At 38.2% G+C, this 144,179-nt stretch overlaps 1 protein-coding gene, 2 long non-coding RNA genes and 1 other non-coding gene across 4 annotated transcripts; 3 read left to right on the forward strand and 1 right to left on the reverse strand.

Moving 5' to 3' along the window:
- Window positions 1–44,055: 44,055 nt before the first annotated feature.
- On the reverse strand, window positions 44,056–83,328 carry LOC128497937 (uncharacterized). Its single transcript, XR_008354362.1, has 3 exons — window positions 83,318–83,328; window positions 65,037–65,082; window positions 44,056–44,282 (listed from the first exon to the last, which is right to left on the reverse strand). It is a non-coding gene; the product is annotated as an uncharacterized LOC128497937 (long non-coding RNA).
- TRNAT-CGU (transfer RNA threonine (anticodon CGU)) lies at window positions 76,461–76,532 on the forward strand. The gene has a single exon. It is a non-coding gene; the product is annotated as a tRNA-Thr (tRNA).
- Window positions 82,580–85,456, forward strand: LOC128497936 (uncharacterized). Its single transcript, XR_008354361.1, has 2 exons — window positions 82,580–82,654; window positions 85,271–85,456. It is a non-coding gene; the product is annotated as an uncharacterized LOC128497936 (long non-coding RNA).
- A 4,426-nt stretch (window positions 85,457–89,882) lies between these two features.
- Window positions 89,883–96,015, forward strand: INSIG1 (insulin induced gene 1). Its single transcript, XM_053467248.1, has 6 exons — window positions 89,883–90,037; window positions 91,603–91,954; window positions 94,326–94,450; window positions 94,983–95,149; window positions 95,594–95,693; window positions 95,800–96,015. The coding sequence occupies exons 2-6, from the start codon at window positions 91,621–91,623 to the stop codon at window positions 95,827–95,829; spliced, it is 756 nt and encodes a 251-aa protein (XP_053323223.1). The 5' UTR covers window positions 89,883–90,037; window positions 91,603–91,620; the 3' UTR covers window positions 95,830–96,015.
- The last annotated feature ends 48,164 nt before the right edge of the window (window positions 96,016–144,179 follow it).

A 144,179-nucleotide genomic window follows, 5' to 3' on the forward strand; every position in this document is an offset into this window, starting at 1 on the left:
GAATATTGTAAATTCAACTATGACCTAATTAGTGGTTAGATATTACATAAAATATAAAATATATATATATATAAATATATAAAATCTGTTGGTTCAGTAGGAACCGGACTAGGTGAGGATCAATGGGTTTAAGGTCTCTTAGATAAAGCGCTTTTAATTGTGTTATTATTCCACATAACCGGTAGCCGCCTGGACACACGAGGCCAATTAGCATTGCATACGATGTTGAATCAGAATCGCCACCTAAATATTTCATATGCTTTTATTATTCATTTATATGATGTCTTCAATTCCAAACGTGCTTTGTCAGCTTTATTGAATTCTATTATCGCACATTTCACAATGACATGAGATAGATTGATGGGATCTTAGGTGGACTGTTTGTTTATAAGACAAAAAAATTGAGTTTTTTTGTTTTGTTTTTTAAAGCAATTATCTTTATGTCAGAAGTGCAACAGAAATGGTCTGTCTTAACATTTATTTGTCCAATGACCTTAATAAATCTAATTGGTTTGCCTCTGCCGTTCCATGTTGACAAAGGCAATTTGGCTCAGAGCTAGACTTGGGATTCGTGTAACGCTCCAGTTCTGAGTATTTGCAATTCAGAGAAGGATCTGGCTAAACAGATGTTAATCTGGCTAAATAGAAGCTGGTCCAGGGCCATGCATAGGGGTTTTGTTTATTGAAGCCAATTAAATGACCGTGGAAACATTCAGCAAAGCTACGTACTGTACTGCTTTTCTACAGGTTCTTCAGAGATCACGTATAGAGAAACGTGAACTAACCTAAAATCACGTGCTGTATAATAAAATAAACAAATAATACGAATAATACTTCCCGAATAGGACTGCAGCAGCCCAAAAACGAACACTCCTCCTCAGGGTGTAGAAATTCAAACCAACCAAAAGATTATGGGGCGCAGATACATATAAGGGAAAAAATATAAAACCAATATAGTGTAGAATGTAAAACCAATTGTTATGTGTGAATTTAATGTTGCACTCACAAATAGAATTCTAGAAGGATCTACACTTCAAAAACCTGTGGACTTTTTATTGACACTCTTCGAGCACTTTTTGGGTGCATGGACTAAATGCGAGTGTATCTTCTACTGGTGATTTTAACCATTTTTCTCGGATACTGCACCATTTTAAGTTTATTTTCTAGAGTCAACGAAGATTATTAAAGACACTTTCTATCATCTATTCTATTTGTGAGTGCAACATTAAATTCACACATAACAATTGGTTTTACATTCTGCACTATATTGGTTTTATATTTTTTCCCTTATATGTATCTGCGCCCCATATTTTTTGGGTTGGTTCTTCAGAGATCACGTGCTGAAAAGAGAAGGCAACTTCCAAGCATACACAAATGGCATATGTACTATGTTTCTTACTCATTATGGACAGACAAACCTCCAACTAACCACTGTTTGGCACGTTTTCTTAGAGATACCAACCTTCACATGATCTCATCATGGCTGGGACATGCTTGCCAAATCTGGATTGTGGACAACCACACAACCACTGTTAGCTATAATTCAAACATCTTGATATCTGATCTCCCAACACACTCTTCTTCCTTGAGACCATACATTACCCTCACCCAGTCAATGTTCGCCTCCATATCACCCTGTAGAACATGTTGTACTTGCTTCCCACCCCATCCCAAACACCATTTAAACATCTGCTAAAAATGTATATGATCGGCCATTTTTCCCATGATTTGAGGTTTGGGTTCTTCTTGTAACTCAACGGATTCTTGTGGGTTTTCCCCAAATTATTTTTATTACAATAATATTTTAAGTAGCTAGAGAATAGATTGAGATTGACAGAAGACACATTTGCAGACTTACTAATGAAAAACCCTTGGAGATGTGCAGAGGCTACATGGAGCAGCCACCAAAGATGACTTACTTTAGCTATTAACCCATTACATTATTGTGTAATTTCTTGAAACCCAACTTTTTATTACCATAAAATGTTCGTATTGTCTTCTGACAATATCTATTTATAATTATAACCAAATAAAAAATGTATGCTCCAATCGAGCGCTAATAGATGCGTTTCTTGCATGTTTTATGGTGGAATTAATTGGCATTATTTTTTCGGTTAAGCTAAAATGTTACTGCGCTACCTCTCAAAAAATATTTAAGTCCATCGCTTTATATTAACAGATAGTGCTTCAGTCTGTGGAAGGTAAATGCACTTGGAAAGGTCAATGCTATCTTTTAACGCAATCAAAAATGGCCGTAAACATGGCAAGTGTCAGCGGTAAGAATTTTAGGGGGCGATTGAAGGCAATTACAACATCGTAACATTCTCTGTTGGAATTGTAACGGATGTAACCTGAAGGGTTACTTAAAATCACTTTGAAGTTGATACATGTTTAAGGGTCTAGGTTTGTAATAATGATCTCATCCTGCTGTTCCTCTGAGTTTACGACTCTATTGATTAAGGAAGATAGACAAAAGTTCTCTCTGATTACATCAGAGAGCCATAAATTTTGCCGTACATTACGACATTCTGAAAAAGAAGGTGGGGTACAAGAAATTAAGAGAATGAATCATATTCCAGGCAGCATCAGGGCACGCAGGAAAAAAACATTTCTCGATTATTTATTGAATTACAAAAGCAGAAGGTTAAATCCCATTTGCGCGCTTTAAGCGATCAATCTCGTTTTAACGACAGCCGCTGGGATGATGGATTGAGTTTTGCTAAGTTACCTGGAAACGAGCCCATCGCTGTCAAGTGCGGCTACCGTTTGGGAGTCCATGGCACTATCCTGTCGCTGGCCGCGCATGTATATATATATGTTAAAAATCCACTGCTTTAAACTATCAATCTCATCTTAATGACAGGAGCTGGAAAAATGTATTAAAGTTTGCAAAGTTAATTTTGAAAGAAGCCCATGGCTAGTAAAACAATATTATTATTATTATTATTATTATCATTAATAATAATAAATGCATGCAGGCAAACATATTTTACCTATACCTTTCCTGGAGACCTTTAAACAAATAATTGTTTTGAATAGAAGAAGAAAGAAGAAAGAAGGCAGAAGAAAGAAGAAGATGATAAACATGCAGACAAACATAGGTTTACCAAGTCCCACCCAGTTTACTATATATTCTGCCTATACTGTGCCTATACCTTTCCCGGAGACCTTTAGACAAATAATTATTTTGAATGTACCATTTCTCTTCAGGAATCACTCTTTCGGACCCAAATCGTGATGCCTCCCTTTTCTAAAAAGCGAAATGCTGCGTATGATCGTACCACCTCGCTCTACATCCGCATTCGCCTCTATAATGGGAATAGAAAGACCAGAGAGTGCGGCTATAAGTTACATTTTGCACATTAAATACATTCTTCTTCTAAATTTATAAATCCAGTACCTAGCATGGTAAAAGGACAAACCATCTGTGTTTCTTGATTGCTCAATGTGTGTTATTTTTATTTCACTGTTACATTAACCTTTAAATCAATACTTTCCATGTGAATTCGTTCGGTTCCCGTATGGTACAAGCCAATGACAGCACTGTACTGGAATCTTAGTATGCGTCGTTCTTTATGAGCTTGTTAAAATAGCATTGTTCGTTAACGAATTGCACTCTATATGAGGATGGGTATAAAATATAATATGGATTTATCCCTGTAGTTTATTCGGATTTTACCGGCATACTAGATGGGCTCTTATCTGTTTCTCAGTTTATATTCTTCTTTTCTTCTCTATTATAAATAGATCATCCTCTCCATATTTTAGGCTGACCTAAAAGTATGTAAAAGGGAGAAATTCCATTTGGGGCTGCACCTCATATTAAACTACGATTAATAACATTATAAAAGTACAGTATGCTGTCTTTGTTGAGAAGGTGATAGTTAAAGTAGATCATTTTTCCCCATATCGTACATTTTACTGTTCTATATATTAGAAAAAACTTGTTTACAGCTTAAAATAAGCAATATATATATATATATATATATATATATATACGGTATATATAAAACCCACCTTATATATAGTGTATATATACTGTATATGGTAGAGGCATGGATTTTAATTGAAGTGTGTGTTTATATGGAGCTGAGTGTATTTGAGCATTTGTATTTTTAATGTGTTTCCCCACTTTGAGACAAAGATTTCATCTTCCTTTAGTTTAATTTTTTAATTAAATATCTCCAAAACAGTTACATTGTTTGCAAAAAATATAAGCTATAGGTAGGTTTGGCTATAGCTATGCTAAAGGCTGTGATGGGAACAGTTCTCTGAAATTTAAAGTGTAACGACTACATTTTGTATTAGTTGTAAGAATTTATATATATTTTTTTATAATATTGCATTTTCTTTTTTGCATAATATCATGTTTTTTTGGACTGCATATTAGTCATTTTTATTTGTAATCTTAGTCCAGTCTACAAAACAACTCCATTTCTTATCATACTGCCTGCGGGAAACAATGGAATGGCTTAGTCTTAATCACCCAGTCCGGCAGTGAATGATGGAAACCTACGGAGGAACGGACTTCATTAGCATTGCCATAAAGCATCAGCTCAGTGTGGTGTTTGAGCTGGGAAAGTCACCCAAAATATCACATGACTGACAGCAACGACAGCTCCAGGTCTGCAGATAAAGGGAGTTTATTGGAACGAACAGATTTTTGTTAACCCCTTAATGACAAAGCCCGTACATGTACGGGCTCAAAATGCATTGTTTTCAATGGGTTTAGGGACCGCCCATTGTCCTTAAGGGGTTAATATTTACAGTATTACATGTTTTCCGTGGGTTTTCCCATTTAAGCGAAGTTGGCTTCAATTGTTTCACACACTGCCAACCCAAAAGATCGGTTTTGGACCCCGTTTTCTAGCAATGACCTTGACTTATAACCTTGACTTCTGCATTGCTGCATATTCTATTTATTCCATTTGAAGGGAGAGGAGCAGCTCTAATACAATAACCAAAGATAAAAGGATAGGTCCAATTTAGTACTTCCTTGGGCCATTTTAAACCCGCTTTAGCCTTCGCCCGTCAGAATATTTCCGAGCACTGGTTTTTTTCTGTTTAATGCCAAGAACCTCAATCTCATTCTTTTATTCCACCTTTACAATAAGTTTCCTTTTCTCTCGAGAGCCGTAAAAGAAAACCCAAACGCTCTAATCATCAAGAACAAAGAAATCCAAGGGATGATTATAAAAAAAAGTTTAATTATATACCGTACATTGGGTTCATTTGAAAAGCCAAACTTATGATTAAATTAAACCTCTGAGCCCTTTAATGTTTTTTGTTTTTTTTCTAAAGCTAAGTTTTTCAAACTTTTTCAAACTTTGAAACATTCTAAACTTAAAAAAGAATATATCATCGCGAGATTCCATTGATACATTGAAAATATAATTCTCTTTTATCTTTACAATTCATTTATTTTCATAACCTTTTGTGTCCTAACCCACGAAGTATACAATGACCTTTTCCATAGGATCTTCCAAAGTAGATTTTCTTCCAACAGACTCAAGGTTAGCGAGACATCCTACCTGAAAATGGGATTAACGTTGGTAAGGATCTTCTGGTCTTTTTGAAACTATACATAATTTTGAATTGAGCCCAAATAAAATAGAGTTTAGTTGATGTTCTGTGCTGACAAAAAAAAGGACATTAAATATTTTTTAGGGGCGTAGAGCAGTCACCCCAATAAAGACAAGCCTGATCCTAACCAAGGGCAATGCATCCTAACACAAACCACTTAAAGATTGATAGAAATTCATACAGGATACATATAGAAAAATAGCAACAAATAGTGAGGTTTACGTAGAATTTTCAGATTTTTTCTACATTGTGACTTCATCATCGACGACATTGATGCAATTTAAAAAAAAGTAGACATCATTTATTAAAATAACAACCCCTTGCTTACATAATTATACATTAAACTGATGAATTGAAATATCTGTATACCTGGAACTTCATAGTTCTATGCCCATGGTTTAGAGTTTTTATCTTAGTCTCAGAGTGATTTATAAAAGAGGTTATAAAAGAGCTGTTGTAACCAGTAGCTGTGATCGGCTATGAAAGAGTTATTATTTGTACAGTTTCGGGGTCAGATCATGTACAAATTTCTCAGGTATGAATATTGTTGGAATGTATAACGGCTGAATGTGCTGAACGAGTAACATCAATCAGCATCAAAGAACGAACGGCCTTAAATCTGACGGGTTTTTTTCCCTGCTTCCCGTGGGCTTTCTCCAGGGCTTTGATTGACGTCACTGAGTGCTTTCCCTCTGTGTGCTTGGATTCCTGTTTTCAGGCAAACAAACTGCTTACATGGAATCTGCTTGTACAATGAAAAGTACAGTGCGTTACAACCTGATTTTATATGCCACTGGCCTAATGTCAGGAGTCGGGACATGAAACATTTTGTCTGTGTTTTACTTTATAAATGGATCTTGGTTTAACCCCCCCTCCACTCTAGAATCTTCTGTTAGTATAAATAAGGTGCGTCTTTGTTGTACTTTTACCAAGTTCCAAACTAGTAGTCCATTGATTAAACACACCCCTGCACCCTCTGTGCTCATTAGAAAACACCACCGAAACATTGTTTATTTGTGATTTTAATAAAAAATTGTTTTTGCTTTTGCTAAAATCCAAAGTTCTTCTATTAAATAATTAATTTAAAAGAGGTATAAATTGTGAAATTCAGAATATGGAAGCACTAGATTATTGATGTTGTATTAGAAGAACTCCTGTAATAGAGGACTGCATTGGGAGGCGGGTCCCGCGGGGCCTGCGGGCGGGAGCGGGCGGTCAGGCACTGTACCTGCGGGTCCTGGTAATCCCGCGCAGTCCCGCAAGGCTGCCTTCTTGCTGCTCCCTTACAGTGTCTCCTGTCTTCCTCCCCCCAGGAACAAAACGGAGTCACGTGATGTGACGTCACTTCCCGTGACTCCGTCCTGTTCCTGGGCGGAGCAAGAGAAAAGATGCTGTGAGGGAGCAACTCGAGGGCAGCCTTGTGGGACTGCGTGAGAAATCTGCAGTTCAGGTAAGGAGGTGGGCGTGATTGGCCACAAATGTGGCGGGAGCGGGCGGGAGTGGAACACCCACATTGCGGGAGCGGGCGGGATTGGGCAAAAAATCAGCAGGAGCGGGATTGAAAAAGCTGTCCTGCGCAGGGCTCTACCCTGTAACTCTCTGTCTTAAACACATGGAAGGCATAGTTAAGGAACAGTTAGATGTTTAGATGTTGTCTTTACGTAATTAGCTAAGTTCTCTTAGCCCTATTTCAATAGAGAAAAAAATGAAATTAACAATAACAATATAACCAACAAATATACAAAAGTAAGAATAATGTGAACCCGCATTAAGGCATTCTGATACAGAAGTAGAAAGATGCTCCTGTCCTGGAAATGTAATTCTAAGCATTGGTATTAATTATTAATTATCTTTATATTTGTTTTTTAATAGTTTATATATATTGACATGCTATATACCTAAGAGTTATTTATAAATTCTAACGATTCCAATTAAGCATTTTATTCACAATTTATTTATATTTATTATTGGCTGTGTATTGGTTCTATCTGTGCTCAAAATGACATTTATTTAATTGTTACCAGACAGGTGAAGCTGGTATTGATCTTCTAGCTCCACTTAACATTAATATAATCTCGCCCTCCGCCTTTTCTTTATTTTCACTTATAGTTTATAGTCTATGGGGTTTCAGTTTTAGGGGCTGTGGCTAGCGGAAAGTGCACTGTGGCACCGAACCATTCATATGATTAAGTCGTTTAGAAGAAGAATGTGTTTTATTTACTTATTTTTAATGTATGATTTTATTTTTTTTAATTTTTTTTGCTGTTTAAACTATTATTATTAAACGATATTTAGACAATAGACGGTGATACACTCATACCAAGTAAACATTCTGAGCTCATGGAAGTAAAGAGAAAGTAAAAGGAGAAAATCGAAAAGAGGATTTTTTTATGTTTGTTGTCTGAAAGTGCTTATTATTATATTGTCAGTATCTAGCAATGTGCATTAATGGGTTTTTATGACAGAAGAGCAAGAAAACGCACATAATGTTTGACAAAGGTGTCCCTTACTCCCTGTTTTCCTAGTGTAGTTAATCTGCAGTTATTTCTGAGTAATTTTCTTCTCCTTCTCAGACACAAAAGGCTGGTGCTAGCCTAAGCTAGTACACCATGCACAACGCTCTGACCTTTTTTTTATTTAATTTTTTAAGCTTTTTTAATTTTTTTAATTCTTTTTTTTTAATTAAATTGAAGTGGAACTTACACATTTTACACATGAAGTCACACATCTGACAATATCGCACTATTTAGATTTTTCCTATTTTTCTTTATGTTATTGCGCTCCCATTTTGGACACATTTACACTATTACACTCTGAGGAAGAGTGAAATTCGGGAAGCAGCAGACTGCGGGAAGTACTATTATTATTACTTTTATATACTTTTTCTACATAACGTTCTGACCTCCAAGAGGTTTCCAGGTTGTGAGAACTGGTTTCCCAAATAGCAGAAGACCATGGCCAGATGACATAGAAATAAACGATACAATTACTATTAATCAGACTTTTTGATACAAATATTCCATATACAGCCCTTACAACCATAGGACATTATCAATAAAAAAAATATGGTGGAAGTTCTTATTTCAAGAGGCACACTTGGGATGTATTTGATAGCAGCCAGGCTTATATGAAGTATAACACATTTTGTGATGGTGAATAAATGCTAAACACAGCCCTGTGCTTGCGGCTATCACCTCTGGGTCTTTTGTCATACCTAGCCGCCGCAGTTCGTTCATTCATTCATTCATTCATTCCTTTATTGATCGGCTCTTACAGGTTTTATACTCTATCACCCACCATAGACTAATGTTTTCCAGTACATTCCATCAGAAGCCTGTAGAGACCTGTGCTCTATCATACCATTGTCACATCCATGATAATATAGCCACAGTGGTGGAAACTAAACCTACAAAAATGTATAAAAAAAATAAATTGTGTTAAAATGAAGCACGAGAGTCGATTCGCCAAATTAATGTATAGAATTCAGAACTTTGATTTTGCGGAAAATCTGAAATTATGAAAACTAGGAAAATATACAGATACATTGGGAAATGTGTGCCTGCAATAGGGCGAGAACGACACAGTTAATGCAACACATCTTTTGAAATATTTCCTTCACCTTGGGAAGTCCAGGGGGATCCAAGCAAAATGAAAAGATGAGTCAGATCAGCACATCAAACCAGTACGGCTATAAACCGGTTACAGCACTGCCTCGGGTATTAAATTCAAATTTTCGTCATGAAATAGTACATGCAAGAGGAACGCGGCTGCATCTAATAAGACGAGCTTTCAGAGGAAAAAGTTATTTTCAAAAAAAAAGATGGCGAAATACACCATACTGAAAGTGGTAACAATTGTAACGGGACAAGAATACATTCCAGCTTTCTAATACTAATTAATGGAACGTTGGAAGAAATTTATTGGAAATTATTTTTTTCCTTTTTTTTAGTAGACACTTGTATTATTTTATATTTTATTCAACATAATTATAATTCATTTTGCTGTAGTTTAGCAGCTTGAAGGCACTCCATTCGTATTGTACATAAAATGCATGTTAGAATATGTAATCGCTTTTAAAATGAGACTAGATCGCCCCTTTTAGTAAACCCATTGGGTGGGAAACCCGTTGGGTGATCCCCTTTCTATCCTATTGCACTTTTTGGATCACTGTCTGGATACTGCCATATATTTTATAAGAAGGACCTTAATACAAGTCATTTTTATTTTATATGATACGTGGTTCATTTTATTTTCGGAGTGCTAATGGACACCCAACGCAAGAATATTAGTGAATAAAAAAATGTATTTGCACAGTAAACATATTTACAAATTAAATATGCACACATAACCCATTAGAAGTACAAAAACAGCCTGATAGCATTACGAATGAAGGTCAAATATTGTAAGTACCTCTTTCGCCAAATGCTAATATTTTAATTTTATTGATTATTAAAACAACACTTAATCTGCCATCAAATTCACTCTGAACAATGCGTATATCACACAGCGCGCTTTTCAGAGACCCTATAGGTGCCGTTATATTGATTCCATATTGTGCAGAATACAACTGTAAATCTGAATTGATTATTCGGATCCAATTAATTTCTGTGATGTCACAGTCAACCTGCCGTGTCATAAAATAACCTAATGAACCCAGCTCATTGTTACGGCAATTTCCCTCTTAATATTCCGACCGTAAGCAAAGGAAGAATGTTGTATGGTCTATCAAAGTCTCTGGCATTATAAATTTTATTGATTCTTTTATACCGATACAAAATCAATTTTACAAAGCCAATATTTTTGTGTAATTAAATTCTAAATTTAGACGCCTTCATCTAGCACGGCATCATTGTAAAAACAAAGCATATCCAATTTTCTGTGTTAATAACATAGCAGATTTTATTATCGCTTTCAAAATAAGGAATTCTATTATAAATAAATAGAAAACAGACACATTTAGTATATTAAATTTCCAAAATTGTTGCCATTTTTTTTTTTTCGGGTCCATTGGAGAAGCCGAGTTCTAATATGTGAAAAGTAGCCAGGTTTTGAAATATTCGGGCTTTTCCTTTGAGATCAGAGTCTGGAGCGTGAAATATAACACTTTAGTTAATCTGGAGAAGAACATGTTTCACAGCGTTTTTCAAACAGAAGCTATAAGCTTTAGGAATCGAGTCTATTGACACTCTTTTTTTATATATATAAATTTAGCTGCAGCTAACATGACCTGCAAACGGCAAGGGAATGTTCATAGTGTTGACGGACAACACAGAGAAAACTAGAAAATCATTTTGTGTGTTTTCTAAATAATTAGTTTAACCCCTTAAGGACAATGGGCGGTCCCTAAGCCCATTGAAAACAATGAATTTGGAGCCCGTACATGTACCGGCTTTGTCATTAAGGGGTTAATGCGTGTTACAATAATGAATAATCATATTTCCAAGACTTTTATGTAGCACGGCATATACCTACTAACATCTTTTAAGATTTCATCCAAGGCTAACTATGAACCTATGCCAGGCTAAAGAATGCTGATTTCACATGGCAGCCTCAACATGTTCTACACCTACTTTGCAAAGAATAAGCATTATCACCATAGGACGTGGAATGGGGAACCATCAACTAAATGTGAGTATGTGGTCCTATAATTAACCCGAACTTTGTGTCTCCCTTCACACTCATTCAAAGTGATTGTGCGTTATGCAGTCCTGCCTGATCAAAAGTTCTGTTGAATGACACATGTTTCGAAATGTGGATAGGTCTATGGAAGCTGATGGAACCATAAATCCCGGATCATGTTCCAAGGCTAATTGCAATTAAATGAAAGATAAATGGAAGATTAGATAAGCTCGGGTAACATGCTGTGATGCACATTGGGCATAGGAAATAAAAGAGTGGCCGTGAATCCTCCGGCGTATTTGGCCAGTATCCGACGTGAGGCCTCTTCCCATATTCATTTTCTTTTCTTTAGGGAGGTGGCTTCATCTGCTTAATCGGAGACTTTATATTTCTGCATGACATAGGATATCCAAGATTGACATTGTGGTATAGTTATTATAATTGTTATTATTCTCGTTGAGAGATGATCATTTTGGCCTCGGAATGTAACCTGATAGAAGAGTGCGCTCTGGCATATAATCTGATATCCCATAAAATTGTAACTGTGTTCTACAGGAATGAAAGATAATATAAAAACAGGGTACTTAGCTTTTTAACCCTTCTATTCATTCATCGGAACACATATGGGGTAGCTTCCCCAAGGACTCTTCCTTCAAAAAGCCCCTAACAACAGATATATGGAAAAAAACAGAAACAAATTCTGGGGATACAGCTTTAAAATTACTCTGTAAAAAGAATAAAAACCACAAAGGGTGCAAAAACGTTTAAAAGGTTTAAAACAGCCCCCACTAGTTGTGCCACGCTCACAAGATTGTAGAGAACCCGTATGTTAGGAATCCGGGAGGTTTGCTGGAACTTTTAAAACCACCTCAAAGTTTTAAAAAGCGGTCATCTGCTGGATACAAACGAAAGGCAGGCAGGGTATCTTCCAGAAGTTCTTTATTTACAATAACCCATTAAAAACACTTAAGGCTTTAAGAAACTAAGTCCAACGCGTTTCGTCATATACCGACTTCATCAGGGACTCGTTATAATGCATCAAGAAACATAAGCTAACAAAAAAGTTGTATTATTTCAAAAGCATTAAGTGTTTTTAATGGGCTATTGTAAATAAAGAACTTCTGGAAGATACTTTTAAAGCCGTATCCCCCGAATTTGTTTCTGTTTTTCCATAAATCTGATTTCCCAGCAAGGTCCGGCATGTTGGGGACCCAAGGGAGTGCTCAGTGAAATTGGGGCAAATTGCCATTGCAGCAACTGGAAGAGGATATGCTAGAAATATGTAAATATGTATTTTTAGATATGCATTACAGTTGTAGTTAGAGGCGTTGACGCTTTATTGCCAGAACGTTGCGTTGTGTTCCTTATCTTGGTATCCGGTGATATCCAAACACGCTAGAGGATGTATGAGAAAGTCTTTGCTCACCAATCTCGCAAACCTGTAAAGTTCCCCAATCCTACGCTTACTAACCCAAAGTAATGATATTTATAGATTAAAAAAGGCCATATAAATGTATAAAAAACGTATTATATATCATGGGAGCAGTCTTATTATTATTATCAAATTGATTATATATCATGGGGGCAGTCGTCTTAACTTTCCGTTCTCAGGATCTGCATGACTACTTTTCTAGATTAAGTCATTTATCCCCTTTAGTGGCCACTGATTGGTTCAGGATCCCCAAGGTAAAAAAAAAAGTAAATCACTTTTCAAACAGATAATCTCAAACCTCTATTACACTAATTGCAAAGATAGCACCCGTAATACGTGGTTTTAATAAATGAATTTAATCCTGACAAACACTATTAAGCCGTCAGTTCCCCTTTAAGTTCTTTTTCCCATTTTTTTTAAAATCCATTTTCAAACAAGATTCAAAAAATTGTTATGCAAATAAGCAGGTAATTATCATACTAATCGTTTGCAATTTAATATTCTATCTACATTGTATGTTGAGATATTTTTTTTTCCATCTTATAAATGAGTCTACATAACAATGTTACCATTTTGTTTAGGAAATTTAATATTTATAATGTTTCTACTCCAATGTCCTAATTTTTTTTATATACTTTTCACATACTCAATAGAAACACATCAATAATTTACAAAACGGTTCATTAAAATGACAGGGGGGGCAATTGTAGCAAAGAAAATGCATTTTACCAAAACAATAACATCTAATATATTTCGTACTCCTTTTTTTTAATGTCACCTCCAGCTGTTTGACTTCAAGCAATCAATATTTTGTCTACTATATAAAATGTCTTACAAACGTGCAGTTTATTCTGTTACAATGAAACTTCATGTTGCTATTTCGGTGGATGCTATAAAATATTTCATGTTGCTGGAAATGTTTTCCAGAGAGAAAAAAAAATAAATAATAAAAACATCATTCAACTTTTTTTTTATCCCCTTAAGGACAATGGGCGGTCCCTAAACCCATTGAAAACAATGCATTTTGAGCCGTACATGTACGGCCTTTGTCATTAAGGGGTTAATAATATATATGATGTATCAGGATCGAAACAGGGATATAATTCATTTGTATTTTGTTGCATAATATTGATACAGAATGTTTCATGTGGCCTCTGCTGATGACTTGGGGTGTCATCCCAGAGTAAGACAAACACAGCAGGTTTTTAGGGTGATGCGTAGGACATTATGGTGGACATAAAGATAATGGCTCAATCCAGCAGGGGATTACGTGGTAACCTTTTAACCCGATTTTTAATCATATAAAGCATATAAAGACAAAATGTGCGTCCGCTAATTACAATAATGTGCTTATCCAGCGGGTGTCACTCAGCAGGCGCTGGCGTTCAAGTGCCAGGACCGCTTTCCATCCTCTGTCTGGCCCTGTCTCATCATTCAGTTTGAAGCTGACTCCTTCATATTCTACTCAATGATATCTAAGATTCTGACTGCGTGCTCAAAACGTTTTTTCCTATATTTTACATCCCTTAACCCTTTGTGGGATGAAGATTTCCCTTGTAGCAATACCATGTGATATTATAGCATTGGCGCTTGCTCAAGGTGCCTGTTTTTTTTAGCTTGTAAGAACCATTAATAATTTTAAAAAAACTTCTCATTGGCCATTTTAGTATTTCTGTTAAAAAAAAAATGGAAATTTTATTGAATAAGTCAATTCGGGGGGTTTACCCTAGGAGTTAAGTATATTTACTTAAACCCTTGGTTATTGTGTTATTATTAACTGTTAAATAACCTGCACGTCCAACGTATGACTGTATGTGAATAAGAAAAAAAAAATTTTGCTGCATGTAATATAAGATTGTATTGTATACTACGGAATCTGCTGGCGCTATAAAAATGAATGTAATGTAATGGAGATTATGTATCCTGGCAGTCTTAAGAGGAAAAGCTCTGATAAATGAGCGGAGCTCAAAAAGTACAGATATACAGAAATACAGATTTTTATTCCATATGATACTGAACTTTTTTCTTCAAACAGCAAAAGAAAAAACCACGAGCAGTCTGAATAAATGCAATTACTCTAATTTGTTATCTTTGACTTTTGGATCAATGCTGAATTCTCTAAAATTCAGAATTACAAGGAGATTTGACTTTAAAATTCTTTATACATTTTATGTTCAGATCGATTCTCTTTGAAGACATTCTTCCCCCCCCCCTCTCATTTCCAGTTTTTATCGATACGACGCTCTTTAAACAAACGTGAAATGATGAAGGTGCTTAGGAAAAGGAAATCATTTTTGTTTTATGTAAAAATGCTTGTGCAGCCAAAAAAGGATTCACGTTTATGACGGCATTAAGTAGAAAAAGGAACTACAGAATACAAAATCATGCACACATATGCTTTTTATTCATGACACTCTTCACTATGCTATGAAAATCACAATTTATTGCTATATTAAAATGCACCCCTCCCCCGAGATACTGTTTCTGATATTTCTATATATTTTGTGTTTTCAGGAAAACAAAATAAGCCAGAAAAAGGTAGCACTACTGCAGATTTTAGTGCAATGGGCAAATTCACAGAATAATGGTTGGTTAACCTTTCTATAGGAACATAACATTTTCACATTAACTAAACCTTTTCACCTGCTTGGTTCTATGTTGGTAAAGACCTGACCTTTGGAGTCTTGTTCTGGTCAGAATGCGTTCTTCCTACAGACGACTCCACCTTATCATGCTTTCCCCCATTATTTGTTGGTAACCTGTATGTCTCATTATGGTCCATCGCTCTGGCCAAGGTGGAAACCTCTGTTGATGGATCTCTAGTTTAAACTCAACATCTTCAGCCTATTGAGATAGCATACTGCCTTGGCAAAACAACAGCAATCAATATTGGGGGGTGAACACCACGCAAGATGACTTGCTTTCCAAAAATCTACCAAAAAAGGATATATATAAAAAAATAGAAGGGGCACAGAAAAGATCCAACAAATTAATATACTGATCTTGTTATATCCTAGCTTATATCCTAGCCTATATATTTGCCATACATGCAATTACTGTATTGGCTCTGATATAGGCGGCCCCCGTATATAGGCTGCACCCTAAAAGTTTGGTGCTTTTTTAAAGAAAACGTTTTTTTCTTTAAAAAAGCACCAAAAAAACATACTGCCACTCTGTCGTCCCCCCCCGAGATATGCTGCCACTCCCCCCCCCGAGATATGCTGCCACTTTCCTTCCCCCAATACGCGTATACAACTTCCGGTGCCGGCACATCCGCTGAGTGCCGGCACTGGAAGTTGTATACGCGTATTGCGTAGATGTCCCCCGCCGGCCCCGCAAGACACCCGGGAGTCTGCTCTGGTAAGTCTTGGGGGCAGAGGTAAAACGCATCGTGCGAACGGTCACCGGCTGCGGCGATGCGGGTAAACAACCTCCGCTGCCGGGACATCTGCACGATGTGCTTTAACAATCTCCCTTGCCGGGACTCCCCCCCCCGTGGAAAGTGCTGGTAGGGGAGGCTGTCTGAGCGTATCTGAGAGTGGGATGCAGGTCCCCTGCACCGCTGTGGGGGATCTGTATCCTAACTACTAAAGACTTAAAGTGGGGGAAAAAAGTGCTGCCTATATTCGAGCCAATACGGTACAAACAAATGGTATGGCCCAAAATACTGCTACAATCTAGAGTGTATCCTTATTGCAGGACAGGTCCTTGAGCAAGTAGCACCCCAGGCAAGAAGCCTCTCTGTCACTTCCCACATACATATACTCAATAACAAGCACGCCATGTGTTTTCGTTTGGAATCCCAATATACGTATGGGCCTAGAGCGTACCCTACACACTTGTTGGGGCAGTTGTCGAGCCACTCATTGGAACTAGAACTACTTGCACACACAAGGGACTTTTTGGGGTGACAGCCAGCACCCTTCTTGTCCACCCGTTACTAACACCAGCCCTGCCTAAATTCCACTTCAACATCATTCCGTCAGTATCTTTTGCAGCCATAACTGACCCTTAATGGTCCAACTCTGTGACATCCAACATGTTTCTTAATATCACAATGAAGTCAACAAGCAGCAGTCTTTTTGTACTCTTCCCGATCAGATGCTGGACGGGCACATAGAGCGGGGTATTGTAATCAGCCTCCATAATGATAATAGATATCCGGAATATCTTCTCACTCTCAGCGATAGGTACGATTGATGACTCTGTCACTGAGCCTCAAAGTAAATCTAATTGGTGAATCAATTCAGCTAAGTTCATTGACAAAAGTGACAATCAAGACATTGGATTACCTTATAAATAGGTTCCCCGTGCAGCGACTGTAAAACATAATATGGCAGAATAGTACATTAAGCATATCCATTCTTATCCGTATCCGTACATTGTTTTATGTGCGTATTATTGTGAAATGCAATCTCGAACCAAAACATTGGGGAAAAAACATCAGTATTTTACATAGATGCTAAATTTCTTCCATGGAAACCAGTTTTATGTGGATTATTTACATGTTCATTGGTGGCATCTAGCCTTATCAGTAAAAATGTAATCCTATTAAGTGATATTTTACACACAAACTGCAAAATATGTACTGTTCCTGATACATGTAAGAATGTCCCTTACCGAAATATATCCTCAGTGCTAAGGGTTGACATACTGATATGCCACAATTATATCTCTATTCAGATATACAGAATCTGTTGGCGTTTATTCAATACTAATATTATATTATGTGTGAATATTTATTTATTATTAAGATTTGGTCAGGGTTCTGGGGGGTGAATGGGGAAATTCACAGGATTTATCCGGCATCGGTCAGAAATTTGTAGTTGCCTGGGGGAGAAATGTCCATGGAGATCAATACAAAATAGCATATAAATTGTAGGCACCATGGGTAACATTGTCTAAATATATACATTTTCTTAAAACGCTACGCACACTGTATGTCACAGGCATTAAATGCTTTATATTTTGTACCACAATCACAGATTCCTGAAATTTACAAAAAAATCCATGCCAATGAGACTGGTATATTCCACATCAGCGTGGCACAAAATAGTATGACTTACCACGCTCTGTAGTAGATGGGTACATTTACTTTATAAGATATCTGAATCTATGTATTGGAAGAGGTATTGGCGCTATATAAATAAAATATAATATTATTATTATTAATAATAATAATAATAAAATAATAATAATAATAATAATATGGGCCCTAAATACCTAATGCATTGGTTTATTTTAGTCTGTTAGTTCTAGTTTTGTCATACCCTTGAATATATATTGTACGAAGAGCTGCATAAATTATTGGTTCTATGTAAATAAGAGATAATAATAGCAGTCGGGCAAAATTCAAATGTGTGCAACGATGTCCCGAATGGCCCATGTAGATCCAATACAGGATTCGTACATCGAGATGTTACCATCCGTACAGCTTGAAAGAAAGTTCTAGAATTTTCTGTTACACTGCGTTACACTTCTGTTTCCTGAATCTCATCAGGTTTCTCTAGGTGGAAGATTTTGCATGAATTTTTCATTAACTCAGAAATAGAGCTTTTTCATACCATTCCCGTTTATGTTAATTGCACACAGACCAACAATATTTGATTTTCAGTTAATTTGCATCCATAATTCTATATATATAAATACATCAACTATATCGATTCTTATTAACAAATAATAAAGGTAATAGTTAATCTGAGGTTAAAAGAAAAAAAAATTCTGTTTCAATATTCTATGTGGAATATTGAGTATCGTTATTTATTTTTGCTGTTACATATTCATTCCCATAGCACTTTTCTGGATATATTACTTTCCGTTCATGCATGAGATATTTATGCCTGTCATCTGAACCGGGTCCCTTTGAAGGGATTTCTATCAACATAATTGTTTAGTACAACATTTGCACAGAAAAAAAATATCCATTCTATTTGAGACTAAGAAAGTCTGCACTATTGGCATCATGAACCGCACGTATGCACACTCTCCCTTTCCCTACTGTGAAGATGCACCGATCTCTTATCCGGCAAGTAGCTCTTTTTCGTGCCCTGGGAATCTGCCCCCCTACCATCCCACTAACACCTCTGATTATGAAGGATAGGTTCTTCAAGGTAGGAATTTGATTCCTTCTGTGCATCCAGATTTATAGAATATTTACTTTAATGCCCCCTGGAGGGGTAAATGTGTAGGGATGACAGGGGCTTTAAAAGAAAATTTACTGAGGAATTGAAAAAACTTAAATTGAAAAAAGAACACTTAACATAGTATTCATAGGCGCTATAATAGTTTCCCTAAATTCAATTTTAAGTCTAGAAATAAAGATGATGAAATCCACACTTAGATCTGATAAATTCCAAATATTGGCCTAAAAAGACACCTGAAGGATTCATAAATTTAACACACTGGGTAGGGGAGTTTTTCAGGTCTTTCAATATTTCAGCATTTAATTGAATTATTTCTAGTAATTTATATTTATTATATGATCGCTTTTTTTATGGATTTATATATTGGAAGTCTTGATGTACAATCTTATAATTATTTTTATTTGCTGAATTCTATTGATGATTATGTTATTGGTAGTGATGTCAAAGAGGCATTGATGTCATTATATTTTGTGTATGACTTTTTATGTCATGATATTTTATCATTTGATGAAACGAGGATGGATTTCATGAAGCACGTTAAGGTCGGACATATTTATCTTTTTATATTTATTTTTCCTTTAATATTTTTGTTTTACCTTTACAGAAAAAGGTGCACTCGGAGGCAGCCGCAGCATAAAATGGAAGAATATATGTTTTCTCTAGGATTGAAATTAGCAGAACATATTTCTGCTTACCTTCTAGGGACGCTTGGCTAGAAGATGAAAGGGACTGTCTTTTTCATGTGCAACATTTTCCGTTCAACACTTCAGTAACAAAGCTGGGGATTTGCTCTCCAGACATTATCGACGCTTCCCACTGACACTTTGTTGAATAATACAGCAAGTAGAAAGCGTGGATTTGCACAATTATAGAGTCAACAAATAAAACACTGAAGGAAAAAAAAAACAACTCAAAACAACAGTCCTGCCAACTGTAAGACTCCCTATAAAACCTACCAGCCTTAATAAATGTATATTTAGAAATATATGGCACATAAAAAAATGAACCATATGTCTTTATATGCGTACACAATATACAAGTGCAGTTAGTTGTATAAATATGTGTTGGCCCAATATAGAGAGCTCTCCAATGACCTGTTCATTAACAGAAATGTACAAAGAACAAGAGATCATCCACTGAGACTGGAAGAGCGAAGATTCCGTAGACATCCAAGGAAGGGATTCTTTACAGTAAGGACAATAACGGTATGGAATTCCCTATCAAATACAATGGATGCCTTCAGGGTCTGGGTATGTTTTTTAGAAAAGCATAACATACAAGACTATAAATGATAAAATAAACATTAATATTTTAGAGCTTCTTGACCCAAATAGAAACAGTAGTACTGATTTTGGAGCGAAGAAGGAATTTTCCCCTCTTGGCTTACTTGGGATTCTATTGCATTCTTTTGGATCCAAAGCAGGAAGGATGGGTGAACTTGATGGTATTAGGTCTTTTTTTCATGTTATAGAATAGAATGTGCTTAGAACTAAATAAGCATCAGAAACAATACTCCAATTACTACTGAATGTTCACTATATCCAGGCACAATTCGTTTTTTATGCTATGGTCTCATGGATTGCTTAATGGTAGCCTTCAGTCATGTGGCACAAGGAGTGGGCATCAATAGGTTAAACAGTAATTTTACTAATTACTGGGTTGAAATCACTGCATAAATAGTTCTTTATTCCTCTGGCTTTTGGTTTAGATCCTGTGAGAGAGTGAAACACTGAGTCCCCTGGCCTTAAGGTCGAGCCTTAAGGTTGGAGCCCCTGGATTTTGTTCCAAATCTCGGCACACACCACTGGGTGTGCTTAGGTAAGGAGTACACCTTGCGTTCACCATTCTGAGCCGGTAGGAGAACCAAAATCACCTCTGGACCCTCCATTGCACCTATTTTATATAATTTCATGGGCTGGGGAACCCTTTGTTTTTTTTTTTTACGCATTGTAATTTTATGTTTGTGTGTTTGTGTTTGTGTTAAGTGCTTAAATGTGTTATGTTATGATTGCATGTGTTTTTTCTTTGCACAGATTCCAAGCAGACACCAGAGTTTCTGAAGGCGAGTCAAATTTGGGTGCAAATTCCCCTTGAAGACTCCAGTGCCCGCTCCCCGTCTTGGGGCTAGGGCGAAGAAGATCCAAATCTCTTTTTTCCATATGGTGCGGAAGCAAGTAAGAGGGTCTCAAATGCCCATGTGGTAAGAATCGTCACCTAGTGATCCACTGTGGCCTTACAATGGCGTTTGGTCACCTTCACTAATCTTCACAGATGAGGGAAAGCACAATACTCCAGACTTCAGAAGAAAAAAAATATGTTTCTTTCCTGCTATTTATGGCTCTGCCTTTTACTGTATGAGGATCTATGAGAGTTTATGAATAGCTTTATGTTTCTCACTCCGGGAAATGCATTTCAGAATTCAAAATGTCATTCCCTCTGCCTGGTTATCTAATCCAAATTCCATCTCTGAATATTTTTCACAATTTCCTTTTTTTTTTTTTTGGAGTTTTTGCACAAACAATATTTATCTTTAACACCCAAGCAAGCATTCTCCAAGACATTAGAACCAGCCATATGACATGCTGCTAAATTCAACATTACATTACTTTACAATTTAAATTTAAACTCTGCATTTGAACATATGAGCAAAACCATGCCTCAGTACGCCATGCCATATATATATATATATATATATATACATATATATTGTGGTAAAGTGTATGGGAGAGTGGTTGATGGGATATATATCTCACCTGGTTACCTCAGCCAGGCATGGTAGCAAACCCAGGTGCTCTCAGGTGAGGCTTCCTAAGCTCGTTACTGGGGAGGAAGCCTTAAAAGAGAGGGCTGTTAGGTTTGCAGGGGAAGGGAGAAACTGAATGAAGGAGCAGCTACAGCCAGCGCTGCAGCTCACCAGGTATGAAGCTTTACCCCATACAAAACTGGTTACTTTGCTTTGCGTCAGACCTTAGGCTGCTAGAGAGGTATCCTGCTGTTTAGTTAGAGCCGGACAGGCTTATAGTTTGTTTTGTTTACAAGGTGCTCTGTGACTACAACATCTAAATAAACGCGCTTTTACGTTGGAAACCTGTGTGAAACTGTCATTGCCGCCCCATGCGTGAGCTGTCCCCTACAATTGGTGGAGAATGCGGGCACAGTAGTGCTAGGAGCAACGGCAGGACAAAACACAGCATCTGAATTTTGTGGACATTTAAAGGGCCGGAAGCATATGTCCTGAGTGAAGGCTGCAGCACTGTAAGGCCCATCCGGCACAATGGAGGAAGTGATAAAGCAGCTGATACAGGCTAACCTGAGACATGAGCAGGCCTTGGAACAGCAACGGAAGTTTCATGCAGAGGCTTTTCACGCCCAGCAACATGCGCAACAGCAGACTATGGCCCAACAACAGGAAACGAATCGCCTGTTAATGGAGCAGATTGCTGCGCTCAGAGAGACTGTTGTGGCTCAGTCCCAACAAGTGGAGGCAAGCCCCCTTGAGACTGTTAACGTGAGGAGGGCCGTTCAGCGGGGCTTACAAAAAATGACACCCGACGACGACGTTGAGGCATACCTCACCGTATTTGAGAGAGTGGCGGAGAGAGAGAGACTGCCAGTTGCAGAGTGGGCAGAAGTGATTGCACCCTTCCTGACTGGTGAACCGCAAAAGGCCTACTATGACCTCGGGGAGCAGGATGTCCGGGACTTTACAAAACTAAAAATGGAGATCCTTGCTCGCCTGGGTGTTACGCCCGCTGTTCGGGCCAAGAGAGTCCACTGTTGGAAATACACCATGGACAAGCCTGCCAGGTCCCAGATGTATGATCTGATTCATCTTGTACGCAAGTGGCTGGAACCAGAATCCACTACACCAGCCCAGATTGTGGAAAAGGTGGTAGTGGACCACTACCTCCGCGCCCTCCCGGCGGAGCTACAACGGTGGGTTGGGCATGGAGACCCCAGAACTGCTGAGCAGCTTGTCAACATGGTGGAAAGGTTCATAGCAACCGAGGACTTCCTCCGTGAGGTCCCTGCGGCACCAACACCTTCCAAGACTGTCAGACCCGCGACATCTTTGGGTAAGAGAGTTCCAGCTGGAGGTGTATGGAAAAATGTGAGAGAGAGCAGGGCTCTAGAGTTTGGGCAAGGGCAAAAGACTGATCCTGAACCCCTGGGACCCCACAATCCTAGAAAGGGCTCCCTACTAAGGAGGCCAGGGACCCCCCAGTGCTGGAGGTGCCATGAGTGGGGACACATAGCCGCCTATTGCCCTCTTAACTCAGAGCCCATGGTGTGTGACGCTAGTCGGCGTCAGTCCCTGTTTGCAGAACCTGTTTGTGCAGCCATTCCAGAATCAGAGACTGAGCCGCATTTTTGTATGGTGAAGATAGGTGACTGCTCCGTGAAGGCACTTTTGGACTCGGGTAGCCTGGTGACTTTGGTTCGGGCTGGCCTTGTGACTATGGACTACGTGCCGAACAAGCACATAAGAGTGCTATGCATCCACGGGGATATTGTAGCTTACCCTGTGGCCCCCATTAAGTTGGTGACCCCATCTGGAACTGTGACCTACGAAGTCGGAGTTGTAAAAAGACTTATGCATGCGGTTATTTTAGGCCGCGATTTCCCCTTGTTCTGGGAGTTGTGGAGAAGGGGGAACGTTTCTGCAGCTGGGGAACAAACTCCGGCAGAGTCTGTAACCCTCCCTGTAAATAATGGGTCAGGTGAGATGGCCATTGGGAACAATGATACCAGTAAGGGGCATGATGAAAAGGATCTAGGCCCACCTGAAATGTATAGTGAAGATTCTTTCCCCTTGCAGGTGTTAGCTGGGGAGGAAGAAGAAGAAACTTCCCTACCCGGCCAACAGGTCTTAGATTTAGAAATGTCTCGGGGTAACTTCGGGACCGAGCAAGTGAGAGACCCCACTCTGGGAACTGCACGGGCAAATGTCACGGTAGTAAATGGGGTACCACAGGAACCCGAAGCTGACCAGAAATTTCCGCATTTTGCCATGAATGGGGATCTAGTGTACCGGGTCACCAAAGTTAACAAGGAAATTGTGGAACAGCTTCTGGTGCCACAACCATAGCGACACCTGGTGCTGGACATAGCCCATAACCATGTGTTTGGGGGGCACTTGGGGACTAATAAAACACAAGAGAGGGTCCTCCAAAGGTTTTATTGGCCTGGGGTATATGAAGAAGTAAAAAGGTATTGTGAGTCATGCCCCACATGCCAGAAGAGTGCCCCAACACCACACTTCCGTAGCCCCTTGGTGCCACTTCCCATCATTGAAGTACCATTTGAGAGAGTTGCCATGGATTTGGTAGGGCCCATTGTCAAATCTGCTAGGGGACACCAATACATTTTGGTTGTCTTGGATTATGCTACCCGGTACCCAGAGGCGGTACCCTTAAGAAACATGGCCTCCAAAAATATTGCTAGGGAGTTGTTTTACATGTTCTCTCGCATGGGGATCCCTAAAGAAATTCTTACTGACCAGGGTACGCCCTTTATGTCACGGGTCATGAAAGACCTGTGTAAGTTGTTTAAAATCACTCACCTCCGTACCTCAGTGTACCACCCTCAAACAGACGGGTTAGTGGAGAGGTTTAACAAAACCCTAAAGCATATGCTAAAAAAGGTGGTAGAAAGGGATGGTCGGGATTGGGACTGTCTATTACCCTACCTCATGTTCTCTATCCGGGAGGTGCCCCAAGCGTCTACAGGGTTTTCCCCCTTTGAGTTAGTGTATGGCCGACATCCACGGGGTTTGTTAGATATTGCCAAAGAAACTTGGGAGACCGAGGCCACCCCATATAAGAGTGTTATTGAACATGTGGCTCAGATGCAGGAGCGAATAGCGACGGTGATGCCTATAGTTAAAACGCATCTGCAAAGAGCGCAGGAGGCCCAGAGCAGAATTTATAACAGATCTGCCAGGTTGAGGGCCTTTAATCCTGGGGACAGGGTCCTGGTTTTAGTGCCCACCGTTGAAAGTAAGTTTTTAGCCAAGTGGCAGGGTCCCTATGAGGTTGTAGAGAAGATGAGTGAGGTGAACTACAAGGTCCATCAACCGGGCAGGAGAAAACCCTTCCAGGTTTACCACGTAAACCTAATCAAGCCGTGGAAAGAGCGGGAGTCTTTGGGGGCGACCCAGGCAGGGGTCAAAGAAGTGGGGCAACCAGTTCCCCCAGTAACAATAGGAGAGGCACTGTCAGTGCCCCAGAAGCAGGAGGTGAGGGAGTTTCTGCAGGAAAACAGACGCAAGTTTTCGGACCTACCGGGCCGTACCCACCTCATAAAACACCATATTAAAACTGAGCCTCACAGTAAAGTGAACCTGAAGCCATACAGGATACCAGAAGCCCGTAGAGAGGCGGTATCCACGGAGGTCAGGCGCATGCGTGAATTAGGTGTTATTGAGGAATCTACTAGTGAATGGTCAAGCCCCATAGTGCTAATCCCAAAGCCCAACGGGACGTGGAGGTTCTGTAATGACTTCAGGAGATTAAATGAGGTCTCAAAGTTTGATGCGTACCCCATGCCCCGAGTGGATGAACTGGTTGAGAGGCTTGGGAAGGCAAGGTACATTACAACACTTGACCTTACAAAGGGCTATTGGCAGATACCGTTAACTGAGGAGGCTAAAGAGAAGACTGCCTTTTCCACTCCAGAGGGCCTGTTCCAGTATGTTGTGATGCCATTTGGGTTACATGGGGCCCCTGCTACCTTTCAGAGGCTGATGGATCTGATTTTGAGACCACATCGTGATTATGCCGCTGCTTACCTGGACGATGTGGTAATTTTTTCGTCTGACTGGAAAAGTCACCTCCGTAAGGTACAGGGCGTGTTAGACTCCATTAGTGATGCAGGCCTAACCATAAACCCTGAAAAATGTGCAGTGGGTCTGGAGGAAGCAAGATACCTGGGTTATATCATTGGTAGGGGGCTGGTTAAACCCCAGATCAATAAGATTGAGGCGATACAGAACTGGCCTAGGCCAGTAACAAAGAAACAAGTGAGGGCTTTCCTTGGCATAACCGGGTACTACCGTCGGTTCGTGCCCAATTTTGCCTCCATGGCCACACCATTGACAGACTTAACAAAGGGTGGTAAGTCAGTGATGGTAAAGTGGAACCCCGAGGCAGAAAGGGCTTTTCAGAGTCTGAAGTCTGCCCTGTGTGACCAGCCAGTGCTCGTTTCACCTGATTTTAGGAAACCGTTTCTGGTTCAGACAGATGCGTCTGCTAGAGGTTTGGGGGCAGTTTTGTCACAAGTGGTTAATGGGGAAGAGCACCCAGTGCTGTTCTTGAGTAGGAAACTGACCCCAGCCGAGGAAAATTATGCCATAGTGGAAAGGGAGTGTCTTGCCATCAAGTGGGCGTTGGAGTCTCTGAGATATTATCTCCTGGGCAGGGAATTCGTGTTGGTGACTGACCATGCTCCTCTGGCATGGATGAAACAGAATAAGGAGAGGAATGCAAGAGTGACCAGATGGTTTCTCTCATTGCAAAATTTTAGATTTACAGTGGAGCATAGACCAGGGAAGTTACATGGGAATGCGGATGCGTTGTCCAGGGTGTACTGTATGGTTGCTGACGCTGTCCAGACCTCTGGTCTGGAGTCGACGGGGGGGATATGTGGTAAAGTGTATGGGAGAGTGGTTGATGGGATATATATCTCACCTGGTTACCTCAGCCAGGCATGGTAGCAAACCCAGGTGCTCTCAGGTGAGGCTTCCTAAGCTCGTTACTGGGGAGGAAGCCTTAAAAGAGAGGGCTGTTAGGTTTGCAGGGGAAGGGAGAAACTGAATGAAGGAGCAGCTACAGCCAGCGCTGCAGCTCACCAGGTATGAAGCTTTACCCCATACAAAACTGGTTACTTTGCTTTGCGTCAGACCTTAGGCTGCTAGAGAGGTATCCTGCTGTTTAGTTAGAGCCGGACAGGCTTATAGTTTGTTTTGTTTACAAGGTGCTCTGTGACTACAACATCTAAATAAACGCGCTTTTACGTTGGAAACCTGTGTGAAACTGTCATTGCCGCCCCATGCGTGAGCTGTCCCCTACAATATATATATATAAATCAGGAAAATGACATGTAATTCTCACTGAAAATGAAGGATTCAAAATCCATATTCCCCTCAGTTATGTTCATAGATTAAAATTGCCTCAAATTTTCTTTGATTATAATTTTAGAAGAGCAGTTGGAAAATCGATCTGTGAAAGTGGGATTGATGTACTGCTATGACACTAATATTACCCTTACGAAAAAATTACTGCAGTTTTTCTGAAGTAATACTGCAGTTTTTTGGACATAAAAAACTGCAATACTGCACTTTTACTGCATATTTACTGCAGTTTTACTGCATTTGTACTTCACTGTACTGCAGTTTTACTGCAGTTATTTTTGTACGGAAGTACAAATGCAATAAAGCTGCAGTACATTGAATTACAACTGTAGGTTTGCAATATAAAAAAAAGTGCAGTAAATGTGCAGTAAAACTGCAGTACAGTGAAGTACAAATGCAGTAAAACTGCAGTAAATGTGCAGTAATACTGCAGTAAAATATAGGTGCCGACCTTTAAATTATTAACCAAATACTTTAAGTTGTATAGCTTTAAAGTTACAACCTTGCACAATATCAGCTAAGTATTCATTTATCTAGGGGAAATATATATATACAACTATGTATGAGAGACCTATATATTTTCGCACATGTGAGTATTTGTCTATGGTTGATAACTAGAAAAATGAAAAAAAAATTATGTTTTAATAGGTTTTTTTCTTCTCATTTCCGTTGAAAACGTCTATACTGCCTTTATTCAGCAATACGCTGTTAAATGTTACTATCAGCAAATGACCTTTATTTGACAGAAACCATTATCTTTTATGTTACTTATTATATGTATGTGTTGCAAGAGCCGCCTGTCTGTGATGTTAAGGAAAACGTTCCTGTTTATTAGTGATTTAATGTAATTTTTTTTTCAGGGGAAAATGATTCACTTGATAATTCAAAAAGCCTTTTGTCACATCCGACATTGTGTGACATTTATTCATAGAGAGTCTGTTATTACAATAGGGGAGAGTATTTCTAATTGTACAGTTGCATGAAAATACACTCGGCTGTTTGCGACGTAGATAGAAAAAAGGCAATTTACTGCCTCCGATACTCAAATAGCGGTTTGTTACGTTTAATGTGAAATTCTATATGTTCTGTCTAATAACAGCTATCTAGAAATCTCTATTTTCCACTTTTGTCCTAAATTAATGTCAGCTATTGGTCAACTAAATTATTAGTGTTTGTGTAAATATAAACATGTAGTATATATAGTTAATTTTTGAAGTTAGAAACGAATGTACAATCATTTACAGTGCAATTTTTGTCACTTTATGGGGCAAATAAAATTGGATTACTTAAAAGGCTGGCATTAATGAGAGCTCTGTCCCGAGCTAGACATTTTTTCCACTAAATTGGTGGAAATCACCCCCAATCCAAGGGAGCCGAGGCAGTAAGGGAGGTCAGTGATGAGCATAGGATGCCAATGTTAACATTTATTATATGTCTTTTACACATCCTCCTTTAACTCTCTCTAGTGTTTAACACTCCCCCCCCCCATATAATAGCAGATAACTGAAATATAGAGAGGGTGAGATACATGATACATGCAAGAAAGCAATTTCTACAGTCCTTGAATTTGAGATTATTCCCCAACAAATTACTATAATAGAACCCGGCATACATGGCGTAGTAGCATGGAATCCTGCTGACATTCTTCAACAATCCAACCATTTACTCTGTGGGCTCTGTAAGGTAGATATTAGTTCTGAAATGACTTCTTTAAATTCTGACATTCATATTTAATCAGCTTTGGCTGTTTACCATTCGTAGGGAATAATGTTTAACAGATGCAGGTCGTAAGGATAAAACAGTAATAAATCTCTTGGGATCGACCTATCCTGTGGCCAAATCTCTTACGATCTAGCGACTGCGACTGCGTGTATCTAGCCAAAGGATACTGAATTACTCGATTTATACAATTTATTTCTCTAAGTGTATTACTTGTAAATATAAAGCATGATAAATCCTTTCTTTTATGCAGAAGCTTTCCAGTAAAAACGTTGAAGGATGACATCCCTTTACATGCAAATTGCTTGGTTATCAAAGCATTGTGTTTCAAGTGTCTTGAGGTTAATAACGTGTCAAACCATTTAGTCATAGTTAATTTAATCTGTATCTTGAAATAGAACACACTTTCTCTAATCCAGGAATATTTGCATTACAATAACACACAATAAGAAAAATGGATAAAATCATCATAATAACTCAAGGGAAAATTGGGTTTTTGGTCAACGTTGATAGCTTTTATTGTGCCAACATAGAAAAAGATGTAAAGCTATATATAAGCTTTTTGGACGTCAGAGAAAAGACCCCTGAGGTCCTGGAAGCTTATTCAATTTGACATCTTTTACTATGTAGGCCCAATAAAGTCAGCTTTCATGAAAGACTCAAATACTACACAATAACATCGATGTTTCATATCCATCCCATTTTCTCATACAAGAATTAATCAGGGATAAATAATGTGTATGGGTGGGTGGCAAAAAAGATATGAGTAGATTAGTATTTTCTTGCTTATGTATAAATATGCAGTATGTATTTCTTTTGAGAATGCCTTTTCATTCATTCGCCCTCACCGGAGATGTGAAGTGTGTAAAGCTTCATGCTACAACTCATAGTTCTCAAACACAAAGGGTTAATGTAATGCATAGGAACCATAAAGCCTGACTTGGACTTGAAAACATTTAACATGCTGATTAATTTGACACCTTGGTAACTAAATGCAACTAACATCATTCTTCGCAAATCTGAATATCCAAATTCTTCCCAGAAAGTAAAGTTCCGCCCCGCTTGTTTGGCTGGTAATATTTAATTATCATGTGAACAAAAACCAGGCAGATACTGGTAAGTTGTCATAGAAACAGCAAATCGTTTTATAAATGTCCGCGTTGTTTCTCTGTGATTAAACCTTCATAGGAATACAATGACAGATCTGTTAAGTTTTATTTTCTGAACACACTAAAAATTTATATCTTGTCCAAGTGGAACGGTGTCTTTAAATTTTTTTTTTTTTTTACTTTACGGAGAGGGTCGGTTGATAAATAGAACAGCTTCTCATCAGTAGTAGCTGGTTGTAATTCCCATTGTATGTTCCCACGGCTCACACTCACTTTGGTCATGCACATTACAATGTTTACATTATAAGAGCGCATGTGACGTCAAGAACAACTCAACATTTCAAGATGTCAAGAGAAGGTACTCAGTTCCATTTCATTGGCTTCGTGTAATAAATGTGTAATTATTTCAGGCAAATCTGGTGTTACATTGGTTAATTGTCATTGAGTTGATAGACCTATCCCTTTAAGACAAGGATATTATGAGAAGATTTTCCCAGTCTGACACTTTAACTAATGAAAGTCTAGGTAGCAATGCACTTCACATTATTGCCATAAAGCATCAGCTCAATGTGGTGTTTGAGAAGGGAAAGACACCCCAAATGTCACATGACTGACAAAAATGGCGACCTCCAGGTCTGCAGATAAAGGGCTTTTATTAGAACAAAGCTACATTACTGTATACATATTTCCATGGGACTTCCCCTTTAAATAAAGTATTGGATTGTGTCTCAACTATTCTCACTCAAGAAATCCAATTGAAATCTTGATAAAAATATATTTTTTTGTAAACCAGAAGACATTTAAATCCTATATTTTGGTAGGCCGTTGCCACCGTTCCCTCTGCTCATATGGCTGCACCACCTATAACTGCAGTGCATTAAAACACAGGTATGGGAAACATAAAAGAAGAACAGACAATAGACACTTCACGTCTCATGACAAGTAGCCTAAAGGCAGAAGACGTCGCATGAATTATGCAGAGATTCTAAGGAGGTCTCTTAGATCTTACGGTGATCATTTGAATTATACATGGATCTGACAGCATCCAACCTTATAAACGTGTAGGATTGGGATAATTAAATATTAATTGCTCATATTTTAATTCCACAACCATAATCTGTGCACAACTTTGACATCCTTTACAATTTATATTCTGAGATTCAGCACTCGGCGAGTGCCCTTTGTCATCTCCTGCGCTGCATTTTCCGCTCAGTTGTCTCCAAGGTTAAATATGGATCCTCGGAACAAAGCACCAAAAGAATACTCCAACAATAAGCTGATTATAATAGTAAGTATTTATTCCGTGTATTTATAAAATCTGACAGTTCCTAGTAGGCCAGTTCAGAGCACAGCATCGAGTTTTTTTTGCATTGTTCCAAGGTGTGGAATTTTGGTACAAACTTCAAGTAACACGCTTCCAAATGATTGTCAAGCTACGGGGACGCTGATAAAAGGCTTTGCTTTCTTTTAATGTCCTTTTCACACTCTTAAAGTTTTCAATTTCAGTGCTTTGGAACCTGACGAATGGCCAAGTGGTTCAATTGAAACTATTTCAGACGCGGTTTCATTTGAAGGCTTCTTTTTTAACCCCTTAAGGACAACGGGCGGTCCCTAAACCCATTGAAAACAATGCATTTTGAGCCCGTTCATGTACGGGCTTTGTCATTAAGGGGTTAATGTAGCTCATTGCAGGTGATTAGAAGGAAATGGTAGGTTCGGGGAATAAACCAGACAGCTGCATGTACCCTGTCTGATTGATCTCAGATATTAACTAGATATGTGGCTGTCTTTTCAGATTCTATTGCTCCGCTGAAGGACGTATCACAAACAACGTAGTTCCAAAGCACTAACAGCTTCATTGTTTCAGCTAATTATTGCTGCAAATCTTTTCTTTTGAAAGCCATAAAATTTTACTTGAGGAAGGAATTCAATTACGGGAAAAACAATATTTTATTCTAAAACTACTTGGCTTATGACATTTTTATCCTTATACCAAGAAATGTCAGGTACGGGAAAAAGGCAGTGAATCTTTCCAACTAGAAAATAGTTTAGTGTAGCAGTTGCCATTCATTCTTTGGTACCACGTGCTGATTAAAGACATACGTGCCTAATATAAGGAGTTCTAGAATCACTTTTATTGCAACATACGAAAGCAAATAATGCCATGTTCTTCTGCAATGCAAAATCAGTAATGAGCCAAAGCACTGCTATGATGAAGCATGCTACAGTGGTAGATAGAAGGGCTATGGATAACAATTAGGACCCACTGGATTCAATTTAATGACCCATCTGAAAATGAACCATTTCAAGAAAATGCAAGATAAAATCAAACTTACTTCCAAGCTTCTTAATTCCCATAGCAAAAATAAAAATAAACGCCACTAAATACTTGGCTGCGTGTAAATGTTTTAATGCAGATGTAGCATTTTGTCCTTTTCTTTTAATTATGCACTGACATTAAAAAGGACAAATTGAAAGCCAATTTAAAATGTACTAGGAACTTCTTCCCTCCTGATATTGTTTTAGTAATATAGAATTGCTACAAATCTATTCTTTCCGACACAAATGTAATAGTTCTCAGTACCACCGCAGCAAAGGTGTTCAATTGAACTGCTGCTACACATGTAATAATTTGGATTCTGGCTGAAGTCCTTTGCTTTGTCTTTAATATTTGGCAAGGTTCTCACCCTCAGTGGCGTCGCTACAGGGGGCAAGGGAGGGCAATTGCCCCCCCTAGGTTAATCCTTGCCCCCCCTGTTGCCCCCCTGCCGAAATTGGAATAAAGTCGCAATGCGACTTTAAATCCCGTCTTTTTTTAAATTTTTTATTTATTTTTTTAATGTGGAGGAGAGAGAGGGTGCGGCCCGCGTAAGATAGGCAGCCAGGGCAACCGATCTTACTTGGGCCGCACCTCCAGCCCTGCTACTTACCTGTGGGAGGGTCTTCTGTACTGCATAGAGGAAGCGGAAGCTAGCAGAGAACGCAGAGGGAGGCCGCGCCCCCTGCTGAAGTCTGTGAGCGGCATCGAGGAGCTGCAGTGCAGGTAAGGGGGTGGGGAGGGTGTTTGAATGAGTATGGGTGATTGAGGGAATGAATCTGTGAATGAATGAGTATATGAATGAATGTGTGTGTGTGTGATAGCATGGATGTGTAAGTGCTGGAACCTTGGCATGATGGAACTGTGATTGCTGTTAGCAATCACACTACTATCATGCCAAGTCAGCCAGTACATGCTGAAACCTAGGTAGCTGCCCCCCTTGTGTATTGATGCTGCCAGCAGTATGGGGTCTGCACATCACTTACAGCCACCCTGTACCAGCATGTACTGGCTGACTTGGCATGATAGGAGTGTGATTGCTAACAGCAATCACAGTCCCATCATGCCTAGGTTCCAGCATTTACTGGTTGGATGTGTAAGTGCTGGAACCTAGGCATGATGGGACTTTGATTGCTGTTAGCAATCACACTCCTATCATGCCAAGTCAGCCAGTACATGCTGAAACCTAGCTAGCTGCCCCCCTTGTGCATTGATGCTGCCAGCAGTATGGGGTCTGCACATCACATACAGCCACCCTGTACCAGCCTGTAGTGGCTGACTTGGCATGATAGGAGTGTGATTGCTAACAGCAATCACAGTCCCATCATGCCTAGGTTCCAGCATTTACTGGTTGGATGTGTAAGTGCTGGAACCTAGGCATGATGGGACTTTGATTGCTGTTAGCAATCACACTCCTATCATGCCAAGTCAGCCAGTACATGCTGAAACCTAGCTAGCTGCCCCCTTGTGTATTGATGCTGCCAGCAGTATGGGGTCTACACATAACTTACAGCCACCCTGTACCATCATGTACTGGCTGACCTGGCATGATAGGAGTGTGATTGCTAACAGCAAGCACAGTCCCATCTTGCCTAGGTACCAGCATTTACTGGTTGCCTTGGTATGATAGGAGTGTGATTGCTGTGTGGGCAGTGTGGACGCAACCTGTGATCTATGCCTGTAATTTAGGGGGTTTTAAATATACCTTTTAATGACGTGTTTTTATGTGAATTCCAGTTGATCTATACCTGCAAAGCTGGGTTTTTGCGTTATTCTGTAGAGCCATATCTATATATTTCCATACATTATTTATGTATACCTGCAAATACAGTGTTTGTATGTCTTATTCAGTTGATTAATACCTGCAATGCTGTTTCCATGTATTTATTTGATCTATACCTGCAATGCTACGTTTCATATACTATTGTATACCTGCAAATACAGGATTTGTATGTCTGATTCTGTTTATTTGATATATACCTTCAGTGCTAAGATCACAAGTGAATATCAGTTGATCTATACATGTAAAGCTTGGTTCGTGTGTTAATGTGTTGATCTATGCCTGCTATCGGCAACTGGGGCTAATATTAATATATATATGGGCAGCAGGGGCATCAATACACAAGGGGCAAAAACACTAAGGGGGGTATAAACGACAATGCAGTGTGAAAAATCCATCCTGATGTAGATGTCTGTGACGTAGATTGTGTCCTGCTGTTTGTGTGTTTTTGGTTATCAGTGTAGCAGAGCCTGTCCTCGGGTGTGTGTGTATAGGTGTCGGTGTGGCAGAGCCTGTCCTGGTGTGTGTTTGGGTGTTGGTGTGGCAGAGCCTGTCCTGGTGTATGTGTTCAGTTGTCAGTGTGGCAGAGCCTGTCCTAGGGTGTGTGTTTGGGTGTCAGTGTGTCAGAGCCTGTCCTGGTGTGTGTTTGGGTGTTGGTGTGGCAGAGCCTGTCCTGGTGTATGTGTTCAGTTGTCAGTGTGGCAGAGCCTGTCCTAGGGTGTGTGTTTGGGTGTCAGTGTGTCAGAGCCTGTCCTGGTGTGTGTGTGTTTGGATGTGGGTGTGTCAGAGCCTGTCCTGGTGTGTGTGTATGTTTGGTTGTCGTTGTGGCAGAGCCTGTCCTGGTGTGTGTGTCTGGGTGTTGGTGTGACAGAGCCTGTGTTGGTGTGTGTGTCTGGGTGTTGGTGTGACAGAGCCTGTGTTGGTGTGTGTGTTTGGTCATCTGTTCCTGGCACTTAACTTACAGTAGGAATTATTTAATTTATAAAAAAAGATAAAATGCCCTCCTGAAGTTGTAGTGACCTCAGGGGACAAAACGTTCAAGGCCCTGAAATCATTTAGTGGAAAAGTTATTTATTGTGTTATAATATTTATTTCAAGGATTAGTCGCACTCAATTTTGGCTTCAGGCTTCCCATGTTGAATGATCAAGTTTTATTTTAGCCCAATAACAAAAGTATAATTCCATAGCACATTACTTTTGGAAATTATGAATGCCCCCCAGTTTGACTGTGGTATCTTGTGTGCCCCCCCTATATATTGTTTCTAGAGTCGCCACTGCTCACCCTTCCCCTGCTCCTACTTTCTTTCTGCTAAGTAAACAGCTACACACCTCTACTCGATCACTTGCTAATTAGCCAGCTCCATTTTACTGTGTTCTGGCTATTAAAGCTGCTAAGTTCAGTGCCTCAATGCCCTTGCGTGGAGTCCTGTAGATTACTGATTCTTCTGGTTCCTGATCTTGGCTTCTGTTCCTGACTCTGCTGCCTTCTGTGTTCCTGACCCTTTTGGGCTTTGACCCCTGGCTTGTATTTTTGACTATGATTCATTTATTTTTTTATTTTTTTCTATTTAATAAAAGATGTTTTTTTATCAGCATCTCCTGTTTCTGTCTGGTTTTCTTGGTTCCATGCCAACTATAAGTGATAGAGGACATTTCCAAATTTGGACATTGTGTATGTTTATACCTGTTGAGTCACCAACATTATAAGTATGGCTTAGTCCTACAATATTGCTTGATATATCAGAGAAACTCACGTGTCAATCTACAATCTTATAGGGATTGGTGCAAGTCATTCTCTGCATTCTCCGGGAGGGATACTTACATTGCTTGCATTATTATGCTAATATTTTGTTGTGTTTTATTTTGAATTAGATTTGCACTATTATCTGTCCTTGTTCTGTCTGAAATATAATATTCCAACTTAGTGAAGGTAAGGTCAGAACTAACCAGATAGACTAAAGCTTTTTATTTGCGAAATAATATGTTTTTGGTTTCTTGTTTTGCCCTATTATGCCCCTTTTGTGAATTTAGTTGTATTTAATTCATCCTTTTCCATTTGTTGTATTACGCTTTATCGGCCATACATACTTTCCTCGTATTTTGTCCATCCCTAGTTTGAGGGCGTTATCAGTTTTCTTGAGCACAAATTGAAAGGATACATGTTATGTACACAAGGAGTGTGTTTGCTGATCGAAGCTACTTACCTCATTCTCGGATAAGAGGCTTTTACACTCAATTTAATAGGATTGAGCTTGTTATTGAATGTGGACACAGAAGCATAATGGTTGGTTACAGTTGTATTAATCCTCAGTATTGATTTTCCACTGATACGAGATACTAAGATAATTAGTTGTTGTTTCACAGAATCGGTTAAAATAAAGTAAACCTTGACTACTCCATTCATGGTCACTACCCAATAGATGATTAAAGTTTGGAGGGATTCCACCCCTGCATTCTTTTGTCGACCTGTTTTGATTAGGAACATACGAGGCACTCTGCTGTGATTCAGTCCTCAAGGCCATGAAACGTACAACCCGGGTGGCCTGGCTACATATTGATAAAGATCTTGGTCCCGCGATCACGGTGGCCGTGGAATATAGAATGTGAGACTGCAACCAGAGGCCATCACTAGTACCAAGAAATCACAAGGAACGAAGAAGAAGAAGACTTCATTATGTTACAACATGTTAAAAATGAAGCTAGGACACACATTTAATGATGATTTCTCCTCGATACCAGATTAAGCATGGAGTTAAATAGTTTGTATTCATTTATTTATATGCAGCAATGCGTGTATGATGAGCTTTACCTTAGGCCAGACCTTCCAGGGCCGCTGTCCTTATGGCTGAGCCCCATGAGATGCCATTTTCTCTTAAGGACGGCAGGGTCCTCCATAGTGTAAAATGCTCAGTATTGAGATGATGGCTCTCCCTTATACCTGGCCGTTTGAGCATTGGTACACCAGGGAGCCTTATCTTTCAGTAGGCCAGAAAATGGCACTGGTTATATGCCTAAGTACTTCTTCATTAGCTCAGCAGATGATTTGAAGACACATTTTGAATTATTGAACATCAATTTAATATGACCTCACCACGAAAAAATGCTAAACGTGAAGCTCAAGAGTCCAGTAGCTTCACATGCTATGATTCATAAAGGGTATTGATCACATTCCAACTCCCATCTTATGATACAGCATGAAATAAAGTATTATGTGTACACATTCCATACTACAAATAATTAAATTAATAAGTTTTTATTGGAGAGTTTTGATTAAAGATTTTTTTTTTTGCATGTATATCAAACTTTGTTACAGAATAAAGAAATGTGTTGGTTAATGACAAAGATATTACAAGGTCAATGGAACACCGAATATGATAACTAATCAATTTATGTCTGACTCTCTTTTAAGTGGACAAACCTGTTTACCCCTAGGTTGTTTCGTTGATCCATCTATCCTGTATTCCAGTACAGCTATGCTATATTAACGTTTACTTTTTTATGTTGTCTGAAAAAGACAATTTTTGCATGATGTTACACTAATGCACTGCATTTAATTTCTTAGTATTTAAAAAATTATCCCAACAGAATTCACCCCGGGTGCTGACAGTTAATTAGTGTTGGGGCAAACCATGCCGCCAAGTCTGAAGGTTGTAAATCTTACATTTTTTTGGCATGTTATTAACTTCAGGATAATAAGGAATATAAAAGTATTCCCTGTGCACCAAACACATCATATTGTTCTGATGAGGCATTGAGCAATTTATCTGAAACATTGACACTGTAACACTGTATCATTAATTTAGAACGCAACGTCTCAGGTTCATGACATTCACTAACCAAATTGAAATATCGGCAGTCAGCTGTGGAAAAAGCTAAGGACATCACACTACCTGATCTAAAGAATTTAAACTACGCGCATTGAAGGCCAAGTCAGCCCTGGTAGTTCTTCAAGGTCATCTATCAAGTCAAAATGTAAAATATGTCACATGACTTAAAACAATATTTTGTGTAAAACTAAGTAGTAGTAGAAGCATTATTAAACACTCATCTACAGACACAAGACAAGCCAGAAGGTTTGTTATTCCCTCAGAAATCTCATGGTGCTGCCACAACCACAAGGGATTCTGGGTAGGCGCATGCAAATAAGGTCAACAACGATCACCTTTTGCCTCTATATCCACTTTATACATGGATCCCTTGAGAGTAATTGCCCGCTGTACAGGACAGCCTTTAGACAAAACCCGGGTAAGAGGTGCAGTAGCCAGATCACCGCTCATGGACAGCTGTTTCATCCTTAATGGCACTCGTCAGCATGAGGTTGGGATACTGGCTTAATACTTGAGGCTTGGGGTAGCCAAGAAATACCATTTCATAAGTTATGGAGGGTAAAGGTGATGGAAAACCCTTCCACTAAAATTTAGGGGTATGTACAATTACCATTAAAATGTATTTGAAGTTGTGCCTTAAGGAGAAGGGCATCTGCGTTCAATAAGATATCAAAATATAAAATGATTTCCTAAATGTCAATTTTAGCAGACCTCCCAAGATTTCAGGTGCTGGTGGGGGCATGGTCAGAAGAAATGTCCATGATAGCTACTGCTTTAAAAAGTGGGACAGTGGAGCAGCTTAGCAGGGCAGTCCCAGCATATAGGAATTGGCCCTCGCAAAGCAGGATACTTGGGAGGAACGCTACATGTTTGCTAGAGTTTTTAATATACTGTAACTGAACAACTAGTACCGAACATTGCAAAAAAAAAAAGATTAGTAGAAACTTATCATATTTTTGAAAATGTCATTAGTTGTAGGACGCACCAATATGCCCAAATATATGCTTCATATTTTATAAATGTCATGATTTGAATACAAATAATAACAGCAAATGCAATGCAGGCATAGATATGGATGATTGACGTCTGTTGATAAATATAAGGAAATTTATTGTATAAGCATTTGAAATAATTTTGTGTTATGAGTTGTGGTTAGAGGTGCGGCTTTGGATTAATTATTATTATTAGTTAACTATTACATTTTGTGGCCTACAAATATTTATTTAAGTAACTGAGTACGGAATTTTAACCCCTTAAGGACAATGGGAGGTCCCTAAACCCATTGAAAACAATGCAGTTTGAGCCCGTACATGTACGGGCTTTGTCATTAAGGGGTTAAAGATGAGTGAGGTATTTTGTTTGTGAAATTGAATTGGTAAACATACTTTCTGATGTTTATATACAACAAATTGTAGCCTTCAGGACTGTAGAACGCTACAATATAATTGTACCCAGCAAATATTCTGAACACCTAGATATGGTGCTTGTGCATTGTGAGAGCGCTGTGCATGGTGCTTGTGCATTGTGAGAGCGCTGTGTATGGTGCTTGTGCATTGTGAGAGCACGGTGTATGGTGCTTGTGTATTGTGAGAGCACTGTGTATGGTGCTTGTGCATTGTGAGAGCACTGTGTATGGTGCTTGTGCATTGTGAGAGCGCTGTGTATGGTGCTTGTGCATTGTGAGAGCGCTGTGTATGGTGCTTGTGCATTGTGAGAGCACTGTGTATGGTGCTTGTGCATTGTGAGAGCGCTGTGTATGGTGCTTGTGCATTGTGAGAGCGCTGTGTATGGTGCTTGTGCATTGTGAGAGTATTGTGTATGGTGCTTGTGTATTGTGAGAGCGCTGTGTATGGTGCTTGTGCATTGTGAGAGCACTGTGTATTGTGCTTACATTGTGAGAGCGCTGTGTATGGTGCTTGTGCATTGTGAGGGCACTGTGTATGGTGCTTGTGCATTGTGAGGGCACTGTGTATGGTGCTTGTGCATTGTGAGGGCACTGTGTATGGTGCTTGTGCATTGTGAGAGTATTGTGTATGGTGCTTGTGTATTGTGAGAGCGCTGTGTATGGTGCTGTGTATGGTGCTTGTGCATTGTGAGAGCACTGTGTATTGTGCTTACATTGTGAGAGCGCTGTGTATGGTGCTTGTGTATTGTGAGGGTGCTGTGTATGGTGCTTGTGCATTGTGAGAGTGCTGTGTATGGTGCTGTATATGGTGCTTGTGCATTGTGAGAGCACTGTGCATGGTGCTTGTGCATTGTGAGAGCACTGTGTATGGTGCTTGTGCATTGTGAGAGCACTGTGTATGGTGCTTGTGCATTGTGAGGGCACTGTGTATGGTGCTTGTGCATGGTCTGGGCACTAAGTATGGTGCTTGTGCATCGTGGGGGCACTATGTGTGGTGCTTGTGCATTGTGAGGGTGATTGTGGAGAACAGCAGTGTTAATATGTTTTCTACAGTGTCTTGAGCAAGCAACACATAAGAGGAATAACCTAGAATAGTTGGGTTCTGGTTCCACTCACTCTGGGACTTGGCACGGCTGCTAGGTAGGGGGGAAGTTAAACTTACTGTAGATGGAAACACATGGGGCCTACCTATTTTGTTCTGCTATTTTAGGAAAAAAAGTGATTTTGACATTTATCTCTGGATCTTGAGATCGCAGCTGGAGAATTTGCATGTGTGAGATCCAGTGGCCAAATCCAGCAAATGGCATTTCAAAGCATTCTGGAAAAGCAGATATTTTTTTTATTAGTAAACTGATAGTAATTAATAAAAAAGAAATGCTGACACACACCATAAACCATAAATACCTAGAAATATATAAAAAAAATTATAAAAAATATGATGTTTGGATTGCAGTTTTCTATAGCCTAGTAGTCATTTATCTCAGCAATAAAATATTATTGTTGGTCTGTGAGATATTAAAGCAAACTAACAGACTCAAGATTAGTTAGTTCATTTACATATCGTTATATAATAAGTATGTCACATGAGTTTATTAAAATTATAATTTCAATTTGATATTTTGGGGAATCTTGTCTGACTTAATGACAATATTATTACAATATTACAATATTTTATTCACAATTTACCTAAATAAAACTAGCTAACAGCATAAAGTATGCCAGACATGAATGTTTTTTACTGTGCTGTTTAAACATTTTCAAGTATTCTTGCGTGATGCTTGAATTGGCATATTATGAAACATGAAGTCATTGAATTCAAATAACTAGCTGATTATTAATACTTAATACCATACACAGAGCCTGGGTGTAATATTTTAAAGAGAAGGCATTATTATAGAAAACATATGTAAGATATTTAATAATATATTCACACTTAAAGATGGACTGTTATACTTGGGGAAAAAAACATAATTGAATCCAGTAATTTATCATTTTATTATTTTTATTTAATATTCTACTGTCACCAAAATCACAACTAGGGCATTTATCCCTCAGTGCATAGCATATAAGGGGGGGCAGACCTCCAGGGTAAGGTATCTGTTAAGGGGGCCCAAGGGACAGCTGCTTTAGGCCCCTAAATTAAACCTGGGCCATTTTCTTTATAAATGACACTTTTACAGCTTAAATACTGTATATATAGCAGAATATATGTAGGGAAAATGATAAAGTAATCTAATTATAGACCAGAGCTGATGAGGACAGAAACAAATAAGAGCAAAGGAGAAGGTGTTATGACCCCTCGCTGATATGTTCCTGTCTCCCCGTGCTGGTTCAAAATAGTTTAGAAAGGGCCCTTCCGACCTGGACCAGTGCACTCCAGGCCCCGTAGAGACACAGGCCCCATCGCAGTTGTGACCATCGTGACCCCTGTAGTTACACCACTGTCCGGGGCATATTCTATAATCTGCATATTTCAAAACCACCAACAACAGGTTTTCTGAATAACAATGTGACAATATTATCCCAGAAGGCAATGATTGGTCTAAAGCTATCAACGGCGGCAGAGGGTAATATCTAAGTCAAGCTTCTTGTAGTGAAGTGGTTAAAAACCTGGCTGAGACGTGAATATTAGCAGTCAGACAACGCATAATATAGAACTTGATAGCTGATTGCTTGGAGATATTCACGTCAAACATATTTCGTATGTGACCTTTGTAATGACGACCATAATTCCCCCTGGCACCATTTGTATGAGACCATGGTAAACGCTTTAATTAAGATATAGTTTAAGAAAAATACATTTAGAGAAGCCACTAAATGGTTTAATCCATTGAGCAGTTACTGGTATCATTCAATAAAGTAATGCATTTATGAGACACAAGCCGATCACATTATAATAAAAGACAAAAGGTCTCGGACATTTAAAAAAAATAGGGTTGGAAATCCTATCTTAAAACTAAAACAATGCATTCTCCAAAAGGGGAAGCTGAAAGTTATGCAACACAAAATGCATTTGGGTCTATTCACTAAAGCAACAGCTTATGAATTAGCAGTTAGGTTTTGTAGGTAGGGTTTGACAGTTATGGTCCAAGTCCCAAGTTTATCAAAATCAAGTCGACCGTTAACTTGGTGTTTGTTCGCAAGTGGTGTTTGGTCATTGTTCCCCCGACAATGCATGGTAAAAGAAGTATAGACTTTCATCGCAAGCCTCCATAATGCATTATACAACTTTATGATTCTATCATGTTTTATCTCATTCATAAGTTTGACCTATCAATGCCAGAAACCTCCATAATGCAGCAAGTAGCAGCACTAATAGAATTAAACCATCATATTGTGGCAGGAAGACATGCCAAGATAGGTAAATACGTTAAATAACATAGTAATTTATTTTAAAAAAGACTACAAATCCCTCAATATTTAATTTTCCTGGAAAAATTCTCTCTGACTACAAAAGGCTGAACTTCTTCAAAGAAGAAGAAAAAAAAACCGTATTACCATTCTGATGTTTCCCATTGCCTCCTTAGTGTATACTGTAACGAGGTTTAAGGTGAATTAAATTATTTAGATTACATAAAGACATTCAAGCCGCAATTTGTTTTTCAATAAGTGAACTTCTGATGAAATCTGCATGTGCGGAATTGCCGAACAGAGATCCAGCCGTGCTGCACTCCAGTAACAATATCAACAGAGGGATTGTAAAAGGTAATTTGCAAAGAAGAACATGAATCTCTTTTCCATTGTAAGATACGGTCACACTTCTATTTCTAGACGCGTAACAAATATTCACAGTCCTGTACAAAAAAAAAAGTAAACATCTACATCAACCAGCAGAGCGGTTATGGTCTGCTGGAGAACAGTATTATAAAGTAAATATAACACCCGATGGCTAGACTTTCAATTTAATGTGTAAATAAAATAAGCATATTTCATTTAAACTGTACAGTTTGGCCTCTCTTCTGTAAGCTAGAGCCTGCGTCTGTGACACCAAAGGAAAACTATCAGTGTAACGGAATCTTTGTAAAACGAAGAAAAAACAATAATACAAAACATATATATTATTTTTCCAGGTAATCTTGCCTTGTCCATGTAAAATATAGAACACATAGTAGCGGGTGTAAGATCCCCTCAGGAACAGCATACAGTGAACGACACAACCAGATAGTTGACATTGCGTTCAGGAACATATGAGCTAAACCCTCCCAAGTCCAAATGGAAGATTCCACAGAATGTTGTGGAGGATAGCAGGGCTAAGGCCCCTCGATTGCCATGGGCTAAGGCTTTCCTCCTCACTAATCACCCCTTCCTTTTCCCGTCTACAAAATTTTTACTCGTGCTGCCCCAAACCACTGGGACCTACGCACACCAAACCTTCAGCTTTCACCCTCCCTCATTACACTCTTTCTTTCCCTTACGTCTGTCCTCACTCCATTCTCCCAAGATTGTAAGCTTGCGAGCCGGGCTCTCTCCAAATAATGTATCGGTTTGTCTTAGTCTGTCCATTCTAGTCTTGTCAGATCCCTGGAATATATGTATTGTAAGAATTGTTGGTGCTACATAATATATAAATAAATAAATAAATAAATAAATAAAATATATTTTTGGTTAAGGTTCTTAAAGATATTAAGTTTAGTTTTAAAGTGATCTGAGATTTTTTGGTATAGATAAGTCTGGTATTGCAATGGTTAACTAAAGCCTTTTTTTTCTTTTGCACCCTGTCCTTTATTGTTTCCTGGGCAGTTTGTATTGGCTAATACTTAATAACCAGCGCCTGTTAGATTTATTGGACTCTGTGTATCCACTTTGAACCTTGACCACATTTTCTTGGAATGCTGCCAAAAATACTAATCATAGCTTGTGTAAGCCTGTCTGACGTCAGAAAAAAAAGTAACATCTTGTATTTAGTGTTAAAGTCCTGGAAAATGTATGAGAGGGAAATGGATCAAAACAATTTGGACACATTTTTTTGGGGGGGCAACAAATTGTTTTCTGCCCTTTTGTTTCAGAGGAACTTGGATGGCTTTTTTAAATTCAGAATTAAATCCAGTGTCACACTCATTCACACTCTCATAACTGTTCGCTCTTTCTCTGCTTCCGTGGGCCTTGTCTCTTTTCTCGTAACTCTGCTTCTTTTCTTGCCTCTTCTTGTCCTTCTGTCTTTCTTCATCCACTTCATTCCATTACTTCTTTCTCCGCTTCTCCATGAATCATGTCTCCCTGCACACATTGGAGGAACGGGGGAGAACGGGGGGGTCAGTCTGTGACTTCACTCTTTTGTGGAAGTACTCCAATAGAATAGAATAATGCAAAAAAAAAAAAAGATGGCACATATATGAATACTGCATTTGCTCAAAAAAAAAAAAACAATTAAAAAAAAATAATAATGCAAACAGAATCACTGAGAAAGAGAAGCGTTTCTCTCCTATTTTTCTCCATGATAACGGCTAACTTATTGTGGCATATATATTTGACATTTTAAATTGTACAACTAAAAATAAAAAAGTCAGGATTGCTGCTAAAATATATAGAAGCAGACTATGAACTACCAATTTTTTTTTAAAATCTAAACTTTTCTGACAAATGTTATTCCATTGTTCCTGTTCCACACATAACCCTTTAGATTTTCTAATCCGAAGAGCATTCGGTTACCATGTGTGTCACTGATATCATCATGAGCAGTCAGTCTTCAATTAATTTCATATTAGATTAAATTTGAGCTGCCCTTTGAATGAAGCAAAAAAAGAAAAATGGTAATTTTAAGCAAAGAATTAAACGTAACAATGTGCTTAATTTCCTTTGTGACATTATTTCATGGGGTTACGATTGGGTGGGTTTGTTATTTATATGCTTTTATGCAGTTGTGCTTTAAAAAAAATAAATTTCCTGTTTGAACCGGAGGAATCAAACAATACAAAATCACATGAACTAATAGGAGGTGTATTGGTGTAAGGATGGACATAATACAGGACTGATTTATTCTTCATCCCTAATACCTATGATGGTAAATGGAATGATATTTCACTCTGGATGTACTTCTTTGGAACAGATTACAAAACAGCTATTCTTTATGGTACAGTTTTGCAAATGGCAAAAGTTTTTTTTTACGAGGGACGTTCGAAAAGTTTCTTTTATATACATTTTATATTTAAAAAAAAGTGGAAACTTTTTGAACGTCCCTTGTACATAAGTCTTTGGTTACCTTCTTTGGAGGCATCATCATGGGGCACCATTAATATTATTTTGGGGGTAATGTCACGTTTCATCTAAGAAATACCAAGGATTCTAAGTTTGCAGGGCTCTCTCCACCTAATGTATCGGTTTGTCTTAGTCTGACAATTCTCGTCTTGTCAGACCTCTTGAATTTATGTATTGTATTAAGCGCTGCGTAAATTGTTGGCGCTATATAAATAAAAGATAATAATAACAACAACCTGTTGGGATAGCTGGTTCTGTCCTGATTAGGACCAGAGCCGGCCTTAAGCGCCCTGTGCGGACTACTCCTCTGGCGCCACCCCATCCCCTTCTCTCTGCCCCCCCCACTCTTCCCCTTCTCACTGCCCCCCCTGCCCCTTCTCATTGCCTCCCCCCCATCCTCTGCCCCTTCTCACTGCCCCGTCCTCTGCCCCTTCTCCCTATCCTTACTTACCTCGTTGCCGGAGTCCTGCGGTGGGAGTGGGAGGTGAAAAAATTCCGGCGCTCAGCATGAAACGCCGGCACCGCGACGGAGTCACAGAGAGTGAGGGGCGCCGAGTGGTTGCTGCAAAACTTCACGAGCGACCGCTCGGTGCCCCTACCCGGGACTTATATTGAAACATGTTTTTTTTTTAACTTTATTTAACATCCTCCATCAGGGCCGGCCCTATAATGGGGCAGACTGGGGCAATTGCCCCAGGCGGCACTTTAGAAGGGGCGGCACTTTGCCGCCCCAAGCGCTTTTTTTTTGTTTTTTTTTTTGAAGCGAAGGAGAGAGAGAGGGGTACCGAGTGGTTTTCGCTTACCCGCTCGGCGCCCCTCTCTCTCTCTCCTCTGAGGCGAGTCTCCGTGCTCTGTCACGGTGCCGGCTTGTAATGCAGAGCGCCGGAAGTGACGTCAATTTCCGGCGCTCAGCATTACAAGCCGGCACCGTGGCAGAGCAGGGAGACTCGCCGCAGGACTGTTTAAAGGTAAGTACCGGGGGGGGGGCGGGGGTAGATAATGGCGTCGGCGAAGTTTAAAATGCCGCCCCCACCGGCGTCTGCGGGGGGGGGCGGCGTTTTAAACTTCGCCCCAGGCGGCGTTAAGTCTTCGGCCGGCCCTGTCCTCCATGTTAAATAAAGTAAAAAAAAAAACTTTATTTAATATGGAGGATGTTAAATAAAGTTAAAACAAACAAACAAAAAAAAAAAACGATGCTTTTATTTAAGTCCCGGGCAGGCGCCACTGTTGCCATGGCGCCCTGTGCGGCCTCACAGGTCGCACACCCCTAAGGCCGGCCCTGATTAGGACTGTTGGTATATATGTAATTAAATCAAGATGTGCTCTTGGTTACAACAATGCAAGCATCCTAAAAAGGGTGGAAAATACAAGCACCAGACGCAGGTGTATCACATAGTTCCCATTTGAATTAATGCTTAAAATGTTTTTGTCTTTATTCACAGTTTTTAACAGGTCTGTGTTATATAAATTTTTATATTTAAAATATTTGCGTGAACATATCAGTTGAAAATTACAGCTGTCGCTTATCACAGTAAGGATTTTTTTCCCCCCAAGGAGAATTTAATGAATACGTAATACATTATTCGTTTTCAAATAAAACACAATAAAACCTGAATATATATATGTGGCAATTGAAGATAAATTCTAATCCAAATATAAAAGGTTAGATATAAAAGCAACATAACGAGAAAGAATCCCAAAACCAGATATAAACTTTCAATTTATGGAGACTATAAAAATAGTCATTTATTTTACTCAGTCTTATTTGTACAGTAGTTTTCAACTCGACGTTCAAGCTTCAGAATCTTTTACAGAATTCTGAAGGATTCAAATGATCTCAATAATAAAACGTAGAACAGTTCCAGTTGTCTTTAACTGAAAACACAATTATACAGCCAAAACAAACAATTTGATTATCTTATGTTACATATAGTTACATAGTTACATAGTTACATAGGCTGAAAAAAGACCTGCGTCCATCAAGTTCAGCCTTTCCTATATCTGTTAATTTATTGCTGTTTGATCCAAAAGAAGGCAAAAAATCCCGGCTTCGCTCTTTCCAATTTTGCACTAACCAGGGAAAAAAATTCAGACTCCGATAAAACTACCTCTGCAGGCAGAGAATTCCACATCCTTACTGTCCTTACTGTAAAAACCCCTTTCCTCTGCTTTAGTCTAAATCTCCTTTCTTCCAGTCTAAATGCATGACCACGTGTCCTATGCATAGTCCTGTTTATGAACAGATTTCCACACAATGGTTTGTATTGGCCCCGAATATATTTATATAATGTTATCATATCCCCTCTGAGGCGACGTTTTTCTAAACTACACAGATTTAAATGAGTTAACCTTTCTTCATAACTATAGTGCTCCATGTTTAATTTGATTGTTTAACTAACGCTTAATAAAACCCACGAGCCACTGGTAGGTGGCAAGCATGCGGTGCACAGTAAGTCCATGCTATACTGGGTAACATCCCAGAGTAAGGCTATCTGGTGCATTATTTTTTTTTGAAATATCAACATATATATATATATATATATATATATATATATCACTGTGCAAATGTTTTAGGCAGGTGTGAAATAATGCTGTAAAAGTAAGCTTTGAGAAATAGTCACGTTAATAGTTTATTTTTATCACTTAACAAAATGCAAAGCGAGTGAACAGAAGAAAAAGTAAATCAAATCAATATTTGGTGAGACCACCCTTTGCCTTCAAAACGGCGTCAGTTTTTTAACCAAGGTAGGTTGTTCCAATCATTTTGGAGAACAGTTCTTGTGGATTTAGGCAGCATCAGTTGTTTCTCTCTTCATGTAATTCGAGACAGACTCAATGATGTTGAGATCAGGTGTCTATGGGGGCAAAACCACCACTTCCAGTGCTGCTTGTTCCTTATGTTTTAGATAGTTAATGATTTTGGGTGTCATTTTGGGGTCGGGTTCATGCTGCAGAATAAATTTGGGATGAGATGCTTCCCTAATGGTATTGCATGATGGATAAATATCTTGCCTGTACTTTTCAGCATTGAGGAGACCATTAACACTAACCAAATCCCCAATTTATTTTGCAGAAATGTAGCCCCAAACTTGCAATGAGCATGTCTACCCTCCAAGCCTTTGGCAAACAAGCTGCCTTCTGCTACAGCCAAATATTTCACATTTTGACTCTCCTGCTGCCATTTTTTTAGTTGTAGTGGGTTTAGAAGGTTGACGACTAGACTAGTTCCAGTGTTTTCTTGAATAGTTTAGGTTGCTTAGCCTTATTTTCTTATTTTTATGTTGGAAGTATGGCTTTTTGGCTGCAAGTCTTCCATGAAGACCACTTCTGCCAATGCTGAGCTGATGGCACTGCTGGACATCTTCCGATTGCAAAGGTTATGTGTCTGTCATCTGCTGCACTTTCCTTGACCAAACACTGCCTTTATGGTCCTTAACATTGTCCGTTTCTTTGTGTTTGTTTAAAAGAGCATGGACAGAACATCTGGAAACCCCTATCTAACTTGAAATTTTTGCCTGGCAGTGACCTTGCTGATGCAGACCTTGCCGTGGTGGATGAGTTTTGACATTAAACGGTCTAACAACCTCACCTTCTTACTGAGTGTGGCTGTTCCTCAACCGGTTTTATTCCTCTTTATGCAGCTATTTCAGTTAATGATTGTGTTTCATCCTATATATTAGATGATCACTTGCACCTGTTTGGTATAATTGTTTATTCATATAGCTAAGTATATACCTTACAAAATCCCTGACTCTGTGCAAGTGTACCTGGAAGAATTGATGCTGCTCGCTCACTTTGTATTTTGTTAAGTGAAAAATATGAAAAATTAACATATTTTTGAAAGCCTTCTTATTTTACAGCATTTTTTCACACTTGCCTGACTCATTTGCAAAGTACTGTAGATGAGTGAACATGTAATCTATATGCTAGAAACCTTGTCTGATTGATATCTCCCGCAGTTTGTAGGTTTAACCCCTTAAGGACAATGGGCGGTCCCTAAACCCAATGAAAACAATGCATTTTGAGCCCGTACATGTACGGGCTTTGTCATTAAGGGGTTAAGACTTAGTAGAAATAGCCATTGGCAACGTTACAGTCTTCGCTCTATAGAATTCAATTTTGTAGCAATGTTTCTCTTGGGCACTGATGGCATTTTTGACATTTACAATGTGTCTGAGGATTTGGACTCTCAGTGGGGATCTCAGTCTTTTGGTAATGCTGAATCATGTTCAGCAACACTTGTTTTTTAACCCCTTAATGACAAAGCCCGTACATGTACTGGCTCAAAATGCATTGTTTTCAATGGGTTTAGGGACCGCCCACTGTCCTTAAGGGGTTAAGAAAACCAGACAAGCTGAATGCACTGTTCAGGAAAAAAAACAATTCACATTTCACTAAGGCTGATATACTAAAATAAAAAATACCCGTTTTTAATTGTTAGAATCAACATAATACAAAGGATAGATGGAGAAAATATTAAAGTTAATTTTTAATCAAAAAAGGGAAGCATTGACATGAATAGAAAGAGATAAGGAGGATGATAATAAGTTTGGATAGTAATAAATGGACCACCTAATTAAATAATATGTTTTAATAAAATAATGATGGTGCTTTGTGAATATTGTGTTGGTACATGGTGATTACAACATATTTTGATAAATCTCATAGACTATGGGGGAAGGTCGGCGGCTGTTCCAGATACTAAAGGGCGAGGGACTAACCAATGCCTTTGCAAATGTATCCGTTTACATTAGAGATATAAGCATGGTCTGGTTTGCTGCTGATATCTGAAAAGCCAGGGTTATTTCTTTTATTATTTATTTATTTATTTATTTGGTATCTCTTTATTAGAAAAAGTTTTCTTTTTTTTTTTTTTTTTTTTTTTTTTACATAAACATACAAAAGACAAAAAAAAAGCAGTATGACGGCAGCTCTTGTATAATGTATCTAAGAAGTACATTAGCTCTTTGCAAATCTAGGGTTATTTTTTATAGTCCTATCTACTTATTTCTATTGTTTAATTGTATTATGCAAAAAGTGTGAATCTTTGGAAAGGTCCATTTGGATGGGCATGGACGTTGATGGATACATTTAATGTGGTAAGAATAGCCATGTTACCTTACTGCTTTATCATTCCTCTGCATGTTGCAGCTATTAATGGATAGATGGGGAAAAGTGTCTAAAAAAAAAAGAAGCACGCAACAAAATGTACTCCAATGTGGATTAAAAAAAACCACAATTCAGCAATGGATAATTGGCCTTTAACTTGGCATCATACGGCACCTCATTCCTTCTCACATGAGAAGCTCACTAAGGTTGACCCTTCATAAAGCAAAATGACATCGGGGAGAAAAGTTCAACATCCCAGGCTGTTTATAAGCGATTGTGCTATTAAATCCCGTTGCTTTCCATGAAGCTATGAATAAATGTCGCCTTAATGCTGAAATTCGCATGAGCTTGTACAATAACATACAATAACATTCACACGTGTGTATTATTCACACAACTCCCCTTCTTATTAGATTATAGAAAAACTGGATCATCATCATCATCATCATCCCAGTCTCACCATGAGGTTTGATGATGTCGCATGATGATTATGAAACATTTCTAGCAAAATTCACTCATCTGAGCAGTTTGAATAGCTTCATTTTTTTTCCCCCTAAACTAAAGACAAGAACTATACTTAACATTTACATTCATTTTATTAGCATACTACAAGGAAAGAGCAATGGTTGTAATTAAGGGGGGAAAGTACATTTAACATCTGCTTGTAATTTACAGTAATAATGAAACAAATTGGAAAATGCGTGAAGGACTGCAACTGTATGCCTGCTGAAAACATAGGGACGCTAGTTCGACTTGTTTTTAAGGATTCCAGCCCCGCTCTTACATCCCGGCTACTATATTTTAATTTGGTTATATTAAATATTACTTTTAAATCTGATATATCTCCCTTGTATATTCCTACGGGGACCGCCACATATTGTGAGAGTAACTCCTACAACAGGCAAGCATTATTCTTTTGTTTTACATGTATTATTGATCATATCACAAGACTGTGTAGAGCAGGCATGTCCAAAGTCCAGCCCGTGGGCCAATTGCGGCCCGCGTTCCGGACTGATAAGGCCCCACAGATAACTAGCCCAATTAAATTTGCATTTCATTTTAATGGTTCAAAGAATGTCGGGCGAAATGGTCGGCCCTCGCACATGTTCACTTCATCAAATCTGGCACCCTTCGAAAAAAGGAACAGTAAAGAGTGATGGGAGTTATGATGTACTTTAGAGCATAATGATATAATGAAAAATACATTGGAAATGGTACAGCATAACACCCATCACTCTCACACACTTACCAATCCACACATATATACCAATCCACACATATATACCAATCCACACACACATACCAATCCACACATATACACCAATCCACACACATACACCAATCCACACACATACCAATCCACACATATATACCAATCCACACACATACCAATCCACACATATATACCAATCCACACACATATACCAATCCACACATATATACCAATCCACACACATACCAATCCACACATATATACCAATCCACACACATACCAATCCACACATATATACCAATCCACACACATACACACCAATCCACACACATATACTAATCCACACATATACACCAATCCACACACATACTAATCCACACACATACCAATCCACACACACATACCAATCCACACACATACCAATCCACACACATACCAATCCACACGCATATCAATCCACACACATACCAATCCACACACACATACCAATCCACACACATACCAATCCACACACATACACCAATCCACACACATACACCAATCCACACACATACACCAATCCACACACATACACCAATCCACTCTCACTGTATGCTTTCCTACCTTTCCTCTTTTCTCCTTACAGCTCCTTTTCCTGCTCTTCGCTCCTCTTCTTCTTCAGTTCTTCTGTCTTCTTCCGAGGGCACGGGGTTCAGAGGGCACGGACAGCGGTGGGCGCGGCTTCAGTGTTGTGCGCCGGGATCTGACAACAAACCCGGGCGCACAACAGCTGTTGCCGCGCGGATCGCAAGGGAGCGGTATCGGAGGTCTTTAACAGACCTCTGGCTCCCTTGAGTGTTTTTAAGCCGGGTTCAAGGAAGATCCTTGAACCGGCTTAAAATCACTCAAGGGAGCCGGTGGTCTGTTAAAGACCTCCGATACCGCTCCCTTGCGAGCCTGCTCCTCCACCGCCCCGCCCCCCACTAGGTACGCTACTGCACGTCCCGCCCCCCCCCTTTTTTGGGGGGGGTGACACGCGCAGGATTTCCTGCGATTCATCCTCGGCTCCTGCACGGCCGCCGAGGATGAAAGAATCTGTGCTGGAGGAACGGGTCCTCCAGCACAGATTCTTTCATCCTCGGCGGCCGTGCAGGAGCCGAGGATGAATCGCAGGAAATCCTGCGCGTGTCACCCCAAATGGCTACGCGTGTCAGCACTGACACGCGTGTCATAGGTTCGCCATCACTGCTCTAATACCTTATAGTATATATTTAACAGCCCATCTAAACCCACTACAACTTATGATACATTTTAAGATATACAAAACGGTGTACCAAGTTGCACAGTCCCCAAGGAAGTTAGAAGTATAAGATGCTTGTTCAGAATAAGATGTGGTATCCAGGGATATTTTAAATTTAGAATTTGATAATACCCATTAGGCCCATACACTCTGTCCATTATCCCCGTTATAAAGACTCAAGGGATCCCCTCTTTACATGCGAAAAAGGGAGCAAAGAGTTTGAAAAGATTATTCGGCTCTAAGCCTAATGAATATGTTAACCCCCTAACCTCCTCGTACTATTCTGAAACTGAGATTAAATGGACAGGCCAATGTCTTTTGCAGCCTCATCAATGAAGAATACAAATTGGTGAACTTTAGTTTATTTAGAATCTATTTAGAATAGCAGAATCAGGAGAACAACACGGCGATATAAAAGGACCACTCGGCTATCATGCGTTGAAGTTGAGCGTCCCCTTAATATACCAAAACTTAGCACACAAGTATGGCGGCTCTTAATAATTATAGGGTTACACGAAACATTGTGCAAAAGATACTGCTGTATACAATACCATGCACAGGTTGGGGTATATTGTTCAAGGAACATTCTAGAGAAACATGGACTTAAATGTAGAGAGACAGTAGATCAAAGGGTGGTAGGCTGTTTTAAGGGCATCTCTTCTATTTCTCAACTTCAACTCCCCTGATCATCAAAGGTTGGTATTCACTAAAGAGAGAGTTCCTTTGCTTCACTAAACATTATGAAGGGCCAACCCCAGTAAGCTTGGCTGGCCCTGTATAATGTATGGTTAATGGCGATTTCTTCAATCTTCAACGTCTCCTTACACATTGCATTGTGCATTATACAGGGCCGGCTCAGCCCTTCACACTGTTGGACCTTTATAATGAATAGAAAGATAGAGGTCCATGTATGATAGTATAGGAATTAATGTTTATTTAGTCCTTGTTGATCCATTTGGAGTCAAGAAGAAACTTTTTCCCCATTGAAAGCACAATTCAAAATGACATAAGGGTTTTTTTTTTTGCCTTCTTTTGGGTCAACATTGGTAAACAGGGAATAGGAAAACAGTTGAGCTTGATGGACGCAAGTCTTTTCTCCACCTAAACTACTATAAACTAGAAAACAAAATGCTCCTTGAAATTTTCTTTTATGAAAAAATTCCACAAAGCCGATTTCTTGACGCAATTTATCATAGAATCACTGAAGATATAGCAAAAAAAAAAGTGCTTTCCCGCCAAAAAAAATATTGAGGTTTGGATTATATTGTCAGATTTTAAAAAAATAATATAAAAAAAAAAAAAAAAAAGAATGCTGTAAAAATATATCAGATTTCCACCTCTGTGCCTACATGTTTCATTTTTCACCAAAAAAATATTTCTGAGACGGATTTTCAGGATACACCAAATTCAAGTGATTTCTTTACTTAACTGGAGAAATAAGCGACCAATGTATGCAGCCCAAAGATAACAAAACAGTGTAAACACACGTTACAATCCTAATGAGATTCATCCGTATCGGTTTAGCATCAAGCCGTTCTGGGCAGAAGATAAATAATATTAAACTGTCGTACCTCTGATAAAACATACTTGAATCTTGCACTGAAAACCATCTCTCATTTGTTGTTTTTCTTTTTTTAGCGTTCTGTTTTTAGGTGATCCCTTTAATGTAATGCTAGTAGTGAATTCGGATTTGCATGCATTTTCATTTTTAGCCAATTCTGTTAAATTCTTAACTTCATTAATTCATAAATATGTCCCTGAACAAGGAGGGACCCCAACAAAACAAACAAAAGTAAAAAAAAAGAAAGCTCCGAATTGTTTTTGGAATTTGTTGATGGATTGGACGTTCTGTGTAATGAGGAGTGGTGTAATAGTGAGGAAGTTAAATGAAGTGTGGGACAGAGCGATGGAGAAAAATGAGGGCTTACCTGGAGTTCTTGTCTTTGAGTTTCCTGGAGAGGACTTTGTGGGAACGTTGTGTTTTTTGGGGGAAACCCCCCCAAAATTCCTATATTCTCTGCCAGCTACTTTCATGTCTTCCATTCACAGACATTCTTCTCTTTTTTTTTTTAAACAAAAGGACGGAGCCTCCACGCACCCCTGAACAGGAGAGACGAATGTCTACGAAGGGGAGATGCAGAAGCGGTTGTCGGAGGAGGAAGGTAGCGAGTGATAAGGAATGAGAGAAATTGAGAAAAAAATTTAAAACAATTGTTTCTGAATACAAAAATCCTTCCAAATTTCTTCTGAACCAGAAGTGCAGGAAAAGAAATTTGTTGTCAACCAAAAATGTGTCTGAATAATTTATGTTCCACGTGCATATATCTAATTGTTAGGACACCTTTAGTCATACAGAATTTGGGTACTTTAAGAGGAACTTCCTCCATTTATTGGTGTCCTCCTTATCATAATGTCTGCGATAAACAACAAAACGGTAAAACGGGCGGCCAGGAGCTGCTGCTGTGGCACTCACTGCTCCTGTCAGTAAGTGAAGAGGCTGGCAGCTTGACACGCCGCCATCTGGCAGACAGACAGAGAAAGTTGCCGGGACGCCGTTGAAGGGCGAAGCTCGTGTGGCCCTGACATCCGGGCAATTTGATTCAAGTCAATGGAGGACTTAATTAGCATTGCCATAAAGAATCAGCACAGTGTGGTGTTTTGAGCAGGAAAAGTCACCCAAAATATCTCGACTGAGAGCAATGGCCGCCTCCAGGTCTGCAGCTAGAAGGAGTTTGTGGGATTTATTGATATTACATCTTTATTTCTTCAGAGGACTTTGCTGCTACTACTGTTTGCATCAGCGGACATCTGGTTACATGACTTATTTATTATTTTTACACTATGGAGTTTTGTGTCTCTTGTTTTGTTTGTTTTTTGAGAATTTGCTGCAATCTGGGAATCTGAATCAGATCGCTGCAGAAGCAAATAAGAACTCTACGGGCACGTAAGTATTCTAAGACAGTGAGTATGTTTTTTTTAACGTATTTATTATTACAGTGGAGTATAGAATGGAGGCTGCATTTTGAATTTGCTGATTCACATAATTTTTTATATTGCAAAATAAAATAAAACCTGTTTTTTGTCAGATATAACCTTCTTTGCTATATTAAGCACCATATTTGATATATATATATATATATATATATATATATATATATATACATATACATATATATATAATACATATTCATATATATATAATATATATTATATAAGATATATATAATATATATATATGTATATATATATATATATATACATATATATATTATATATATATATATATATATATATATATGTATATATATATATATATATATATATATATATATATTATATATATATATATCTTATTATATTATTATTATTAATATATATATTTTATACACAGTATATCAAAGCAAGAATTATTCTACCAGCAACTAGGGAATATAAATATGTATGTATGCCTTTTTATGCTTTTTGCTTTGCGTGCTCCCCTATTTTGCATATATATATATATATATATATATATATATATATATATATATATATATAGTATATATAAGTATATATATAAAGTATATGATAAAATATTTTCTTTATGGTGCTTATACACATATATTGCATGACTGAACCCCGATATTGTCATCTCATATATTTTTAAACAGTAATTATAGGATACGCAGCCTGCACTTTTTCTGTGTTCTCCTAAAAACAGCACATTTTTAGGAAACACCAATTGCTATAATTAATATATGCAAACAATAGCCTTCATTTAACACTATGCAAAATGCAAAAAGCAATATATGTAAATAGCCTGGCATGACTGGCGTAATAAATGTGTGGATACTTTGAGAATTGAATTTGAATAAAACATTGAATAAATTCCTATCGTGGTTACGGTAGAATCAATTTGTGTGATTGGCACTTTTGCGGTCTGATGTAATGATGACTGCTAAACTACTTAAAAGTCAGTTACACCGGAATATTTGTGAGTTAAATCTAAAGGAACCGATAAAAGTTACCTTTCCACTATATATAGGTGTCTTGCTGTCACTATACAGTAAAAAATGTATTTAAAAACAACTTTTTTTTTGCAAATCCCACCAGAATCCTGGAACAAGTCTGCCATCTCATGGACTGAAAGAGTGTTACGTTTGTAAATCTCTCAAATATATCGGCCGTTGTCTGGTGAGCCTGCGCCGCCCGTCTACCTTTGGTGCGATGTCAGGGCTGATTTTACCGGTACCAGGTCAGAACTGCTTTCCAGTGTGTATAGCTTAATATTTCAGGAAATAAAAACATTACTTTAGATTCACTTTATTTAGAATAGCCAATTGGTGACTGGAAATAACCGGTTACAAAAAGAAGAAAAAAAATTGTTACTAAAAAAACCCTGAAATATTTGTGATCTATGTTCTGAAATGGTTGTTTGTTGCAGTAAAATGTTTCCCAAGTTTTGTCTCCACTACAGAAAAAGGAAATCAACATGCATGGGACACGTGAATATATGAACTTGTATTCAGAGGAGAAAGGGGCATTAGTCTGAAACGGAAGCGACGGGGGTTTAGAGGAAAGAAACCTCTAAATACTTTCCTTAGTCCCTGGTCTTACTTTATATATACAAAAAACAAAAACTGTCTGCGCTTCTTACCCTAATAAAGTTGGCAACAAATTAATTATGCTTTGGCCAATTCATATAACCAAAACCTCTCATTTATATTATGTTTATATATTTGTTGCCAACTTTATTAGGGTAAGAAGCGCAGACAGTTTTTGTTTCTTGTATACATTGTACAGCCAATACACTGTTTTTGCAGCATGCTTACACCTGTTTGGTAGGCCTCGTATTATACATTTGTATTATTTGAGCCTGTGACTAGCTTAGCGCACCGACATTTTTTCTTTTACCTTATAAATAGTTTAGCCTTATGCCTATCCAGTGCTTGCTTAAATGTCGTCACTGTATGAATCTCTACCACTTCTGCTGGAAGGCTATTCCATGCATCCACTACCATTTCTGTAAATATTTCCTGATATTTCTTTTAAACATTTTGCCCCTCTAATTTAAGACTATGCCCTCCTGTTGTGGTAGTTTTTCTTCTTTTAAATAAACTCTCCTCCTTTATCTTGTTGATTCCATTTTTAAATGTATTTAAATGTTTCTATCATATCCCCCGTCTGTCACGTCTTTCTTCCAGGCTGTATATGTAAAGATCCTTTAACCATTTTAGTCGCCCTTCTCTGAACTTTCTCCAACATTTCTATATCCTTCTGGTGATCCGATCTCCATTACTGTACACAATACTCCAAGTGAGGTCTCAGCAGTGATCTGTACAAAGACGTCCCTTTCCATCAAGACCTTCTGCAATATCACTAATAAAAATATTACAGAGAATGGGTCCGGGTACAGATCCCTGCGGTACCCCACTGGTAACAACACCTCGCTCCGAATATCCGCCATTCACTACAACCCTCTGTTTTCTGATCCATTCAACAACATCGGGATCTAAACTCAGAGATTGCAGCTTAGATCATGCAGAGCTTTTCTGATGATATACAGTATATATAATGATCATATAATTATATTATATAACGTATACACAACAGAGTAAGATAACTTTGGAAGTTGCAAGTGCAACATATTTATTATTTAACGAACACAGACAGTAAGAACTGGAATATTCTTGGTCCGGATCTTTCCTAGGTTTGGCGCAGGCTGCCCTTTTCCTCAGGTTTGCGGTTTCTATAGCTGTAGATAAGGAATCCAAGCAGGCAGCAGCACAGGCAAAGTGATAGAACTACCGCTGATCCGATAATAACGATCCATTTCATATCCAAGCCGTCCCGGCTGTTCTTCGGCAGCTCTTTTGGTTCAGTGACCATCGTTAGCAGCTTGCCGTCATCATCATCATTCCGATCAGCAGGCAGCGGAGCGGGGCAAACGTCCGGCAACAGCAGAAATAATACAACGATCAGCAACATTTTGCTTCGTCTATCGATCCAGCAAAGTGGTGATCTGAGCCTGCGTCCTGCACAGATACGCGCAGCTTCGCCTTTATTGCATCACAGATCTATGATGTCACAGCCGCTGCTGTTACTGCTGGAATCTGTGCACCTGAGCTGAAGTGCAAAAATGCAGTTTTATTTTTAACTATATATATGGTTTTGTAACCAATTATAGGCTTTTGAATGCACTCATCAATATAATATTACTGCAAATACAAAAAGATAGTTGGGAATAACTGTGATATATGTAAGAACCAAAAAAGATTTATTTCCAGTTCTGAAGTTCACTCCGTTCTACTCACCCCACAAAGGCTGCCTGAACCATTCAACAGCAATCAGCAACTTAACAGGGCAGAGATAATGAGTAGGAATCATAGAAATTACGGCAGATAAGAACCGTTTGGCCCATCCGGTCTGCCCAACCTCTGAGTACTTTCCTTAGTCCCTGGTCTTATCTATCATATCTAGCTTAGCCTTATGCCTATCCCATGCTTGCTTAAATGTCTTCACTGTATTAACATCTACCACTTCTGCTGGAAGGCTATTCCATGCATCCACTATGTATATGTTAAGATCCTTTAACCATTTTAGTCGCCTTTCTCTGCACTTTCTCCAACATATGCATAGATATCCTTCTGGTGATCCGGTCTCCATTACTGTACACAATACTCCAAGTGAGGTCTCACCAGTGATCTGTACAACGGCACGAGCTCTTCCCTCTATCTACTAATACCACTCGCTATATAACCAAGCATTCTGCTCGCATTACCTGCTGCTCTACTGCATTGTCTGCCTACCTTTAAATCCCTTTCCTCGCTCGTTGAGGTTAGGACAGTATCAAATATTCTATACTCTGCCCTTGGGTTTTTATTCCCCAGATGCATTACTTTGCATTTATCCACATTAAATGCCAGTTGCTGAAATCTAGATACGCAATGTCTGCTGCACCAGCTTGCTCAGTTATTTTAGTCACCCATCAAAAAAATCTATTAGATTAGTCTGGCATGGTCTTTTTGAGGTAAACCCATGTTGTTTTTGATCTTGAAACCAATTTGACTTCAGATGTTCAACAATCCTATCCTTTAACATAGTTTCGAGTTCGGCTCACTTTTTGTTAGTACATCACTAAGCTCTTTTAATAACCTGGGCTGTATCCCATCAGGCCCCATTGACTTATTTCTCTTCACCTTAGACAGCTCATATCTTTCAAATATTTTTCTTCCTAACTGATATTTTTTACAGCAGGCACAATGGGCAGATTGGGGCCAAATGAGTCTGATCTTCCGGCAAATTCTATCTTTCTTTTCAGTAAGAAGTAGACTTGGGCACCAGGGGGCTCTTCGTGTTCGTCTTCGTGCTCGTCTTCGGCAAAAAAAAAAACTTCGTATTCCGCGAATATTCGCCTGGTCCTGTCTTCTCTTTGGGCGAATATTCGCGGACATTCTTCGTGCTCGGGTTTTCTTCGTTTTCCCCGGTTAAGGGGTTAAAACGGGGTTAAAGCCGCTCTGGCGCCAGGAGTTTAAATGTCCGTATGAGCAACTCTATTGGTCGTCAGCAGGGGGCTCGTCTGCCATTGGTTGTTGGCAGACGAGCCCCCTGCTGGCGACCAATAGGGTCGCTCGTACAGACTGTTATACTCCTGGTGCCGTAATTGTTCGGCAGATCCCGCTGGTCTCCCTGTTCTATCATTTATTAACTGATCGAACAGGGAGACCAGCGGGATCTGCTGGGTAAGTTGCAGCATTGGGATTTTAAAAGTCTGCACGAGCGACTCTGTTGGTCGCTCGTGCAGACTTTTAAAACCCCAATGCTAGAACTTACCCGGCACATCCCACTGGTCTCCCTCCCTGTTCAATTAATTAAATGTCCGTACGAGCGAACAATAAAGTCGCCCGTACGGACATTTAACTATCTGAACAGGGAGGGAGATCAGTGGCATCGGCAGGGTAAATTGCAGCATTGGGGTTTTAAAACCCCAATGCTGCAACTTGCCCTGCCGATGCCACTGGTCTTTAACTAATTGAACAGGGAGGGAGACCGATGCCACTGGTCTCCCTCCCTGTTCAATTAGTTAGTCCGTGTCGGGTTAAATGTCCGTACGAGCGACCAATAAAGTCGCTCGTACGGACATTTAACTCTGTACAGGGAGGGAGACCAGTGGCATCGGCAGGGTAAGTTGCAGCATTGGGGTTTTAACACCCCAATGCTGCAACTTGCCCTGCCGATGCCACTGGTCTTTAACTAATTGAACAGGGAGGGAGACCGATGCCACTGGTCTCCCTCCCTGTTCAATTAGTTAGTCTGTGCCGGGTTAAATGTCCGTACGAGCGACCAATAAAGTCGCTCGTACGGACATTTAACTAATTGAACAGGGAGGGAGACCAGTGGCATCGGCACTGCCGATGCCACTGGTCTCCCTCCCTGTTCAATTAGTTAGGGGTTAACTTTTTTAAAGGGTTAAGGGGCCATGCAAGTGAGCCTATTGGTCGCTTGCACGGCCCTTTAACCTATGGATTTCCGCTCCCGTTAACCCCTTCGATGCTGCGTTAGATAACGCAGCATCGAAGGGGTTAACGGGAGCGGAAATCCATAGGTTCGCTGTCAGGGGCTACAAAGACCGTGCGAGTGAGCCTATTGGTCACCTGCAGGGTCTTTCTCTGGCATCAACCAATTGGTTGATGCCAGAGGAGGTCCCTGTAGGCGACCAATAGGCTCATTCGCACTGCCCTGTAACCCGTGACGGCGAACCTGCGGATTTCCACTTCCGGGAACTGCCGCGATGCCGCGAAGCCAAGACAAGGTAAGATGAAGGGGGGGGAATGGTAGACGAAGACGAAGACAATCACGAAGATCTTCGTGGTGTGTGTCTTCGTCTTCGCCTACGTTTTACTGCCGCCGTCTTCTCTTCGGCGTGTCTTCGGAACGAACACGAAAACGCACTCTTCGTGTTCGTTTCCATGTTCACCCGAAGACGAATGCACAAGTCTAGTAAGAAGGTCTTGGGAATCTGCTAGACCTTCAAAAACGTTTCTGTATGTGTGGCTTCTGTCTAGTTGTTTTCCATTTGCTTGACGCTAATCCATCCAATTATAATTACCCTTATTTGCTTTGGCCGCTGATATATGTAGTGTCTGTCTGGACTTCTTATCTCGGTGTCATATACATATATCACTGGAATGTACATGATAATAATCACGTCTGACTTTACAATGACTTTGTTACCCTAAGTAACATATAAATATGTTATCTACACATTATATATGTTATCTCCACATTGTATTATCACTGATTAGACTTAGCATGTAGTAACACGGGCAATATACAGAATGAATAAAGCGTCATGTAGAGACATCATTAAAAACGACAATATATAAAATCCACAATAACGTTGATGAGGGTTTAGAACTAATATATAAACGAGTTCTGCGCTTGCAAGCTTGCAATCTATTGGATCATAATCTTCTGCAAACTTCCAATGATTTTTGGTATTCAACTCTTTTGGAAATGTCTGCCCTCTCTTCTGCATGCCAGGCGGGCACTACAGTTTGCTGTTTGGATAAGTTGTGGTCCAGAGGGCAAGAAAACAGGAATGTTCCTTCCCACAAAGGCCATCGGATTATAGAGACTAATGACGCTGTGAAACAGGCACCAAAACTGTTCTCCATGTTTAATATTACTTGCATATACAGAGGTCCTCGTGTATTTCACCTACAAAATATCTCCAGATATAATATTCCTGTCTTCCAGATTTTTTTTGGATTAATGGGTAAAGATGTATATCCTATCTTACCAAAATTGTTCAAAATTGAAAAGGTACTTTACTATATAGCCCTGCTACAAAATAGCCCTGCTCCATAAAGTGTTAACAATTCCAAAATTAGATTTGAAAACACATGTGAGTTAGTTAAATACCCACATTATATAAAGTGTTGAATCATATGATTTATGTTTTCCCGAATAACTAAAACTCAACACGAATAGCTGTGCGGAAAAAAATAGATAAAAAAATACAGTTTTTAATTTTAAGTGGTTAGCATTTTAACCATAGGAAGCAAAAGAACAACTGAAGATGATATATTTATTGGCTGACTTAGGTATAATAGATTGTAAGCTGTCAAGACTATCTATCTAAGACTATAATTATATAATAATTTAATTGAATTCCCAAAAAAATCTATAAAACACAAGTACATGAAAACAAGTATAATGCCTGCTAATAAAGAGAATAATCTTTATTTTAAGTTAACACCTTTAAAAAGATAACGGGACTGCACTTCATTGGTTAATGCCAGAGGAGCTCAGTGCCGGCGACCAATAGAGTCGCTCGTACGGACCTTTAACTCCTGATGCCGAAACTTGGCCTGGGTAGGTTCCAGGAGTTGATCCTCAGACCAATTTTCAGTGTCAGGAGTTGAATGTCTGTATGTGCGACTCTGTTGGTCGCTGGCAGGGGCCTCCTGCGGCATCAATCAATGGCAGGTTGAAGCCAGAGGAGGCCCCTGCTGGTGACCAATAGAGTCACTCCTACCGACCTTTAACTCCTGGCACGATGCTACAGATTCCCATTCCGGTTAACCCTTGCAATGCTACGTAGACAAGGTAGGCAGGCTAGAGGCAGTGACTTGTATGGGGGGGACCAGGGAGATTAGCTAGGAGATATTAATGAAGACGAAGATGAATACGAAGATTCTTTGTGTCCGTTTACCCGCCGCCATATTAGTTTATTCGGTATTCGGTTTGAACAACGAAAATGCAACATTCGTGTTCGTTTTCATGTTCTCCCGAATACGAATGCACAAGTCAAATTATCAGTATACTAACACAAGCCTGTGACAACGTGTGCCTGAAGAAGAGAATAACCTTGAAAGCTTGTAATCTTATATGATTATCCATTGTATCTGTTTTTAGCAAGAATGCTACACTTTAATATCCATAATTGCCATAAACCTTTCGTTTCGAATATCTAAATCACTTATTGTGTTGGATAACCTCAAATGACTTAACAAATGAGTACGGTTTCTAACACAAAAATACTAATTTATTCAAGTAGAAGAAATGGCAACGTAATACTGATATTTAGGTTAAACGCAGATTTAAAGTACTAAATTGATGGCATTTTTTAACATGTGTGAGTATGGTTAACTCATTAAACTTTAGTACGCTGGTATTGCTGAGTTCGGCACTGACAGCGTGTGACCTGCGACAGGCGAGCACCGAGGATTATTCCCGTGTGCGACCTGCGTCGCTGCATCAGCACTTTGCGTGTCGCTGCTGTGTGTTCTCTGAAATGCCAAATCGTTTTTCGATTCTGCGTGGGTCAATTCCAGAACGTTCTCCACAATGTCCTGTGAACAAAAAAAAAAAAATATTGCTTTGGTAACATACTGATAACAAGTACACCTTGCAAAACCAGCGATTTCATGATTGTGCAAGGGAACGAGGATTTGTTAAGGTCTGGTCAGTATTAGTGAATAGGTAACTAGTTGTAAAAGAGACATTTATAAACAATTTTCTTCTGGTTTCATTGGTAAGTCGTATAGATAGGAGGGGAAAATGTTGTGGTTCATCAGATTGGGTTAGGAAACATTTAAGAAAGATCCAACGCATGCAAACCTGAGAACCCTTATACCAACCTGGATGATTCATAAGCCTACTCTGCCAGTTCAAGAGGAATTGTTGACACCACAGCTTTTTAACATAATTTATTAAAACCGCATAGTTAGCTAATTTAGTTGAAACACTAAAGCCACATCCCTCATAAATGAGCCCCCTTTCACTTGTAGCATTTCCGTAGTGAAGTGTCTTTTTTTTTTTAAATGGGTTTTGTTACTTTTACTATTTGGTTTACAATTTATAGGTAAATAATAGTGGGGGGGGGGAATACTCTTTGTATTTTTGTGAGTTTTTACCACTATATCATGTAGTCAGTTGCTGCCTTAAAATACTTATCCATGAATATTTTAAATTGCCCAGTATTGTAGGTTTATACTGTTTATATGATTGTTACCTAAATCTCACTACTGAAAACTTCAGCAATGTACCTGGCCTCCCATGTGCAAAAATGAGTATAGAACCCTGGCACTCAAAAGGTTAAATTCATGTCCTGTCCTGAAGTTCTCTCCCTTTTGTTCACCTCATCCATGCAAAGACTACCTGAACCAATTAACAAAAATGAGCAGCTTACCGATAGGGATGAGATAACGTAATGGAGAGGAATAATCATGCGGATCCTGCGAAGACATTAAGTTTAAGTTAAGAAGGACACTCTATAGCATACAAATAGGGCGAGTCTTAAACATAAATTCATTTATTGATTATTTTAAACTGTAGACATCATCATATAGATTTATTAATGTACTAAGCTGTAAAATTTGGTATTTTGGAAAAGTGACAGATCCATTTTAATGATATCCATGAATACAAGTATTGTGTAGAAATACAATGAAAAAAAACATTAAAAAAATACATATAACAATCTATGTAGAAAAAAAAGCATATGATACTTTTTGGGCAGATTTGCTATGCCCCTGCGTTTCGCACACATTGCCACTGGATGGTTTGGTGCACTTGGTGGTAGTGAAGGTTGGATTTTTTTGGTACATTATAAATAAAAAATCTGTGCCTCCATTGCCTCAAACATCCATAGTACAGTTACCTTATGCTGTATGCCACCCAGATACAGAATATGGAATCATTTCCCAGCACTCACACAACAGTAAGTGGTGTGCACCATGAGAGCGCCATATCATACAACGCAGAGACAATGGAGAGCTGGGGCCTAGGGACTTGATCAGTACTAGGGCAACATCAAACCTAGATATACACAAGGGTAGATGCCTCTTCAACCTTCTTTGCTTACCAGGTAAGTAAATAAAATATATCTTATATTTACTAACCTGTAAATAACTCAGAAAGTAATGCATTAAAATATGATCTCACTGGAATGACTGTACCATGCTGTCTCTAAACGGATATATTATGTTTCTTTTGAATGTATCTGTTGATGTAAATGATATGGGCCTGTATATATGTATTTCCTTTTTTCAAATTTAGCAATGAATGGTTGTCCCCAACTATCTTTTTGAGCAATTTAAACCTATTTTTATTTTAGATTAGCCACCAGCTCTGTTGTGCCATACTCTCCCTCAATAGCCTAAGGGGATTATCTTTCCTGGAAATGTAGGAAACTAAGGTCTTTCTTCTTTAGACACAAACCAATTATAGCCTGTTTGACCTTTCCCAGAGCTTTCATAGCTGCAACTTACAGATGAATCCCTGCAGCTGTGTTTACCGATCCTTCCTCTAGAGGGCAGCACTGAATCACAAATTATTTGATTATTAACAGTAATACTAAATCAGCGTCATCATGGTACCAGATCAGTTAACATAAGCCTTGATCACTATGCTTATTTTAAAAGATGCATGTTTCAGGTAATTTACGCAGAAAGAACAGTTAGTTGCAATTGCACATTTGGTCAATGTATAATTTAATGTTTCGATCACAAGATAACATCAAATTAAAGGTTCTGTCCACTGGTTTATGGCACCTGTGTGTATAAGGAAAAAAATAAAGAGAGGGTTAGCAAGACAGGGAACTCATGGGAACCAGGTGACGGCTGCCATCAAGGCAACTTCTGAAATATAATTTACCTTCAGATTTAAGAGGGGGGTTTCGGTAAAGCGATTGTCCCATAAAACAGTGATATTGGGTTACCCTTCTCGATATACTTTATTGTTTCTATCACATATTTTGTCTCTTAACGTTCCCACAAGGTATGGATGTTAAGGCGATAAACCTTGTGCAAAGGGTTATGACGTTTGTGTTTTGGTGGAGTGTTATGGCCCAGTGGCAACCAATACTGCACGCAGTAATCTTAATTACAACCATAGTCCATGGAAATACACCCTAGAAATAATGAACGGTTTTATTCATCATATCTTGAGTATTTATTACCCCGGTTATTACTGGGCTGCACATTCTAGTGATAATTTAAAACAAACTAGGTGTGTCTCAGATAAAATCATCACATAATATGATCATGACTAAGTTAATTAGTGGGGATAAGACTAACGTAGGCGTAAGTATGAGTAGAATTAAAGTGTGAATATGAAAGGCATGAGGTTAATGCTTTTAAAGATTTAAATATATAAAGTGTGATTTAAGATGATTTGGATTATACTGTATTTGAACGGAATAATAAGTGTGTCTAGAACTGCTCCAGTGTAACGTTGCTCAATGACAAATAGTATAACATTTTTATACTGTTCAGATTTAAAATCGAATCATGTGTGTAACTAAATAACAAAAAGGCTAAAGTGTTAACAATTGCGTCGGTAAAGGTCTCTGTGCATAATCTGGTTTATAGAGATCATCCATTATGATGCAAGAATCTTTGAATTAATATATGGTTACAATAATAACACTTTTTATATATATATTTTTTTTTATTTAATGATTGACTGATCCAAGTTACAACACATCAAGTCTCGCACATCAACAGATAGCTTACATCTAATTGTATTGTCTTTAGGCAGATGAATTCTACATACTGATACACAAAGATGCCCCTCAGCTGTACAATTCTTTCAAACAGGAATTCACCTAGGGAAGCTATAAAAGCACCAGAAAAAGTCTATATCAGCTATGTTATGTAATAATGTGCCAGAAATTTGTGGGTGTATTTGTTATCAGCCCAATAGGAAACAAAGACAAGCTATACCGATAAAGGTACGTTTGATATTCGTCTGCTGGTATAAGATTCAGTTCCTCCATTCTCTTTATATGCTCAACCTCATCAGCCCGCTGACCAACATCTGGTCATGGTTGGCTGCTCCAGTGCAATGTGGTTGGGTCATACGGTTCAGGACCAAGCAGGATAATTTGTCCAGTAATTTGCTGGATTGGTGCATCCACCTCTTAGAGCTACGGCTGAATTCATTACATCTCGTCAACTGGGCCAAAGCAACTATAAAGTCCTACCAGGTACTGTTCCACCAGCTCTGTTAACATCGTTATAACTAAATTTGCCATTTGAAACATAATACTTTGCTGAATGCTCATAATTTTCCCAGACATTTTTTTTAATAATATGCAATTTGTCCTCGGTTAAACATTTTTGCAGGAAATGCTTACTTGTCATGTGACACCAAAGCAGGCACTTTGGCATAGAAACAATAGCTTTTTAAATGTTTGTAAGCAATTAAAATAAATAAAAAAGATCATATAAGGTCTGATACTGATGGCAGTATATTATGTTTGCAAACCACATAGCAGAGAGGCATCTACAGAATCCCTCCATGAATTATCTAGGGGGGCACCTCACAGATTTAAAGAGACCGCGCAGCTATCATATGCATTGAAATGTATATGATGGCTGGAGTGACCCTTTTAAAAGTAAAGACTGTATTGTCCATAAGCATACTGGGGTTTGGATTAATATTATCTTCTACTTTTAATTAGCGGGTCTTATTGTGATTGTAAGCCCATGTCAACCGTAAGGGCACACAAGTCATGAGGAAATCCCTCAAGCCAGGATTAGCAGCCGACTCGCATGCCCGCCAAAGACAAAAGTGTCTCAACAAACATCATTTTGAGAAAAGTGTGAAACGAAAACGTTTGGGGATTTCAGTGTACCCAATAGCTCTCTAAATCTACAACATATATTGGGATATATTTGATAATATGAACATATTTTACTAAGAGAAAAGATTTTTAATGTTTTAGGATTACCAGATAACCCAAAAATATGAATACGATATTAATATGAGCCTGGATTCCCCATTTCAATGTGAAGCATTTGTAAGAGACTAGCATTTGTTAAGAGCTTCTTTATTATATGCTTAACATTTAAACAAATGTGTGCTGGGATTACAATGCAGCTGATACAATATTAAAATGCGCGGCCATTTACTGATGAAATATGATTCCGTGGCTCTTTAACATTTTCTTAGCTAACAACGCTTAAGCCTGCTGCAGGCGTCGGTAGTTTGGGATCAGTATTACAATATCCAGTGCTTGCTGAGAGATTACAGCAGGGCATTAGGGAATGAGATTGTCTCTTATGCTATGGAAAAACATTGCTATTATTTAGAGAGACTAAAAAAGAAGTTGTCTTATTTACACAAGCACTTAACTGTTTTAGAGAAATGAGAAAAACAGCCGGTGTCCTAAGTACACACTAACTATAGAGTACCTTCTAGCCCAGCAACATGGCAACTCCATATCTGGTTAGGATATCCAGAACTCTAACTCGTGGAGGAGCAGGGCTAGCTGAGAAAGCCTTTAGTGAGGGGGGATTGAGTGGGAATCAGGGAAAAGTTCATGATGATTATGAAGAGAGTGGGCATCAACAAATGCCACTCCCATGCCTGGAGAAATAAGAAACTGACCCAAAGAACCTGGAGATGTCGACAAAAGTATTGGGACACACCTCTTAATTATTGAATTCAGGTGTTTGATTAAGACCCATTGCCAAAAGTATATAAAATCAAGCACCTAGCGATGCAGTCTGCCTTTACAAACACTAGTGAAAAAATGGGTCAGTGAATTCAAGCGTGGTACTGTGATAGGATGCCACCTTTACAATAGGTCAGTTTGTGAATGTCATCCCTGCGAGATTTCCCACGGTCAACCGTAAGTGGTATTAATGGAAAGTGGAAGCATTTACGAGGAACGGCAACTCACAAAGACTAAGACCACGTAAAGTCACACAGCGGGATCACCAAGTGCTCTGCATACTCCATAGCTGAAGAGTTCCAAACTTTCACTGGCATTAACATCGGCACACAAGCTGTGCTGTGGGAGCTTCGTGGAATGGGTTTCCATGGCCAAGCAGCTGCATACATCACCAAGTACAATTATTACAAGTGCCGGATCGAGTGGTGTAATGCGCCTCTGGAGCAGTGGAAACATATTTTTGTGTTTGGCAGTCTGATGGACGTGTGTGTATGTAATATATATTACATATATGCATAAGACAGTTGCCAAAGCATATTTCAAGTAAGACCTCAGAATGTTTAGAGTGTATCCCAGTCCTCGACATCCATAAAACTCGCATTATTGTGTTTAACAAAGTACATAAAAAGTTATCCATGTAATAAAAAGGTTATCAATACGTCAATAAATCTCCTAAAAAGTACATCCCCTAGCCTTGCAATCAGAAGTTGCTGTCATTACAGTCTCGGTAAATGTGTCCCTCTTTCACATGGTGTCTTTAGTTAAAGCGTATGCCTTACAGTATATTGAGAGATTTTTAGAACATCAGAGGTTTCTTCTTCATTTCAAGAGTTACCAAAATATTACATTTTCTCTTGGGATAAAATGGCTATATCCATTATCTTAATGATTAATTGCTATTATCATGCACTGAATTTTAAGCTATTGTTTCACCTATGTCTCCTCGTCCTTAGTTGGAGAACAAACTAATCTCTTACTGTCACATGGAGATCACAAAAAGTAAAGGGTCATTGAACCTCAAATATATTATGGGTCATCACCCTTCCATCAGCACTGACAGTTTCAAAGAGTTCCTCCTTGTTTTTGAGACATTTATATTAGTAGCGACCCAAAAGAAAATTAAGAAAACAATTTCATCCTGTATGCAAAAAGAATTATTAATGAAATGCTCACTCAGATTATGTGCACGTTTATAGCTTCTATGTGTTTAAGTGAAGATCACTTATTTGCTCATTTTTACATTTTTGTCTTTATTCTCCATGATTTCCAATTCATTTTCATACGCTATATCAATGGACAATACTCTATTTTAATGCTACAATTAAAAGTTACATTTTAGAAAGTATCAGTCTACCAATTGGTAATGCCACCCGGGTGGTGAGGTGTCCACTTGGATGATACCTTGCTCTACATGCATCCCAGCACACAGGGAGTTTGAACCTAAGAGTGTGAGACAGTATCTCTATGCACTCTACCACCCAAGACTCCTGCTTGATGAGGTTTTAAGTTATATGACTTACATTTTCAGCGTTGGCTTACATTTTCTACACCTGTATTCTCAGATGAAGGGCATCCGACTAGTTAGCCTCCTATTTATGTCAGTCCTTGCACTTTTAAGGAGTCCGTTGTATTTACTCTAGGTGTGCTTCCAGCGTTTATCTTGATCTACTGCCGTCAGATCTGGCCATTCCTAACCTATTACCATACCTTGGAACTTCCTTAATGAACTGGCTCTTGAAATATTAACCCTTTACTAGACCATCAAATGTGTTACCCTAGTGTCACATATAAAAGTTGTCATAGAAATCTTGATTTGTTTAAAGACACACTAAATTGAGCACCTGCATTCAAGCTCACAGGTATGTATATTACTGACCTTGACTTAATTTCCAAACATTGTCCTTTGTCTTGTGACCCCGATTACTCTCTTTGTCACATGTAGTGCCTGCATCTTAACTTTGGAAGGCTTGAGGCTGTTGTAGGTGGCACTGCAGTGTGAGCGTTATCTCTGCATAGTGGGTCCGCTCACAACAGATATTGTTTCAACAAATTCCGATATATATGTGAGATGTGCATAGGTTTGTATAGAGATTACAAATGCTAGCAGAGATACATATCCAGAAGATACAGTACAATCAAAATAATAAGCATTTGACATCTTTTTAACTACTTTTAATCTATGTAGGCCCAGGCCCGGACTGGCCATCGGGCCTACATTTGCCCGGTGGGCCGGGCAGCGGCCGCGGCAGGGCCGGATTGACTTAGGGGCTGCTGCAGCTCCAGGCCCCTACCTTAAAATAGGCCCAGTCAGGACCGGACTGACTGGGCCTATGCGGCCTCTACGGCCGCATTAGCGCAGGGCATAAGGGGCACCTGCCCCTTAAGCCCGCCGCAACTGCAACCGGGTCCGCCACTCTAAGGGGCCGGGAAGCCCCCACCAAGGCCGGCCTTAGGGGTCTGTGGCCGCACAGGATTTAAATTAAAACATCGGGGGTTTTTTTTTTTTTACTTTATTTAACATGGAGGATGTTAAATAAAGTAAAAAAAAAAAAAGCCCCCATGTTTTAATTTAAGCCCTGTGTGGCCGCAGACCCCTAAGGCCGGCCCTGGTGGGGGCTTCCCGGCCCCTTAGAGTGGCGGACCCGGTCGCAGTTGCGGCGGGCTTAAGGGGCTCTGCGTTAATGCGGCCGTAGAGGCCGCATAGGCCCAGTCAGTCCGGTCCTGACTGGGCCTATTTTAAGGTAGGGGCCTGGAGCTGCAGCTCCATCAGCCCCTAAGTCAATCCAGCCCTGCCGCGGGCCCGGTCGCAGTTGCTGCTTGCTCCGGCAACAAGGTAAGTAGGGTGAGGGAGGGGGGTGCAGTGAGAAGGGGCAGAGGGGGGTTAGATAGTGAGAAATGGGGAGAGGGGATAGATAGTGAGAGGGGGTACATAGTGAAAAGGAGGAACATAGTGATAAGGGGCAGATAAGATGGGGAGAGGGGGTAGTGTGAACGCATATGAGAATGAATGAATAAATGTGTGGATGAATTGTGTGAATGCGTATGACAATTAATGAATTCAGGTGTGGATGAATTGCTTGAATGATTTGTGAGACTGCATTAATGAATGTGTTAATGATTTGTGTGAATGAGAAAGTAAATGCAAAGATGGTACATGAAGGGTGGACTTTAATAATAAATAAATAAATAAATAAAAATGGGCTGCTCAGGCTTAAATGCCCGGGCCTATTTTTTGTCCCAGTCCGGGCCTGTGTAGGCCCTTAAAATATGGCTTTAAAGTAGATCCCAGTAATGATTGTTTGAAAAATTGGATATAATTGAGTTGTCTTTGTTTTCAGCAATAGGCCAGCCCTGAATCCCAGGAAATACTCATCTGAATAATTACTGGCCATAATTAAGGAGGTGAGGTGGAACTGTGTTTGGAAAAAGTGAGGAAGTGATGCAAGCCTGGACTGTTTTTCAACTTCACCTTAATAATTAAAGTTTGACTGTTCCTTTTCGGTGACACGAGGAACAAAAGACTGGATTCTCCCATGACACAAACACAAGGCTGTAGGTGTTTTAATGCCCACAATTGGGATTGCTGGTTGACTAATAGCAGCCCTCAGAAAAGAATGGAGATTCTGTCTAATACTTAGCTATTTAATTAATAAACGTAGTGCTTGATAAAACCACTAAAGCTCATATGTTTCCTGTTTTCCATTGAAAAGTTGTGTTTTTTCTGGTAGGTCATGTCCTATGTGTTGACGACAAATATTTCCAGGTCAGTACATTAAACAGTTATATTTCACTCACAAACATTTACATTACAGGCATTGCCCTGTAGTATAAGTTCCTTATTCTAAGGAAGTTAGTTGATAATTAATAGAACACGAACAGTTCAACAGAGGAATAATATATATGCAAGAGACACCAATTTAACCTTGGGTTTTATCTTGTTCATGTTGAAAGCACAAAAACATCCTCCCAGATTACTCCTCCAGTCTAGTAACTTTTATTATTGTGCTGATATGTGGTTTCATAGCGGGGGCATCATTTTCTGAGTACTTGTAAATATAGAGTTCCATATCAAAAATAGCAGGTGTCCCCTTTTACTAAAGACTAAGTAATAACAATACCATAAGGACAAAATAATTTAGGTAAGAAAGATTCTGCAATTATAATAAACCCAACCCGAGGATAAACACAATACTGCTTGGCTGGTCACAACTCACATAAACCCAAAATTGTGTTTGTCTTTTCCACTGCCTAAAAAGTCTGCATCTTACTACACTTATTTGTATTGTGACTCTGTGTACCAGCCATAACTCGAGTCCTGGTTTCTCTGGCCAGTGTCCATGTCTGTTCTATCATCCACCCAACCCAGCTGTGTGCTCAGAAAGAATAGATACATTTTCTCTTAACATTTTCTGTGCGCTTCCTGCCCTTTTACGAGCAGAAGTTTTCACTGAGTTCTAGTCAATCATAGCCCAAGGAATTTATTGCCAAGCATAGTTAAAGCGTAGTTAGTTAAAGAGCAACTCATACCACTTCTGGAAATACCTGTATTGTCACCAGCAGACTTGGGGAAGCCTCGTCTGGAAACGTTACGATACATATGTAGCCAATGTATGCTATTCACTGTGAAGAAAAGGAGCTAGAGCAGTACAAATTTCACTGAGAAAATAAACGGAAGCGTTGTGCCCAAATTTTTTTTTTTTTTTCCCAACAAAACAAATGGATTGTTACCCAAACAACAGTACTTGTCCTTGGTAGGACCCTGAGGTTTAAGCATGTATTGTTGTCAGGTTAATGTAATTACCCACTGAGCCATCACGCCAAGGGCAGATGTCACATGAGAAGTGATCTAGTAAGGAAATTGAGCAAACTTATACCATAAAAATTTGTGTATCCTATGCATACAAATTATTTTTATACATATCATTATGTTGCAAGCACCTTTTGCAGAAAATAATGGGCAATCAACTTCCAAATTTAAGGACATGTATATGGAATATATATCTTTACATATAATACCCCTTCTATGCTGACAATGCTACAGCATTTAGAGACTTTTAGAATAAACATTAAACATCACTGGAACTATAGGGCTTTGCCCAAACACTGAAAAACAGCTTCAGAAAACAAATATTCATTCACCACCTAACTTTACCATGAATTCCGGTAGATAGCGTTCTCCTGGCACCTGCCAGGTCAGGATTTCTTCATTGGGCTTCCAGATTGCGAAGCGTGATTCATCGCTCCCGAGAACACGTTTTTACTGCTCCAGAGTCCAGCCGACGCTTGGCTTTGCCCATAGTGATCTTCAGCCTGTGTTGCTTTCAGAGGAATTTTGGAACTTTGTAAGGAGTAAGGCTAGGGAAGACAGGCCATTTTTTACACGCTGCAAGCTTCACGGCCAAGCTGTTACTACTCATAGACGCTTCCACTTCGCAATGATAACACTTACAGTGGACCGGGGCAGATCTAGCATGGCAGAAATTTCCTGAACTGACTTGTGACAAAAGAGGCATCATATGACCCCCTCTACTGTCAAATGTCGGTGAAGATGCTGGGTCTATGTGCTGGATTTGACACACCTGTTAGCAATGGTTGTAGCTGTAACACCTAAACTTAATAATTAGGAGGGGTGTCTCTTAAGATATTTGTTTCTATTAAATATCTAAATGTATCTATGACCGAAGTTTAACTTCTATGTATTTTAGGTTGGTTTATTTGTTAGTATAAATGAAATGTAGGGACGCTCTACTTTACTGAAAGAGTAGTAGGTACATGGAATAATCCCCTAGCAGAAGTGATGGAGGCTAATACAGTGAGGGAAATTAAACATGCATTCGATAGACATAAAGCTATCCTCGCTATGGGACCAGACCAAAAACTGATGGGGGTTTGAATTCCTTACTCCAGGAAAAAATGACAGACTGGATAAGCCTTATGGTTCTTATCTGCCTTCAAATGTTATGTTTCCATATATACCCAAGCACTGATTGATGACAGATGATAGTAAGACGATGGTGCTTGGGTGCTGTAGGCTCTGTGTTTATGAAAAGATACAAAAGAAAGGAAGCCTGCACCTCAATGCATGATTTTTGTACGCCTTTTACAATATCAGTTAGGGTATATGTAACATATTAGCATTCCAAAGAAGACCCTTAAACAGCTATGTCATGTGATCAGAAACACATGTTCCTAAAACTGAGGTTGCATTCAGGCCTAATGTGAGTATATGTATAAGGAACTAAGAAAACATGGATTTCATACATTGTCCACATCATTTTAGTCATATATTGTATGTTCTGGTTGTCACCTGTGTAACCGCGGCTCTGTTTTCATGTCCTCCTATATACCCATGCACAGCCTATGATAAGATTTAATTCTGGAACTCTACATCCCCGGAATTAGTCTACCCAGGCCAACGGCAAAGATATAAGAAAAGCTGCTCCTCCACAGTGAAGGCACTAATTATAACCAAAAATAGTATACCATTTCTGCCAGCTCTTATCCAATGCTTAAAAATGAAAAGGTGGAACTAAGATACGAGTCTAATCATCAAGAAAAAGTATAAACCAAAGTATGTATGAACCAAAAACTGTAAATTCAGCAATCAAAAGCTAATCTTCATACTTGTTGGTACCTACAGTCTTATATATTATTAAAAAAAATGGCCAAATACATAATTTAGCACCGTGCATGAGAAGACATACAGGTGATGTCAGTAGTTAAACACTTTTAACTAACTAAAATACTCGACAATTTAAAGGAATAAAGGAAAATATTTGAATCAGTTTATTTTTTGTTAAACTATCATAGTTTTACAAACCATTGGTAGCAGGACAGCTGTTATTCTGAGCTCCTGAAAAAGCGCAACATCAGGGAAGAAAAGAAGGATAAATAAAAGAAGGATTTAAATAAAGTCTTTAGTTTTAGGCCAACATTACAAAATGTCATAGGTTATGGCAACCTGCACAAAACAAGCGTATATAAAATCAACCTTTTTTTTTTTTTAGTCTTTTTGTCTATTTTGTTCCCAATCAGAGCCAGCATCATGAGAAGCAACTGAAACCAGCATCTAGAAATATATCATGATGCCACAGGACCCCTTTCAAAAACTACTTTAAGGCGTTGATTTTGAAAGCAGTTATATAAGGAATCGGCATGGTGGCCAAGTGGTAAGGCGTCGGTCTCGTAAACCGAAGATCACGGGTTCGATCCCCGTCCGTGCCTCTGATTTTACAAAGTGAAATAATTTGCCAGAAATTGGTATCGGTTAATACAATAAAGGATTTTAATGGATATCAAAAAATATGGTAGAAAAAAAGGGTACTCTATAGTAACCAACTAGTCAATTATTATGTTTTTTCTGCATTTTTCTAACCAAAAGATTACGCTTATGCCAATCTCTGAACTCAATCCTCCTCTAAATTTAAAATAGTGCAATGTTTACAAAGTGCTCAAAGAATTTTAGCCAGAGACAATTAGAGGACACACACCAAATCACTTTTTGATTCCCCTCTCATTGTTTCATGGACAAAACAATAATTTTGATTCTTTTACAGTTGTATCTTGCTTCAGTGGGATATTGTAAATGTTGTTTCTCTAGCACAAACTCTGCGCACATCACGTGATTAAAATCCATGCTTTTTTTTTTAGTACTGTCAAGACTACAGATGCTCCTCGCTTTATGATGGTTCGACTTACCATAATGATAGCGATGCACATTCCCTACATTGACTTCGTTATCCATGGATGATACAGTTACTGTGCAGTGCATGTAGTGAATTCCACTTACAATATATTCAACTTACTATGGGTTCATCTGAATGAACCCCCTTGTAAGTCGAGAAGCACCTGCATATTAGAAAATAATATTCACTATATTAATAAGATATATAGAAACTGTTTTATAGCTTTTTTTTATTGATTACTATGCATTAATGACATTGTACTTTGCAGTGGGTATGTATATAGAGAGAGAGAGAGAGCAAAACTTGACCTGGAAAAAACAACATATAGTCACGGGCATGTCGAAAATTGACAAATGTACCTTTATACATACAGGATAAAGGTATATTTTCAACAGGATAATTGTTTTTTTTTTAAAGTAAAGTTGGCCATGATAGATTCAAAGATTAACAACTATTATAATATTGTGTTTGTCAGGAAAGTACATTATATAGTCATAGACTTCTGTACTGTACATTCTGTGACAGTAGGCGGATGTGTTTTTGTCATGATTCCAAAGATCTACTTTTCTCAATGGAGTTTCAAAAAATAGCATATTTCACAACATCAAAGAACAGGGGTTCACTAACCTATCCTTGCAAACTTCCAATAATAAATGCAAAGTCCATGTGCTATATAAGTAATTTTCACAACGGCTGTTTGCCAGGTGGACTATCCAAAAGAAAAAAGCTTGATATGTAATCTAATTTACGGGGTTATTAATATGGTAAAATGTAGCTGTTAGAACTTTCCAAACTAAAGCCCATAGGTTTTGAAGATGTTCGGGGTATTGTTTGTCATACTGTCACGCGTGATGAAAATTGATAACAAATGGTTGTAGCAAATAACTATTGTATTTGTCACATATTACATGATACACCTTCTACACATCAGCAATTGATGTCTAATTGGTTCCAACTACGGCAACTTGGTTCCACTAATTTTAGTGGAAGGGTTTTCCATCACCATAACTTATGTAATGGTATTTCTTGGCTACCCCAAGCCTCAAGTATTAAGCCGGTATCACAACTTCATGCTGACGAGTCCCGTTAACAGCTGGCCATGAGCGGTGATCTGGCTACTGCACTTCTTACCCGGGTTTTGTCTAAAGGCTGTCCTATACAGCGGGCAATTACTCTCAAGGGATCCATGTATGAAATGGATATGGAGGCAAAAGGTGATAATTGTTGACCTTATTTGCATGTGCCTACCCAGAATCCCCTGTGGTTGTGGCAGCACCATGAGATTTCTGAGGGAAAAACAAGCCGTCTGGTGTCTGTAGATGAGTGTTTAATAATGCTTCTACTACCCCCTTAATTTTAGTGGAAGGGTTTTCCATCACCTTTACCCACCATAACTTATGTCCAAACTGATATTTTTAAAAAATGTTTTCTGCATCACTTCCCACATTTGCCACCCATGTACTAAACACTAAATTGCAGGAGGTGTAAAAAAGCAAGTCTACTCTTTCCTGACATCACACATTTTACTCTAATCTGCCTAAAATATGATGAGTTTGTAGTATATATAATTGCATGTGGAGGAGTAAGGGATAGGCAGAGTTGGCCCTGTATAATGTATACTATAGTCAATGACATGAAATCTTTCATCAACCCTCAATTCAATTAGTCCAAAAATTGTAGATTCCAGACCTGAGATCCTTGAAACAGCTCTTAGCTCTTGGTGGAATAAAAGGTGTTAACAAATAAGTAGATCAGTATTCCTTAACACGTGATATATGTGCTTAAATTAAGAAAATTTGAAATATATAAACAAATAATAAAATGTAATAACCCCCCCCATACTGTACTGCAGGACCCAGCCTAAGTATTCCTCCAAATGTAATCAGAAGAAGGGGCGCATGTACATAGGGAGAAAACAAAAATTCCTCAATAGTGTAATATGATTGGAAAAAGCAGACTAGAGATACTACTGATTGTAAAAAAAAAAAAATTAATATATTCTTGAAATCTATAAAAATAAAAGCAGCAATTGTGCGGTATATTCCAGCTTCATACACTTTAAATACTAAAACCACTTACAAGACATGGTGGCATAACTAAGAAGTCATGCAAACAAATCCAATACTGGTAAGAAGATATAAAAAGCTGGTGATGTGATCCTTCGGATGGAAGTCTCTTGACGCGTTTCGCCGGTTTCTCCCAGCTTCTTCAGGAGAGTGTCGTCAATCAAAAGGAAAAAAATTGTGTTACCTTAAACTAAAGACTAAGATTAGTACATTACAAAAAAAAATCACATATAGAATAAAAGAGAGACGCGATTCAAAATATTCAAAGGTCAGGAGCAAAGCAAATAAACAACCCTGTGTTACCAGATCCCAGGTTAAAAACCTTTCGGAAATAGTTCACAGTGAGAAAAACACTGTGTATTGGTAAAAAGACTTGTCCTTAGAGGTCTTGTTATCCAAGTGGCTGTGCATTTTTGGCATTTTTTTCTTATAATAGCCTTAAGAAGCAGTAACAAGGTAGACATTATCCTTTTGTAAATCGTATACGAGTCCACACTCATTAGAGGCTTCAGGTCAGCAGCTATTCAATAAATACCTAAAGAGGCAGGGCTTTCGATAAAGCAACACAATTCAGAATTAATGCCAATTTGGGACGGTCCAGTTTCATTGGCGTGGAGAAAAAAAGGCCAGGATCTGTTCCATTTTGCTTTAATCCATTAATAACCTGAATGTAAACTTCATGACAATTATTAAATCACATTGAATATAGGACGTTTGATGACACTACACGATCTTGATTTTGCTAATAACAGATAAGATTCATGGAAACCCCTGCTTGAACACAGATATCAATTCAAGGTATCTTATTTTCATTATTCTGTACTACCTTTAGTGGGTTACTGGTATTTTATATCATGTGAATATGAAAGAGGACTGTGTTATGAAGTGTCAAAAAAGAGGAGCAAAAACTTACCAGACACGACTCTTCAACTCACAAAATATCAGATATCGTTATATATCTGTGTCAATGTTGTTACTGTATTATTTACTTCACTTTTTACATATCATAGAGTAAGGCTACTTTTGGGATATGCCTAGGAATTCCTCTCCCAGGGTATAAACCTCCTGCCATCTCGGGTGCACTTTGTCCATCCAGCATCTTAAATTACTTTCAGATCTCCAAGAGAACTTTAGTTAGGAGAGCATGGAAGTCTTCATTTTTAGAACCCTCTTGCTCGAAAACTAGTACCCACTTTAATTAGGAAGGGAAAGTCAACAAAATAGCAAACATTGTTTGATAAAGCACAAAACATAGGGTGAACAGAATTACAGTTACCAGAATCGAACTAGGTTCCCTATATCAAATGTATGTAACATGTTCATGTCAATATTTATGCAACATTTATGGTTTTTAAATGTATCAGTATTCACTATACTTGTCGGACTGCTTGGCTACCAGGTGGCTGCCGTCACATCCTGGTTCAGTTAATGAACATGAGCAGTGAGGCATGTCTGCACGTATGCAAAAGTTCTATGTGGGTGCTTACATTGGACGCTAATGTATTCTATATGATGGGTGGGCTATCACAGGTTTGCTCCAGCCATTCTAGGCAGAACCCCCCCATATGCATTTTCACCTTTGTTGGGGGTGAAAAAATACTAATTTCAACAGAAATATTTTTGTGTCACTAACTGACTGCTTCAAAAATCGTCGGACAACAGAGGAAAAGGATTGGAACTGCAGCTCTGTAGCTGCAACTTCTTCCTAAGGTAAGTGTTTTTTTTTTTTTTTTTTAAAGATGCATTTTAAAAAACTCATATTAAACACAAGGAGGGCAAAATAGTTTAAATATAAAATAAAATTATGTTTAAAATAGAGCATAACTCTTTTGTATAGGTTTTAAGCCATAATACAATCTTTATGATATATATATATATATATATATATATATGTCAGATATAACGTTTAGTATACTATAAGCGCTTTATGACTGATGACGTACTAGGTACACCATAAATGATGGTCCTACAGGGACCGCGCCATCGTGATCGCAGGGGCATGACTATGGCAGACCACTCCATGACCCGAACAGGGTCACAAAATGAACACATAGAAAAAGTCTAACCCAAATTTGTATTGTGAACCAATTCCATTTCAATTGGTAGGCCAAAAATCACATAATTAAGGTTAAATACTATGTACCTGTACAGCGCTTGGATGGATGAATTACCGCTTATAATGGCAAATCCAAAGTGCGTACTAATAATTTATTGGCTACAGCACATGGGGCGAGACTTAAAAAAACATGAACATGATTTTGCAATGCCCTTGTGAAATATTGAGAGGAATGCTGGCAAATCAGCAAGTATTAGGAAATAAAATGCTTAAGTCTGCTGAAAAACATTGTTCAAAAGCGATGTAAGCATAACAGATGCCAGCATGTCACATGATAATTTACATCTCACAACTTCTTTTATTAGAGGCAAACATAAGATCTAATAGAGAATAAAAAAAACCATTTTCATATTCAAAGTAATTTATCCAATGACATAGAAGTTATCGTAAGGCCATAAAACACCTAAAATAATTTATAAAACCCCTAGTCACATCCTATAACAAAAGAGGTGATAATCTTCACAAGGCTGGCCAGTCATGGGTTTTAAGGGCTACATGGAAGGCAAGGGAAATATTTACTGATATTCATCTCTTTTTCTTTCCATGTCTATCTTACAAAGTCTTCTTTAAACATTTTTAGGGTGCCTCTGTCTTACTACAGAGGGGTCCTTGAAATGTAAATATTCAGGAGAAAAAAGCCAGCTCTCCCTTTCACCGTAACCTATAAATACCACTCGACCTAATGCTAAAATTGTTGTTGACAAATATAAAAGGTCAAAAGTCCAACTAAATTAGTAAGCTAATGCTGCAGGAATATTTTGTTAATGCCAAGTATACCAGCTATGCAGACTACCCTGTTATTAAAATAATTAATACAACAATTAAAAAAAAGATTTTGATTTATTTTGAGCCAGACTTTTTCTAATTTAATTTTCTAATTTAACCCATCAAAACTATATACGGGTATATTGGGGTTTTTTCAGCAGAAGTTCAAGTTTTTATGGGTAAACTTGGGGTCTAGTCTGCTAAATTTATCAGTGCATTCTTAAATTTTGCAGACCAGTCAGAATTAACCACATGCTGTACTGGGAACTGAGTGAGATGTGAGAACAGGCAAAATTTCTCTCTACAATGAAAATAAACACTCTAATCAATTAAAAAAACTATAATAATTTTGGTTTTCGTAGTTGTTTACGCTACTCAAAAATAGTACATAAACTCCATGTAAGTGTCATAATGCCATAAATGACAGGGCAAAATTAGGCAGAACCCTTTTCTACAATGCCTTCTTTTTTTTTTGAAGATCTTTAAAATATGGTTGAAAATGTTCACATCCCTCTACCTGCCAACACAAGCACTGCACGTTTAATGTTGTGGTTAGGTGTAGTGGCTCACTGTAAGTTGCCATAACTAACGGTATACCAGCCAGATTTGCCCTTACTTGGCTTGGCAACAACATTTTTCTTCTTCAAGCTATACTTAAGCACTTGGACCTGATTACAGTCCATTCCTGGTATTATTGTTGGACCAATAGCTCAGGTAATGTGGCTTGCCCTTCTCTTGCTATACCTCTTGCTATCCTTCTACCGGCCAGTTACCGGTTATTTAGATATACAAAAATATGCAGACTTCTTTCACGTGTAATATGCTTATATTGCAACATGTATAGACATCTTTCCCCACTGCCTTGTACTTACATAATAAAATGTTGCGAAAGTATAAAAATAAGACTCCTACCGAATGGCTGCCCCAGGCGATGGGAGAGAAACCATAGGAATGCAGGAATAAAAAAAAAAATTCTTATTTAACCCCTTTATAACAACTGAGTGCCAGGCACGTCACGGAAAAAACATCCAGTTGGTGACAATTGATGTGCCTGGCACATCATGACTTTAAAAGTGTGTAGAAAGTGAGCTATGATCACACCGAAAAATCACCCCACAAGCACCACTGAGAGAATTTGCCTCTCGCAAGATGGTGGCCTGAGAACTAGGCAGGTTGAAAAAGGTACTGCATCCCACCATGCAAGTCAATGGAGCCCTGCTTTCTAATCACAATGTGATTAGTAAAATAAAAAAAAAAAATAAGAAATGTAACAATTGTTTAAAAAAAAAATCGGTAACATGTGAAAATAATTCACCACTGATGTCACCATCCAGTTTCAACAAAGTGTAAAAAAAAGAAAGCTAAATATACACTCACTGGCCACTTTATTAGGTACACCTTGCTAGTACCGGGTTGGACCCCTTTTTGCCTTCAGAACTGCCTTCATTCTTCGTGGCATACTTTCTACAAGGTGCTGGAAACATTCAGAGATTTTGGTCCATATGGACATGATGGCATCACGCTGTTGCTGCAGATTTGTCGGCCATCCATGATGCGAATGTTCCGTTCCACCACATCCCAAAGGTGCTCTATTGGATTGAGATCTGGTGACTGTGGAGGTCATTGGAGTTCAGTGACCTCATTATCATGTTCAAGAAACCAGTTTGATGTGAGCTTTTATTTAACCCCTTTATAACAACTGAGTGCCAGGCACGTCACGGAAAAAACATCCAGTTGGTGACAATTGATGTGCCTGGCACATCATGACTTTAAAAGTGTGTAGAAAGTGAGCTATGATCACACCGAAAAATCACCCCACAATGCACTGTGATCACTCCGTAGAGTGGTCACAAGCACCACTGAGAGAATTTGCCTCTCGCAAGATGGTGGCCTGAGAACTAGGCAGGTTGAAAAAGGTACTGCATCCCACCATGCAAGTCAATGGAGCCCTGCTTTCTAATCACAATGTGATTAGTAAAATAAAAAAAAAAATAAGAAATGTAACAATTGTTTAAAAAAAAAATCGGTAACATGTGAAAATAATTCACCACTGATGTCACCATCCAGTTTCAACAAAGTGTAAAAAAAAGAAAGCTAAATATACACTCACTGGCCACTTTATTAGGTACACCTTGCTAGTACCGGGTTGGACCCCTTTTTGCCTTCAGAACTGCCTTCATTCTTCGTGGCATACTTTCTACAAGGTGCTGGAAACATTCAGAGATTTTGGTCCATATGGACATGATGGCATCACGCTGTTGCTGCAGATTTGTCGGCCATCCATGATGCGAATGTTCCGTTCCACCACATCCCAAAGGTGCTCTATTGGATTGAGATCTGGTGACTGTGGAGGTCATTGGAGTTCAGTGACCTCATTATCATGTTCAAGAAACCAGTTTGATGTGAGCTTTGTGACACGGTGCATTACCCTGCTGGAAGTAGCCATAAGAAGATGGGTACACTGTGCTCATAAAGGGATGGACATGATCAGCAACAATACTCAGGAAGGCTGTCGGATTTAAACGATGCTCAGTTGGTACTAAGGGGCCCAACGTGTACCAAGAAAATGCCCCCCACGCCATTACACCACCTCCACCAGCCTGAACCGTTGATACAAGGCAGGATGGGTCCCTGCTTTCATGTTGTTTTTACGCCTGAGTCTGGCCCTGCATCTGAATGTCGCAACTGGAATCGAGACTCATCAGACCAAGCAATGTTCTTCCAGTCTTCCATTGTCCAATTTTGGTGAGCCTGTGCGAATTGTAGCCACAGTTTCCTGTTCTTAGCTGACAGGACTGGCATCCGGTGTGGTCTTCTCAGGACAAATAGTAGACTCTATTTAGCAGTTTTTTCATTAGCTTTTGCAGATGAGTTAAAAGGTCTTCTTGTCCTAAAAAAAAATATCAATATATAACTTGTGTGGGTTCAGTAAATGAGAAAGAAGAAAATGACAGCTAAACACGAGCACTGCAAAAAATGTTAAAACAGCCATTGTCACAAAGGGTTCAAAAAAATAAAATCAGCCATTGTCACAAAGGGGTTAAGGTCATTTGAATACAAAAAGATACTTAGATTGCTGAAAAAATCAATTGAATGACTTGTGGCTAAACGTTTTCTTTTAATTATCTGGAACTAAAGTAGTTTATGATATAAAAGTAGACTTTTACCTGTAGACGATCATACTTTGTTGTGTTGTAATTGCTTTTCGTTATTTACATTTACAACTTCTCAGCCAATTCAGAGTCACCTGAGGAGACACACCTACCACTTGTGTTTTTCCTTCTCGGATGACCTCGATTAGCCTGACTTTTATTTACCCATCTTTTCTAGTCCACGCTGCAAAACAGGATCTAGCGAACAGAGAATGGACTCCAATCAGCTGTCTCCTTCATCTGAAGACAAAAACATACCAATGGCAATCTATCTCCTGATAGTACACACCCTCAGGATATAGCTTTCACATCAGTTATTATCAGCAACAGATTTCAAAATGAATAATAAATCTATTGAAACTGATGCTTTCTGTTTAATTTCATGCACTTAATTCACACGGCGCAATATCTGTTTCCATATGCCAGCCAGAGCGCTACTGAAAGGGTGGTGGATAACTAGAATAGCCTTCCGGCAAAAGTGGTAGAGATGTGATGGAGTCAGGCAGTGTAAGGGTGCCGCAAAAACTCTTCTGCACGGAAGACAAAGCCGAGAAACAAATAGGATTTAAGATCAGTAGGAGGAAAAATGTCCAGACTAACTAAATGGCCCTTATCTGCTGTCATATTCTTTGCTTCTGTGTGAAAGTTCGTGGATCTCAGGGAACAGACTGCCCATTATGTTCCTAGTTCCCGCACCTCTAATGTTATTCTGTTAATGTAAGTAGTCTGGGGTTGAATGGCGATCACGAGCTGGCCGGTACTTTAAGGCCAGCGGCTGCTAGATGACGTAAGCGTGGCTCATATGGAGCCGTGACAGCAGCAAATACTCACAAACAGCATAAAAACTATTCTTGCACTACTGGCTCCCCGACTCTGAGGACAGCAACACAGCTTTAACTAACTGCAAGATCTGGCCTTTCTTCACCTATTAGTCACCCTCCGCAGTTCCATAGAGAATTCGATCGGTTGTAAAGCGTTAAAACAACTTTTCATACTCTGTACCAGAATAATTTTTATACATAGCCTTTAATATGATCACCATTTATTCAGATTTCTATTGCAATGTAAAGCAGAACCTCATCATCCACTGACTCAGAACATCACCACGTAACGATGAATTATTATTATAGAGTCAGACAACAAAACACAGACACCTTGCAGGATATACAACTCAGTGTCTATTTCAAGAATATATTGTCAACGACAATATGAGTAACAGGAGTTAACACCTTTTTAAGAAAGACAAATTATGTCGGAGTGACTTAATTGCCTGCTATGAAGAGGTGAGTAAATATATAAATAGGGGTGTTGTAGTGGATGTGACACCCAGCAGGTTATTGGACAGATTGAAAGAGATGGGTTTAGGGATTAATGCTAGCACTTGGGTCGAAAGCTGACAAAAAAAGAGCTCACAGAGTTGTTGTTAATCGGTAATTCTGCAGTTAGGCAAGAGTTCTAAGTGAAAGAAAGACGTGACAGGCGGGGGATATGATAGAAACATTTAAATACTTAATGGGAGTCAACATGATAAAGGAATAGAGCTTATTTAAAGAACTATTACCACAAGAGGATATAGTCTTGAGGTAGAGGTCCAAAGGTTTAAAAGTACCATCAGGAAATATTACTTTACTGAAAGGGTAGTAGATGCATGGTATGGCCTTCCAGCAGAAGTGGTAGATGTTAATAAAGCAAAGGCGTTTAAGCAAGGATGGGAACGGCATAGACCTAAGCTAGATATAGAACAAGGCCAGGGACTGAGGAAAGCACTCAGAGGTTGGTCAGACTGGATGGGCCGAATGGTTCTTATCTGCCATCACTTTCTATGTTTCTAAGTGAGGTACCTCAGGGTTCTGCACTTCCTCCATTCTATTTTATGGGTTTATTAATGATCTTGTTGTGGGTATTAAGGACAGGTGTTTTTTTAAACAAAAATATCCCATATTTGCTTGATTATAAGATAAAAAACATTTCAGATTTTTTTTATTTTTAATCTCAGATCTGCGGCACTGGAAGCCTAGAGGCTTGTCGCTCACCCTCACTCATGCTTGCTCACACTCTCATTAACTCTCTCTCTTAATGTCTCCCTTCCTTCTCCGTCGACAGCTTCCGTATACCCGTCTCCTTTTCCGCAGCTCCGCTTCTTCTCTTGTCTCTTTTCGTTCTACTGTCTTCTTTCTTCTTCTGCTTCTCCCCGGTATCAGCTCTGTTATCCAGGTACTTCTGCAAAAAGACAGAGCCTCCGCGCACACTCTCTCTTATGATTGAAGGAATAGGGAAAAGGCTGTGCCCCTGCCGTGGCTTCGCCCTTTTGCGGATGTACTCCAAGATGCTAGAATATTGCAGACAGATTCATGGAGAAAGAGAAGTGTTTCTGCACCTCTTATAGATGCCACTTACATCAGGTAGACAAATGCAAAGTTATACGTTATGGGAGAGCAAAATAATGAGCAAATTACATCCCGAATGCAGTTGCGCTACGGAAATCATCAAATAAAAAGTATTTGGGAATAATTGTAGACAATAAACTTAGAATACAAAATATGATATTGTCAAGTTCAAAAATATAACGTATCCTCTTTAAGGCAACAGAAAGACCCACGTTGAATATCCTGCAAAAATCCAAAAAAAATAAAAATGGTGTTATTTAACTTGAAAAAGGTGAATTTACTGTATAAGGGAAATGTAACACCTTAGTAATAAAGAAGGACTAGTAAAGATGCATTTAATTGTTAAATTAGAGCCACTATAATGACACGAAACAGATACATAATAGATTGGGCCATTCAGATTTGTATGTATTTCAATTTTAACAAAATTTGTGATTTTCGTTAATTAGTTTGAATGCCTAAAAACCATTAGGGACCCCAACGAAACAAAGAAAAACAAAGTAAAGAGCTCCGAATTTTCGTTTGAATTTTTTTGCCCTCTCACTCATCATTCACACTCTCTCTCAATGTCTCCCTACATTCTCCACCGACTGCTTTGGTGTCTCTTTCTCCTTTCCCGCAACTCTTTATATAAGTTCACTGGGAGGACTGAATTACGAAGACAGAGGACAGGTTCCTAGAGAAGTAGACGAAGAAAGAAGACACGGGGAGAAGTGGATGAAGAGAACAATAATAGAAGAGAAGAAGAAGTCGGCAGAGAAGGTAGGGGGACACTGAGAGAGAGTGAATAAGAGAGCGTGAGAGTGTTAGAGTGACAATTAACTTTACCGAATGGGAAAAAGCCCCCCGAATGTCTTCGGAACCAAAAGGGCAGAAAAATATCTGAAACAAGTCTCACACATGATGACGACAAACTGGTGACCTGCTAACACACCAAGAATTTAAACATTTTCAAGTAAGTTAGTGATAGCTGTCCTTCAAAGTATTCCTGATTTTAGGAACGGGGCAACGACATCCTCCAATGATGTCAGAAGGCACGAAGCTGTGTATTGCCGAAAATAGGGCCACAATTTGCTGTGACATCAGTGAGCAGGCAGCATTTGCGCCCAATGGCGGGAGGCGAGGGCTCCGTACTGACGCGGCGCCACCTTGCCGCACCGAGCTCTGTGTGCGCGGGGAGGCTGGAAGTAAAACTTTGGGCAGGGTGATGGGAGTTCTTCTTTAGGGTTCTGTGCAAAATGCTGAGTAAAATGAGCACATTGTTGGCAATAAATAAAAGTAACAGAAATTTTCAGAATGAGTTGTTTTAAATATAACTGCCAGCAGTCCCAAATTTGCTAGAACAGTCCTGACAACTGATTTTATGTCCCATTTATTACCTGCAGCTGTAACTATGGATACTGTCCTTGCTGAAGGAGGGAATGGCATAGAATGCCGTGTCGTTTGACTACTCCATGTAACTTATGCTATCCGGACGCTCCTGGGGCCTCAGACGATGATGTGGTTAAAATGGCAAAGCTCACAGTTAGCACTTGGGGCATTTGAAGACGGCCTTAACTAAGCTCCGCTGCTAGTAACTGTAACTATTTAATGTCAGACATGCTCAAGGTGTTAGTTATCGCATTACTAGACTCAAGACCTCAATCCGTCCTTGGTTTCAACTTCTATTCAGGAGCCATATGCCCGCATGTGTAAATTCTCTCACTGTACTAGCCTCTACCACATCCGCTGGGAAGCTGTTCCACTTATGTACCACCCCGTCAGTAAAGTAAAACTTCCTTAGATTCCTTACATTGAGAGCATTCGGCATTTTCAGTTTCACACTGGAGCTCTTTTTTTTTTTGCACAGGGAGGAATAACACCCAAAAGGGTTTAATGCCCTAGGTCAGCTGAGTTTGTAGGTAAATGGCTTCCATAACGCAGGTATTATTTTTGGAACCGGTGAGGATGTACCGGTGATTGAACTCGGGATCAATAAACTTAGGTCACGACTGGAAGTCAGGTCACCAAATGGCTGACTGGAGGATGGCGGGAGCGCACGTCCGACGGGCTGGAGCCAGTGGGCGCGAGAGAGCGCGCGCGTGCACCCCCAGCCTGCCAATGCGGGAATCTCGCGCCGCCGGGCCCACTTGTTATGATTCTGTTCATTTTTTTTTTTCTTCTTCACTGCGAGAGAACGTGAGGGGTAGGTGCGTGGTGTGTCCGCTACGTCATATGGGCAGCCCGCCGCTGATTGGCTGACGGCGCCTCACCAGACACACGTGTTGTTTTCGGTCTAGGCAGCTGCAGGCATTGTCGCCCCCTCCCCTTCCTTTCCCTTCCCCTGCTCCTAACTGTCTAAGTCACTTGAGGAGAGCAGAGGGCGTGGCTGCGGTGGAGGGGCGGGGCTAGTAGCGGCTGGTCGGGAATCCGTCCCTTCGTATTTAAGCAGAGCTCGGATGCTGCTGTGGAGGAAATCGGTATCCGGGGAAAAGGGCAAAAGTTTATCAAGTGAACAGTAGCTTCTGTCTGCTTTCTGAGGAGTAACGAGCAGCTATTACCCCGACTGTGCAGCGCTGGTGAGTATGGCAGAGGGGCATACGGTTAATGTCATGAGGAGGGTATATATGGGATGCTGGGTGAAGGACATTGAGGGTAGATAGATGGGTAATGCTGCTGGTTGAGGGGGTATGTTTGTCTACAGCTAATTCTGCCTGCTGAGCTGGCATTGGGGTACACAGAGGGGTAATTCTGCCTGCTGAGCTGGCATTGGGGTACACAGAGGGGTAATTCTGCCTGCTGAGTTGGCACTGGGGTACACAGAGGGGTAATTCTGCCTGCTGAGTTGGCACTGGGGTACACAGAGGGGTAATTTTGCCTGCTGAGCTGGCACTGGGGTACACAGAGGGGTAATTCTGCCTGCTAAGGCCATACTGGGTTATTGATGGGTAATACTGCTCTGTAAGGGGATTGTGATGGGCAATATGGGGTATTTGGGGAGGGAGTATAACGGGTAATGCTTCTGTGGGTGTTGATGATTTGCCTCCCTGGTAGAGAAAGAGGGCACTGGGGCATGTGCGATATGGATAATACCAACGGCTGGTATTGCCCTCTGTGCATCATCTAGGTAAATACAGTGGGTGCAATAAAGTAAAGGGGCAATTAAGACAGGATGGAGATATAACTGTTTGCTATAGTGATGGCCATGGATGTCTTCCCATTACACATATGGTAAACGCTGTATGTATATTGTATGTATGTGTGTGTGTATATATATATATATATATATATATATATAATATATGTAGTGTGATATATGGCCACGGGGTTATATGGATTAGAGTGCACTCGGTGGTCTGCATGCAGGTACTGGGTGATGAGTCCTTGTATGATCTCAGATGGTATAGAGGCGTCATTGGATTTGCTTTTCTCAAAATTATGTGGGGTAGGTGATTTCTGGGACTACAACTCCCATCAGGCTCACTAGTACTCTATATGATAATTGTCTAATGCAGAGTTGTTGGCAGATGTTTTCGAACGATTGAAACTTGTTTTCTTGTGTGTAAATATGGTAAAGAATTGTAGTTTAAAAAAAAAAAAAAAAAAAACTTTGGGTAAACTCAGGGCACCGGTAACTCGATAGGGCTTGGTAAAAGCCATAAAGTGCAACCAATTGGTGGTAAACATGTGCGGTAAAGGTGCCTGCACAGTGGTAAACAATATAGTTATCATGGAGGCTTACGGCCCCTTACATCAACAAATGGGTGAAGTTGAGTGACATTGCCATGGTTACTAGTCAGTGTTTCTGGTAATTGAGGATATCCGAATGAGTATTTTGGCAAACAATAAAAATCTAATGATTCAGAGACCATGCTGTTCATTGGAGGATAACCACTTGGGTCAATCTGTGTATCGTTTGTCATTCTTGCTACCATTGTTGTCTAATAACCTATTATGCATCGACTCTCCGGTTAATACGTAATACGAGATTCATTCTGACACATCTGTTAATCCTAAACAATTTCCATAAAGTCAGCGGATAGCTGTGGCGGGTCAGAAGTGTTTGAATGGAACATTCTCTGTACTTTTAAGTTATTGTGACTTTAATAACCCTTTTTCTTTTTCTTTTTTTTTTTATCTGCAGTTCCATTGTTTTAAACAAATGCCCAGATTAGAGGAGCACTGCTGGAGTTGCTCTTGCACCCGAGGAAGAGACCAAAACACCACAAAGATCAGCATCTGGCTGGCACATAGAGCTGGAGAAGCCATGTCCTCCCTTAACTCGCTGATCAGTCTTGCCTACACAACTCTAGCCAGCAGCCAAGGCCGCAGCCTCATCCGGCGCAGCGTGGTTCTCTTTGCTGTTGGAGCCTTCCTTGCGTTGGTCCTTAATCTACTACAAATCCAAAGGAATGTAACTCTGTTTCCTGATGAAGTCATCGCCACCATATTTTCTTCTGCATGGTGGGTTCCTCCATGCTGTGGCACTGCAGCTGGTGAGTAGAATACATTCAATCATGACAAAAACTGTATGTAAGTCTTGGTGTCCTCTATGGATTGGACCCATATGCACAAACTGTATATAAGTCTTGGGGTACTCTATGGATTGGAGCCATACGCACTGGGACGTTGCTGCTCATGTTGAGTTTGGGAATCGGTTCAGGAACAGAGGCGTAAGTCCGTAGACTTATAAAGAGAGAAAATAGGTGCCGACAGAAGTATCTCTCGAGATAATGGTGCTGTTTAGTGAACTAATCCCCATCTTGATTCAGTGATGTCATTTCTGAGTAAACTATGTACTGTGTCATGCTCAAGACGACGTGACGGAAATCTTGTAGGATTTGGTATTTATTAACAAGTGACTCTCGAGATTGCTGTAACTAGAACTTCTCTGAAACAGTAAATGATTACCGCGATACCGGCAGAAATCCTTCTCATATCACAAGTGGTTTTTTGAATGGTAATATACCTTCCCAAATGGTCCTCTTTGCGTTTAGAAGCATGCAGGTCCCCATATGCCAGGGTTGTTTGGCCCATTATGAGTAACGTAGCACTTTTTATTAGACAAGCTTCAAATATAAAATCTTAATGTGATCTATGGTCTTCTGGCAAATGTTTTCTTTTAAAGGGACAGTTTAGTGTCCCTGACTCCCCCACACTATCCAAGAATGGCTGACTACTGTAATATGGGTTCGACTTGACACGGAAGTAGTTGTCCTCTTCCTTCTCAATTGTCCAACAATTCTTGCCACTGATTGGCTGCTTGAAGCACTCATTCACTGGCAGGAAAGCACTCCTATTGTAATCAGTGTGTGGGGGGGCTTTCCATGCATTTGCAAAGGGACCACGTAGCTGTCATATGCATTAAAGTGCATATTATGGCTGAAGTCTCTCTTTTAAGAGTTGTTTAAAGGTGCGTTTTCACTTAAACATTAGTTGTTTTCCTCTTTAAAATATCTAGACAGTGAAACATTTTCAGTCACGTGACAGCAAGTCCCTAACTTACAAATGAGTCAAACTTTTGCTTTATTCATCTCTGGGAAGGGTTTAGACATTCAACATTACTAGGAATAATGTTCCTAATGTTGCATTTAGTTGTAACAGCACTTTTTACTGAACCATTCAAAATTAATTTATCATGTTAATTTGAGGACCCCCCCAAGTTATGCTGGACTTTTTAAATTCATAGTTATTAGAAATGGAATAATTGGATCTGTTAGTTTTTAAAAAACTTTAAATAGATGATCAATAAAGTGTAAAATAACTTTCTATTGGTGTTTATAGCTTTCTGAATAGTGGCAATATGTTCCTTAATGAAAAGGAAGACTAAATATATTATTATACTCTTTGTAACCAAGTACAACAGAATCCTTTGATAAATTGGTCTTTTGTGTTGATTAAAACAACTTTTTTCTTTATTGAGATGAGGCAAAGGTTATTTGTTTTTTTTGGGGAGGGGGGGGCTGGGATGATACCTTATCGTCTGGGCAGCTATATCGACATGAATACTATATCTGGATTAGAACAGTTTCTTGTGCTGATTGCAGACGGCTGCTTGGCATAGTCTAGATAGCAGAAGAAACGTAAGCCAGAAAGCTTCTGATTGGCCGACTCCTAAACTGGTGAGCTGGCTGGCTGAGAGCTGATTGGCTGCGTCACTTAACATACCACACTGCCCAAGAAGCGAAAATAAGGAAGTTATCGAGAATAAGTCCTGCTGACTAGCCTCGATGCTGAAAATATCAGCTGGTTTTAAGGAGGGGGTTCTTTAGAGGCCCATTTAGGTCATCGACTAACTTCCACTAATAAAATCCAGCTGTTTTTTTCAGCAAAACATTGGAAACTACAATTTAGACAGCTATGGAAGTAATAACTTTATACAGTATTCTATTTCACTGAAACAGCCTCTCATATTGTAGTAAAAAAAAAAAAAGGGGGTGTCTATAAATTACACTTTTTGTTAATTGTGTACTTGGGTACTGTTCCGTCTGATGCTTGGTTTTAGTTTTTGGGGGTGATCTTAGGTTTAAGATGCATATTGTTGAGATATATCTGCCTTCTACAGGCCTGTGAAATGGTTAAATTTTTAGGTCCGAGATGAGAGAACGCTCTAATGGTTCTGCTAGACCTCCCGGTTTAGGAAAAGAGGCTTTAAAGAGTATGGTAAATAAGAGATATAGGCCTCATTCTCTCTCATATACATCTCTAGAGGTCTCCATTATTCTGAGGCTCCTTTTTATTTTATCATGTCATAAAATGTAAGTGTTTGTAGAGTCGCGTCATAGCCTTTTATAGCATACTATACACACTCTGACTACAGGTAATACGAGGCCATCTACTTAACCCTTTTTTTCTTTTATTTTACAGCTGTGGTCGGTTTGCTGTACCCTTGTATCGACAGCCGTCTTGGAGAACCACACAAGTTCAAGCGTGAATGGGCCAGCGTTATGAGATGCATCGCTGTTTTTGTTGGCATTAACCATGCAAGTGCCGTATCCTTGAACTTATGTGTTACCATCAATTAAAAAAAAAAAAAATAGTAAATAATAAAATTACGCTACCTGCTATTTTACAAACTATACACCTAATACTCGCCCCCTTCAAATGTTTCACAGGTTGAACCTCTGCTAAGTGGCATGAATGCCGGTGGTTAGAGATGAGCCCATCTAGATGTTATAACTGTCTCTTTAAGAGAACATTTACCCAGCAAGATATACACAGCCCATATTAGACTTTTCTTTTCCTTAGTTGAGCCCAAAAGGTTAGGGGGTAGAGCTGATTTCTACAATGTGCGAATAATGCTAAATTATAAGGGATTATATATATATATATATCTCGTTCTGGTTTGATAAGTGGTCTCATCACCGTAGCAACCAATATAACGGTTTCAATTAGCAAGAACATTCCATGCTATGACCAGAATCTTTTTTTCACCTGAAAATCACTTTTTTTTGATCTCTGTTAAAATGTATTTGCATTAACTACTTTTGTATTTATTTCTTCCTTAACCCTGCATTTTATTAGAAACTTGATTTTGCCAACAATGTTCAGCTCTCCCTAACACTGGCAGCCTTGTCTTTGGGTTTGTGGTGGACATTTGACCGTTCCCGGAGTGGTCTGGGGCTTGGCATTACGATAGCCTTTCTCGCAACGCTCATAACTCAGTTTCTTGTCTACAATGGCGTGTACCAGTAAGTCATCTTTCTTTGAAATCCACATACTTAACATCAATCGGTTATAGATCACTTTGCCTCCACTTTACCATTCAGCGTATGTACAGCTTGTGAATTTCTACAGTTGGTATAAGTTAGACATTACATCAGACAACTGATTTGTATTTTGTTTAGTCTACTCGAAACATGCATTGCTGTCTCTATTAGACGTGGTGAGGCTTTGTCCTTGAAAACCTATCCTGAATGTGCTTTGTTAGACTAGTTTCATCAAAGGCTGCATGTGCGACTGGCTTCTAGATCAAGCCCTCTGAAAGCTAGTGGTTCTCTTTAAAGGCTGAATGCATCAGCATGTGTCGGTTTGTCAGTTGAGGCCTAAAACTTTTTTTCTGATAAGCCGCAATGGGCCATATTTCATCTGGAACGATTCTTGGATACAATTCTAATTTCTGCTGTTTGTTTTAGGTACACTTCTCCAGACTTTCTGTACATTCGTTCTTGGCTGCCTTGCATATTCTTTTCTGGTGGTGTCACTGTTGGAAACATAGGACGCCAGTTGGCAATGGTGGTAAGTAGATATTAATCACCCCTTTCTCGATGTATTTTCTTCTGACTCAGATTTTGATGATTTCATTTATTTTAATTCTTATTTTTCTTTTTTTCTATTATAGGGTCCACAGGAAAAAACACACACAGACTAGATGAAAAGGCCAGAATTTGCACCAATGTACAGGGAAATTACTGTCTCTGCCTCTGGAAAAGCATGCAATGTGTTACTGAGTAACACCGAGCACATTTTCAGCTATGAACTGTGAAGACTGTTGCGTTTCTCATTTCTGAATTTTGCATCATAAGGTGTGGAAGAATGTTTTGCTTTTTTTTTTTTTTTTTTTGGCCAATTAATATATATATATATATATATATATATATTTATATATATTTATATATATTTTATATATATATATCTTGCCCATTTTCAAATGCAAGACAAGAAAACATACATTGCATATACCTTATCCTCCATTATTGCTGTAGATGCAGGATCTTGCCTCTCGCAAGGTGGAATAATCAGTTTGATAGCTTCACAAACCAGTATTGCGATACAGTTTAGGAAACTTTTGGATTGTTTGTGTCTGGTAAAAATAAAATGGGTGCAAAGTGCTTTAAAGCAAAAAAAAAAAAAAAAAAAAGATATTTAATAGGATAGTGTTATTTATCCAAAATGAAAAATAAGGCTGTAGGCAAAAAGGCCACATTGCATGGGATTATATTACAATAATAAGTAGCAATGTTATTCTCATTATTTCAATTGGGCTACAAAGTAACCAAAAAATGCCAATGCCTTTTTTTTGCACAAGTATATTCAATTATACGCATGAAGTTAATTTTCTCACGTAAAGTTTTTTCCATTACAGCCTTATTAATATTTGCAGTCTGTGATTGCCTTGTTAAAAAAAAAAAAAAAAAAAGAAAAAAAAAAAGTGAATTTGTCACTTTATTTAAAAAGATTTTGACTTAGCACAAAATTATTCACTGTATGCATTTATTTAGATGTAGACATGTAATCTCAGCCCAAAATATTAATGGAGGTTTCAAATTTAAAGTGCAATGTGTTAAAAAGAAAAATAAAACTAAAGGGAATCTATCATTAAATATATAATTTTTGTTTTGTGTTCTATAACTTTTTATTTTTAATGTATGGTAGCACCTAGCCAGTGTTGTAGCTTTGAGTGACATCCGTGATCATCCACTAAATGCAAAAATGTCTATTCTTTTAGTACGGAGACTTAAAATGCCTGAAGATAAACTCATTATATATAATCTATATTATATATATTTTCTAATGAGAGATTCCCTTTAAAACATAAGCCTAATATTATCTTAAACTTTATACTCTATTGGGAGAATGCAATAGAGAATTTACACTAACTTTGTCACATTTTGGGCTCATTGACTTCTGCAGTGTATTAAAGAGCTTCTCATATTTTACTTCATGGGCAAAAATCAGCAATAATAATAATTAGTAAAAATGGTATGCATTGTTTTTTTGTAGCATTATATTTAGAAATACTCCATTTTGTATGAAATTGCTTGTTTTCATTTTTTTATGGCCTTTTCCTATATTACTTTAATGCGATGGAGCATTGCTTTTGGTTACAATTCTTGCTGCAAGATGGGTACAAATAACAAAAATCTGTTGCCTTTTACAAAGCTATCTTGTCAAGACGATTGCGTTTCATACCTAATGTAGTTATAGGTTTACGCTTCTCGTCTCTATGGAAATAAAGCTTTTCACGTGAACATTTACCCAAAACTATAGGAACTGAATGTTTAATCAGTGGCTTTTGTTCATCAGAAGTTCATCTCCATATAACAGGCATAGGCATGGAATTCAAAATATCCTTAGAAGCATAGGTAAGATATAATTATATATTTTATTTATATATATATATATATATATATATATATATATATATATATATATATATATATATATATATATATTATACCCCTATTGTTTGCCACTAAGGATTCAAAATTCTCTCTGCTGTCTTAAAATAAACTGGAATTTAACTGGTACATGTTGACCAAAAAATGTATTTTATTATATATATATATATATATATATATATATATATATATATATATATATATATAATTTTTTTTTTATTATTTTATTTTTTTCTGTACATGTTTTGGGTTAAAGTTCCCCCTATAATGGCCTAGTCCCTGCATGAAAAGGTATCATGGCAATATCACATTGTACAATGAATGAAAAAAAATACAATCATATAAGAAATAAATCTTTCTATAATACAGGGGAATGCTATGCACAGTTTTAGTTCCGTTTACTACAGTACGAGCTCCTGGCTGATTAATTACAAAAAGTATTAAAATGTCTCAGCTGTTGAACTATGAAACCAGGTTACTATATTCAGCACTCTTAAATGGAGATGTTTTCTAAAGCAAATCTACTGAAGACAGATATTCTGCCACTACGGTATTTCTTGTTCATTTTTAAGGGTTATCTTGTTTTGTGCAAAGCCAAAAAAATACAACTTATATGGTGCCAACACTTGTAGCAAGTTTGTGAACTAAAGTGATCCCATTTTGAAAGTGTATTAAAAAAAAAAATTGCACTATGCTGGATTTGAATTTTTTTTTTAAATTTGTCATTGTATGTAGAATCTATGTGGTATGTTTATAGATGTGTATATATGTATATTTTTTTTTATAATAAAAAATAAAGATTACAGCTCATTTGACTGAATTCACTCTTTCAATCGTCATCTCCATCATCTAGTGTGGTCCAAGGGCCATATGAGTTCTAGATCAATCTGGCTGCTTCTAATTATTCAAAATACACTTTTTTTTATTATTTATTTTTTTTATATATATATAATTTTTATATCTGTAGTTAGTGATGAAAAATTAATACATCTATGAGCACATTATCTTTGTGTCTCACCTAGATGTTTGCTCTTCCGCATGCCTGTATAATGTTGTACTCTAGCCGGTTAGACAGGTCAATGCGTCATTAAATGAAAAGGGACCGGTAGCTCCGTAGCGTGTATATACCAACCCAACAGAGCATGTTGTGGGTAGGCTGGCAGAGGGCAACAATCCTTGGTGTAAAGGAATGGTCATTTAAATATTTATAATTATAATTTGTACTGCCATGTAGGACAGTGATGAGTAACCATGGCCTTTAATACGGTTACTGTGTCTGACACAAAGCCTAATGTAGCATTGTGGCTACAATTCACACCAGCTACAAGTTCATCATTACTGGTGTATAGTCTTCCATAATCGGTTCCATATAGAAATATGGTTTTGACACCAACAGAAAGTACACCTGTGCTATTCACGAGGAATTACTTTGAAGAGGCTTTTAACTAGACACTGTTGAATAAAGAAGAGAAACCCTAATCTGCACAGTACCACAATTTATTGAATAAACATTAACCCCTTAAGGACAATGGGCGGTCCCTAAACCCATTGAAAACAATGAATTTGGAACCCGTACATGTACGGGCTTTGTCACTAAGGGGTTAAGAATGTTCAAGAGTAAAAAAAACGATCGAAACTTGTTCTAATACCGAAAACCCTACTGCCACAACGGAACCAAAGACCGTAAGTCCAATAGGTGGTCCTTTTGGTTGGGTCCACATCATGATCTAAAGGTGCCGTTAGCCAACTGAGGAGTTAGACAGAAATCTACAGTTACATCTAGAACAAGAGGTGTCAATGTATCATGAGGTCTTTAAGACCTGGCTTACTTGTTTTACATTACAAGTGCCATTGGTAGTAACCAAGGGGAAGTTTTTGACTACTGTATCACATTGAACACACGTACTTGAATTGGCTGTTTTGGGTTCTTTTTTTTATATATATATATATATATATATATATATATATATATATATATATATAAATTTCTCCCCCAACATGTAACAAATTCCAATTATTATCCCTATGTCTGGTTCAATCGCCTTAAATTCAGCTTTTCCATCCCTTTATGGTAAATTACACAATTAACACTAAGGCCAGATTGTCCCAATTTACCCCTTTGCAAGCATGATGATTATGGAGAACAAAGAAGGCTGGGGAGGTTCTTGGCACCTGATGTTCATCTTACAGGGAAACAATCCAGGACAGTCACAGGTACCTATTAATGAATGTTAAATATACACCAGGATAAACTCAGGTGTTACATAGTATTGCTTCCTAGGTTGTATAGTCCTCAACCTTATTTGCTGGTTATTTGCCACAATATAAAATCTGAAATGTGTCTTTGTAATTCCAAAATTATTAATTTCTTTTACTAAGATCACAAATCTGAATATGGTGGCTTTTTTAAACCTGTTAGTGTGTCCACAAATCAAATGTGAACCATGGCAAGTTGCATGCTTGTGTTGCTTAAGTCCAAGCAATGTTACTCTTCATATAAAATTTGTATATGTGTGTTTTTGAGGGTTTTTTCTGGTGGGGGAAGGGGGGGGTTTGCTTGTCAGAGTCACTCATAGGCATGTATATAATAAAGATTCCTAGAAACATTGGATTTTGTTTAGTGGCTGGTTATAAAGTCGGCTATGTCTCCTGTAGCCTTTCACCCCACTCCTTGTAGATCCCATATGTCTTTCTGCAGGCATCTGACTACATGTCTCCTAAACTCCATGGACTTGTGGAAAGGAATGGCATCAATACAGATAAATATGTACTGGCAAGCGGCCTGTCTCTGTGGTGTGGACAGATCTTTAAAAAGCCATTTCAAAAGTTCTTCCTAAGAGAAGTTGAGCCATTTAAGGTCTTCAGTTGTATGATGCAAGACATCACGCCAGCGCAGGGAGCCTTTGACTTAATTGTTAGTTCTAGTTTATAGCTGCTATTAATGAACAATTAATCTACAAGCTACTGTGCTTTTGTAATTTACCTTTCTACTTAATTACCCTTTTCCAAGAGCTGTTTGTTACATAAGACAATAGGTGTAATTTATATAAGAGATTACATGGGTTCTTAATATTTTTAAAACTAAATTGTACTTGGCACTTGTGGATTTTCAGCAGTCCTACAATTTCCGAAAAACAGTCAATTCTCTTTTAGATCTATTTCATAATGTATAGCTCAAATTTTTTTGTGCTGTGATTGAGCGCCATCTAGTGGCCCAAAACAAGTTTTTAAAACAAACTATTGCAGAAGCTGGACTAAAGTTAACCAATGTACTAATGTGAACACAATGTGGTTAAATGTAATTGAGCAGAAATCATATATATATATTCATATATATATAAATTGAGCAGACATAATATTTTTTTAGCACTTTAAACCCACTTTGCCTTCTTTTGTTGCAGAGGCATGGAATGGTCCTCCAGATCCAGTTTTATTTTACAATCACCTTATTCCCATGCCTTCTCTTAAGATTAGTGAAGAAAACTAGAGACGAGGAAAGCAATTGTCAAATTTTACTTTTCCTCTTGTGGTTACATGTTCAAATATTTACTTAAGAGTTCATATCATGTGATGTACAGACAAGCAGGGAAAGCAGGACCAGCATTTGGTTCCATTCTTGCACATCCTACCTACATATACTTGCTGGCTAACAGGAGAGAACCCGGTGGCAGCTGCCTGGGTCATGTATATGGTAGAACAAGTACATACAATTTGTGATTTCATATATGAAGGTGGGAAACCAAACTGGAGACAGCTGTGTCCTTCACTTCATTATACATGATAAAGGACCATCCCCAGTGAGCTTCTGTTGCGGTAAGAGCTGGGCTGCATATTTAAGCAAGATTCCTATACTATTCTTATATATATTGAATTGTACATTACACAGGGCAGGTCAGCCCTTCTTGCTGGAGAAACTGGCCAGTTCTGGACCTTCATAATGAAGTGAAGTGAGGTGATTGAGAGTTGAAACTACAACTCTCCTGAGTGCTATGCTGACAACTCTCTTGTTAGTGAATCCAAAGAGAAGTATCAGAACGCTTCAATTTATGAGACAAACATCAATGAGTGACATAGAAGACAGATTAAAGAGCAAAGCACCCATGCATTAATAGCACAGAACTGTATCTATGTGTGAGATTAACCAGTACAGCATGGTCTTTTGCACATACCCTTTCGGCATTCTTGACCAACATTAAACTCTTATCTGATATCTGCACACACCTAGTATTCCATGGCCATCGCACAAGAGAATTAAACCACCATTTTTTGCATAAACATCCATAATAACACAAAATAAACAGAAACAAGCGCATGTACATAGAAGTAAGGATAAAACTGGAATGGAATATTTATTGATTTCTCATTGACCTGTCTGGGTAAAGTGTGCAGTCGAGACATTGACAGGGATATATCCCGAGATATCCCTTGGAGGTAAGTGTGTGGAGCGTGTAAATGTCACAAGTATGGGAGTAGGGGAAACTGCCGTTCCTCCCCAGCAGCAGTAGCAGTACCAGGGAGGGGATGCAGCCGGCCCATCTCCCCAGCAGCAGCTCACCAGTCTGGGAGTGGAGGAACCTGTCCTTCCTCCCCAGAGGCAGGCCAACCAGGATAGATTCCCTAACCCTGAAGCGCAGGCAACAGGCCAGAGCATCACTGGCCTCTGCCCAGCACCTGCCAAAGCTGCAGGGATTCAGGGAGAAACAGCAGCCGGCCCGTCTCCCAGCAGCAAAACCCGATTCCGGGACCAGAGGAACCTGACCTCCCTCCCCAGGGGCAGTTACAACACCAGGGAGAGGATGACATTTCTTCCCAGCAGCAGGACAAGTCCAGGACCTGTGGGGACATCTGCTCGGCTGACGCAGGCACACACCGACTTGAGGTCTCTCATTGAGGCTTCCATTGCTTGTGGAGCATGTAGGTTGCATTTCCCATTACAGACAGTGGGCCCCCCGGATTGCATTACATACTTCTAGCCAGCGACGGTGGACGCTAATGGCAGTGCAATATCTGGTTCCCTTGCTCAGATTCTTGTTTAAGTCACTCTGTACCTGATTAGGGGTACAGGGTGACAACAGTGCACAAACCAGAACCCTCCAGAAGCCATCTTTCCTCTTCTATTTGTCTGACCAATATTATTGGTTCTAATGGCAGAATTGTGTAAGTTGGTGTGATGTTTTGTTATAACTAATCTGCATAGGATCTGCATATTACATTTTACATATGTGTGATGCATGCTGGTCATATCTCACCGCCAGTCTGTTGAAAGGCTCTTGGAGGCTGGTGGTGATTGTTTCCTTAGTGACATTAGGTAATGTATTATCTCGATATGAGTTTTGGTTTGTATTTGAGGTAAATAAGGAATTTGAGTTTACTCTGGCAGAAATGCTGGGGTCATGATGGGCGGTTTGCATACCGCTTTGGCAGTGTTCCACCTACTACATGCTTTTCTCCTTGAACCTTATGGATTTGGGGTTAAGCTGAATATTTTTGAATCTGGCTAGGCCAGACACGGCCTGCCCTCATTTATTGCATTGCTTTGTTTTATTCACGAATGCCTATTAATTTTGTTGGTTTTTCACTGTTAATGAACCCCCGGTAAGGCTGATCACTATGATATGGACATGATTTTGGCGCTGTGTTTTTTTTTTTGGACACTGTTTCCTTTTCTTTAAAGCGGCAGTGAAGCTTGTCTTCGCTGGAGGAGGATAGGGAGCCTTATGGCCCCTCTCTCTGTCCAAAAAAGGGGTCCTTCCCTTGCGGGAGTGACCTGAAGGCTAAAGGAGTAAGCCTCATTTCTCAGTTTTTTGGGCTAAAATCAAGCGAGTACCTGTGAGAGAGAAAGTGTGATGCCCCAAAGATGTTTTAGGTCTGCAGTGTCTGGTCCAGCAATGGGTGCTGTGCACAGGGTGAACGTGTGAGGTTATGCGCACTTCTCTTGTTACGTGTCTCATGCCGGTAAGCACTTTGGGCCTCTCCATGCATTTTTTTAGTTTTCTATGCACTAGCCCCAAGGTGTGCTAGGTGTGCGATGCACACGGGGAAAAATGATCACACCAGCTGGATAGGCTGGGGCTGCCTTGGGGACCACTTTGTAAGTTTTTGTTTCAAATGATTAGCAATGTCTTTTTGAACAGAGCACATGTGGTTTTTGCCTTTTGGCTCCCTAAAAACCTTTCTCTTTCTGACACAAAAAATCAAAGCTTCCCTCTCACCCACTTACAACCCTCATCCCGCCCTACATTAACATCATTCACTACCACGCAGTCCTCACCTCCTGTTTCTCACCCTTATCCACCTAGATTGTAAGCTCCTGCGGGAACAGGGCCCGCCATTCCTCTTGTATGTGTATGTCAATTGCTGTCTCGTATCTGTCGTTGTCTGTAACATTTTCATCTTGTACAGCCCTGTGGAATCTGTTGGCGCTTTATAAATAAAGTATAATAATAATATTTAAGTTTTGTTGATACTGTCGGAAACAGAAAGCGAAAACTGAAATGGACAGACACTGTACACCATTTTGATTCACTGAGAAGCCATGGTGGAGCCGAATCCCCTAAAAAGGTCCAGCTTTTCTAGTGAGTGCCCCCCCTCCTCTAAACGAGTATTTCAGAGGTCCCAATCCTTACGGGGAAGGACCAAGAAGATCGGGCCCTCCTGCGGGCCTTATGGCCGGAGGGGGAAGGAGGGGGCCGCATATCCTTCGGGAGTGGGACCCCTGAAGCAAATGAAGAAGGGGACCTGGTGGCCGTCATATTTCGGCGCCCAGCAGTGAAGCAGCGGGCACCAGCGAGCGGCTTTTAAACGCCCTTCTCTCTCCTCCGCATCAGTGTTTAAAAGCCGCTCGCTGGTGCCGGCATTTCATGCAGAGCGCCGCAATATGCCGGCATATTGCGGCGCTCTGCGTGAAATGCCGGCACCGGGAGGGGGGTAGAGGGCTCGTGGAGGAGAATGAGGGGCGCGGAGCGGTTGCTAGGCGCCCTTCTCTCTCCTCCGCATCAAAAAAATAAAAAAAAATGCCGGTGAGCAGCATTTAAAAGCCGCTCACCGGCGCTCCCTTGAGATGGCGCCCATGGCACGTGCCATGGCTGCCATACCCTATATACGCCTCTGAGTTAAGCCTCAATGTTGCCCTTGTCAGGGCAGTAAAGCACTGTTTAGCTATGTTTCTGTATACTACAGTACTGCGGAGGCGATTGATGCTAGTCCTGCCTAACAGTTGAAGTTTCATGTTCCCGGTGGCCATAGGGCGAAGGAAGGATCATCTGGCAGGTTCTCCCAAGTTCTATCGATCATGGAAGAAAAAGCAACTAAGTGTCTCAAAATAGTATTAAATGTATCCAGCTTTAATTAGAATAATATCCTATAATAGCCTTTGTTGTTTTGTCTTTATTGCACTTGTTTTTGAGAGCTTCTTGGATTTATCTTCTGTTATTGTCCAGTTAGCAGAAGTGACTCTGAATGTTTACTTCTGTTGAGCTAATTTTGGTTATTTTTCAGCCTTGATCATTAACGAGCACTGCTGACGCTGCTAAGATAACACTGAAGCATGGTTCCTGTGTAAACAAACTGACTACAATGTGTTTCAGGAGTACTTTGTTCTCTAAATTCTATATTACTATGACTTATCTCCATAATGCTTTAAACAGCTATTGCATTGCTACAATGCATAGGATATATTAACGATTGGTACAGACAAACCAATACATAATGTTGAGTACCATGCTTATAAGTGGGACGAAGAGAAGCAAAAGGCACAGAGGAGGTGTGAGAGGTGGGAGAGAGAATTAGTGTCAAATGTCAAGAACTGCCTTACCTAGACTGGTTATTCAAGGTGAATAAGCTATATTCTTCTTTAAGCGGTCCCTCTGTCACTTAACAGCAAGGGAGGGCTGGTACCATTTGGCCTTGGTTACCCACTATTATAGTGTCCCATACAATGTTTGGAAAACAATACGCTTAGTGGACACTATTCTCTATACGTTCAGTTGAAGAAACTGTATAGGAACGTCTACGTGAATGGCAGACAGGATCCAGTAAGGATTTAAATGCTACCTGGGTACCCTGGTGGCAACGTGTGGAATTGCAATTAACGGCATAGAAAAGGGTTTAGACAGCAGCACAAATCAGAGGCAACATTGGGTACCCTGGTGGCAATGTATGGAATTGCAATTAACGGCATAGAAAATCCTTTAGACAGTAGCCCAAATCAGAGGCAATATACCCTTTACTAGCCCTCCCCTGCTTAGGGGAGCTGTCAATATGAATATTGTTTAAGTGGCTGTTTCCTCTGTCACATGAAAGTGATCTACTGTGGTTCATTACTTGCCTTCATTACAGATTTACTAGACTTGTGCATTCAGATTTGTACATTTAAATTGTAATAAAATTTGCCAATTTTGTCAATTTGTACAACTGTCTGAAAAATGAGGAGAGCTCAGCATTTTCATTTGCATTTTGTTAGGTTGTTCTCACTCTCTCACATCCTCACTCTAGCTCAGTTACTCTCACTAACACTCACTCTCTTACATGCTCTCTGTCAGTCTTCTCTGTGTCTCCGCTTCTCCTTCTTCTTTGCTCCGCTTCTTGTTCTCTGTTTCTTCTGTCTTCTTTCTTCTGTGTAGTGTAGTTTCTCCATTTCTGCAGATCTGTTAGGAAACAAAATCCATTTCAATTCAAACAGTGCACAAGTGCCCAAAATTGCAGTTAAAATGTATTATGTGAGTTACTTATTACTTGGATTTGGACACATTAACGCTTTAACTGAGTGAGCTAAAATAAACATATGGCAAAGCGGACATGAATTTGGAAGAGCTTTTCAACCTTTGGCGGGAGGAGTGTTATTGGAAGGCTGTGTAATGAAGGTACTCATGGGTTGTTCAAAATTCTGAATAAATCTGCACCAATAAAAAAATAAATCAAAGATAGAGAGAAAATCAGATAAAGAGAAAAAAAAAACAAATAAAATGACCCCAGCAAACACTACCAGGGGCAACCCTCAAGGATAGAAAAAACAATATGGTACAAATTGGTGTGTGCGCCCAACAGACAGGGTTAAAAACATACATGTGTGCAAGTACTTATAACCCTGTCTATTGGACGTTTGTAACGAGCGCACACACCAGTCATTTCTACTCGTGGGTTGTTCGCTGAACGGCTTGCTGGTGTGCTGAGGTGAAATGTGTGGCTTTGTGAGGAGCAGGGGCTAGCCCCACGAGAGGGCAGGGGCTAGCCATATATATATATATCTGGGGAGGGGAGGGAATAGGGAAGGGACTGTGTGTACCTAAATGCTGCTTCCACAATCCGGTGATTTAACGCAGGGTAAGTGGAGAAGCGGCGTTTCACCCGGAGTCTCCAGGCGAACCCCAGAAAGTTCTCAGGTATGGCTATAGATTAGGAAAGGCTAGAAATGATCAGCTTCTCCTCCAAACAATTCTAAGGCGGCCTTAAATAATGCATATCCAATCCTGAGAACTCTCCGGGTTTCCCCCCAGGAGAATCCTGGTGAAGCACCGATACTCTGGGTCACTATGGTGAAACTCCGGGTCGCGGGAGCAGCGTTGCAGCACCCCCATTCCCCACCCATTTCTCCTCTAGCAATAGCTTATGTCCCGCTATGTCAGCGGCACCGCACACACCTTCATATTCTAATGTGATATAGTGATACCTGAGCATCCCAGCTGGTACTATTCTCACTGCTATCACACATGAAATCTGAAGGTAATCTTTCAAACCCCAGAGTAAATATCATTTACATGTAATCTGCTGTTACCATGGATGCCGTTTACCAACTTGATAAAAAAGAACAAACTTTTATAAACTTCAATTATGTACACCTAACTCAGAACTTTATTACGTTAGTTACTTTATATGTGATGCAGGAAATATTTATGCCGCTAATCATGTCAAACATCCTCATGCAAGCCACGTATTGTCACAAAAATAGCAAAGCGCAGCTTTATTTGCATTAATTCTCTGGCTTCACTTACAGCGCTTCTGTCGTCAGCTCAAGCTTTCACCTCCTCATAGTGTCCGAAATCCGTCTAGGAAAGGTGATATATAAAACACACTAGGAAAACAGGGGCTACCGGACACCCACGCAAACCTTGGTATGTATCTTACAGAAAAAAGTTCTTCTTTATGCTGAGTATAGATCTTAATGGCTGTATGTTTGGAGTTGTCATTCTGCAGAATAAATTATGCAAATTATTGCATGATGGATAAGTATCCGCCTGTACTTCTCAGTATTGAGGAGACCGTTAATTCTGACCAAATCCCCATTTCCATTTGCAGAAACTTGCAAGCAACCTCCACCATGCTTCACTGTTAACTGCAAACTCATACTTATACCCTTCTCCAGCCCTTCAGCAAACAAACTGCTTTCTGCTACAGCCAAATATTTCATATTTTGAGTTATCAGTCCAGAGCACCTGCTTCCTGTGTTTTTTCGTGAATAGTTGAATGGCTTGGCCTTGTTCCCACATCGGAGTTTTGGCTTTTTCGCCACAAGCCTTCCATGCAGACCAGTTCTGATCAGGCTCCTCCGGACAGAAGATGGGTGTACCAGGGTCCCACTGTTTTCTGCCAATGCTAAGGTAATGGCACTGTTGGACATCTACCGATTGGCCAACCACCATATCTATGTCCTCAAAATTGCCCGTGCTGCTTCAAAAGAGAAGGGATAGACCTTGCTGATGCAGTATAACTGTTTTTGTCTGTTGCTGTGCTTAGTCCTGCCATGGTGTATGACTTTGAACATTGACCTCCTGAAGACATTTGCCGTACCAGACACGTCACGGAATAACATCCTGTTGGGGACAATTGATGTGCCTGGCACATCATGACTTTTAATAGTTCTAGAAAGTGAACATGTGTAGAAGTATAGTGTAGTAGAAGTATGATCACAAACGGTGTTGCTGTAATGCCTCCATGTCAAGACATGCAGCAGGGGCTCAGTCTGATCGCTTCACACAGCGTCAACTTGAGCCAAATTAAATATGGCTCTGGCCGCCTGTTTAAAAGAAGTTAGGAGGCTAAACATTGTCACTTAAATGCCTCAATAGCGAGGCATTCAGCAGCACCGAAAACCCAACCCAGGGCACGCTGTGACCACTTCAGAGAGCATTCACAATGGCCATATCGAGAGACTTTCTCTCTCTTAAGAGGGCAGCGCCATTAAAAAAAAAATTCTCCAGAGCTCTACAGATTCTCCAGAGAACACTGGACCCAGTTTCCTAGTTTTCTAGTTTGAAGGGGGTAAATTGAACTGAAGGGCTTCAAAGATGTCCCAAATAGCACATGGGGGCAGCATAACCAGATTTGAAAAAAACAGTGGTCTTCAAATAGCAATATGCTACTTGTATTTATTGCTGTCTAACTTTTAACAAAAAAAAACAAAAAAAACAAAAAAAGCAAAAAACATAAGAACAATGGGTATTTCTAAACTCAGGTCAAATATTAGAATCTTTTTATAATTTGTTTTCATTAGCTTGAAGATGAGAAAAAGATTATTTAAATAAAAGTCAGAAGAAGTGCTTTTTTTTAAAAAAAAAAAAACACTATATTGTCTATTCTTTTATAGTAAATTATATGATATAATCGAAATACGATCAAAAGAAGCGCTTTCAGGACACGAAAACCCAATACATAATTTATGTGGTTTCAGTAAATGAGAAAGAAGAAGATTGCAGCTAAACACAAACACTGCAGAAATATTAAAACAGCCATTGTAAGGAAGGGTACAAATGTCCTTAAGGGGTTAAACTGTCTTTGGCAATCTCACCTTGTTAGTGAGTTTGGCTGTTCTTCACACAGTTTTATTCCTCCTGCAGCTGTTTCTGTTTCAGTTCATGATTGTGTTTCAACCTACATATTAAATTCATGATCATTAGCGCCCGTTTGGCATAATTGTGTAATCATACACCTAAAGATATCCCTACAAAATCCCTGTCTGTGCAAGTGTACTTAGAATTGATGTGGTTTTAAAGGCAAAGGTTGGTGGTTTGCTGTAGAATTTTATTATTTTACTTTTTAAAGTATTCTTACTTACCAGCTTTTTTTCACACCTCCCTACAATTGTATATATACATATAGAGCATATATATATATAAATGGCAGATAATCTGTCTCCAGATATATTGTGTATACTAGTAACATTTTTTCAGATGTATATTAACTATTTTTTTTCTATATAATAATCTCAAGCACACAAGGGAAAGCCTTGGAAAGTAACATTTGCTTTTCTTATAGTTCAAAGGTAAAACATGCATTCCCTGGGATTTGGTTCAAATAATAAAGTATCATGAACATAATAAAATCTAAGGCAATGTGATCATTCAAACACAAATGTAATATGAAATGAGCAGTCTTTGTGTTTTGCATACACTGTGAAATACAGGAGATAAGTGCTCACAGAACAATGATCCCTTAGCATTGTGAACCTGACACTGTCTTTTCATGAATAATAAGTCATGCGTGGTGTTTTGGGCAATCAGCTGCTGGAACTGGTAATTTTACCCAGTTTAAATTGGACAGGGCTGCCTCCTGCTGGGTAAATAGAGGAAGAGTATTAGGAAAAAGTTAAAGGGACCACACTGATTGCAAGCTCACTAGACCTGTCTCACACCCCAAGCTGTGAATGAGCTCTTGGTTTAGCCAGAACAAATCCATTTCAGTGTGGGGGTAAATTGTATTGGGGTATTTAAAATTGGTTAAAAAAAAGTCATCTGAGCTGCTTTCAATATGTGTAATCCATTAACCAAAAAAATGCACTTTTCTACAGGATCTGTAATCATTTCAGGACAAATAGGTAATATTTTAGAACTATATTACATTGTACACATTCATTTCTAGGGTGTACTGCTTATATTTGCTTCTAATTTTTTTATTTCATTCTTTTATTTTTTGCAAAGGTCAATTCAATCCATTCAGTCATCACTAAAATGTTGGATTTTACATAGAAAGATAAAGAATAATAACGAAGGTCGAAGACAGTGACATTAATTACAAAGAAGATTCGTTTTGTAATGAGATCAGGGAACTGTCTGCAAAAAAAATGAAAATTAATAATTCCGTATGGAAATTTTTTCATGTTCCATACTCAAATAGCCCAAAAAAAACACTTTATCCACTTTTAAAATGCCTAAAAACTAAACACTGTCAGCTTCTCGTTTCGAAACGACAAAGAAAATGTTCAGAAAGGCTGGGGGAGGATTATTTAATATTAATACATAGTTTTATATATCTAAGTAAATATTAAAATTAATAAAACAATACATATTTAAATGAAAATAATAATTAAGTTAGAATGTTTGGTTGCAAAAACGACTTTGGCTAATTTAACTAAAACAACCCAGAAGTATAAAGTTTCCTTGGCGTTTGTTACATTTAAATATTAAATATTTTAATATTTTAAGAGTTTTGTTTTTACATAAATAAGAATAAGTATTTGCATTTTTTAGCAGACATTGAATTGTGTTCTCCGATGTTGAATAAAGGATCAGTATTTAGTCTGAAAGGCTTTTTCGTTTATCTGAAATTCAAAAATCTCTTACATTATATAATTTCTCCTCTGGAAAGACTTGATTTAAAAAAAACCCTGAGAAATATGTGCACTAATTAGGTAAACCCTGTAGTAAAATGTCTTGCAGTGTCTGTATGTGTTAATGGAGATAAAGAGGTAAAGTCCCAAGATGGATCTCACAAGAATAGGGAAGGGGGAGATATGTGATATTTTGAAACATATCTGCATCCTCCTGGGTGTACAATGTGAAGGTCAAAAGTCACATCCTGTCTTAGTCAGCCTTCAATATCCCTTTTAATGTCGGGTTTAGATGTGATCATTAGCTTTCAGCTTGTGACTAGGGACTGGAATTATTCACTTATATATTAGTATTGAGAGTGGGTGAGTTTATTACTGTGATTAAGATTTTTTCCCTTTTTTTTTAAAAAAAAAAGCTACTAAAAATACATTCTAACTTAAGAATTTTAAATTATATTTGCAATCAGAGCTTTTTTTTCGTAGGAAACAAAACTCCATAATAATAAAAAAATAAAATAACTACTGATAACGAAATTATAATTAATTTCTCATGAATAGGCTAATTCAGATGCTTTATCTTACAGCTATTATTCGTTCATGGAAAGGTATACAATCAACCAGAGAATTATAAAGATGTTTAGTCTCATGTATGTATAAAAAAAAAAAACACCGAAAAATTCTATTGTGTTTAAGTCGCTGTATTGGATATTAAATAAGAGTTCTCTGTAATAATTAAAAAATGTACAGCTGATTCTCAGTGTTAAATGAGAAAGTCTGTTGGCTGTGTTGTTTCAGATTTTATCATATAATTAGATTTAACAATATGCTCCAAACTATCAATTGTTTTCAATGCATAATCGCAAGTCAAAACATTAATTAGCTCTCCAAAATTACAATGTATTTTTTTTCTAGTATGACTTTGGGACACACTGAATTATTTGTTGGAAATAATCAAACCAAAGGGAGTTTTTTACGAAGGGATTGTTTTATCTGAACGAAAAAAAAAAATTAAACATTTCATACGAAATGTTGTTTTGAAATAATAATGTTCTGGTTATGATTTCAATATCCTTGGATGTTAACAATAACTCGCATACGTACACACACAGATATCTATCCCAAATATTATAATTATGAATGTAAACTATAAAAACTGCCAGGGCATTTATAGTAGGTTGCTTCAAAGTATGCAAAAAGGTAATTAAACTAAGGATAAATACATTATGGGAATTGCAATGCAGTTAAATGCGACTTTATAAATCTGACGCAATCCAGTTATTTTTCCTTTCATTTTTGCGTCACCTTGGTATTTGTCATTTGTTTATGAACAGGAGCTTTTTTTAGATAAATATCCATATGATTACTGTAGATTTGGGCCACTACACCTAGCTTACATAGGCATGTCTTGTTTAACTTAATTAAAATAAATAGTAAATCTGCTATTAAGAATGCATATTAGTTACTTTTATTCTGAGCCACAAAATTAAATACAAATATTGATTTTGCTGCCTTTATCCAGGATTTCGTTTGGATGCTAAACTTTTGATCCAAATATAATTACTTTAGCCCCCATCTTTAATAATTAAGTATTAATCATGTTCAGTAAACTCTTTCGCTTATATTCGTTTGTAAATACAATAATTAAAATTCGGCTGCTATTTACACTGGCTGATCTCTTTTTGTCCTTCCCTTAAAACTCTGGCAAAAGTTTCGCATCAGATAAGCATAAAAAGAAGGGTTCAGTACCGAAATGAAACACTAATAGTTTCACATTGACCGATATAATAGCAGAATAGTTGTGTATTTTAAGGCTGGTTAAAAAGGTGTATAAATGAAAAAATATCCAGTTATAAAAGAGACTACAGAGGTGTGTGTATTCTTGCAGAATATAAAGTAATACACTCCAAAGGTTACATACATGCTTTGTTAAATGCTGTTAAATAAAAATAAGATCCTTGCTACAGCAATTATTGATAATATGCTCAGAGAATATATTTTACTTCAATTGACTTGGGAGTATATTAATGCGTTTGGGACCTGAAAAGAGGAATACATTTAGGTACTAAAAGAAATGAATAAAAAGTGTTATATTAAAATTCACATAGACTCTTCCAATGCCAGTGTGTACACATAAATAAAATAGAAATATATACTTTCGTTAAATATATTTATATATATTTTGCACAGATGTGAAATTTGGCTGCATTTAAATGAATTGATTAATTGAATTTCTTGAATAACTAGAACGAGCCATTCTTCATTGCTACATTGTCTGAGGTTCCTGTTTCACAGTCAAGGTCACTATGTCCTTACCCACTTTTGTAATACATTCTACTCTTTCCTAGAAGGAAAATGTTAACACCCCCCTCATTAAAATACCCCAAGCATTCTAAATTCATGCAGATTAGGTGCATATCTTTTATAATATCATCTTTCATATAATTCGTATTTTTTATTATTCAGTTATACTTGTATTATCAAGAAAATCATATGTTACTTAACTGCCTCATCTTTTTAGTAGAAATAAAAGCATTGTCTTCCATTTGATTAATTAACCATCTGAGTTCCAAAAGGCTTTGGCATACACTCTGGCATTTAAATGGTTATGTGAATATTCTATAGAATTCTCAGGGGGTTCTGTAACACAGATAAAGGGGTACATAACATTCCTTAAAATATGACATTTGGCTTCTACAGTCCTTTTTAACTGTGTTATCAGCACAATCATAAGCTAATATTCAACAAAAGTGCGTTTATGTGCTAGTGTGGGGAAATATATTTATTTGTAATGTTTTTGTTTTTTTTTCTCAAGAAGGATTTACATGGATAGGTGTTTGTTATTCTCCTGTCAGCCTGACTTGTCAGGTATTGAGATATGCAATAAAAGGTCAGGTAAGTAAGGGTGCTTTGCAACTCCAGTGATAGAGACATATGTCAATCACTTGGGTGACAGGCAGTTTATCTTACCTCCTGCCCTCACATCTGCAATGGGCAAAGTCCTAGTGATTCAGCCAAAGAGCTGAGAAAATTAAAATGTCACAAATAGTATTGAACTTACAGCCTAGATAAGAGACATAATGATCAGAAAAGTCCAGACTGTTTGCTGTCTTAGGGAAACAGGTATATCTGTTGGCTGCAAAAGATACACTGTTGTGTCTATGGAATCTACACATTCACAAAAGCACAAAGTGAATGTACACCAAGCTTTATTTACTGATGCTATCACTACTCCATGTATTTTCACAGGGCTTCTGGGTGGTATATAGTTTATTTACACCCAGCACAAACTTTTAAGTAATATAATCATTATATCTAGAGGACACAGATAAGGTCAACATTTCTAATTTTAACACGTTAGAAAAAGTTAAAAACTTAGAAAATGACATTGTAATTGAAAGCCATAACCTAACCTTATTTTATTACGTTGTAGTTCTAGCGCTAGGAGATTCTGTAGGAAGAATGAAAATTAACTGGAAGCAAAATTTACAATAACATTAACATACATTTATCATACTTTCTGAACATTATTTTTATTAATATAACCATCAATTTAAACAAGCTCCAATACATTCAGAATATTCGATTGAATGGAGCTATTTTTAATAACTGGTTACAAAAAAAATTGTAGCATTATGTTTCCAAATTTATCTTTTTAATTATAATATATCATTGCAACAGCTGCTGGGCAGGGGAGACTTGGCTATGTCAAGTGTACCTTATTATGTAATTCTATGTCTCCTTCCAGATCATACTATACCTCTGAATATGGTGGCATTATATAAAGAGTTTATTTTTTTTTTATGATACTAACCATACTAAAATATACCTGGTAGATAATTCGAATTAAGTATTTCATATTTTCCTTGGACCTTTTTAATTCGCTGGATTTGTTTTAGCAAACACAGTGGATCTGAAGGATTTAAGTTTAAATAAAATGTATTTTAATATTAATTTGCACATCTCCCCAGCATGGGATGTTTGGCTCCAGTGAAACAAAACACCCAATTTCCAAAGTAAATGAGATCATGAGATTGGTGATGGAAAGCAATATGGGATTGCATCTGACTGGACAGGAAATTATTGCTGGAAAGAGGGAGGGCTCCTGCTAAGGTGTCTCAGCATGATTGTTAATAAGCAATATCTCCTCCATCTCTACATAAAATAAGTTACAGCAAGGTTGATTGATATATAGAGAAAAAAGACACAGGAAGGGAGAGAAAATATGTTTGATTATAGTTAGACATATATTTTATTCTGTAAAAAGAAATTCTAGACCAAGCAGTTTATATAAAATATGTTTCATAATTAGTAGATAGTCAAGCAAATAAGATGTGGTCCGAAAATTGATGCAGATGTGTACATTGGTGTATATTAACAGCAATGGGCTGTAAAATGTGCACGTACAAACGTTGCCACCAGAGGGAGCCAGAGTAGCAACTAGAGAATGTTGAGATGACTGTCTCTTTCCTATGGTCCCTGGGACTCAAAGCTCGAAAATCATCAGAGTGTTAAAGCAAATGAAAACAATTATAGAAGTTATATTTATATTGCTGATATTGGTAGAGCAAACAAAACAAGTGGCAAATATATAAAGGCATAGACATATGCCCCGTCCTGATAGAATTCCACAATTTATTTCACGTTGCTATTAATCCTACTTACCTTGCTTATATTCTCAGTTAATCCTATTTCTTCGTGTATTACAATGACTGTGAAATGACATATTTTGTTCATCTGGTAAGACGTTTTACATGACAAATGCATTGTTTGTGCCCCTTCCTGATGCCATAGGTATAGAGCTGATAGCTGAGAGCAGGGTTGTGGTAAAAGGCTGGGGGTACTTTTGCAGTGTTACAAACTGCAGGGGCTAGACACAAACAGAATGAAACCACTCAAGGGAAACTTCAGCACAGAAAAAAAAAACACATTCAATTTCCTGACTTTTTCTTCCCTTTCAGGCTTATTTATTTTTTCAGCCTCAGAAGTACAAATTGAATGTACTTTACCGCAGCTCATACTACATTCCACCCCAAACCCTTCTCCTGTTTAAATAAACTCTGGGCTTTATTTCTCTCTGTCTACCATGCTATCACTGTGTGAATGGAGCATAGAAGCCCAGTCTTGTAATTAAACCTGTCAATTATACATTGTTACACAGATATAATTTTACAGTCTAAGCCTTCTTCTGCCAGCTATCTCTCATATATCTAACCACAGCACAGACTTCTATGTTTCATTGAGATCAGATATATTCAATATAATAATTTGTAATGGGAAGAAGATAATATATTTGTCATAATATATATAAACGTTTTTTGTTTGTACATTATACAGCCTGTGTGTATTTGTATATGTATGCATGTAAGTATATATATATATATATGTATATAATATGTATTTATATGGCATCGGTGGGATATCCATGTATTCCTAAAAAGCAGTTACATTGTATTAAAGGAATTCTTTTAGCAATGAACTTGGTTTTTAATTTATTTTTTTTTCTTTGCCAAAGCAGGCTCTGTTCCATTACTAAACAATGGTGATTGTCAAAGGCCTCTGCCAGTTGTGTTGTGTCTTTCTGTGTGTTCACAGACCGTTAAAGCTTTGTGGAGCTGTGGCTGTGTCTGACCTATGCCACACAAAGACAACTCCACTTTCTCAAAGCACTAAAGGCATCAAGAAAAAAGCAAAAGGAGGAAACAGAAGGGAAATGGGGAGGAGGGGGTGCTCAGATCTCAAATGCAGTCTGGCTTAAATACCCCTGTCTGTTTTAATTAAAGGTCAGATGTGTGCCAGTGATGGGCTGGGAGCTTGTGTTGGCTCAGGTCATAGGGAGACCTGGCTGTCACTGGCATGTCCTTTCAGTGCCACCCTTTGCTTCAGCTCCTGAACCGGTGAAAAGTTGCCTCTAAGCTACAAACCCATTAGTTACGGTGTCTTTAACTTCATCTAGTCTTAGTCTTGTAATTGGTCTAATTACTGCACCAAACAGCCTTGGAAATCAAGTGATTGACAGCAAAAGTTGGATGTCAGCTGCTTGAATTTTTTTTTTTGTAACAGTAAAATGTTACTTTTTTTGCAAGGAATTATTGTCTGTGTAAAATGGGCATATTGATTGTTGAGTGCCAATTTTGCCCTTAATTAGCCTCTTTGCCAACAGTCTGTTTAATTAAATTTATGTATAAAGAGAAGTTCTAAAGCAAAGTGATAAAACAGGTGCAATCACTATATCAACCAATGGAATGCTTTCGCCCTTTGCTCCTCTTTTAGAAGTTTTCACAAAAATTGCTCTTTAGACCTAACCATCTGCCAAAGTCTCAGCCATTGTAATGATTATTGATACATTTCAGATTTCAATCTATAGGGTAAAGAGAACAGTTCCTTAGTAGAGAATTGTTGTATCCCATAACACAATGAGTGTTTAGAATACCCCCAAACCTTGACCTTTCCAAACACTCATCTTGGCTTGGACATCTCCCCTGGATTTATTTAGTGTTATTAAAAGATGCCAATATGTCAGACTGCAAATTCTCTTGAAATCCTGGCTGCAAATCCTTGATGTGAAGGTCCTATTAGGAGAATGAGTGATCTCCAGCTTTGGTGAGCTTAGCCTGCCCAAACCTTCCTAGCTACTGACCCGTGTAGAAGCTGAAGCTGTTAAGTATCAGGTCTGCTTTTTTGCGACCTTTACACTTCAGCCTCAGATAGCTGCAAAAAAAGTCAGTAGGGTGAAAGCAATCTTCTAATGAGGAGTTCTTGGCAGAGAAAGTAGAAAGAAGCTGGTCATCAAGGGACTACTTCCAAGGGACTGTGGGAAAAGGCATGATGGAAGCAGTTATGGTAAGGAGTCTGTCTGTACCACTAAGTAAGTCAAACTCTAGGACCTTCTTCACTTGTTGCATCCTGGCCAAATATGACTATACCCTGTTTTAGCCCATTGTGCCATATTTAACCTGAAATCAAGGAGAGAGAGAGAAATTCTTCGTAATGGTCACAAATAGGATATCTTATATATTTGTATGTTTAAAGTATTTTTATACCGATCCACACACTATTGTATTTTTCGAATTTGGAATGGTTATGTAGTTTGTGTGAGCATTTAAATTTGAAAAAATAAAAAATCCACTTTAAGGGCAATGGGTGGTTTGTGGATCAGCTCAAAAGAGCTGGCGCATCTGTATATTTACATGTGATCATTATAAGAATGCAGTCACTCTACCCTTAACTGGCATGACAGGTACCCATTGTTCCAAATATTTCAACCTTAATCCTATAGGATGACCAAAAATAGGAAGAGAAGGTGTCATGGGATTTATTTGAGGCTGTGGAAATGTATACACATCAGGATATCGGTCCTACAATTTAAACTTTAGAAATATATATATATATATATATATATATATCTATATATCTATATATCTATATATATATATATATATCTATATATATATATAGATATATATATGTATATATAGATATATAGATATATATCTCTATATATATATATTATATATATTTATATTATTTATTTTGCTTTAACAATGAAAAATTGGGCATGGGGGTTTGTAGAAAAATATTTTGATTTCATACTGTGCCCAGTATATTAATATGAATGTAATATCGAATTTTAATCTAATTTATAGGTAGACTAGAGAGAAATACTGATTGGTTTCATTGTTTTAAGATGATCTAGTGCTGGGGTGCAATGCAATTTTATTTTAATACATCTCATCTATAAAATATGGAGCCAGCTCATATTAAATAAGACAATTATTCCTGGAATTATTATACACCTAAGTAAAAGTCAATGTTTTATTCATCTTAACAATGGAATTATTGCAGAGTAGTTTAAGGAAAGCTTAATGTAGAATGCCATATATATGTATATATATCCCCACGTGAAAGAAAATCAGTAATTTTGATATTTTTTTTTTTTTTAAATGTTAATAAACAATTTAATTCTAAAGCATTCTAGTTTTGTTATACATATATGTACTGAATTTGAAGACTAAATTAAAAACTGATGTATAATCATATTTTATAAGCGATATTTAAAGGTCACCTGGGGATATTCCTGAAATCGTTGTTTGTTTTGTAAATTCGGCTGAATTCTTTTTCTTAATGTACAAATTATGCTTTAGGTGAAGTAAACAAAATCTGAGCGAAAATCCAGTTTTTATTTTAAAAAAATCCAGTAATAAATAGTTTTACACGCAGCATGAATAAACCACATTTTTTGATGCCCTTCCTATAAAATAATATGTTAAAAAGAATCTAATTTTCTTTGTTCAAATTTGAAATTGTTTTTCTATTGCCATATTTGAATTTAAGAAAAAAATGTAAATATACTATAGTATTTTAATTTTCTTTACGTATATTTTACCTCGAATATTGGTGTCTGTTGTGTTTTGTTTTACCCATCCAAATAATTAATGATGGTGGCTCTGGATTGATCGATTAACCCAGTGGGTGCTGTATTCTGTGCCAGTTAAAGAGTTAAATAGTTATAGTCTATATTGATGATAAATAATATTAATATTGAGCCTTTAATTATTTCTTTATGGTATGTACAATGTTTTACTGCAGAAGTATATGTTTACAATCCAAATATTTCTGTATTGTTATTATGTATTAATATTAGGCAATATATATATATATATATATATATATATATATATATATATATATATATAATATTTTTTTTATTCCTGCACCAGTCTTTAAGTTTTTCATTCATGCTCATTTAAATATTATTCTTTATTTAATGGCATTGAATCCACATTAATTTCATGGCATTGGATACTGAGCACACGCTAAACAAAATAAAATCAAACCAGGCAGTGATAATAAGCTATATATTGAAGTGCCTATTTTCTTAACCCTTTGAGTGCCAAGGTGAAAGCATCAGCAGCATCAGTTAAAATAGGCACTTCTGAGCATATGAAGCACCGTGCTTGGATTAAGGATGGTGCCAGTGAGTCTGGATTGGGGAATAGGTTACATACTTTTTTTTTCTTGAAATGTCACTGTTTTTGTTGCAGATATATATTGGTTTGTTGCTAATGCATTTAGCAGAACACATGGTAAATCCATTATTTGTCAAAGATTGCTTAGTAAATCCTGCCTAGCTGATTAAAGTAGCCATAATATTGCTTCATTTTAATAATTTTATCTCAAGAACATAAAAGGAACTAATATTTTTTCCATATTGAAATCATAAAAGGTTTTTTTTGTGCAAAAGCTGTCAGAGAAACATTTATATTAAAAAAAAAAAAATTGGGTTTGTATATTTAATTAAAAAGGCTATCTTTTACATATGACTGCATAAAACTAATAACAGTGATTGTGATATTGTATGGCTTTAAATGACAGGGAGGTTAAAATTAAAATCAGATAAGCAGAAATTTATATCTTGAACCTATGTGTATTTCCATGGCAACTGAAAGTTTTCAAATATCTAACCCTCTTTTGATATAAAGGTATTTATTATGATATCAAATTGTACTAGGTTATTATTAGTAGTAGTAGTATTAAAATAATTTGACTTGATTTCATTAATTGAAGAAACATTGACCTGTTTTTATGTACAGCGCTATGGAATTTGATGGTGCTCAATAAAACAATAAATAATAATAATAATAATAATAATAATAATATATCCCCAGTTTTACATCATTTGGTGATGCCAAAGTACACATAAGATGCTTTCCATCCATTGTGTGTTAAAATAAAAATATACATTGTCTTTGAAGATAATTTTGGACTTAACACTATTTATGGCGGCCATTTTTTTTAATTCAAGGGACAGTAAGTTGCTTGGCAAACAAGAATAACTAGTTTATGACAGTAGGGTACAAAATATTATTGAATGGTAACATTTTGAAAATATATAGATGAATTAATGGATAAATATAAGATATAAAGATGAATAGAAATATAGATAAATGATATATATACATTATATTCCATTCATTTATATAGCGCCAGCAGATTTCATAACGCTGTAACAAAATAAACAATTTAAAATGACACCTTCATGCACATTAAAACATACAGAAGGAGAAAAGGGTTCTGGTCTTGTGATCTTACGACCTAGATAGATGGATGGAGGGATAAGATTGTAAGCTCCTTGGAACAGGGTCCTCCTCCACACCTTTGTTTCTGTAAATCCAAATTGTTATGTGTAATACACTACTTGTTATGTCCTGTTTACTCATTGTACATCTCTGCAGAATATGATGGCGCTATAAAAATCAATAAATAACAAACCTCCTACAATGCTCTAGTACTTCATACTGTTACTATACACAGAGAGGCCTTTGTCAAGCATAACTGCACATTGTCTACATGTCCAAACCCTACACCAGGTAACCTAACCACAATAGAGCCGGACATTCTGGCTACATTCACTCTGCATAACCTGCTGCTCACATTCAGTGATATATATATAAATATATCTATATATCTATATATATACCATCCATGCTGCTTAGGCTTGTTACAATATCCTATGCTATATAATAACATACAATGTTTCTCCTATTCAACAATATTTAATAACTGCTTCTGTTTATCTGTGATCTCTCTGAAGATCCCGCAGCAGGGTTTCTTTATTAGAGTGAAGGTCACGTATTGTGTATTATCAGATGGAAATGGTGGCTGATTTCATATAAACTTCTTCTTCATTAATTCAATGCCACATCACCCCAAAATAAGCTGACGTTTTCGGCCTCCTCTCCCATATGTAATAACTAACGGGAAAAGTAACACATAATTGAATAACATATATAATAGGCAATTTACCCAATTTACCATTTTAGGAGAAAATGACACAATGCAAATTGCCTACCCTCTATATCCTTTTAATGCCCTTTTAACTTTTTTTGCCTATATTTTAACTGGAAGGGTTAAAGGATTATTAATATAATACCTGGTTTCAATTATCATTAAAACGCAAGGGTGCTAGATGAATGGAACAGCCTCCCAGCAGAAGTGGTAGAGGCTAATATATGCATAGCATAGGCGTTTGGCTCCTGAATCTAAGACAAGACAAAAGGATTGATTAAGTTCTGAGTCTTTACATCAGGAAATATGGGCAGATTTGATGGGCCCAATGGTTCTTAGGTGCCACCAAGTTCCATGTTAATCTGTTCTAGTTTTGCACATCATACATGTGTTTTTTTTGCTTTTTTTCACCCCAAATACAAATGATTTACCTTTTATTGAACAGTTAGGATGGCTCCACATGCATAATGCTTGGGGAACCCATTTTTTAATTAAAAGAAATAACAGGGGAAAAAAGTCAGCCAAAGAACCACTTATATCTTTAGGCATGTTCGCGGGGGGGGGGGGGGGGTTTTGGCGGTATAATCTCTCAATATATTTTCATTTATCTCCATCAATTATGAATGTTTTCTCAGGATTAACGCTCTGTCCATAATGCATTTACTTAATATTAAGAAAGAAAACCTTTATATATATATATATATATATATATATATATATATATATATATATATATATATATATATTTGCATCAGATTTAATGGAAAACCCCAAAAAGTCATCCTCAATGCCAGTGCCAAATTATTCAAAATAATTAATATATTTAAATATTCAAAAATAAAAGGAATTTATAGAAAATAAGCAGGTTGCCTAAATTCTCATCCTTATTTTTTATTGCATGTTTTTTATATGCTTTCATGTTTTTTTTTTTTATGAAGAAGAAAATATATCAATAATCCAACATTAATATAATTCTTTCCTAATTTGTAATCTGTACTTAAAGTGATAGAATGATCATAGAAGACGGATCTATATCAAATAGATAAATGCACGTTGATCAGAGACAATAACTGTATTTAGAATGGGACATAATACTAAACTTTTGTCTGGTTATAAATATACGCAGCATTAGAAACCATGAATGCCAAGAGGGTGGTAGATAAGTGGAACAGCCTCCCAGTAGAAATGGTAGCGGTTAATACAGTGAGGGAGTTTAAACATGCATGGGGTAGGCTTATGGCTCCTGAACCTAAGACTCTGGAACAGGCAGACTAAATGGGCCGATGTTCTGCTATGTTTTTCTATATGTTTCTATGATCATGTAAAATTGTGCCTGATTCATACATTTTAGGGAATGCTTGCTTATCATGTGATCCACAGAACAGATGCTGATAGGCTTGTTGCCATAGAAACTAAGATTTCAAAAAGTTTTTTAATTTCCAGAAAAGAGAATAAATTGGAATTTTTGGTTAACATGCTACAGAGTGCAAGTAATGTTTTGTCTAAGTAGATAAGCATCTTTAACACAGACTATTACTGAGGATTATATATATATATATATATATATATATATATATGTACAGATATCCAATATAGATATATTATATATATATATATATATATATATACATATATACTATATCAAAAGTACTGAGTCATTATTTTTTATTTGATTGCCACTTACATGCTGAATAGTAAAACAGGGGTCTAATGCCCACCCATAAGGAAAGTATTTGTAACATCCAGATTAAAAATGACTGTATGTATTGGACACATGAAACATTCATTTACTAATAATGCAGAATAAATATAATACAATATAGCTCTTTGGGGTTCATTAAATTGTAATGCAATATAGAAATAGGCACCCATTTCTCCTGATGTAAAGACCTTAATCAGTCGTTGGTCTCGTCTTAGATTCAGGAGCCGTATGTCTATCCCATGCATGTTTAATCCCCTCACTGTATTAGCACCTAGAACTTCTGCTGGCGGGCTGTTCCACTTATCTACCACCCTCTCAAATATAGAAATAATGTATATAAGATATGCTATTATTGTCTCTGAACTTGGTTCTACTACTAAATAAATAATAAATAACTTTAATATTTAAAATATTTTTTTTTTAAATGAAACATCATTATTTCCAAAGAGGTCATTTTAGGAATGATTGGCACAAGCCCCAGGGATAAATATCATGGATGAAGTCCAGAAGCCTTGTCAAGATTCTTCCAGTGGGTTTATGGGGTATATGGGGCCTGATGGGTATCTAAATAGACAGTAGGGCCCTAAATCATCATTGTGTTCCACGCCAGCAGTATAAAAAGTGATGTTTGTTAACCTCACGTCCATAACATTCAATTGAAGGGCAGCACAGGTGTAGGAGGTAAATGTGGATATAATGTTATAATGGAGATTATAACACAAGGAGTAAATTCAGATTATTTTCCATTCCTCCTTTAGGTCAGGACTCGCCAGCTCCAATGCAGGAATATTACTTTTTGGATAAATCACAACACATTCATATCCATGTACAATATTTACGATGGGTAACATTGCCATGTTGGTCAATATATGACACTTGACAAAGGTAGCCCTGCAGTATGTGTATTTCATACGCCAATTTCATTGTATTGTGTGAATTCTACGTATTGCATTTGTGAAAGAACTATATTGTAGAGTTCATTGGGGAGCAGCGATGAAATGGCAGCTCCAGAAACTCTAAACGCCAGATTTTCTGTTAACGGCAACCCGTCGTCTGTCAAGACTTTGATCATCGAAGGCAAAGCCTACAGTCGAACGTTCTATAAATTAAGAACATTGAGTCGTGACAACCTTCTTGTTATTGTACAATGAGCAACCACAGCAACATATGCCTACTGTTTGATGTGGTTATTGCTAAAACCGTACAGAGCGTTTCTACATGCGCAGAATGCATTGACTTACCCCGGAATGAGGGCTGCTTAGAAGATGCTCTGTAATTCCCAATAAGTGCCATAAGGCATCTTCGCATAATAATGTCTGTAACAACTTATATACGCCTAGCAAGAATCTGTCGGTTTTATGAAACAAAACGATTTATAGATCATTGTTTTGTATGATCAATAGATTGTAAGCTCACAAGATCGTGGTCTTCTTTCTTCTTCTATAGCACCACGTCAAGTTTTTTACTAGGCTTCGTTAAGTATTTTCACTGTCCTCTATTGTAAGAGAATCAGCCGTCGCTTTATAAATAAATGTATAGAAATGATATGGTTTAGGAAGAATGTAGATAATGGTGTTAATTGTAAGTTGACGATTAGATTTAATTATAGTGTAAGGTGGGGGTATAGATCTGTAGATCTTAAGACATTGTGGATCTGCAAGCTTTCAGAATAGCCAATAATCTATTTTAACAGATTTAGGCAGAATTCAAGTCCAAGTGCAATTCAAGAATGGCTGAGGATCTACTTACTCAACAGCCCTGATAGGCATTGGAATGTCCCCTCGTTTATTAATCATTATTATTATTATTCCTGCTATTTTAATTCATATTTTAAATCATGTTCCATTGTGCTGTTACAATGACAGAGAATACAAACTAGCAAGAACCTAAATATAAGACACACTCATTCTGAAAGTGTGAAGGGCCCTTGTGAACGTACATTCTATCGGAAGGTTGAGGAATAGAGACGAGATAACTTGACAAGGATGTCCTGGTTGTAGTGAAGATGTCTTGGAGACAACAGAGCTGAGGAAAGAGTCTCTTAGCGATTGCTTAAGGAGGGAAAAAGCTGGGGAGAGAAGTTTGTCGATGAGGCAAGATGGTCAAAGTTAGCTGGTTTTATGTATCTGTAAGAAGAGTGAAATGCCACGGATGTAGAAGTCTCATGGATGAGCATTAAACTCATTTTCATTTTATGGAATCAAACAAGTTTCTAAATATAGTTTTAGTTTTAAATAGGCTTCTCTAAAAGACTTAAGAGGACGTTGGGGGCACAATAGAAAATGGGGGTAGATGTTTCAATTAGGGGGCTAAAAGATGGGGCATCTGAATCACTCAACTTGGGTGCCTGTCAATCCTCAGTCAGACAAGAACAATTTAATTTAATGCATGTATGTTGGAGCCAGTTTTGCATGGACTCCGGCGCATTCTACTGCATGCAATTGTTGCAGGAATTTGTTTTGTTATTTGAGTTTCCTTTGCCGCTTCTACTGAATCCAGGAAGCATTCTTATAAAAACCTCTTGCACTCTCATTGAAGTCACTGATGCAGCAGCCAATCACATGTATGCTAGCAAACATTCACATAGCAGACATGTGACATGCAGCTGATGATATCCCTATTGATAAGAAAGTAAGTTCTGTTGAGCATACTGCAGTATGCTTCCTGCTTTCAGTAAAGATAGCTGGGGGTGGAGCTAAATGAGATAAAATAAAAATGCAGTTATAGTATTTATTAATGATTTTCTTGATGCAATAAGAAGTTACAAAGATAACATAATTCAGTGAAGATATTACTATGATTCACAAATGACAGGGCCTGACTGGGGGTCACAAGGTGACCCTGGCACTTTAAGGCTGGCAGCTGCCTAATGACGTAAGAGCAGCAACATACTGAATAAGACAGGCCGTGCATTACGTTTTTAGGCTCATGTAACATACAGCTGAGCATATCCAGCACCCCATCTGCCACTAGAGTGGCATATCAGGTATATGTGCATATGGAGCAACGAAGGGCAGCGGCCCACCTGGCATTTGTCGGTGTGTCAGATGGTCAGTGCCGGCCTGACAAATTACTTTTAGATGACCAACGGGGTTGGTTGGAGTGTGAGACCATTGGCAGTTGGTGAGAGTTCTGGAGCCAAAGTCAATGAGCCTACCTGAAATATTAAAAGTTACATTTTGAATAGGATGAACTTTAGGACTCTATCGGATTAGACATGGTATATGTCAGAAAGACTAAGACACAAGACTAAGAAGGAGCATCAAAAGTACGGAAAGACATGAAGATTTGTGCCAACGTTGTTATGAAAAATTAACAGCAGGAGTTTGTGAGCCTGATCTAGAAAAAACAATGGAAAACAGAAAACTAAAAGAGAAATTACTTTAAAATTCATTTGTTCCAATAAATTCCAGACTAACATGAAGTTATCACCAAAAACCAGACTTACTTGGTCATTGGAAATCAAACAATACAGATGGATGATAAGGCATTCTGATATAAACAACAGATGTTCTGCTCTGAGAATAACGACAGACAAAAGAGTGAAATTATTTCAGTTTAAAACATTGACAACCAATATTTTTATTTCCGTTCTTTCCACCACGATGTGCGATGTTCTATTGCAACGCTAAAAAGACACCTCTAGAAATAGGTTCGTGCGGAGTTAGACCTCGTCATTGCTGTTAGTTCTGCTGCGTTCCTTTATGTTATCGAGGCATTTAAAAGGTCGTTATGTCTGTTACGCTGATTACAATTAAGGATTAAATACTAGTCAGCTTTATTAAATGAAGAATGAGGATCTTCATGTGAACAAGTTTGAGATATTTTGCGTGTGTAGATTAGAAATTGATTCGCGCCGGTTATATGTTGCTGACATTAATCTACAACACTTGGAAGTCGAACAGCTCTATAAAACTGTCCTCATTCCATCCTTGATCTTCCAATCCCAAGTCTTTTTGAAGTTCGTGGATAGGTTTGCTTTAAGGAAGATAGTCCTAAAGTCCAACGCTTGGCCAATTTTGACCGAATATGACGAAGTCTTCTGAAAATAGAAGCTTTAAGCAACATTGTAACAAAAGCACACGTAAATAGTAACATATTATCATTTAACCCCTTAAGGACAATGGGCGGTCCCTAAACCCATTGAAAACAATGCATTTTGAGCCCGTACATGTACGGGCTTTGTCATTAAGGGGTTAAATTCACCTGAGGTTATAATTTTAGTATATGGTATACAAAGCTGCTGACAGGAAACCAATATATTTTCGAACTGCCAGTATGTATGAAGAAGGGAGCAAGGGCTTGGAGGTTTGTGTATGTGGCCTACAAGGAACCACTCCACCAGGCCCCCGGGGTAAGAGGTAATGTAAGTCCCGAGAGAAGACATGGACGTATCTTCTTTTTTTTCCTCGTCAACCTTTTAACCCGTTCATCAGCTGGAGGGCCCGTCGAGGAATTGCTAAACAGAGCTCTACCTCCTTTCAGCATTGAAGACGTTATACCTCGGTTCTTCTGAGGGATTATAAAATCTTTCATGCGTGTGTGAGGAAAAGAATCCAACCCCTTCCCTGTTAGATCGATAGAATATTATTTTCCATGGAAAGGAGTGGGGATTTATGAAAGTTTCTGTGCACTTTAGCACTGAGGCTATGAAGCAAGCAACTTCCATTCTCCAAGGAAAATTTAACCCTTTAGGAGTATTTTTTTTTGTTTGTGACAGTATCTCTAATCTGATTCCATAACAAATTTCAATTACTAATTTAAATTCAATTCTAGAGCACAATTTATCAAATTATTTCCTCTGCCAGATCATATGAATTATGTGTTTTACAAAAAGATGCATAACATGAAATGAACAAATATAGTAACTTCAGTAAAGTAGGACCAATTCCAATGACTCGTTTCTCTCCATCAAAACATGTGAATTTGTTTGTCTTTCTATCTACGTCTTTTTGTTTTTTTGGGGTGTTTTTGGTACTTATTCCCCTAATCTAGATATTTTAACCCCTGCAGACCCTCACTATAATTATTATTGATTAAAAAAAATCAAACAATACAGTAAAATGCAAATGATGTGTATATTAAATATTTATTTTCTTCCACATATTAAGGATTCTCCTTAAAAAAAAAAGATTTAAGATTACTTTTGTTGTTTATCTATTGTACGTGGTTATTAACCCCTTAAGGACCGTGGGCGGTTCCTAAACCCATTGAAAACAATGTATTTTGAGCCCGTTAATCCACTGTCCTTCCAGTGGCAGAAAGTGGAACAAAAAAGATGTTACTTCATTGCAACATTGTAAAGTGCTGGAATAAAATGAGCTTTTAATGTTGCTGAGAGCTCCAGAATGTATTAGATTCCATTCTGAAGGGCAATGTTCTAGAAGTGCTTGTTTCTGTAACTAAAAGTTAATGTTACCAAGGTATAAATGTCATTAAACTGGCCATGAGTAAAAGAGGGAATCAACCTAATGAGCTATTTTAGGGAAGAAAGCTGAGAAGTCTAGAACATTTAATACTACTATCCTTTATAGGGTTAATTTCCATGAGCCAAAACACGAGTTAAGCCAAAATGTTGTCCCACGACTAGGACAACCAGAAATAGCCAAAGGTCAGACGTACATCACCGTTCTTTATAGTCACTTCTCTTTTTTCCATGTTTAGAACCCTGCCAACGTAACATAAAGCAGGATCTGATAGGGCCCTGTTTTTTTGTTTATGTTGCCCTGGGAAAAAACATTAAGCCTCCTTTAAAGAACAGTTAAGATTAAGACATCTCTGGGTATGTTTTACTTATAGCAGCATCGACATCACAACTGGATTCTTGTTATGACTACTCTATGGGTGTTCTGTACAGTCCCTTTCAGTCAATGTATTGATGAACCCTTGCCACGTGGATACAACGTTGCCCATCTTGTCTGTGCTGCTGTTAGATCTTTTGGGGCTTTTCTATGTTCTTTGCAGGCAGTGTGCATGGGAATCACTGGGGTAGCTTGGTTGTGTGCTGCCATATCATTATGTCAGTTGGGGTTGTCCTTGCATGGTAGATACCGCTATGATGACAGTCTAGGGATCTCAGCACCTGGGGCAAAGTCAGAGGTCCCCATTGACAGGCTGAGGTCACATCAGAAGTAGGGAAAAGCACAAGGAGGCAAAAGGGCTTTGCTCGCCTTACACCAGCTTTTCATGTTATTTGGTTTCTGGGTTATTTTCATAAGGTCCTTCTTATCCAGCCTCCATCCCCTCATTGTGTCACAGGGCTCACAAACTCTTAGGAGTATGGACTTAATTCAGAAATTCAATTTTGTATTGAAAAGGAAAAAAAAAATGAATTTACATATTAAAAAAAACAAACATGTTTCATATTTTTTGTAGGAAATGCAATACCTTGAATCACCGGTCAAACAACATCAATTCATTTTCACAATTAGATGTACATATAATTATAAATAAGTTCTAATCGATTTTATTAAAATAATGTTCATGATTCAATACATTATGGAAATGAAGAAAGGCAATTTATTTTATTTTCCTGATAAAAAATATGTACAGTATTTGATTTTTCAGATATTTTAACTTCATTGAGAAATTAAGTTTTGTAATTGGAAATATATTATTTGAATGTAGAGGGCTCTCTCCACCAAATGTATCGGTTTGTCTTAGTCTGTCAATTCTTGTCTTGTCATATCCCTTGAATATATGGATTGTATTAAGCGCTGCGTAAACTGTTGGCGCTATATAAATAAAAGATAATAATAATAATAATAATAATAATAATATTGAATTTTGTGCATGACAGCGGTAGAAAAACGAATCTTATGTACAAAAATATAACATATTAATATTATTATTATTATTATATTATTATATAACTTATAATGTATATTTGTCTTATTATTTTTTAGGTATTATTTTAGGTATTTCAGTTAATAGCAACTGCAAGTTCCATGAATACGGACTAAAGTATGATCAGGGAAGTGCTATGGAGGTGTTTGCCCCCCTGGGCAGCTTAGATTTGGAGGTTTTGGGATTTGGGATTGTTTACGGCCAGTTTTAAATAGGACCTTTTACCTACACTGTTTAAGCACAACTAAGTTAATTTATTAAATAAAAAAGCATTAAACTGCCTAAAGCTTGGGCATTTATCATTAAAATATATGTAGTTATTTTCAAGATATTTACTTTAAACATATGGTTTTATTTTATCTCAAGGATAATCGATGTCTGGCCCTGAAGTTCCTACTTTTTCATCCCACGCTGGCAAAGGCTGCTTGAACCAATCAATGACAAGTATTGATTAATGTATATTAATGTATATTAATGTATATTAGACATGTGCAAATGGGTCAAACGATTTGGATACATTTTTTGGTTTGTTTTTGCTCATTTGTTTTCGCGCAACAAATTATATTCCCTGCCCATTCGTTTTGGATGAAAAAGTGGGGGCATATTTAATTCGGGAATTAGATTTGTTTACCGCGCCCACATTCACTCTCACTTACTCTCTAACACTTTCATTCTCGTTCACATTCTCGTTCACCTTCACTCTCTTTAAATGTATTCCAACCTTCTCTGCTGACCGCTTCTGCTGACCACTTCCGCATCTTATTGTTCTTCACCTTCTCTCTTCTACCTTCTGTCTTTCATCTTCTCTTTTTTATCTTCTATCTTTCTCCACACCTCTGCGGACATAACCTTGCACGAACTTCAGCCAAAATGGCGGTGCATTTTGGCGGAACTTAACACCAGGTTGTGTCCTGGCGGACAAAGACAGAAGATAAATGATAAAGGAGAGAAGATGAAGGACAGAAGATTGAAGAGAGAAGAGGAAGAACAAGAAGATGAGGAATCGGCCGACAGAGAAGGTAGGGAATCAGTTGGCGCTTTTTGCTTTGTTTTGTCCATTTTATGGGGGCCTGTCTTAGTTTCCTTGGCTTTGCATAAATCACTGAATTTGCCAACATTCCGTAAATTTGCAGTTCGTACAAATCCGAATACACAAGTCTAATGTATATTTGGAAAAAAGAAGTTAAGATTGTTGCTCTCATGATATACAATTAGGAGAACGAATAAGGTTTATAGGTTACTGCAGTGCTACAGCAAAATATTTCCACTTTAGTTTGCCTTTTTAAATATTTTTAAAGTTGGGAGAACATCCAGTGGGAGTTCATGAGATATGGAGCAGCGAGGGGAAAAGCCACAGAGACGCCTGCTATGGATAAGGCACAGAGGGCATGCAGGTATATGGGGGATATCAGAGATGGCACTAAAGAGTGGGATTAGAGCTGGAAAAGACTTTAACATTGAAGGCAAGACTCTGGTGGCTGACGTGAGAAAGAAGAGATAACAGGAAGACCGATGAGCATGGAGTATTAGCGGTCTAGACAGGAGATTATTGTCTTTTAGTTGTAGCGCAACAAAAAGTTTCAACTTTTAAGAAGACCTAATGAATAAATAAAATGTTATTTTTTTCAGAACATTATAACAATAGAACTTTATCTAGAACTGAAAATGACATCGTAGATGAGACTTGTGTTATTGCCTAAAACCGATGAATATACCTTTTAAAAAAAAAAATAAAAAAATTGCATGTATACACAATATTTCCAAGCATAATATTTAGGCTTGCGTTTTGTTTTCTATATTTCACATCTACAGTGTTAGCGGCTGGGCAGTTTAGTGCTTGGGTTCATGCATACACGTTTCATAAAACTTTCTTTGTCATTTATTATACATGCTTTGAAAACTGATTACGGGGCATAAAGAATTGATAGTATGGTTGCTTCAGGGTGGATTTTCAATTGCTAACCAAAGTAAGGGCGAAACACATCCTTTCTCCGACATATTAGATTTGCATGCAAAACATCTTTTTCTCGCCTTCGTGGATCGGGCAGGCATAAATACGGGAGAATCTTGATGAGGAGAGCAAACTCATTTATTTCATGTAAACGACAACATCAGATCCAGAAGAAGAGATGATAGCAGCGTTAAGCCTTCCAGGGGACATAGCTGGATACATCCGGTGGCTTCATATGCAAATAAACCCCAGACAATAACAGTTCATAAACTCAAAATATCCATTGGGATTGATTTACTGAAGTGGAGTAAATATTGTAGTCATTTTTTAATACAATTTTTTTTTATCCCTTGTTTTTGTAATAACATATTGTGGTTTATCTGTTTCATTAAACCAAACTAGCGTCCATTAAATACTTCCATTTCCACGGGTTGTTTAGAAGGGAGGGAGCGGCCGGAAACTGTCTGGCTGCTAAAGGATTCAAAGTCCCATCATGCTCAATGAATAGAATGGCTGGAAATAACAGTCTAATGGCAACTCTTGTGCTTCTGTTTCATTTTTGGTCCATGTATGGATGTAGAATGCAAGGAGGACATCCCTACCTACTTTGTTTGCTCTGTATGCAGGAAAGTCCAAGGGTTCTTGATGTTTGGACAAACTACTATGATATGGGTGTCATAACAAACAACGGACCTCATTAAAATATGCTTTATTTTGGCATGGCCCAGTCTCAAATCTGCGATGATGAAATCTATGGCGACAGATGGTAATTTGATGCGAAGAGGCAGAAGAAGGCATTTGGATCAAAAGGAAAGAATTCCTACCAAATGATGGTATATCAGACCATAGTCAAGCAATACGATTCACCCACTTGTAGATAAAGCATCAATGAGAAGACAATGAGATTTACAGATTGTGGGTTTTATACCATGCCATCACCACTCACTTAGTTTGTGACACAATATGATTGATAAGAATTTATTTTCTCAATCACAGTTTATTTCTTGTTAGCCTCAAAGAATGAGGGCAAGTTAAAAGAACCTTTAGTGTCAATTTCCCGCATACACAATATCTTAGCTGCAGCCGGACACATCTTGAGTGAATTTAATTACAAAATCTAGATGATTCTAGACATTTTTAGTCTGTTATATGTGCTAAAAAAAAAAACCTTCTGGAATAACAAAGAAAACCCATATGTGCGGATGTGATGTGTGGAAGCTAACCTTCTTAGGTAAACATTATTTTGGACTCATCTCATGGCGTCACACTGTTGTCCGTGTCCATAATATGAATTCTTAAAATTAAACCCATGGGTCCTCTCAGTCATTTCATCCCATCCAGAGGCAAAACCAGGTGTCTCCTGGGCTTCTATATGAAAATAATTTCGCTCTAATCAATTCAAACTCTGGTCAATTTCTCCTGAGCAAAGCCACCAAGCCAGAAGCCATATGATGCTCCATGTCAACCTTCAGGGATAGAGGTCACAGAGAAGACTCTACAGAAGTATGGAAGGAAGGCATATTTGGGAGAAGGATAAAGAGCCAAAATGTGACAATCTTGGATTATTCTCAACAATTTCCAACAATTATTAAGCAATATTGAAATTTAAATAAAGTGTGCATAAGGAATTAAGACCTAATTGGCAACAAAATGGACCATATAAAAAAATCCCTCTTGGGGGCAAAATAGTATTCCAGAGGACCATCTTGGGTGCCTGCTATTAGCTTTGTGTCCCCCCTGGGTATTATTTTGCTACTGTTTTTTGCTCCATTATTATAGGCAATGAATTTTAGGCTATATGAACAGTAGAAGGCCCTTTTTTTCGCACTAGCATTAAACTGCTTGCCCTTAATTGAGGGAATTTTCTGCTTTACATTGTTCCCATTATGTCTTAATGAACACAGGCTGTAATGCGGGGTAAAACAGGTATCTTTCCCTGGCTCATTATCGGGTATAACTGGGCTGGTGGAGTTCCAGTGGGGGCTTTATTATTATTATTATTACATTTACACACATGTATGGTATTTTAATTTGAATAAATCCCATGTTTAGTGTCTACGTATATCAGCTGGTTTTATCTATTGCTGAGATAAGACATAAATGTCTGAATGCACACACAGTGCCCTTTCCGTCGACGTCCGTATTGAGCAGGGGTAGACAAAGAATCCATATAAGAACATCCATGTCCATTGCAAGCTTTGTGGGAAGTTGTTGGTTGCTTTTGGGGCCATTATAGAGATGTCCTCCACAAAGAGTTGATGAGTTGAGGGGATATATTCTATTCCAGACCTAACATTTTCAAGTTCCCCTCCGAGTTTGGAAGACCTACTTCTGTGGGCCGCTGATATGGGCATTTGGTTTTTGCAAGGTTCTCCAGTTTCAAGGCAGCATTCATGAGATCTGCCAGATGCGTTCTCTTACTAAAGGAAAGAGCAGAGCCTCCGCTTTTTTTTTTAGGACTACGTAGTTCACGGGAAAAAAACCATCATGAGATCATATTAAAAAAAAAAAAATAGTTTACAGAAATTAATCTTTGCTTCCGGTTGCTGAGAAAATGCTTTGTCATGGATAATGGATCTGCCCGGTACCTTACGGGGATGTAAAGAGGTCCTGGAAATGTAAACTTGCCGAGGGCTGCCCATCTGCAGTCTTTTACTCAACAGCCAAATGTCCCGACTATATTATTTTTACCTACGTTTTATGTAAGTACTTACCATTTTAATGGCCTCATATATTAACCCCTTAAAAAGTAATCACAAAAACAGTGTAGCTAAGGTAAAGGTGAGACAATAAAGGGGGCATATTATCTGCATACTTGAGAACTCTATAAACGAGCTGACTCTTAGACCTTTGAATATTAACCCTTTAATTCTATGTAGTTACTCTAATACCCATCCTCATGGAAACCTGGACTTGTCTTTAATTAAAGCTACACTTAATGGCGTCACCTGTATCGAAGCAGGGATATCATCCATAACATACTAGCAGCAAAAGCACCAAGTGGGAGCCTTAAATATGATCACAGAGGGGAAGAATAGGAAGGAGTCTGCTCCAGATTGTGTGGCCCTGAGAATCTACCCCTTCACCCTGCAATTGGGGCAAAACATTCTGGGTCAAACCAGGATGGCGAAGCTTACATTTAGTAGCAAATGGTTTTTCAGGTCTTGTTTTCACACATTTGCGTACCATTTTTATTACCAATATATTAAACAGTTTTCGCCTACGTTTTTTCTATGGTGCCTCAGGTTAGAAAACATGGAAAGGCTATGTCCTGACCCACATTTAACATGTTCATTATCTTCCTTTCCATGTTATTTATCTTATTGTATTTATGTCTTTGTGAACGCAATATGGATTTAGCTAATATTGATAAAATATTCCTGCCTTCAGCATACTATCTGCAGAAGATAAGCTTAACATTTACAAATTACGTGATTACTGTCAAATGCAATATATACTCTGAATGACTCAATTTAAATAAAACACTTTTTTAAAAAAAAGTGTTCAGGGCTACAAGATTGTAACTTGATAAAAAAAAATCCTATCTGCTATTAAACCAAGCATTGTGTAACTTTAGAGGCAGAACGACAATCATCCTTTTGTTACCTTTTGATCTATACACATGCTCTATTCCAGTAGTCTAGTGTTGCAAACTCACCAATTAGCCATGAAGGAAAACCTCAGGTAAACGTAATTTTTTGCCTATATGTTTACTAGTGATGTCACCAGCACAATGTATAGATTAACATTTTAACTGTATAGTTAACGGACTCATTCTCACATTTTGGATGGCAGGTCTTTCGAATGGAATACTGTCTTGATTTATGAATTGTCTCAGGTTGATAAATAAGGCCGTCATGCCTGGGACACATTAATGACAATTCTGGAACAAAGTTCTGGGTGAGGAGCAGTTACCGTGGAAACCATTGGAAGGTTCCTCCTGACTGATCCATATTTGAGCACAGTGTCCCGCAGCTCCGCTTTATAACTACAGCCTAGTACCGGCAAAACGCGGATCCGTTGTCAGGTATTTAGCTGCGAGTTGGGTTGGAACAGCTGTTGCACCGTAAGCACTTCTGCAAACTGGCTGTTAAACAATCCCCACAATACATTAAAGGGGTAACCATGGGGGGAAATATTTTTGAGTATTAACTGCTGTTTGCTGTACAGCTGCCATTTAGTGTCAACACCGGAGTATTTCGCTTCTCATTGTTATATTTATTCTTTACTTTCTGTGCTGAACCCAATGTCAGCGTGAAAAGCGATTGTCGTATTTACAGTAAAGCTATCTTCTCTGTTGGGACCTGGATTGACCGTGCAACACATGGGTAACGAGACCCCGTGTACACCTAAGCCTCTGAACTTCTAGTTTTAGATTGTGGCCTCTTGTTCTAACGTTTCTCCTCTGTTGATATAAATGTCCCTCTTGTTCTTTGGTAAAACCCTTTACATTTGGTAGGGCACGGGGAAATAATAAGACCTTTAATGGATTCTCTCTGGTTTTGTGTGGGTATAAAACCCTTTTGCTTGCTGGCTTATGGTACACAATTTGTTGCCAAGGTTGTAATCATTATGCTGTCATATTGTTAGCCCTACTCTGCTCTTTGGTCAATGACTTTCTTCTACATTGGCTACCTTGTAGGGAGAATGGCGTCCTGTGCATAAAAATCAACAGAAGAACTTGATAAAAACAAAAAAAAGTATCCGGTTGGTTATAAATCAGCAAAATAGATGCCAATCCCTTGGGGTCAGACTCGAGTACTTTATGGAACATCCAACAAACAGCTTGAAACATTTTCAGGGAAGACGTTTGGAAGCCATACTCTCTTAAATTTTTTATTAATTAACAAATGTCAAGTAACATCACAGGGATGTGTTAAGCATTTATAAAAAGTGTATTTATTTGTGTAGTTTAAAAAAAAAAAAAAAAAAAAAAAGAGTAATTTTATTTATGCGTTCTCATTTAATGATACAAAAAAAAGGATTGGTTTGCAATAACTTCTAAGCCACATCAGGATCAGACGGGTTAAACAAATAAGGATATCATTTCATAATACCCACTTAGAATATGGTAAGAGCCTGAGGCATGAGCTGGAGGGCTGTGAAAGCCTCAGGGTCAACACAGAATGATAAAAAATATTCCAAGAAGAGGATTTATTATTAGTGGTGTTTTTAATATATATAACAATTTCTTAAAGTTTAATTCTTAATGATATATTCAATTTAAATGTAAAAAAAAGACCATCTACATATTATTAAAATTGAATGCGCAGAGATTTTGTGATATAGATGTTCATCTGATATTCCAGATTAATAAAGTGGGAGACATTTTGTTGCTAATATAACCTAATTTGCTAGTAATAGAACAATGGTGAATATTCAGTTCTTTGTTTGGTTTTTTAATTTTTTTTTTTACTTTATAAAACAATTTAAAACCCCATCATAATAAAAAAAACTCAATAACAGATCTAAATACAAATGCTGAAATAAAAACAATTATATTTGCATTATCTGGCCAAAAATATGCAGTTATTAATGGCTGGATTTGTAGATACCAGGAAATGGTCATAGAAGACATTGTAGTCAGGAGGTTTTATTATTATTATTATTATTTAATATTATTATTATTTTTATCAGTATTATTATTGTAATTAACATTTATTTTTTTTATATTCATATTATTTTTTATTGATTTTTTGGTGCTTATTTTTTTCCCACTAAGAGAACCAATTGTATCTTTAGTGTAAAGAATAGAATGTTTGTGTAATATCGAGAAGATCCCTTTAGACAACCAAGACCATGCCCTTCGTGGGAGGACAGGAGAAGTCATCTTGGGCCACAAGGTTTAGGATGACCCCAAGATACCCAAAGTTTGCCCCCCAGGCTCTCCTTCTTTTATTCTTTAAGGAAAGCAGGGCTGGATTGATGAAGAAGAGCTAGGTGCACATAGGTACCGGGCTCACCCACAATATGCAGGACGGCAGCAGGGAGTAAGAGGAATGGGGACAGCAGTAGAGAGAAAAACCTGCTGTAACGGTTTCCAGATATAGCTGTACCATTTCAAGATAAGAAATAAAACACCGAACTCTCAGTCCGTGCCTCACATTGTAGTAAATAAATGTTTTGCTGCAAAGAGCATTCCCGGCAGCCAGCGCAACGATCTTGAGTATTGAGTATTTCAAGACTTATCTTGCTGCTGAAGTTCTTCATTTGGCCTGGACGGTCTGGACCACAACTGTCCCTAAGGAGCACCACTGTAGACATGCATAATACAGTGAACATTGAATCATTTGTACGGATAAACCAAAATGGAGCATCATTAAATTACTCTACTTAACTTACATTTCCAAAAACCTTTTGGGTGGCAGTGTGCCTTTTGTTGAAGAATGAGGAGCTATTGCCCCCTAGGCTTACATGCCACCTACCTCCCTCCATACAACACAAATTGTAGATGGGACATTTCCCCTTATCTGAGAAGCTGGAGCCTGTCATCTGTTTTACAAGGTGTTACAAGCCAAAGCACAACCAAAAATTCCCTGTTTTGGAGTTAGAGGTCCATTGGAGCAGAACCATGCGCGTCTTATCGCTAGGAGAACAACCTGCAGCACTGTTTGGAGAATGAAACTCTATCAGATTCCTTTGTGTACCAAGTGCCCCAAACAACACAATAAACATGGCTAAACTCTACATTTTTAGAGAAAGAATCTGCATCTCTTAATTATTGCCTTCTAATAGCTGCCTTGGCCTAGCCTCGTCCCTTCACAAATCAATCCCCCAGAAGACAGTGCCTTGGGAAGTTCCCAGGTATGCTCTTTAGCCCAAAATCTCTTGAGTGATATGTTATACACTCATTGCAGAGCGAAAACCTTCAATATAAAAAATGAGGAGAAATTACAAGGTTTTGTTCATTATTTGCTTTATTATTTCAAATATTCCATCAGGGTTCAAGTTCTCTTGTCACTTTTGTCAGTCTGTTTGCTAACAATGAAACCAAAAGCCTTAGAATGACTGTGTCGGATCCTCATTTCACATTGTTGGCTGTGTTAGCTTCTAGTATCTCTGGAGGCTACTACAAGAATCCACCAGTCTTTTCATAAACAAGGATGACCTCACATTTTGCTTACCTCTCACCCTCCAGCCAGAGAGCATGACCTCTTGTTGTAACATTTCTCGTTCAATAAAATATAATTCCCTTCTGTAACCTTGGTGATTTCATTTACTGTCGGATCTCTCACCTGCCTCCTCTCTGACAACCTACTCATCCCTATAATCTCTGCCATATTCAAACATTAACAACGAGAAGATTCCATTTGGATGTAAAAGCACAAAGTGGTCTTTGTTCCTTCACGGCACAATCTTGTCGATAAAATTCTTCATTTTTGCATTTTGAAATGCATATTGGAGTTCATTTTGGGATATTGGAGTTAGAAATGATAAATTTCCTTATTCTTCTTCTCACTTCTGTCTATTCTTCCTTCGCAAGAAGTGTACTCAGGTATGCTTACTGCACATGCGCTGTAGCACTCCTATTAAAGTAACTTGTAAGGTACATGTAATTAAACGATGAAACATTGTAGCATGTAATATCCTAAAGTCCAGGGCTGCATAAAGCCTCCAGAAGACAGGTGATAAAAAATAATGGCATAACATGATAAAAATTAACAAAATTAAAAGGCGCTGCCCATGTAGTCATTCAAGAAAATACGATTGACAAGTAAAATGTTATTTTATGCAGGAAGGAAATATTACTTTCTAAAAAATGTAACAGCTGCCTCTTCTAATTCCCCAATGAAAGCTTGTGGTGCATGGAGGATATTTTTATGCTGGAACGGAGGGTGATAGGGGTGAGGCATTCTTGGTAAAAATTCAACCATTGGAGGTAATGTGGAGTCTACAGAGCTGCAGGGAATTTTCGAATGAAGCAATTAGACTCTTCAGGATGTGCATTATTGAGCAATTGCTATACACTTCTGGGGCCTCGAGAAGCACAAGGCTGAAGGCCAGGTTATAATTCCCAACAAGTGTTCTAAAAACCTAATAATTTACACTCTAGTGACTCTAGCGAACATAAATATATATATATATATATATATATATATATATATATATATGTTATTATATATATATATATGGAGAGAGGGAGAGAGAGAGAGAGAGAGAGAGAGATAGAGAGAGAGAGAGAGAGAGGGAGAGGGAGAGAGATATGCTTGTGATCTGGCTTTAAAATGAAATAAATGTTTCATTGTAATAAGTGCGCTGGAGCTCTGATGTTAACTGTTTGCCCACCATTCTAGTACTAAAAGAATTCAGGGGGTCCTTTCAGATGAATAGAGGAATAAAAGCACCTAGCAATATTATTTGTGATGGTAAAGAACCCTAACCTCGCTAATTTCAAAATGTATTGGAGAACAAAAGGTATTATAGTGAAAGGTGAATGAATGAACGCTAGTCTTTGTTTAACCTTTTGATTTCCAGTCTAGCTAACACTAGCCCAACGGGCAATCTTAAATCACATGATAACTAACATAGAAGGGCAGTGATGTTTTTCTATATGGAACATGGTGTTTAACCCCTTAAGGACAATGGGCGGTCCCTAAACCCATTGAAAACAATGCATTTTGAGCCCGTACATGCTATGTCATTAAGGGGTTAATATATGTACGGGCTCAAAATGCATTGTTTTCAATGGGTTTTGGGACCGCCCATTGTCCTTAAGGGGTTAAGTCATGGATACAGAAGTTAATTTTCACTAATTGATCAAAGGCATATTCTTCGAAAGGTTAAAATTAAACTATAACCAAAATGTCGATTACCATAGCATTAAAAGTCTGATTTTATTTCATATGTGAAGATTTGTTTTTAATGCTTTTGTAAAGATACTGTAACTCTAACAACCTTAAGTCAGCCTGGTTTCCATTTGGACCTCATCCAGATTCCAGATACCTTCACGGTGCCAGGTATTAGCATATTTCATGTTTTATTGATTTTCACCCATCTGTAAATTCTTTCGCACTCTTTTGCACTACGGCTAAAAATTATACAGAAAATAAAAATGCAGAAAAAAAAACCAAAACATGTCAGAACAACATTTTTCTACTTATTTTTACATGGGTTCTCTGCTTTTAATTAAGTCCACAAGAAATTTGCTGACCTGAATTTGAATGTTTTCACATTAATTCAAAAAGGAGATGGGTAGTGCTATATTTTATGTTTTACTTTTTTTTTTTTTTTTTTTGGAAAAAAAACATTATGTCTATTCCTGATCTCAATGAACCTTTACATAACCATCTATTTCGTTGGTTCTAACATTTTCTAAAAAATATTGAATTTTTTTACACTGTAGAGTAAGAAAATAGTAACTATACCTGGGATAGAGGCGCTAAACTATAGCTATCCGTCTCTATGGGGAGATAAATAAAACATAGCTACTTCTTTTAAACTCTGATATTTTTTCCCTGGTAGAATAAAAATGAAATATTGTCTAAGTAAAAAAAAAAGAGCCTTAAGACGAAACATTTCAAACAATACATGCAAATAAGTTCATATTCCCCAGTTTAAGTGTATATCTCCCAAGAGTACCAGAATTGAATCTGGGGTTTTCAGTTTTGATGTACTTTTTATAGAGCGCTATTCCTAAAATTAAAATCATATTATGTAAGTGTTATTATTATGTAATTTGCCATTTGTAATATGTACCGTATATTTTTGGCATTAAGAATATAGTGGCACACTTTCGCCCAGGCCGACTAGGCCCAGGCGTAGGTTGGCAGATCCAAGAGGACGGCAGCCCCCCTGCTGAATAACAGAGCCCCTATAAAGCCACTAGTCAATGGGCCGGTTAAATAGGAGATCAGCGACCCATCCAACCAAACATTGACTCGATTGAAGGATTTGTTGACTCGGCATAGTCTTCTATAGTTTCCAATCTTGCCTTAAAAGTGGAGCACTGGGTTATGCCCACTAGAAAGGACAGTGGTGCAAATACCACTGCATTTTGAGCAATGCGCAAGAATGAAGAGATCTACCGCCATCTTTATATATATATACACCTTTATTAAATTTAACTAATTTTGGAACACGTGCTGTTCCGAAAATGGAAAATCTGATCTTTAGAATTAAAAAAAGATTATTTCCCACTCGTCGTTCTTGAATTATTTATTTAATTCTATTCTGCATACAATTTGCAATAAGTATGGCTTTTTAATCTGCAAACATCTCCAGTGGTCACCCCTTGAGAATGATAGCTAGAGAATGCTTAAACAAGTTGAGTCCACTTAGTTTCAGAATCCGAAAAAACTGAACACCAACCAAGTGAGAATTGGGGAGAATCTGGTCTTCCTTAGGCTAATTCGTAAAACAGGGATTCGGTAGCTTGGGAAAAACCTGTTTTTTTTTTAGTATTTTGCAAATTTCTCATTTTCAGACTCACAGGCATAAAACCAGAGTTACATTTTTGAACTTTACTTTTGTTTTAATAAAAAAAAAACCTGTACTATACTTGTTGGTTTCAAAAACATCTTAGCGCGTATTAACCTGGGACATTAACTAACATTAACTGTATCAGGGCACATGCTGAGTTTACTGAAGCAACCTGAAGCAGAGACATTGCTTACTTTTAAACAATAGAATAAAAATACAAAAAAGAACCACAGAATAAAAATAACCTTTCTTGAACTATTTTCTTGAAAAACTGACCTTAAGTTTCATAACTTTTAAGTATTCTATGATGAAGCTCTAAAAATTCTAACATGGGAACAATATCTCTACAATCAACACTATAATAGCAAAACACTTCAGCGGACCGTGCTTTTGGAGAGACCTTTACATTAGCCACTTTAGCTGGTCTATAGCCAAAACATAAATGACAGGTAAAGAGATTCCTATACCTGGGTTTCACCTGGAGTCTCCGGGAGAAGCGCTGCTTCTTGGGCTCTCAGGGTCAGCGTGCTCTGTCTTCAGATTGAAGAAGCAGTGTTTAGCCACGCTCACTCCCTGCCCTTTTCCCCTCCCACTCTGATACAGATTTAAGCTATCTGGTACTAGCCCCACCCTTAAAGGTGGTAAATACTGCCCCTTGTGTGGCTAATCCTGCCCCCTTGCTAAGCCACTCCCCCAAAGAGGAAGGGCTCCGGGATAGTCTGAGCGAGGAAGTTCCCAGATCTGCAGGTTCCCTACTGCCAGACCTCGGGAACCTTTTGAAACCAGTAACCCTCACATCTTCTTCCCTCCCTGAGTATTCTATCACCATATATTACTGTAATATCTTGGAGGAGAAAATAAAATAATAATAAAATAATATAAGCATCAGAAAACGATATCCTTTCTGATTTTTTTCATTGTATATAGTTTATCGTTGGTGTGATGGTTGCCCTTTTATAGAATCATGCGATATATGGGTCCCAACTTCTACTCACGATATCTTCCGACAAGCTTCTACAGTCCCCGGTAGGCCTTTATTCCCCCATAGACATCTATTAGTCGGATAAACCCATGGGAGCTTTTAGTACTACGGCCTCCGATGATGTAACACACAATATACTTACAGACAGGTCTAAAACATGTAGGTCTTTAACCAAAAATGATGACGGTGTAGTTTTTTTGTTTGTTTGTTTTTTTAGCTATGCATTAGCAAACTTTTGAAATCCTTGCAACAATAAAATAACTTAAAAAACTTTTTTTTTTTTTAATTTTTACATATTATAGTAGTGTCGTCTATGTTTATATGTACATTATATGTAAATTGTTAAAATGTACATTATGATATCAATAATATATT

The sequence above is a fragment of the Spea bombifrons genome, chromosome 5 (genome assembly GCF_027358695.1).
Source record: "Spea bombifrons isolate aSpeBom1 chromosome 5, aSpeBom1.2.pri, whole genome shotgun sequence".
Lineage (NCBI taxonomy): Eukaryota > Metazoa > Chordata > Amphibia > Anura > Pelobatidae > Spea > Spea bombifrons.

What these genes read in the sequence shown, in the direction of transcription:
- INSIG1 (XM_053467248.1), top strand. Translation starts at nt 91,621, where the DNA reads ATGCCCAGATTAGAGGAGCACTGCTGGAGTTGCTCTTGCACCCGAGGA. An exon ending in GCATTAACCATGCAAGTGCC is followed by an intron (nt 94,451 to 94,982) that starts GTATCCTTGAAC and finishes GCATTTTATTAG; the next exon opens with AAACTTGATTTTGCCAACAA. An exon ending in GTCTACAATGGCGTGTACCA is followed by an intron (nt 95,150 to 95,593) that starts GTAAGTCATCTT and finishes TGTTTGTTTTAG; the next exon opens with GTACACTTCTCCAGACTTTC.